We start from the raw sequence: 140,205 nt of genomic DNA, 5'->3' as shown, positions 1-140,205 counted from the left end.
TGTTTAGTATTATATTATAGTATATTATAGTATATGTATAGTATATGTATAGTATATTATATTTATTATAGTATATTATAGTATATCATAGTATATTATATCATAGTATGTCATAGTAAATATGATACAATACAATATGATATATCATAGTAAATATGATATAATACAATGCACTACAATATAATATAATATAATACAATATGGTATAATATAATATGGTAATAATATATTATACCATATTATATCATAATATTATTTTATTGTTGTATTATGTCTCACATTATATACATTTATATTATTATTTTATACATATATATAAAAATAATTATTATATTATTATACTGGTCTTCCAATGCTTGGAAAGACTCTGGAAGCCAAAAAGAGGGGGAAAGCGTTGTAATAATTCTGAAAGAGAAAATATTCTCATCTCTTTAATCAAGAATAATTGCTCCCCTTGCTGAGAGAGCAATAGGGAAGGAATAACGGAATATAAGGATGAATTTGTGATTAATTAACAGTATTTGTAACTGTGAATGAACTGCTGTGTGAAAAGCCTGTACTGACCATGCCTTACTGTCTCTTGCAGCCTTACCGCTGAATACGTCCTGGGCAACAAAATACTGTAGTTTTCCACCTTCATCCACTACTTACAGAGATTTTTACAGTTTTTGTTTCAGTAATGTATGGGGCTATGAAGAATATTGCCTCTTGTATGTGCATTTGAGGTATGAAGGAGCAGTTTACATCAATTTACCTTGCTCATGTGCTGGCATAATTATTTGGTTTAATCAAGTGAAATACAAAGAGAAGAAATCAACTAACACACCTGTGGTTCTTATGTTGGCAAATATTCCTTGGAAAAAGAGGAGTTGCCATGTAAGGATTATAAAGAATCAGGCCCATGGAATTTTCAAAAGTTAATTCTTAAATTAATGCTTTAAGTCTCGTTGCCGGACGCCTGCTGGTCATTGAACGGATGGATAGTCATATTTTGTCTATTTTCAGGTTATTCTAAAAAGTCAATAGAGAAAGTGTTTCAACATTTTAGTCAAGAAACCTAATTTTTGAACGTGCTACAGTAATTCAAACTAACAAGACAGAGCATGTGAACTCGAAGGTTTTCTCAGCATTTTGTACATACTCGAACCAATTGCTCAGTCTGGGACTACGGAGGAGAAGAGCCACGTTTGGAAGCCTTGGTGTGACTTGTCAGCACACTGGTGGTGTTCACAAACAGGCATTCCTGTGCAAATGAAATAACCTGGATGTGCAGTTAACTTTGAATCAGCAAAATGTGAGTTTTATGCATGCAAATGAGGACATCCCGTTGCCAGTTCTCATTCTGTGGTGGTTGGAAGTTTGGCTTGGTCTGTGTAAAGAGAAACTGATCCCCACGTAGGTACTTCCCTATTTCTGACCTGGGTTCTAGTCATTTCAAATTTGACTTGGCTGCTGGGTTGTGTAAACCTGGCAGACTTTTTCAGAGTCCCTGGAAACTGAACTTGAGCTTAAAACCCACCCTGAGCATTCCCTTCCCAGCAGTTTTTGGCACGGTCGTGTCGCAGCAGAGATCCCCGTTGGGCGCGAGGGGCTCTCGGTGGCTGTCCCTGGGAGCAGCCCCCGTTCCCAGCTGGGTGTGTGCATACCTCACGGAGTAGGAGGAATCTGGGAGAAATTGAATGTCAGGAAGCCTGTGCACTGCTGTGCAGCTGCCTCTCCCCGGGGGCACTGCCCTGAGCTTTCTTGTTCTTGCCGTACCTGTGCCAAGCGCACCCGAGGGCTTTGCCGAGGCCGCGGCTCTCGGTGGAACTTCATGGCCTGCACTCGGACCACGGACAGTCTGTTTCCTCCCCAGCTGGGGATCTCCTGACTTAGCCTCTGTGGGTAGAATTAGGAACAGATTTTGCTTCACATGGTAGCTCATTAGGGAGTCTTTGTATCATGGAGCTGTGAACACGAGTTAATTCTCTTCCAGTGCTTTCGTGGCTTCCTGCATGCGTGTGACGGACACAAAAAAATAAAAGCACATGGGGTGACCTGGTGGTGATGCTCCTTGGTAGTTGCAGCCTTTATGGCAAAGTCCTACAGTAATTTTGCAGGAGAAAGCAGCCAGCTGAGCTGTGGCTGCTTTAATCCAACATCATGAAAGCTGATAGCAAGGAATGTCTATTTTTTCTTTTAGGAAGACAATACTGGAGCTGAACAAAAATACTTTAACACTTCAACTTAAACCCCAGCAACTTAACCCTTGGAATAAAAACCAAAAGTGCAAGTCTTCACTAACCTTAAAAAAAAACCCCAGTTACCCCCCAAGCAGACTTGGCAAGACTAATTAAAAATTAACATAAGCAACATTGACTGCATTTGCTTAAGTGCTTTTTTGATACCTGCAGCCTTAGACTGTAAATCATTGTAATGAAAAAAACATTTATTCCAAATGAATGGATCATGCAGTAGCAGCCCTCCAGTTGGAATTGCACTGGACAAATGTCTCTGCAGGGAATGGGAAGAGGTAGGAAAGGATAAAGCAAAAGTAGCAAGTAATGATTTTTGGAAAGGGGTTTTGTAAAAGTAACTAGACTTCTAGGTTCTTCCTGAAATAGGCAGGATTTATTACTGGAACATTTAGGCTAAAATTCAATATATATGGGATGTTTTTCAATGTATATTCGTATTTCTTGAGGTCATGAAAACTGTTTCATAACCCCTTTGTTTTTGTGAGCAGAGTTCTTTGCATAGCAGTGAAAAGGGTATTCCTGTTAATCTATTGTGTAAAAACTCAAGGTGTCACTATATACCGTGTAGTAACTTTATCACATGTTATGTCAAGTGTGAGCAACTTCTGGCCTGAAGCTTTTGCAATGGAATTTGTACATTTCTATGCATCATTTTGAGTTCAATTGCTGAGGAGTTCGTTTTGACTTGTGCTTTGAGGTTGACATACTGCATTTGTTTACAATACGAAATATAAGCAATCACATCTTTAAAGTATAGATTATCACCTGCTGCTGTATTTTCTTTAGATGAAACAAATATTGCTGTATGATAGTGAGAAGCTATAAATACAGGATTTGATATTTTTTTGAAAATGCTGTCACTTTTGTATAAGATTAGACATTAAACGTATTTTCAAGACTGTTGTGTTCACTGTTTTTCAATTCCTGCTTTTGACATGCCTGTGTAGACTTTTGCCTTGAATGAATAGTAAAAATAGGACATCCTTGATTTGCAAAGCCTGAATATAAAATCAGAATTACTTGACTTCTGTGAGTGTTTTTCCTCTTCCTTTTGTGATATTTGCAGCCTGTACATGAGGGATATTAAATGTGGATGGGACCATGGCTCTGGTGTAGCATGTCAGCCCCAGGTACTGCCTGTTCACAAATTCCTTGGTAATTAGGAGAGAAAAGGTCTGATCTTGCTTGCTCCAGAGGAGGAATGGGACTGGTTTTTACCTGTGAAGAGTTGTGTGTGTGTTTTCCCTGCCCCTGAACAATTCCTGGGCCAGATTGACACATGTGGATGTGGTAAGTGACCCCCAATCCCCTGTTCTTACACACTTGCCAGGAGTTTGATGGGATAAAGTGAATAACAGAAACTCCAGGGCTTGGCATCAGTGTGAACTACTGAATTTGGGCATCACTTGTGGCTGCATTTCCATGTATTGGCTTGCAGAGCAGTCACACTGAGCTGGCCAGTGCTGCTGCCTTGGTTCACACCTTCACCCTTCAGGGCAGGTAAAAATGGCAGCAGTGAGCAGGAAATAATGGAAACAAAAAGCTCTTTTTAGGCCATGGTCCAGAAATAATCCTGACATGTGCTAATAGAGCAGTGCAGTGTGTGGGCAGTGCTTTGTCCTGACTGTTCAGCTGTGGGATTGTCCCTTCCTCTGGATTTCCCAAATGCATTTTGTCTGCAGCTCCTGTGCACCAGTAAGGACATGGCCATGCAGATCCATTTGTGTTAATTGCTGCCCTCCAGACCCAGAAAACTTCAGTTTAATATTTTTGAGGGACCAAGTCCTGTGAGAGGGGGCTGGGAAGGGGCTCAGCCTGGAGAAAAGGAGGCTCAGGGGGGACCTTGGGCTCTGCACAGCTCTGGGTGCAGTCTGGGCTCTGCTCCCAGGGAACAAGGGACAGGATGAGAGGGAATGAAACTGCACCAGGGGAGCTTTAGAGTGGATGTTAGAGGAAATTTCCTCCTGGAAGGAATGGTCCAGGCCTGGCACAGCTGCCCAGGGAGCCCCATCCTGGAGGGATTTAAAGGCTGTGTGGATGTGGCACTTGGGGACAGGGGTCAGTGGTGGCCTTGGCAGTGCTGGGGAATGGTTGGACTCGATCTTAGAGGGCTTCTCCAAACTAACAGATTCAATGTTCTAAGCAATATTTATCTATATAATTCTTAGGAGAGGAGTAAAAGCTGTTCAGGGCTGTTGCAGAGTGGTCAGTGCAGGGTTCATCCCGCTCTGGGTGTGTCACTTCTGCTCCACTCCTGTGAAGGAGGTGCCCAAACTGCTGTGGGTGAGCCCAGCTCCATTGCTGTGCCCAGCCACCAATGGATCCACTGCCCAGCCACTCCACACTGTCCCAGGAGAGAGAGGTGGTGGTCACAGGGTGGTTTGGGTTGGAAGTGGCCTCAAAAACCATCTCATTCCACCCCTGCCATGGGCAGGGACTCCTCCCACCTTGATAGGAAGGGTGTCCTGAGCCTCAGTGCAGTGAGAGCCCTTCAGCATGTGTGGAAGGATGAAATGTTCCATGTGTATTTTTATTAATATTGGCTGCCCTGTTTCTGAAGTTAAGCTCAGAAATAACAGCCATTTATGCACCAGGCACTGTCTGAGTGTCAGTTGGGCAATGAAAAACCACAAATTTCAGCTTTCACCCAAAGCTTCCAGCCAACTCCTCCACACAGCAGGAATGACTCCCAGTGTCCCACCAGGGTGTGCTCACCCCAGCCACAGGGGATGAGCAGGGGGATCCCAGGAGGACTTGGACCCCAATGTGTCCCTGGGTGGGTGTTGGAGGTGTGTGTGCCCTGCAGGGCAGTGAGCTCTGCACCCACAGCCCCCCATCGCTGGGCAGGGGTCTGGAGAGGGCTGGTGCCTCCACTGGTGTGATAAATCCTCTATTTCACTCACTGCTCCCCAGCTTCCCCATTTCCAAGGGTGATGCAGTGGGATGAGCTGCTGTAACTTTTCCTCTGCTCTCACAGGCCAGTGGAATGAGTTAACTAAAAATGCCGGCTGGTAACAGAGAGGGAACGTATTTTTGGTCACTCTTGCCTGCAGAACCTCTCAGGGTTGTTGGAAGTTGTGGCTGCCCCACCTCTGGAATTGTCCAAGGCCAGGTTGGATGGGGCTTGGAACAACCTGGAGTCCCAACTCATGGCAGTGTTGGAATTGGATCATCTCTAAGGTCTGATCCCACCAAAACCACCTGGAATTCTGTGATAGTTTTGCTTCAGAGATCCCCTGGCTGGTCAGGCTGTCCTGTTTGGTGACAATGGGACTTTGCATCCCCTGAGCTGCCGTGCAGTCCCAAGCTACACCCAGGTCAGTGCACAGCAGGAACAGTTATCACCTGTTATCACCTTCCAAAGAGCCCTCCCTGTTAAATGAGAGACTGGGAGATAAAATCTCAGTGCCTGTGTTCTGTGCTCTTCCCAGTTTTCTCATGACAGCACAGGGAAGGGCTGTGATGAGCAGCCCTTGGCACACCCCGGGTTTCATTTCAGATCCTCCTCCTGCTGGCTGTGCAAGATCTTGCCTGCTCCTGCACATTCATGTTCTTGTGATTAGGGGAGGGAATTCCTGCAGCAATTAACCCCTGAACTCCTGCATCAGCTCAGTTTCATTCCAAGTGGGAACCAGGAACCTCCCAGTGTCCCTTCCCACCAGAATCACACATCACTCTTAGAAAGTAGTGCTGGTTAAAAGCAAATACGGAATTTATCCATTCTTGAAATAAATTCAGGAGATGATAAAAGACACTGGATTTCATTTGGGAATTCCTGGGCTTGGCAAGAATGGGGAGTGGCAAGAAGCTGTGCCAGGGTGGGTTTAGGTTGGATATCAGGAAAGGTTCCTCCCCCAGAGGGTGCTGGCACTGCCCAGGGAATGGGCACAGCCCCAAGGCTGCCACAGCTCCAGGGGAGTTTGGACAGCAGTGCCAGGGATGCCCAGGGTGGGATTGTTGGGGGTCTGGGCAGGGCCAGGAGCAGGATCAATGATCCTTGTGGGTCCATCCCTCTCAGGACACTCTGTGACACCCCTGGCCCATGAATGCAGCGTTGTCCTGGGGTAGATCCATGCTGAGAACCCAGAAGTGTGCCCTGAAAAGGGTGCTCTGTCAGGATATTCCCCTTTTCTGAGCTGCTAAAGGATAATGAAAAGTAACCCTGTGCTGTGGTGCCTTTTGAAAGGAACCTGCCTCATTTGCACAAAGTGAAACCTTCACATCCCAGTGCTGTGTGACAGAAATGGTTCAGAGGGGTTGTTTCCAATTTGCCTGTGCTCCCTTCAGTTACAGGCAACACCCTCCAGCAAAGAGAAGGTGGCAGAATATCACAGTTTAAATTCACTCAAAGTGGGGAAAATTGCTGCTCTAATACCCTGCTGCTGCTCTCCCTGTGTGCCCAGCTCTGTCAAGCCAGGCTTTGCTGGCACTCCTCAAGGACACAGAGTTGTTGATCTTGAAGGTTTTTTAATTGAGGTACTTCAAAGTCCCATCAGCTTCCACACCAGGCTTTCATTTCTGCGTTTCTGCCTGGATTCTGATCTGAGAAAGCAACAAATATAATAATTTAGTAATAATAATATAAAAATATAAACCTGGAATACTGTGCTGATCATAGTCATGGCTCTGTGCTGCCACTGTCACCATCCTTGTTTGATGCTCCTCTCCTGTCCTGGCTGGCAGAGTAGGGAGCTGCTAAAAGGAGAGTGGGAGTGGAGTGACATCAAGCAAAAACTGCTCTGAGTGGGTCAAAAAAATACATATAAGGTGTTGGAAAACCGAGTTTTTGAGTGTTGTGTGAAAGCAAAGCACCATGAGGCTCCTCTGGAGTTTGCTCTCAGTGCTGGAGCTGCCCCTCCACCACCCTGCTCATCACCACAGGGCTCTGCTGCTGCTCCCCCTGCCCTGCCACGCCTCTGGGACAGGTGGCTATGTCTGCTATTGATTATTTTAATGCTGAATTTGATAAAAAATGGCAAACCCAACATTTTAGTGACATATGGAGCTGCTGGGAGAGGTTGTTAGGACCTGCAGTTTGCACAGACACTGCCTGAGCTCTGGCTGCTGCAGGAGGAGCACAAACTCAGGAGGTTTAAATCTGGGCCCTGCTCAGTGTAGGGGTTCACAGCAGGATGGATTCCTGTGCTCTGCAAAAATCTCGTGCAGGAAAGAAGGAAAAGGACGACTCCAAAGCTTTTCCCTCTCCCTCTCCTCTGGTTTCCTGAGATTTGGCAAAAGCCATCCATTGAGGCTGGATTTGTGTTTCCCAACCTCAAAGATTCTGTGCCTGCTGTGTAATAAAGTTGTTTTAAACCCTGCAGAGTGGTTGGCACTGAGGCTTTCTGCTGCCTGAGGCTGAGCTGTCCTGCCTTTCTTTGCCCTTCATGCTTTTCCCAGCCCCATGTGCTCAGGGTGGTGTCACACAGGGATTTTGCTCTCCTTATGGAGCATCTGTCCCTGAGACAAGGGGGGTTTTCCCTGCCCTCAGTGAACTGATGAAATCCCTTCCTGCAGCACAGCAATTTTCCTCTCAGCTCTTTAGGCTGGAGTGGTTTCTGGAGGGGTTGGCTGAGGGTGGGCAAGAAAAGCACCAAGGTCTTGGATTTTGATGGCAAAGAGCCCTGGGGGCTTTGGCCCATCCGCAGCAGCATTTGGGGTCACTGGAGGTATTTCTGCTGCACTTATTTAATCATATTTGCATGCAGGATGCTCCACAAGGGCCCCTGGGCACCAGGCTGCAGAGGAGGATGGAATTTCTATCAAGCTCAAAGCCAGGGGGAGTGTGAGGACTTCTGCAAAATCTCTGCTGACACAAATTGCTACGAGACTCATTTAACGCTCCAAAAGCAACTTCTGCTCAGCTCTGAGTGCCAGCCTCAAAGTGCTCCTCATTTCCCCATCTTCAATCACACAAAAGCTTCAAGGCTGGCAGGGTTTTGCTCATCCACAGCCCCAGCATGAGTGGATGGGTGGAGATTTTTGGGGTGCACTTGCAGCTCTCCAGGGCAGGAGGGGCTGGGTGAGTGCAGCTTGGTGTTTCCCAGGAGGAGGAGGGAGCTCCAGAGGCAGGATTTTGCTTTGGTGCTTTATAAACAGAATAAAAGGAGGATAAAGAGCAAGCCCAGACCTGCTGTACACTGAGGGTTCATGTGAGCAGCAGGGGTGGCGCTGCTTATCCCCTGGTTTTCCTTTCTTTGCCATCAAACTCGGGGTGCTGAAATTCTCAACCTTCCTCCGATGGAGCTTTTCCCCAGTGCTGGGGCAGAGTGATTTTGAGGAGGGGGAGATGGTGATGTAGCCCAAAAAGATCTGGAATTAACTAAATCCCCAAAAGGGCAGCAGGAGGAGGAGGAGGAGGAGAAGGAGGAGAAGGAGAAGGAGAAGGAGAAGGAGAAGGAGAAGGAGAAGGAGAAGGAGAAGGAGAAGGAGAAGGAGAAGGAGAAGGAGAAGGAGAAGGAGAAGGGACACTCTTCATCCCTGCTCTCAGAAGTCCTGGGAAAAAATTGCTCAAGTCTGGCAGGTCCCAGAGGAGATTCCCATTGCCTGATTTTGCTGTGATGCATTTTTTTATTGCCTAGGAGAGCCAGAGGTGACTCAGCCCCTGGAATTGAGGGCTGGAGCTGTGGTGACACCTCAGGGAAGGGCCACGAGGGCTCCACAAAGGCTCCTCAAAGCCTCATCCCCAGTGTGAGGCAGAAAGGAGGAGATGCTGTCCCAGCTCCCCAGGCTGGGAGGTGGCACAGGCAGAGACGGTGGCTGAATTTAGCACTTGGGGACGGTGCCAAGCACAGCCCCCGTGGCAGATCTGCAGCCCAAACATTGCACGCTGTGGGTGCTGCCAGTCCCACGCACATCAGGCCACAGGAATCACAAGGCAGGGAAATGTGGATGTGGGTTTCTCTGCTCTGGGAGGGGAAGTGCATCTCTCACGCCATGGAGATTCTTGCCCTCTGGACTGGTTTCCTCCAATCAATTCACCATCAAGGAGAGAGGAGCAGCTTTCTGTTTATTATTTTCCATTACTGCTTTAAAGTTATTCAGTAACCCAAATGACTGCTTTAAGGTATTTCACTGTTGGAGATGAGTTATCTGTTGCACTGGGGTGTTTTTCCACAGCTGCAGTGAGGAACATCAACCTCCCCCAAGCAGGCCCAGCCACTGTCAGGCATCATTTGCCTCTTGCCATTGGAGAAATGCTGGGAATTCCAAAATGGGGAAGGCAACTTGTGCTTGGAGTGTTTGGCTGCAGTGAAGGGCAAGCTGAGAGCACGTCCCCAGAAATGGGGTGGTGTTCTCATGGCTGATCCACCTCCCTGGCTCCTCCATCTCCCACCCCTGGGTTTGCAATCTGGGGCTTCAAACCATCCATGGTACCAAGGTGTCGCAGACATCTTTATGGAAAATCCTTTCCTTAGGATTTTTCCTCCTGAGAAGCTGAAAGGCCTCAGGAACAAATTGCAACCATTGATTATCTGCTGCTGTGGAATGCAACAGGTGCATCTGTGATTGGTCTCATGTGGTTGTTTCTAATCAATGGCCAATCACAGTCAGCTGGCTCAGACACAGAGCCCGAGCCATAAAGCTTTGTTATCATTCTTTGCTATTCTATTCTTAGCTGGCCTTCTGATGAAATCCTTTCTTCTATTATTTTAGTATAGTTTTAATGTAATATATATCATAAAATAATAAATCAGCCTTCTGAAACGTGGAGCCAGATCCTCGTCTCTTCCCTCATCCTGAGACCCCTGTGAACACTGTCACACCAAGGAGGGTTTTGTTTTACATTGAGGGTTCTCTAAAGCAACCAAGATACTTGGGAGTGCTTAAAAAAATTAAAACCCACAGAATATATTGATTTTTGAGGCCATGAGTAACTCTTTACCCACTTTGGAGGAGCCAGGGTTGCGTGGCCAGGCACCACAAGGCTGTGAGTGAGGAGATCTGCTGTGCCTTACATCTGCCTCAAAGCCAGGGTGTTCCAGCCCTGCTCTGCTGACTCCTGGCCATAAACCAACCTCCCCCTGCCTGGATCCCAGAGCAGAGCTGTGAGGCTCAGTGGCCACGCCTGGGTGTCCTGTGAGTCACCAAGGGATGACTCAGGTGAGGAGCATCACTGCTGTGTGTGCACAGGGCCCAGCACCCACCCCATGGGTGCTGAATCAGGGAATCGTGGAATGGTTTGGCTTGGAAGGACCTCAAAGGCCACCTTGTCCCATGGGCAGGGACACCTTCCTCCAGATCACGTTGCTCCAAGCCCCATCCAACCTCACTCCTCACCCTTGCTGCAGCTTGGGTTATTTAAGTTAAGGAATTCATCAGGTCTGGTTTTGATTTCTGTGTCCGCTGACTTTTGGTCACATTTTCTTTATCCTCATGTGCTGGGTTGGACTCGGTGATCTTTGAGTCATTCTGTGAGTTCTGTGTCTTGCACAACTGAAAGTCCAAACCTCAGGGCGCTGGGGCAGGGAAAATAAAACCGGGCAAAGATTTTTTGGTTGATGTTTGAAGCCTTTGAGTAAAACAATGAAAATAGCAATACATGTTTTCCATGAAAATCTTTCTTCCCAAAGACATCTTGAGGGAGTTTTAGGGAGGAAGGGGAAAACCTGCTCTGAGGAATTCACAGAGCCCTGTCTGAGTCACAGGCTCAGGAAGCTGCAGCTCCTCCTGCCATGGATCAGGGATCCTCCAGATTTATGCCTTGAATCCTCTCCAGGTCCCTTTGCCCTAAAACACCTCCAAAGATGTTGCAGAGTCTGTTTACTGTGGGCTGGGTGCTGTGAGAGGCAAGCACTCCCTAATTAAGTGCATTTCTTATGTACTAATATTCTTAATATCTATTACTTAATACACATGAAGTATAATATACATATTTCTCTGAAATACTCAATTTCCAGCCATTCCCATAGGCATCCCTGGCATTTTTACACCCTCAGGTTTGGTCTGAATCCCTGTGACAAGCATTGCATGAAGCTGCAGGATGTTCAAATCCAGGCTGGGGCCCCGATGGAGAGGAGGCTGCCCTGTTTTAAGCAAAATCTTTTAGATAAGCAGAGTTGAACCAGAGGAATTTATACTAAAATTAATCAGAGCTAAAGTGAACAGATTTTTGCCCTTTTTTTTATGGATGTCAGCTGCAGCTGAGCCCTTTAGCTGAGGGCTAAAAGCAGCAGTTTGCGCCTCTAATGGCACCAATTTGGGTGTGCATCCCTCAGCAGCCTTTGGTCAGCCCTGAGTTGCTCAGGGAGGTGGATCAGATGCTCATTGTGGGTGTCTTCCTGCCGAAATCCTCTCTTCTGTTCCATTCCATTCCGTTCCATTCCATTCCATCCCATCCCATCCCATCCCATCCCATCCCATCCCATCCCATCCCATTCCATTCCATTCCATTCCATTCCATTCCATCCCATTCCATTCCATCCCATCCCATCCCATCCCATCCCATCCCATCCCATTCCATTCCATTCCATTCCATTCCATCCCATTCCATTCCATCCCATCCCATCCCATCCCATCCCATCCCATCCCATTCCATTTCATTCCATCCCATTCCATTCCATCCCATCCCATCCCATCCCATCCCATCCCATCCCATCCCATCCCATTCCATTTCATTCCATCCCATTCCATCCCATTCCATTCCATCCCATCCCATCCCATCCCATCCCATCCCATCCCATTCCATTCCATTCCATTCCATCCCATCCCATTCCATTCCATTCCAATTCTTTTCCTCCCCTTTCCCTCCTCCCAGCAGCACAGTGCGGGATTTCAGCACAAATCCACTTTGTTCTTTTCCATTGCTGTAAGCTGTGGAGCCCATGGAGCAAACCAGGGATGATTCACCCTCAACCTCAAATAAAATCGGGTTTGTTGAAATTCCAGCTGCCTCCAGCAGCTTCCCAGAGCCCATCCTCTGTGGAAACAAAGCTTTTTCGGCTTTTATTTTCTTCGTGGGGAAGGAGAAAATGTTCAGAATTTAAAATCTGTGAAAAACTCCAATCACTTGTGTTTAAAACTTTAAAAGTTTAATAGCAATAAAATGGTTATAAAAATAGTAATACAATTAGAGTAATAATAATTTGGGCAATTTGGATTAGGGCAATATGAGACAATAGAAACAAAGAGTTATGGATATCCAGGTACCTTTTCTGGGCAGCACGCCCGAAAAAGGCCCCACGTTAACAGAGGATTAACCCTTAAAAACAACAGCCTGTTGCATATTCATACACCTCATACATGATGCATAAATTCCATTCAAACACAGGATTCTGTCTGGGCAGAGTCAGCTTCTTCCTCTGGATCCTAACAGTCTTCGAGGAGGGAAGAAGTTCATTTCTCCTGATAATGGAGCAATAAATTCTCTTTCTCTGAAAGACTCAGGTGTCCTGTGGCTGCTATCTCACTGTGAGTCCTTTCTTTTAAAAAAGTATCCCATATACACAGTTTCTATTTTAACATTTGTTATAACCTAAAACTATATATAACACACTACTTAGGAGAATTAATACAGCATCACTTTCTAACACAACACATCTAATATTCATTTTAATATTTGCCAAAAGCCAATCATAAAATACACACATTTTTCACAAAATCCAGTCGGTGTTTTCCCGAGCTGGGGGAAGGAATGGAGCAGCGAGGCGCGCGGGCGAACATCTGGCGAGGAGAGAACATCTGGGCAGGGCAGGGAAAGAAACGGGAACGGCCGTGCGGGGCACAAACGGCCAGAAAAACCAAATATTCCGTGTTAGCATCGCCCGTGGGTGATGTCAGGGCTGGAAAGGGGAAACACAGGGCTGGTGGGGGCTGTCACGGGTGTTTGGGCTGTCCCGGGTGTTTGGGTTGTCACGGGTGTTTGGGCTAACCCGGGTGTTTGGGCTGTCACGGGTGTTTGGGCTGTCCCGGGTGTTTGGGTTGTCACAGCTCTTGGGGGCTGTCACGGCTCCTGTGGGCTGTCCCGGGTGCTGGGGCTGTCCCGGGTGTTTGCTGTGGGTTATCCCGGGTGTTTGCTGTGGGTTATCCCGGGTGTTGGGGCTGTCACTGCTCCTGTGGGCTGTCCCGGGTGTTTGCTGTGGGTTATCCCGGGTGTTGGGGCTGTCTCGGCTCCTGTGGGCTGTCCCGGGTGTTGGGGCTGTCCCGGGTGTTTGCTGTGGGTTATCCCGGGTGTTGGGGCTGTCACGGCTCCTGTGGGCTGTCCCGGGTGTTGGGGCTGTCCCGGGTGTTTGCTGTGGGTTATCCCGGGTGTTGGGGCTGTCACGGCTCCTGTGGGCTGTCCCGGGTGTTCCCGCCCCGTTCCCGCCCCGTTCCCGTTCCCGTTGCCGTTGCCGCCCCCGGGCGGGTCCCGGTGCGGAGCCAGAGCGAGCGCGGAGCCGCCGCACGCAGGTGAGGGATGGGGGATCCCGGGGGGGAACAGCGGGGTGAGGCACAGAAATCCTTGGAAGTGAAGGGTTTGGGGTGCGTTCGTGCACCCTAAAAATGGGATGAGAGATGGGACGGGCGGGAGAACCGCGGGCGCTGCGGATTGGGGCGCACGGAGAGACCCGGGGGATTTTGGGGGTGATGGAGGGATGGGGAATGTGGGGGAGCCCCAAAGGTGTTTGTAATTCCTGGGGGGCTGGATAGCCCTGAAACCTTCACTGGATTTAGGGATAATGGAGGGATGGTGGCTGGGGGGCAGCCCAAGGGTGTTTGCAACTTCTAGGGGGTTGGACAGCCCTGCCCCAAAATCCCTGCAGGGTGAAGAATTGTAATTATAATTACATTATCAATATAATATAATATAATATAATATAATATAATATAATATAATATAATATAATATAATATAATATCTATTTATATATTATTATATATAATAATATATTATTATATATTATTTACATCTATTGTATTATTTATATTATTTATAAATATTACATTATAATATACTATAGTATAATATTATATATATTTTTATATATTATATTATATTATATTATATTATATTATATTATATTATATTAAGTTTATATTGGAAGACAGACTGGACTTGATAAGAAATGCTTCTTAATGTGAGCCATTTTTATTTTCCTATTCTGCCAGTTACGTTTAGGAGTGAGTAGGTTTTATTTGAATTCTGCAGGAATAGCAGAATTCAAATAAAACAGCAGAATTCAGAGGGAACAGAACTGGTGTTTCTTTCCCAAATAGAAGGTTTTTTCCACTCGCTGTGAGCGCAGGGAATGTTTGGGGTCAGCTCTGGGATGTTCCCTGCAGCTGATCCTTGCTGGGGCAGGGAGAGCTCCGGTGAGCTGGAGCTCAGCTGCCCAGATGCTGTGGGAAACCAGAGCTCAGGTGCTCAATGAGGAGCAGCTGAGGGAGCTGGGCAGGGGCTCAGCCTGGAGCAAAGGAGGCTCAGGGGGATCCTTGTGGCTCTGCACAGCTCCTGACAGGAGGGTGGGTCTGGGAGGGATTCGGGCTCTGCTCCCCCGGGAACAAGAGACAGGATGAGGGGAAATGGCCCCACGTTGCACTGGAGGAGGTGTAACTGGATATTGTGGAAAATTCCTTCATGGAAAGGTTGCCCAGCCCTGGCACAGCTGCCCAGGGCAGTGCTGGAGTCCCCATCCTGGCGGGATTTAAAAGCCCCGTGGATGTGGCACCTGGGGACGCAGTGCTGGGTGCGCTGGCTGTGCTTAGAGGGCTTTTCCAGCCCCACTGGAGCTGTGATTCCCTGCAGTCCATCCCTGGGGAGCTGCTGAAGAGGGTGGGGATAAACCCCTTCCGTGGCAGCTGGCAGATAACCCAGAGGGCATTTCCAGAGAGCTCCAGGAGCTCCAGCCCTGCAGGGACAGAGAGGAGGTGACACCGGGCTCCAAACCTGCTGCAGAGGATTGGGGGTGGCAGAGCTTTAGTGGGTTTGGGGATTTTGGTACAGCCCCAAACTGCCCAGATGTGTGTGGGGACACGAGGCTGTGCCAGCCTGTCCCTGAGGGAGCAGAGCTGCTGCTCCAGGGTGTGACAGGGGATCATGCAGGACCCCAGTGCAGCAGCACAGGGCACTGTGAGCACACCTGACCTGGCTGTGCGTGCAGCCCCGGCTTCTCCTGCCAAACCCAAGGGGTTTAGGAAGAGCCCAGAAGGCAAATAAAGCTTTGGGACTCTGGCTCACTGCATTTCTGCCTTAAAACCCCCCAGTGTTTTGCAGGGAGAGGGGAGATCTGCTGGCTGTGAAACTGGGGGTTTGTTATTCCCGGGGCAGGGCAGCCGCACCTGAGAGCTTTGTGCAGCTGAACGTTTCTTCCAAAGAGAATTTGCCTTCTCTCTGCTTTAAATTTGGAATTTTCCTTCTCTCCCCCTGTTCCTGCCTCTCCCTTTTCCCTTCTCTTATGAATGCTCCCTTTGATGGGAGGAGCCCAGCTGGGGCTATTCCTGGGCACAGGCAGGTGTGTGTTCTCTGTGTGCTTGTGGACTCACAGAACTTGCAAAGCAGCTTTTATCTGCTGGCCCTCGCACGGAACAGGACAGTTGTGGATGAGAGGGAGGAGAAATGGGACCTGTGTGGGTGCTGCCACCCTGCTCTGCCCATTCCAGGCCATCCCGTGTGTCACAGGGTGTCCCCAACGTGCAGGGCTGGGTTTGCAGCTGATGCTGCCCCTGCACCCCCGAGGGTCCCGTTTGGGGTTTTTTTATGGGAATGGGAATCCTGGATGGTGCCTCAGGGCTGGGGGAGTGAACGACACCGGGAGTGCTGTGAGCTGTGGTGGATCCATCCCGAGGGTTCTCCCCGGGGTGTTTGGGCTGCTCTCCCAGCAGTGCCTCCCCTTTATCCCCCAGGTGTTGGAGCAGGATTTGTTCTTTGGAGCTGTCAGCTCTGCTGGGCAGGTACGTGATGGCAACTCAGCAATTCCCATCAATTCCCATCAATTCCCACTAAACTGAACTCCCCTCAAAAATTCTGGTTTTTGGATGGGACAGGTTAAAAATGACTGACACTTTTTTTTTTTTTGGTTTTTTTTAGGAAAAATGTCAGACGGTTTCTCTGTAAGTATGGATTTCTCTAAAAACCCTTGGGGGCTGTGGTTGTGACCTTGCAGCAGAGACCTTTGGCTGGGATGGGAGGGAGCACGTCCTTGCTAAGCTGCTCAATCCCCAAACCCTCTGCATTCTCTCAGCAGTTTTATGGAAAAGCCCAAAAGCCCAGGGAGCAGCTGGGAGCTGAGCTCTTGCCCTTGGTCACTGCAGGCTCTGGAGAGCTCGGTGTGATGCCAGCAGGAACCTCCCCCAGCTGACCCTGTCCTCTCTGTGTCCCCAGCTATCTGATGCCTTGGCCAACAGCAACAACCCAGCCCCCTGTGCGCCCCCAGGCCAGGGCTGGCCCTCCTGGGGGAACCAGCCAGCAGCTCCTGGAGCCTTCCCAGGGTACCCTGGAGCGCCTGCAGCCTACCCTGGAGCACCTGGAACCTGTCCTGGAGGACCTGGAGCATACCCTGCATACCCTGGAGCACCTGGAGCTTATCCTGGAGCACCAGCAGGACCAGGAGCGTATCCAGGAGCACCTGGAGCATTCCCTGGAGCTCCACCAGCAACAGGGCCGTATCCCGCCCCAGGACAACCACCCAGTGGCCCTGGATTTGGGCCTTCTGCTCCTCAGGGAGGACCAACAGCTCCACAGGGAGGACCAACAGCTCCTCAGGGAGGACCAACGCCTCCCATGGTAATGGCTCCATCACGATGAGGGTTTGTGTCCTCAGGGGCTGATGTTGCTTGGCCCAGGGAAGGGCCTGGGGCTGGCTGTCCCCAGGGGTGGCACTGTGCTTTTGAGATGGTTTTTTGCTGACACCAAATGCCTGTTGTCTCCCAGAAAGTGCCCTTTGAGCTGCCCCTGCAGGCAGGACTCGTCCCTCGGCTGCTCATCACCATCACTGGGACTGTGAACCCCAACCCAAACAGGTACTGGGGGGTTCACCTCCCAGGGTGGGGGCACTGCTGGGGGAACAGGGGGCTGGAATCTGCTTTCCATTCCTGAATAACCCCTGCCTGGTGTAACATCAAATATTATTACAAATACTATTACAATATTATTACAAATGTATAAATGTCCCGTGGTTGCCCTATGGGGTCTTTCTCTCTGCTATTTTTGGGAAGCCCTGCAACAGAGTTCAGGGCTTTTGTGTGGCAAAAGCAGCAACTCCATTCTTGTTTTTGCAGGTTTTCACTGGATTTCAAGAGAGGGAATGACGTTGCCTTCCACTTCAACCCCCGCTTCAACGAAGACAACAGGAAAGTCATCGTCTGCAATTCCATGTTCCAGAATACCTGGGGGAAGGAGGAGAGGACAGCTCCCAGGTTTCCATTTGAAGCTGGAAAACCCTTCAAGGTACCAGAAAAACCCATCCCAGCTCAGTCTCATTGCACCAAAAGCACTGAGAGGGCTTGGGCAGCAAGGCCTGTGTAAGGACAATGATGCTTTTGCACAGGGATCAGCTCCCAGGGCTGTTTCTGGGGCAGCCACCCCATGTGCTGTCCCTACAGCACCTTCCAGCTCTTCTGACCCCCTCCTGCAGCTCCAGCTGCCCAGGGCATAACTTCTGCCCTGCTCTGGTATCCCATGGGTTATGAAACCCTCCTTATTTACACCGTTGTTCTGCACAGTGGTTGGACAGGTTTCTGTAAGGTGTTTTCCCTGCTGGCAGCTCCTCTCACGAGGTGTTTTTCCCTGCAAAGCAGGTTCACAATGTGGAGCCTTGCTTTGAGGGACTGGCACAGGGATGAGGAGGCAGAAACTGGGCTGGAACACGGAGGAGGGAGAGCACAGCAGAGTTTTGGGAAGGCAAAGGGCGCTGGTGCTGCAGCTCCTCCCCACGCCCCAGGCTGGCAGCACCTGCAGCCAGTGCCAGCCTGCTGGGGTGTGTGCCCTAAAACAGAGCAAATCCAAGGGGTTTTGGGGCTGATGTGGGGTTTTTCTTGCAGCTGCAGGTGCTGTGTGAGACGGATCACTTCAAGGTGGCCGTGAACGACGCGCACCTGCTGCAGTACAACTTCCGCGAGAGGCGGCTCAACGAGGTCACCAAGCTCTGCATCGGGGGGGACATCGCCCTCACCAGCGTGGTGCCCACCATGATCTAACAAGTGGGGGCACTCTGGGCAAACTCTGCTCCTGTAGGGTGGGACACAAGTGCCTTCTCACCAGCTCACTGTGAGGTAATAAAACATTTAACCTGTACAATTTGGTTTAATCGTATCTCGACGCGACACGGTCCAGGCGAGCTGAGCTCTGATGTGGAAGGAGCTGAGCTCCTGCTGCAGGGGCAGCAACAAGGAGTTTGGTTTCTGTGGAGAGGAACTTGGGAAAGCAGCCTGTGGCACTCTGCCCTGGTCCTGTGCACAGGGGCAGCAATGCTCTAGGGAGCACAGAGAAAACCTGACAGCCTCTGAGCCTGACCAGGATGAGGCATTTCAGGAGAGGGCTCAGAGCTGGAGGAAGCAAAACCTCTCTGCTACACCATGGCTGGAGAAGCCATCCCTGTCCTTCATTTCTGCCCATCTGGGGCCCCAAACCAGGGGCATTTCCCACCCCAGGGAGATCCCATCCCCACGAGTGCTGGGTACTCCATGAATGGGTCACGAGGCTTGTGCTGCTCCCCACTCATCACCCCTGTGTGAGTCAAGAGCAGTTTCAAGGGTGGGGAGCTTTATTGGCAAGTTCATCCTGTGAGTCAGGCTGGTAAAAAAAGAAAAGAGAAGTATGTTCCCTTTGCTGTGAGTCACTGCAGTCTTGTCTGGAAAACAACAGTGCAACAGCCACCACTGAAGTTTCCAAAGCTTTCTCTGACGTGGCTCATGCTGTTTTATAACAGTGACTCCTTTCATGCTTTGAGTGCCAAGTTACAAGCAGAGTCCTTAAAATTCCCAGCAGATGCAGCAGTCTAGAGCAGCCCACTGCTACCACCAGCATGGAGAAGCTGTGGCTGCCCCTGAATCCCTGGAAGTGTTCCAGACCAGGTTGGATGGGGCTTGGAGCAACCTGGTCTGTGGAATGTCCCTGCCCATGGCAGGGGCTGGAATTCACGGGCATTGGGTTCCCTCCCAACCCAAACCATTCCTCAGCAGGAAAGTCATTAAAAGGATCCCTATAACTGGAGTTAGAAATGAAGAAAATGGATTCCAGCACACATCAGCTTCCTCTTTATTCAGTGTAATCAGTACACAGCTTCCAGGTTAAAACTTAACCCCTGGCAGTGGCAGCAACACTTTCTGCTGAGGGACTGAAATCTCAGCTTGGTTTGGGATCAAGGCTGGTGGAAGGATGTGTGTGTTACACTCAGGTCACTGGGACAAGAAGCCCAGTGAGATATTTGTTAAAAATATAACAAGTGGTGGTGCTGTAATGCTTCTCCTCAAATCCACAGTCTACAGAACTGGCATGTTCCTTATGCACAAATATGTTACAGTCTGGATGGGGAATGCACAAGGAACAAGATGAGAGAAGAGACTGAGCATAAACATGTCAAAAACAAGTAAAAAACATGGGTCTATTAAGATACTGAATAGAAAACTGCACCCTTAAAGGAAATAATATCAATGCCTATTTCAATACATCACCAAGAAAAGGTATTATCTGACTTAGAAATCCTTGTTCTGAGTTAGTTTCTGGTATTACAGATCCACTGGTTCTTACACAGCAGGAAAACTTTCCCAGGAAAGAACTGCATGCATCCAACCCTGCCAGAGCTGAGGCAGGTGTGAACACAACAGACACTGCAGCCTGGGGGTGCACAGGTACCCCCAGAGCATGGCAGAGAGCTCTGGGGAGGGAACAGGCTGGCTGTCACCCCAAAGGTGCCATCCCAGCTGGTGGGGTGGGCACCTTGTAATAACAATAAGCAACGAGGTCAGATCGGGGTAGAGAAGCTCAAAGGTGAACAGTTTTACAACCTGGAGGAGACAGGAAATACATGAAATGATACCAACATAAAAATGCTTCAGGTTGCAGTGAGAATTTACAGCCAGAGGACACAGCAGGGATCACCAGAACACAGCCCACTACTGATGCACAGCAGAGCTTGGTGCACCACAGCTGCACCATCAAATGACACAAACCCTTTATCAGATCCACTACCATGGCCACTCTTCCTCTCTCAGCACATTCCAGGGTAGCAGGTTGTGTTCCAGACACCCTCTGTGGGCTTCCTCTTCACAGAATTTACATTTTTTGCAAAAAAGTCACTTTTCATTGATCCCCAGAGGGACCAATGGGAGAAAACACGATGAGGTCACTGAATACTTCAGCTGCTGCAAACTTCTGGGCTTTGGTCTTGACTGGAGTGAAGGGGAGCTGAGCATCCAGCACTGGCTGTGGGAGGAGCAGAGTGGAGTCAGGGCTGGAGGAACACTTAAACCACAGAGCACTAAAGGACTCTGAGTTCCCCAAAAGCAGTTTTACAAGCTTATTTCCCAGGCATAAAATAAAAAGTGATTACATGTGGTCTGTGCTGAAGAAAGACACTCCTTACTCAAGTCAGTAATCTGTATTTTAAAGAGGATTTTTCACAAGAAAACCTACACCCAAATTCTATTAATTGTATTAAATGTGAAAGCTTTTGCACATCTGCTTTTCCCTGCTAGAATGTTACTTCCTGCTCTAAATGCTGAGGTGATTAAAAAAGATTTGGGGTAGACTTAAAAAATTCCAGGAAGAAAAAAAAAGGTTGTTAGTGACTATCTACAAAGAAATTTGTAAGGGACACAACCTAAAGGCTCAATCTGACAAGAATCAGACAAGGTCCTGCTACAAATGTCTGATTCATCCTACACTCATCATTGCAGCAAGGAACACCAGTGTGAGCCCAGCAAGGAGACAGCTGGAATGTGGTTTGTATTTAAAGTTACAGCAATTGGCTTGATAACATCTTTAAGAGTTTAATTTTCTCTGTGCAGCAACTGAGTCTGCAGCAAAGGTGAACAGTCCTGCAACATGCAGCTTGCCTTACTCAAATAAACTTGAAGGTCAACTTACCATATCAAAAGGATTTCTGTCAATGAGTGTCAAATCACTGCAGGAAACATCTGAAAAATAAGTATATAATTAAAAAAAAAAAAGTTAGTCTGATGCTGCCAAAGCTGAAAAAACAGTATTGCTTTCTGTATTTATTAAAAGAAGAAATCCAAACTCTAAACTGTATTTATTTCTTTATATTGGCTTTCTCTTTCACATATCCCTCAGAAACTGTACAGAGAAATCCAAGGGCACTGTTTGCTCATGTGCAATGTGTGTTTAAATCACACCAGCTAAGGGAGGTTTTTCTAACAGCACCCACAAATCAATCTGATTTTAAAGAATAATATTCAGATTAATATAAATTTTTAGGATAACAGAAGGCCCCAGCAATGGCACCCCTGCAGCTCTGAGAGAAGCACCTGGCTGGTGGATCTGTGGCTCTCCAGACTGAGCAGGGTTTGTCTCCTTCTCTGGGCTGCACATGGTGATGTCCTGTCCCTGCTCTGCAGCAGACAGTTCCATCTCTTCCATGCCATCCACTGCTTTGGATTCACTGCTAGAATCTCCCAGGACCTGAAAAACAGGGATTTTCTCTGTTCCCAGCCATGTCCTTGTTATGCCAGACCAAGTCCACACATCTCACCCACCGATTTTATGGGCAGTTCAGGAAAGATTTAACTCCAGCACTGAGCAAGGCACAGGCAGGCCCAGGCTCAGGGTGAAGGCTGTGACTCAAATCCCAAAAACCCTTTAAAGCCTAAAAATCCCTCTGACAGCAAAAGGGAAGTTCTTCCACAGGAAAGAAGGTTTTGAACTTCAAGTGTTATCTGGTGACTTTTCCTCCAGAAAAACCCATGAGGAGCACTGAAAGGTTTCCCCAGAGAGGAAAATCACCAACACTCATTTTAATAGAGAAAGGATGTAGTAAAAGCCATAAGAAAAAATTAGTAATCAGGATTAAAAAAAAAAAAAAATTATATGTAGGGGGATGGGAGGGGAAATGACTGCTGCAGTCATGCACAGATCCAAGCAGTGACAAATAAAATTTAAAGACTCCATTTCCAATGAAAGTTACTAAAGGATGATTGACTCCAAAGCACCGACTTTCCCTGGCAGCACAGCATCACCTGAATTAGAGGCCACATTCCTGCTCTTTTAAGGCTACTCAAACACAAACAATGTCACCAAGGCTTCAGACATTTCAGGACATGGATTTCTGACACTTGGATTAGCTCTTTTAACTAATTAAGGAGATTAAGAGCCCAATGCTCTGCTGTGGAGGATGCTCTGAGTGCTGTTGCTTTTATTCAGGGTCCATAAATGCATTTAATGCATTATTATATTACATTATTATTGTACTACTTATATTACATAATGCATTATTACACTTTAAATGCATTTTAAAAATCCCCACCAGAAAGCAGGAGGTGGTGAACATTGCTGGTCCAAGTGACAAGTGTCCCCCTGGAGCAGCCAGGACCTCCAAAGCACAGCTCTGAAGAGCAAGACAAGGTCCCCAGACTGCAGCAGTCCCCACCTTTGTCCACCCAGAGGTAAAAAGCACTGCCCTGAGGAATACACAAGATTGCTAAGTGAGGATTTGATCAGAAATCCAAGGGGCTGGGGTAATCAAAAGAATTTTTCCTTTGCTAGTAAAACCAGAATATTTAAAGCACATCCATGAACAATGCATGACTTACCTTATTTCCCTCTGCTGTGCCAGCAGCCAGACACATTTCTTCTGCAGCCACAGAAATGCTGGAAGGGAAACCAAAACATTTTAATCCTTCTCAATCATCTTCATCAATCACCTTCTGACTTGTCCAACTTATGCTACAATTTGTTCTGCAGTTTTGCTGCCTTGGTTGGCACTGCTGAGCTACATCAAACTCAAATTTCCTGGGCAAACAAACTTCTACCCCAGCAGCAAAATTACATTTGGGCAAAGCTCTTTAATATTTGCTTAAGGGAAGGAAAAGTCACAAGCACTTTGCAAACTTTATCACTGCCAAATGGAAAGGTAACATTTAATGGGTTTTAACATCATGTCTTTCAGTTCCAACTCTAAAATGATTTGTACAAGGTTAATTAAAAGCTGCTTTAACATTCCTACCTCTGTTCAAGACTTTCAGGGAGTTTATCCAGGGGGGGAGTTTGTTCAGTGGGAAGTTGCTCCATTTTCAGACTCTGGGCTGGGTGGAGTTTGAGGCCTGATGGGGTTTGTTTTGCAGGTGCATCCTCAGGCTTACAGAGAGGAGAAGAAAGCAGAGATCTCATGGATGATCTTTGATTTGCCAGTTTTCCAGGAGTCCTTGGAAACAAACCTGGAAAATGTATAAATATTTCATACATGTTTCATTCCTACAGCAGTTTCCAAAAACTGAAATGAACTGATCACATTACAATTCTAACCAGAGACACAATTGTTTTCTGCTTGCTGAATCATCTTATACAAATATTAGATGGAAATCTTACATCCACTTGCAAAGAGAAATTGAAATTATTAACTTCCATCTTTCAAATTAGGCCATTTTAATAGATTTTTAAAGACACAGATTCAGAACTGATGCTTGGAATAGATTCTCTGCTGGAGCTGGCTTAAATCCAGTGTTGCTCAAAGCTTTTCAGAAGTTCCCCCCTACTTAGAAGAGGGCACATGAAAAAAATTGTTAGTTTTGTCATGAGAAGAGAGATCTGCACCCAAAAAAGGGAATTTAAAATCAAATTATGTACTAGAAATGTGAGAGAAACAGAAGTACTGGAAATACAGGCTGCATATAGGTGTCAATAAGATAAAATGCTGGAAATGAAGTTATATTTTGAGCACCTGTTAAAAAACCTGAACTATTAAACAGCTTTTATAGCAAACTGGATTATGTTACAACCTTGTTAACCATGAGCACAGATTATGAGTGGACTTTATTTGCAGCTTTGAAGACAGCACTATGAGAAGTTTAATTAAAAAATAAAAATCCCAATTCCTGTCCTACAATTAGAGGATGTGAGCTGGCGTTGACTTTGCTGAAGAGGCTCATCAGCTGAATCTGGGAAAGCTCAGATTAGAATTTCATCATTAAATTTATGCTGGGAAAACATGAACCAGCTATTTCCCCTCTGCCTAAGCAGGGATTTCATGCTGCCATAACCACTCAAATCAGCACATTCATGTACCCCAGTTCACTTTGGAGCCCTGGTGTAATCAGGCACTGGGTGAAACAGTGTGTCCAGCCCTGGAGCTGCAGCCAGAACAAACAGCACAATTCCTCTCTATTTCAGAGACCTGATGAGGTCTCCAGGGTGAGAGAAGGATGAGAATCTTGTTTCGTGATCAGAAGGCTGGGTTTATTGATATATGATCTACAATACATTATAACTATACTAAAAAGAATAAGGAGAGAAGTTGCAGAGGCTGCTAACCTAAGAATAGCATAGAAAAGAATCTAAAAACAAGAGAGTTCTCTGTCCCTGTGTTCCAGAGAGCTTGCCCTGTGATTGGCCCTTAATTGTACACATGGAACATGACCCAATCACAGGTGCATCCTATTGCATTCCACAGCAGCTGATAATCATTGTTTACATTCTCTTTCTGGGGCCTCAGCTTCCCAGAAGATGAACAAGTCCCAAAGAAAGGATTTCTATGAAAAAATGTCTGTGACACCTCTCCCCAGTGAAATGGATTCAACCCTCTGCTACTTTTAGATCACAAAAATCACAATTAACCTTCACCTACCTGAAAAGTTTTTCACAGGGCTTTCAATCCTGAAGAATCCTGCTTCAAAAACCACTTTTTCTGTCTCTGTCAGCTTCTCAGCATCTCCCCCCTGCTTCATCCTGTCCCTCATGGCTGCTTTGACAGAGGCCAGGCGGCCCCGGGCAGCAGCTCTGGCAGCAGCTTCCAGCTTGGCCTTGGGCACTGCACCTGGCACTGCCTTCTTCTGCAACGACAGAAACCTGGCTCACACCTGCAGCTCTGCACAGGAGCAACTGCACAGGAACCTCTGCACAGGGGCTGCTGCCACAGACACAGCCAGGAGCAAAAGGTGGCTCAGAGGGGACCTTGTGGCTCTGCACAGCTCCTGCCAGGAGGGGACAGCCAGGGGGGATTCAGGCTCTGCTCCCAGGAACAGGGACAGGAGCAGAGGAACTGGATGAATTTGTACCAGAGGAGGTTTGGATTAGATATCAGGAGAAATATTTTCACTGGAAGGGTTGTCCAGCCCTGGCACAGCTGCCCAGGGAAGGGTGGAGTCTCCATCCCTGGAGGGGTTTAAAATCCATGTCATGTGGCACTTAGGGACACTGGTGGTGGCATTGTCACTGCTGGGGGAATGGTTAAATTTGGTGACTTTTCCAACCTCAACAATTCTATAATTTGATGCATCAAGGCCTCTGCCCATGCCCAGCCCTTCTTGGGCTGCCATCCAGTTGTCATCACAGACTTACCTTAGCAGCATCAATAATTTTTTTTCAAATGAATCTGCAGTTCAAAAACCCTCAATAAAACTTTTTTCCTGATAAATTCAGTAAGATTTTGGAAGCACTGGGATGCAGGGACTCCTAGTGGCAGGGACACAGTGTAACCACAGGACAGACTCCAGGCAGTCAGTGAAGCCTCTCTTGGCATTCAGTTTTCCAAGGGAAGTTTTGTTTTGCACCACCTGAAGAGTTCTGGTATTTATGGGCAGCCCCCACAGACCACATCCCCTCTGTTTTCCCTTGCCTGGAATTTCTTATCCATCTTCACCTCAATTGTATAATTAGTTAAGCAGTCTCAAGGAACTTAAAAGTTTAGGTAATGCAAATACAACTTGATATTCAGAAGCAATTCTATATTTCAAACCAAAGAGTAGATAAAACAACTCACATTACAGCTAGTTTTGCAATAAGCACTGACTTATTTTGGAGAGTGTCAGATCCATTTGTGCTTAGAGAAGCAGCAGTTTAAAGCCACCCATGGTGTTGGCTTAATGAGACACCATTACAATGGAGCACTCCCTGCTCCAAACTGGCACTCACTCCCAAATTCCTGGGTGGTTTACTTCCCAGTTATGTCAGTGGCCCAGATAAATTGTTTTACATCTGAAGAGTAAGTTTATATCCTAAATTTAAGAGATTTGTCTTACTAGCACAGAATCCAATGACTCCAAAAATAATTGTGAATTCTTAGTTCTAATCTTAGCAGCCAAAAGAGGTAACTGGGACTAAACCCACCAAATAATACAAGAGAGGTGAGGGAGAAGGGTGCACCCTGAGAGGAATTTCACTTAATATTCAATGTATCTAAAGAAGCCATGCAAGATGTGCTTTAGGGGCACATTCATACCTTGACAACTGCTTTGCTTGGGACATCAAGTGGCTGCCACTCATTGCCTTGGAGCTTCACCAGATTATCAAATTTTTTATTCACATCTTCAATCTGTTGGTCACATTTAAGGAAAGCAAAAGAATACACTGTAAAATAACCTTTATTCAAACAAGCACAGTCTTCCATCCTGCAGGAAACAGCTCTCAAATACTTCTGAAGAAACAGGTCAAACTTTTATACTTTCTGCAGAGAAGTCAAAAGCTGTGACTAGGACCAAAACCTGTGACTAGGACCATAACAAGTCCATCTCTGCATTTAATTTAATTACTTACAAACTCCTTTGTTGAAAGCTCTTTTGGTAATTCAGATTATATTTCATTGTGAAACTAAAGAAAGCATCAACAGAGGAAAAGAGATGAAGGTTTTCTACCACCTAAGCTCAGCTCTAAATAGAGTTATTGTAATTTCTGCATTATTCTCATACTGAAGCATGGGACCCCTACTTTCCAGGTGAGCTTCAGGAATTCTCCAAAAACTTGGTAGACATTGTGACTGTATCCTCACTCCAAAACAGAATAAAATTTGGCCCAACATAATTATTCCAGAGACAGACAAGGCACACAGCCCAAAAACAACACAGAACTGGTAAATGAATTATAACTCATAGTATCCCAACTGCAACTATTCATTGTCACAAAGTGTTAAAACAAGAACCTGCATTTTTTACATTAAAGATAAAAAATAAAACCTGAATATTAAAAAAAAAAAAAAATCAATACTTGGTTCATAAATAACTCCATCAATTTTATCCTACTAAGTTAACATGCAAGTACATACCTGAAAATTGACCATATCCCAAAATCCATCCAGGTCTGTACATGTTGTTTCTTTTTCACCTCGTTTAAATTCACAATTATCAACCAGTCCTTCAAACTGTTTGAACCTTTCTCCTATGAGCAGCCTTGTCTGACCAACTGTGGAGCGAATCAGGTCTTTAGCTGGCAGCAAGAAGAAGAAAAACACAGGATATCTTGGATAAATAAGTGTTTGAGGAGCCTGGAATTTGTTGTCGCACCTATTGCAAACCTGCAATTCAATTCAGATGGAGCTTTCCTGCCCACTGAAATGCTCTGAAGTTGCTTCTCTCAAAAACAAATTTCTCTCTCAAGTGTTAAAGATAAGCATTACTGGAATCACCTGTATTTTTCCCAGATAAGGACACTTATTCCACGTTAAAAATTAATCTTATTTTTTAAAACCAGCTTGGTTAAAGTTCCTACATTTAAATACTGACTGGCAATAGAACAATTATTTTGATGAGCACTTTGTTCACTTTATCAATCACCATCACTGCAAGTGCTACACAAATTTTAGGAATAGGAGATTTTGTACCTTGAGGCAGATCCAACTCTAAACTTTCTCTAGTACAGCTTTGCAGATTATTTTTTGCTATTTTGCAAACATCACATACATGTCCTTCTCTCTGTCCCATTCAGCTCCCAGAACCCTTCTGGTGCCCACTGCAGCTCACTCTTACCATCCTCTGGGATGTCCAGCTCAAGGTTTCCTTCCCACTGCAGGCACTGGGACAGCAGCCTCTCTGTCTCAGCTCGAAGAATGTTTCTGAAAATACAAGAATAAAGAAAAAAATAAGGATTTGGAGAATTTCCTGACTTATGGTGCCTGTTAATAATATCCTTTTGCTCTCAGAGAACCCACAGCCTCTGAGCTGAAGATTAGATTGTTTTATTTTGTTGACTGGCTGAGGTGCAATTTTTTTTCTACCGCTTTGATCCTTATGATCCTTAGGAAAAGGTGTTGGTCTCCAGAATTTTACCTTCCTTGCACTTAGGAGCAAGGCAAACAGGTACAAAAGGTACCTTTTGTACCTTAAGGTATAAAAAGGAAAGCAGGAATATCTGCCTACTCAGGTAAGAGCTGGCAGACACCAATCAGCATTAAATTAAGCTGATCTTTACAAGAAGTCTCATTTTTCTTATTAAGAATCTTCAAATGGACATCAGGGAAGTGAAACAAGTGAAGCCAAACCTGAAATAGGGCACATCATGCTCCTGCTCTCTTGTATCATCTGACTTGACTGCAAGTGCTGTTGAGACAGGAGTTGTGCTGTTTGATCTCTGAGTGGAAGTGCTCTCATCTGATTCACCTGCTGAAAAGCATGAAAGGAATTTGTTCAGAATCTGGTGATAATTAAAAGCATCAGCATAAAATAAATGTGAACTTCCTACCTCCTCCTTTCAAACTTGTGCTCATTTGCTGTTCTTGAATGCCTTTAACAGAAGGTGAAGGCTGACTTTTTAAATTGGGCTTTTTAGTTTCACTGTATTTTTCAAATATTTTGCTGGAAACAAACAAAAGTACATTTAGTTAAGACACATTGAGAAAGTGACATCAAATATGGGCAAATTTCATAGAAATGCAGAGTTTAGAAGGCAAACCTCCACAGAATACTAAATAAATAAATAAATCAGTGCAGATGGATACAGGGCAGAGTCTTTCACAGTTGCTCCTCAAGCATGGACAGAATAATGGATTATATCCCTATCTGTTATATCATATGGATTATATCCCTATCTATCTGTTTTATCATATGGATTATATCCCTATCTGTTTTATTATATGGATTATATCCCTATGTGTTTTATTATATGGATTATATCCCTATCTGTTTTATTATATGGATTGTATCCCTATCTGTTATATTATATGGATTGTATCCCTATCTGTTATATTATATGGATTATATCCCTATCTGTTATATTATATGGATTGTATCCCTATCTGTTATATTATATGGATTATATCCCTATCTGTTATATTATATGGATTATATCCCTATCTGTTATATTATATGGATTATATCCCTATCTGTTATATTATATGGATTATATCCCTATCTGTTTTATCATATGGATTATATCCCTATCTGTTTTATCATATGGATTATATCCCTATCTGCTATATTATATGGATTATATCTCTATCTGTTATATCATATGGATTATATCCATATCTGTTATATTATATGGATTACATCCATATCTGTTATATTATATGGATTATATCTCTGTTATATTATATGGATTATACCCATATCTGTTATATTATATGGATTATATCTCTGTTATATTATATGGATTATACCCATATCTGTTATATTATATGGATTACATCCATATCTGTTATATTATATGGATTATATCTCTGTTATATTATATGGATTATACCCATATCTGTTATATTATATGGATTATATCTCTGTTATATTATATGGATTATACCCATATCTGTTATATTATATGGATTATATCTCTGTTATATTATATGGATTATACCCATATCTGTTATATTATATGGATTATATCTCTGTTATATTATATGGATTATACCCATATCTGTTATATTATATGGATTATATCTCTGTTATATTATATGGATTATACCCATATCTGTTATATTATATGGATTATATCTCTATCTGTTATATTATATGGATTATATCCATATCTGTTATTATATCCATATAAATTCACCCATTTCTGCTTTTGTGTTAAGTCCATATTTAAACAATGATAGAAACCATAAAGATCAGGTGTTACAACACCACAACACTTTGTTAAAGAGTGAATCTTTTTCTATAGAAAAATGATTTTTTGCATCCCCACAGACGTTCACTTGCATTTTATGCCCCAATAGAAGGAAGATTCTTACATTGGAGATTTTGAAAAATTCCAGACAGCACTGGGTGTCAAAAAAGCATTTGCCCTTGAAGGAGACATGGGTGTCACAGTGTAGGTTGCCAATCCACTCAGAGGCTGAAACACAAAGTTTTGAGGAGCAAAGGAGCGTGTTCTGGGTCTCCTTGGAGAAAAATTGGTGTTTTCCACTGAGGTTTGTTCTTGCTGAAGTTCTACTGGCATTGAGTGCTTGGAATCAGCAGCAGAACTTTTCAGCTCTGGTTCCACTCCAACATTTGTCTCCACTTCATGTTCAGAAGAAATTATCTGTAACAGCATAGATAGACAAATCAAATCATCAAATCATGTGTTTGCAATAGGCATGGGCTGAATTATAACAGGAGTGTCTGAAAGCCACCAGGAAGGGAACAGCTTAAGGTAAATCAGCTCCTAAACCAGCACATCTGGACAGAAGTGATGAGTTACCAACAAGTCCAACCATTTTGGACTGCAAATAATTCTAGAGACACAAGTAACACTTCACTACAAAGAGTGCAACAATCCACTCCAGGGACTAAAACAGAACCCCTTACCAACCAAAACAATAATTAAAATTGACAAATGCTTGCTCCCTCTGCTAGAAATAAAAGCTTTAAGGTGATAAAATCCTCAAAAGCAGAATTACTGGCTCCAAATCCAACTAGGACTGCTGAATAACCATAGTTCATGCACATACTCCAATCCAAAGACTGAAAAACAAACTGGAAAAGCTGATCGCTGAGGAATGCAACCCAAGTGCAGTTAGCACCACAGAATGTCATTAAAAGAGGAAAACCAAATTAAACAATAATTCACATTCTTATGAGATGAGTGACCAGACAGTCACACAGAACACATTTCTGAGCTACCCAATTGAGATTGTTAGCTCAAGCCAGCCAGAAAAACTTTGGGTGTTTCTCAAGAAAATATGCATCTTCAACCCACTGAAAGTCTTGTAATACTTCAGTCACCTCTGCTAGGAATGTAAACCTTGAATTTTGCTTTTAGCCAACCTTTCCAATGAGCTGCCTGTGGTTACCAACTGGCAGGGACTCTGCCTGTGAAGAGGTGCTTGTCCAAGGCAGAGAAAAGTGCTCTCACCTCCTGTTTGGGTGTGGTTGCACAATCTCAAACACTCTAGAGCACAGCTCAGTTACAGGAACAAGGTGGAGATGGGAGGGGTGAGAGAGGGAAGAGTGGAGCAAAAGAAGGAAAATATCATGGAGAGCTGTTGCACAGAAATGCATAAAAAATTCTGGAAGTGATGACACCAAGAACCACAATGATTGCCTTCAGCTGTAAATCATGCAGAGAACAGTGTTCTACTCTGCAGAGAACAGCATTTCCAGCTTTGTTTTTTGGTGGTTCAAAACCTAAAATTTAGGTTTTTATTAAAACCCTAAATTTTAAAATGTGTTTATTTCTTAGCTTCTAGAGTCTCATATTGTTACCTGAGCAGGAAAAGGATCCATTCAGAAAACACTTCAAAAATTTACAGCTGCTAGATTAAACCAGCAATTTTTTTTGACTAGTGAAAACATCAGATATGCCATGCAAGAACTTTTTGTCTATTTTAAATCATTGTCCAGATCCTGATTAGTAATCAGATAATTTATCATCCATGGTGGGGTTCTTGGGGTTGTCCTGTGAGGGGCCAGCAGTTGGACTGGGATGATCCTCGTGGGTCTCCTCCAAGCCACAGCATTCTGTGATTCTATATGAGCACTAAATTTGATCTTAATTTTTAAAATATGGCAGTATAAATACACGCAAGTCCTTCCCAAATTCGAGCTTATTACTGAAATTACTGCTTTTATGTTTGAGCACTTCAGCTACAATGACACAGTTATTGGCTCTTAAATGAGTTTTACTGCTTTTCCATTTCAACTATTACATGACCTACCTTTATGGGTTCAGGTTTTACGGCTTGCTTCTGCTTTCCTGCTGTGTTTGCTGCCTTTCTCTGTGACTGGTTACCTACAAAAAGAGACACTCCCAGAGGTCAAAAAGGCATCTGATTCATGCAATCTTTCACCAAAACACTGCCATAAAAATCCAGTTGTTAAAGATAGGGATAGACTGTTTTATTTCTTGGGTGGGAGGTGGCTACAGGGAAGAAATAGCATTGCAAAAGTTCATTCAAAAGAAAGCCTGGCCTAGGATTTAACAGACTAGTAACAAATGTATCACCAAGAAAACAAACTCATTAAGCCATCAATCTTTACATCTTGCCATACAGTACAAATAAAAGTCACCTTATTTCCTAAAAGGTTAGAGAGAGAGTGTCAAGCCAATTTGAGTTTAGATTTTTAATTTCTATATGGCTTAGGAATTCTGTTGGTGAACTGAATTCCAGTAAACAGGCAAACACAGACAGAGACAAACTCCTCACCTGAAGAACAAAGGCTCTCATCTCTTCCAGAGATGCTCCTGCTCACACATTTAATAATTATATGGTCATAAACAGCCAAAGTGCCAATCTCTAGCAGTGCTGGCTTTGTTCTTTGAGTTTGTAATTACCATGTGGGCATGGATGCTCCACACTGATGGGTTTTGTGGGAAGTGTTGGTTTCAACACGTTGATGTGGAGCTCCAGACAAGAGTCCGGGTGATGCAGCACTCAGGCCTTTTCTTAGCTGATAATTTGGCATGATCTAAATGCAGTCTAAGGTACAGCTGAGCTCCACAGCTCTGCCTCACTCACCAGCAGCAGCAGCAGTTGGTTTCAGCACCTGCCTGGCTGCAGCAGCAGCTGCTCTGGTGACTCTCACACTTGGGGCTGTCTGGGCTGCAGGCTGCGACACTGCAAGAGAGATTAACCCAGAGATTCCAAGTTTAATGAGGAGCTGCACTCAAGTAATAACAAAGTTTCCATTTTGCAGAAATCAGAGGAATGCAGCAGCAGTTATCAGTTGCAGGGGTTTGTCTGAATGAGCAGGGTTGAGTCAGATCAGGGCACAGCCTGGCCCTGGCATGCAGGCAATGCACTGGGGGATCCTGACTGGAGGTGCTTTTACTGCACAGCTCCATCTGTGTGCGTGTTTGATGCCATGCACAAACTCCTTTATCATAACATTAATAATTACTCCTTTATCATAACATTAATAAGGAATGCTCCCCACAGCTCCCTGCAAGCAGAGTCAAGGCCCTCCCTGTTTTACAGATGAAGTTTTTTTAGATTAATATCTTTGCCATGGTTATTTGCACAGCTGGAAGCTAAAGCAAACCATTGGTGTAACAAAGTGATGCCCTGGCCATTATATGAAAGATTTCCAAGGTTAGAATTTAATGCAATCTAACAAAGTACTCTTAAGACTAATTTGCTCTGAAATATTTTATAAAACATGACAAGTTCATGCACTGTATCACCCATCATCATCATCATTTTCATCTTTGTATTTTAGCACTGTTTCTAACAGGCTTTTAAAATGACAGCACTTTCCTGCACAGACAAATTTCATGGGAGCTCTTTATTCCATTCCCTGCCTGTCTGAAATCCCCACTTGGTTACTGTTCATGCTATTCCTGTCTTTATTGTCAAGCTGTGATTCTATACAAGCTAGAATGAAAAGATGGGAAAAAAAATCACTGGGTAAATAATTACAACATTGGATTTATCAAACATTCACTTCCCAAACATTTTTATATTGGTGTTTCAAAGAATCACAGAATGGTTTGGGTTGGAAGGGACCTTAAGGATCACTTCATTCCAACCTCTCTGCCATGGACAGGGAAGTTTAAGTACATATAATGCATATCCTTGATTCAGTACAAAAGAAATAATCAATTTCAGAAAGAAATAATCAATGGATGACCATTTTGCAAAAATTAAATATTTTAATTGTTATATCAAACACTAATAATACATCTTTTCAGTATTCACCAAGGGCACTACTGAAATTAAATAAAGGTCTGCAGCTTGCTGACTTGATTAGATTAATGATGTGAAAGTCATTTCACTCTGAATTACTGAATATCTTGCATTAACACCCACATTCCACATGACTTGGTTGTATCCACTTAAGGATCTCACTGAGCTATGAAGAAGAGTTTCTGATCCAAGGCAATCAAATCCCTTAAAGGTGGCACAGGTTGTTTATTTTTAATTGCTGTTTTCTTAAGAAATACCTGTAATTGTGGCACAGAGTGAGACACTACCTGTGACATCCTTCCTGAGGCAAACCTCAGTGAGCTCCAGGAGCTGAGGCATCTGCCAGTTGTGCAATTTGCCTACTGACCTGCTTCTTTTCCCTCTCCCAGGGGCAATAATCAGGAACCAGGACTGTCAGGACCCTGCATTCCATTTCCCCAGCCTATGGAGGCAACAAGCTCCTGTGAGCCCTGGAGCCACACACTTGGTAATCCACCAGCTGCTGCCCTTGGTAGGAATGGCCATCTTAAACCTCCTCCTTCCTTCCTACACCCAAAAATGTGCTGTGGATCTTTCCCCCCAAAATACCCAACTTTCAGGTTCAGCTGTATTTCCATACCTTTCTCTTTTTCAGCCACTTTGGCTGTACTCATCTGTTTATGTCCTGCCTGTGTAGAGTGTACACTCTGCCCATGGGCACTGACCTAGGAGAAAACAAGTTTTTTGTGAAGTATCAGATTTCCAGAAAATCAGCAGCCCAATTTCTTTCCTCATCCACCCATCCATCCTAGATTACAGTAAAGAAAAAGGTCAAATAATTGGGCACAGGGGACTTTAAAAAGTAGAGAGACATTAAGGATAACTTAAAATAGATTGGTTTAGGGATATGTTATTGTGCATTATCCAAATAGTTAATAAACTGTCAGAAAAAGATTTAAGAAACAGTTTAAATATCCTGGAAAACCTGTGCTCTTTTCTTCTTGTACTGATCTAATCAAACTTGTAAAGATACTACCCTGAGTCTGAAATTTCATCCCTTTCTCTAAATTTATTCACTGAAGTTACAGATACATAAAAAACAAACCGTAGAGGACTTAGGTGCAGTTGGTATCATGGTTTTTCCTTCTTGGAGCTTGGCTTTTGACCGAGTAATCCTTCCAGAGAAAGCAGGAGCTGCCTGGAAACATCCCCAAGGAAATGAGAGTTAATAAACTCCTTTTTCCCTTTGTCACTGAGACTGAGCAAGAAGCATAAATGTGAAAAACAAGATGTCTGTGCAAAATGGATCGAGTGTGAAAGCTTTCAAAGCTGAATTGACTAAATATGAACAAGTTACTGGTTCTAAAATCACACAGCTCTTTCATTTGTGGATGAATCATTCCAATTTTTGAACTGAACATAATCACAAATACAAAAACCCACATATCATTAGTACTATTTCCAGCTTTGTTTAGAATAGAGAACGAGCCAAATTACTCCCTGATCATAACATTAATAAAGCATTTGCAAAATAAGCAGTTGATTTGAAATAACACACACATCTTGTACAAAAACATCAATTTAAACGGCGTACACAGATGCAATTCATTGAGATATGAAATATTTTCTCATTGTTACCTTCTCTCTTGGCTTTGCCACTGCAGGTTCCTCAGCAGCAAGGAAGCCAGGTGCAGCTGGTCTGTAGAGGCCAACCTTGAACACCCCTTTCTTGGCTCTCTCCCTCTGCTCCTGCAGTTTGCGAAGCTCCTTCTCCTCCTTGTAGCGCTGCAGCATCTCCCTGCGCTCGTTCATCCCCCTGGTGCCTGCACTTGGGGCTGCCCCTGCAGCACACATGCAGCAAAGATGGGTTAGAAAATCATGAAGGTGATTTTGGAGCCAACAAGAAGTCAGAAATTTCCAATAAACTTTGCCAAGCTAGAAGAGGAACTGACTGGAATCTCTAAATTGTTTTAACCCTTCTCACTAAAAGGGAATTCAATGGTAAATTTCAGCTTACAAATAGAATTCCCCAAATATCCACCTGAGGATTACTAGAAACTCACTCCCATTTCACAGGCTTGCAAGGTCACTGGTGTGAAAATTAACACCTCATCTTCTTATTTGGTTTATTTGTATCAGTTTCTCTATTCAAACACTTGCAAGGTCATTGAAAATTCAGCTTTAGACACCAAAGTCTGACTCAGGCTGAGAATAAATGAGGCAGAAGTTATATGCAAGAATAAAACCTTAAGATGTTGGTTAACTTGAATTATGTCTACCTGAAAAATTAATATCCACTTAAAGTTGAAATTTAGGAAAGATAATCAAGACAAATTTATTAAATTTCCTATTTGATAATATTACATACAGACTGAACTCCTACTACTATCCTCCAATAATCTTCTGTTATCAAAATACTAAAGGTGAAAGTATTTCTAAAAACTTGTTCACATTTTTAAATATTAACTTAATTTCTTAGACCACAAGCATCCAGGAGAGCCAGAGGGCAGAATTCAGCATATATGCAGGCTCTGTTTTCTGAGAGGAAAATAAGTTGTCCAAAACCAGCTATTTTCAAAATGCAATCACATAATGCATTTATCCATTAATAATTTTATATATAATATAAAATTGCCCATTGCTAAGCATACTTTAATTACATGACAGGCATGTGTATTAGATGGTATTTTAGATTGGAGCTTTTCTCATCTTAAAGGACAAAGCAATCATAAATGCACTTCTATTGAATATTAATAACAAAATGCATTCTTCCTTCAGCTGCTGCAGACAAACCACAGCAAAGCTTCACTCACACCACAAAGGTACAGCTGTATTAAGATTTTATTGTCTTGATTTTAACACTTGGAAAGGCTGACAGGGTTTTAAATCTTCAACTTTTTTGTCAAATTGAAATGTTGACTGTTATTAGGTTTCTGTGATAACGCTACTAAACCTACTTATAATTTTTAACACTTAAAAAAAAAAATCTATAGCAATTCTTTACTTACTCTGTTTCCCATTGCTGCTCTCTTGAGAGCACAAGTCCCTGGTTTCCTTGAGCTCAGAAATTCCCCTGTCCTTGGAGAGCTGAACATTGACATCTGCCAGCCCCAGCTGGCGGCCCTTTTCGAAGAGCTTGTGCCTGTTCTCCTTCTGGAGGATGGATTTCCTGCGGGCAAGCTTGGTCCTGAGGGCTTCTGTACTCAAATCCTTCTTGTATCTACTGGCAAACTGGGAAGCAGCAGCCATCCTGATGACCTTGGACAGCAAGCAAAACACTGTCATGATTTGTTTTCCAATTTTGTTAATGTTATGAGCAAAGCCCTGAATTCTTTATTTCTGTACATGACCAGAGAAAACTCAAATGACAATTTCAGCAATGACTCTTTCAGCAATTTCTCATTATTTTTATTCATTCCAGGGACCAGTTTGGGTGTCGAGTGTCACCAAGTCTGGCACAGAATTAGGAGGGGACACTGCCCCCATGGCTGGGAAGCCTGAGCCCTTCACATGAAATACTAAGCACCAGGAATGCCCCTGCTTGCTTGGGGGACATCAGCCAGCCCCAGCCTGCCTAAGCTGCTCCAAGTAACAACTATGAAGAGAGCAAAACATTCAAGTTAATGGAAACAAGTCTTTATTAAGTAATTTTTAATATCAGAAAAATAAAACTCTTATAATTCTCTTTACAACAAATATATAATATCAGTGCTTTGGCCATCATAATTTAAAGGCCCTTTATCATAAAATATATAGTTTTTAAACTTTACCAAAATTGAATTTATAATCCCTATGACCTCCCTACATAGAAAGCTGGGCTGCTTTCTCCACAGCTGTTTTCCATATTAAGGAGATGAGCAAGTAAATGACAGGGCTGTAGGACAATACTTGGAAGCAACATTCCATTTAGATTAGACCTATCTGATAGCAAGGAATTTTGCCATCAGAACCAGGATGTTCCCAGGATGTAACTGCAATAAAGAGTTCTTATTTCAAGCAGAATTTTTCCCATCTTTTTTAACTTTAGGAAGCCTTAAGCCAATTGCCAGCTGGTTTGCCCTTGCTGTGCTCACAGTACCTAAAGGGGCTCCAGGAGAGGTGCAAAGGGTTTGGAATGACAGGACAAGGGAGAATGGATGTAAACAGACCAAGGGCAGGGTTAGATGGGATATTGGGAAGAAATTCTTCTCTGTGAAGGTGGTGAGGCCCTGGCACAGGGTGCCCAGAGATGCTGCTGTAGCTGCCCCATCCCTGGAAGTGTTCCAGGCCAGGTTGGATGGGCTTTGGAGTACCTGGGATAGTGGGAGGTGTCCCTGCCCATGGCAGGGGATGGGAACAAGATGGGCTTTAATGTCCCTTCCTACCCAAACCTCTCTGGGATTCTGTAATCCCCTGCACCCCACTGAAACCTGGCTTGTCAAGCGTTTTCCACCTCAGCCATGACACATCTCATCTCCCACCACTTACAGAAAACAGCTTCACAGCAAGCAGTAAAGTAAGGTTTTACAGTAAGGGTGACAGAGCTACACTATGTGCTGTGTTCACAGGGCTCTGAGGATGAGGGAAGAGATGAGGATCTGACTCCATGTTTCAGAAGGCTTGATTTCTTATTTTATGATATATATTATATTAAAACTGTACTAAAAGAATAGAAGAAAAGGTTTTCATCAGAAGGCTGGCTAAGAATAGAATCTGAAATAATCATAACAAAAGCTTCTGTCTCAGACAGTCTGAGCCAGCTGACTGTGATTGGCCATTAATTAGAAACATCCACATGAGACCTATCACAGATGCACCTGTTGCATTCCACAGCAGCAGATAATCATTGTTTACATTTTGTTCCTGAGGCCTCTCAGCTTCTCAGGAGAAAAAATCCTAAGGAAAGGATTTTCCATAAAGATGTCTGCAACAAAACTAAACACCCAACAGTTATTAACTCATTGGCAATTGAGTCATTTACTGAAGCTCTCCATTTCAGGACAGCATGCTCTGGTCAAACTGAAGGAACCTCAGTGAACTGAACAGCCTTGACAGTGGTTAAACAGGATTTCTTAAAGTCCATCTCCTCCCCATCTGTGCGCCACCAAAGGCCAAAAACTCAACCAGCAGCCTAGCTGGAAAACCCAAATGTTATAAGAAAAAAAGCAGCAAAATAGAAATAATGCAGAAATAAAGTGGATTTATTTATGGGAAAAGCAGTCAAGGAGAGAAGCTGAGCTGTTGGAAGAAGGAATTCAGCCCAAGCCTGTTCAGATGCCATCAGTGGCAGCTCCCTGTTCCCCACCCCATGGAAGTGTTCATGGAGGGAGAACTTGCACAGCACCAACAGCACCTGCACAACCCCCTGGAACTGCTTAGAACAGAAACCAAAAATTGCCTGGACAGAAACCAAAATCAGTGCATTGTGCTCCTTTTTTTCAGGAGAGAAAAACATTCAGTGGAAGTTTGAAAGCAAAGGGGAATAAAAAAATCAAAACCCAAATCAGGGGCTGGATCTCCTCCACACAATCCTGGAAGAGCTGCTCCACACCAGCACCACCTGAATTGTGAATATCTTGGGCTTCACCCTGCATCTTGCATTCCATCTTTCAGAAACTGATTAAAAATACCAATTAATGATGAGTGCAAAAAACTCCACTGCAGTTCATAGGTCATATTTGCCCTGCTTTACGTTTAAGTGATTAAGGGAGGTTAATTAATGAGCATCTCCAATAATCATATTTGAACTGATCCTGCTAGTAATTACAGAATTGTTAGTAATTCCATGGCATTACAGAAAGCCATAAAGAAAACAGTGGGAATACATCTCTACTATCTGTCTCCTAGAAGCAGCAGCCTTTTGAGCCCAGTGGATGATAAATATTCCTCAAAACTGCAATTTAGTCTCTACAGTCATCCTTTCTCAGGACAAAGTTCCTAAATTTACCCTTTAAGAACAGCAAAGTTACCAGTGATTTCTGTGGGCTCATTAAAAATGGATGTCATGCTCAATATCCCAAAGATGTGTTCAAAACAAAAATACCTGTCTGCTCTTCTTCTCAGGTTTCTGTTCCCGTGGAGTATCTTGCCCAAACAGGAGCCTAGAAGATGAATTGGTATTTAAATTGACATAAATTCAAGTAAAGACTCTTAGCAAGAAGGGACAGAGAGTTTACACAAAGAATGTGTGACTGGCTAACATATAGTACCAAAAATTCAAGCTGATCATTAATTTTGATAAATAGCAGCAGAGGAAAAGAGACAGCTTTGACCAATAAGAAGAACAAAAGAGCAATGTGAGCATGAAAACATTTAGGGGCTCTTTTAGGCTGACTAGTGAGAAAACAGAGCAGGACATGACCATGAGCAAGAAAGGAACAGAGGGCTTGTGACTCCTTGTGACAAAGGACTGTGAACAGAATCCTTGTGACAAAGGATTTGTGACTGGCTAACGTACACTACCAAAACTTAAAACCGATAATTTATTTCCATAAATAACAACAAAGGAAAAGAGACACTTTTGACCAACAACAAGAACCAAAGAACAACACGAACATGAAAACATTTTAGGCTGAACAGTGAGAAAACAGAGCAGGAAGAGCAAGTATCGCTATTTTTAAAGCAGCGTCCTGGGTTGACTATATGATGCTTTATCCCCAGTTGTCTCGTTCTGTTTTATGCTGAATAGTAAGTTTTGCACCTCTAAGACGTGTTCCAGAGAGTGAAGGGGGGGAGAGAAGAAGCAGCAGTTTGTTTTCATACACTGCGCTCCTCCTCTGCATTCCTGCTGCTGACTGTGTTGTCTGCGGATGGACAGACAGTGGGACAGAGCTCTCTTTTGCTTTTAGTTAGTTTAGCTAGCTGAAGCAAGAAAGTTCCCTAGACTGTAGTTTTTTCCCTTTTTCTTTAGATTTCTTGAAACCTGCTCTGGACTGAACACCCAGGGGAGCACCGGCACCCACCCAGGGCCGGGCCTGCGACATTGCCAGCACTGAACAAACTGAGCAGAGACCGAGGGAGCTCAGCTGCAACCTGGGCAGAGGGCTTTTCTCAGTTTGCCATCTCTTTTAGAGCAGCAAAGAGTTTTATTGTTTAATAAACTTTTTTTTCCCCACTTTTCTTCAAAAAAGTAGTTTCTCCCGGATCGGTGAAGGGGAGGGGCCGATTGAACCTGCTTTCCTACAAAAACCCCTTTAAAAATCCTCTCCCAAATTTGCTCTGAGTCAAAACAAATACAAGCGGGTACAGACTGAGTAAAACGTGAACTCAACGGTTCCGAGCCGGGCCCCGGGGCCCAGCCCAGACCCGGCCGTGCGGGGCCAGCCCAGGATTGTCCCCTCAGCCCCATCCCCGCCAGCGCCTCCGGCTGCTCCCACCGCAACTCAGCGAAGAGCACCGCTGCCAGCCCACCGCCAGCCGAGACCCCCAGGCCGGGACCCTTACGTAGCACATTGCCGGGGAGTCACGGCCCCTCCGACCCCTCAAAGCCCCTCCAGGCTCCCAAACCCCGCCGCGGGACCCCCGGGACCCCCGGTCCCCCCAGAGCCGCCATTACCTGCCCCGGCCCCGCGCGCTGCGCAGCCCCCTCCGCGCGCCGCCCCGCCTCGCTTTCAAATCTCACCCGCCAACGCTCATTGGCCAGCGCGGATGCCCGGCTCTCATAGGCTTCAGTGAGAGCAGTGATTGACAGCCCTGGAAACCCAGAGCGGGCTGCTTATTGGTGGCCCCATGGTCACTCTTCATTTCCATTGGCTGCTTTGGGATTTTCCCCGCCCATTTTTGCCGCTCATTGGCTGGCGGAGTGAGGGAGGTGAAGCCGCTGAGGACGCGGGGGCGCGGTTTGGCCTTGGCGTCCCGCGGGGGCGCTAAGATGGCGGCGGGGGTCGCCTGTGGCTGAGGGATGTCTGTGTTCGGGGCTCTGCAAAGCCCTCAGTGCCACCGGGACTCAGGGACAGTGATGAACTCTCCCACCACGCGCAGAACCCCAGAACGGAGAGAGCTTGAAGGGACACAGACCCCACATTTGGTCCCATCTCCCTGCTGCAGCAGGGACGTCCCAGAGCACAGGATTGTGCCCAGACAGCTCTGGAATATCCCAGTGAGGGAGGCTCCACACCCTCTCTGGTCTCTGCTCGGGGCTCAGTCACTGCACAGGGAAGTTCTTCCTCACGTTCAGGTGCAACTTGTGGGCATCAGCTCCTGCTCGTTGCTCTGGTGCCATTGCTGGGCCCCTGGAGCAGAGCCTGCTCTGTCTCTCAGCCCTCCCTGCAGGCAGGGACAGACAAGGATCGGGTCCCTCTGGAGGGGTCCAGCCCTGCTCCCTCAGCCTCTCCTGGGCAGGGAGATGCTCCAGTCCCGCTGTCGGCCTCCCCTGCACCCGCTGCAGGAGCTCCACGTCTCCCCTGAACCGAGGAACCCACAAGGTTTGTGTCCACACCTGAACACCCGCATGGTGCCACCTCCTGAGGAGCCCAACCACGTCTGAAAGGACCATAAACACATAATTAAAGTGATTTTTATTAACAACCCTTTATTCCCTGCCATGCCCGCACCGCACCCACCCCGCGGTTTGCTGGGGTGAGTTGCGTTTAACACAATTCTCAGCTACTGGAGAGTTCTGTGTTTGTTTTTAAGTTACAGCTTGGGAGATTCAAATGCTGGCGGGGGAACCATCCGCTTGGTGGCACTGCAAAAATGGGGACGACGCTTGGAGAAAGGAAAATAAAGTGTTTGGAAACGAGAAACTGCTGAATAGCAGGAGTGTGGTCAGTGGCAGCAGGCTGAAAATGCGGGATCCCCTCTGGCGTTACACAAATATATCAGTAATTTTGTATATTAAGGCGATTTTAAGACAGCAATAAATGGATTAAGCACCACAGCAAGAACACAGAGCTGTTCCCCACGGCAAGGATCAGTGTGAGTGGCTCTGGGCATCCCAGATTGGAGCAGTCAGGGAAAAGTCACCCCATTTCTGCACAGACTGACATAGGGCACAGCAAAGGTCACAAATATTGACCATCCAGCCTAATCCTACAGTCATTTATTTGCTAGAGGTAATAAAAGACCAGCATGGAGGTTATTGAGTGCTGCCAAAGTGATGGTTTGAAAAAGATCCAATTAAACAGAACCACAGGAGCTCAGATCTGTGGGGTGCACAGAGTCCAATCCAATGCAGTCCTCAGGGTTTGCTGATTTTTTTTTTTTTTACTCCACTTTTTCTCCTACGGCAGTGGAATTTGAGGACATCAGCAATTCTACCTTATATCAGGATATAGTCCAGTGATGTGAGCCATGCTGAAACACAAGTTTTAAGGAGAAAGTGAGTTTAGGAGTGTCATAACTTCAACCAAAAATTGGGGTTTTTTTCTTACTGCATACCTGAATATGCTGAAACAAGACTTGTTTGCTCCTTGCAGCACCTGAACTGGCACCTTTGCTCATTTCCACTCTTGTGGGTGTCCATACAGAATTTGGGAAGCTTTGCTACAGCCTGGGCTTAATCTCAGGAGCTCAGGTAACAACAGGAGTGATAACAGAGCCGTGGAGCCTTGAGGAACCTGAGCACCTGCCCTGGGTTTGCTGTGCACCTCTGCAGGTGTCACCTGAGCCAGGTAGGTTACAGCCAGAGTGGGTTTCCTTAAAGTGCTGCCCAGACACCTTCCACTGACAGTATTTAGGTCACCACAAGGGCCTCAGTGTGTTTGAGTAATGCCAAGATTTTAAAGCGTTGCAATATCACTCAAATTCGGTGTTTTCCAGCCAAATTCCTGATTGCTACTGATTTTTATTGTGCTAAGAGAAATAAACATATTACCATTTCATAGAAATAAACAAGGGATGTGAATTTCTAAACTCATTATCCTGTGCACATATTGGCCATGCCTGAAAGGTTAAACTCCTTGTTCTCATACAGACCTGATGATTTTATGATAATATCCCACTTTAGCCATAGAGCTTTGAGAACCAATTTGAATTTCTTTATTTCTTGGCAATAGAACTGTCATTATCCCATACATTTGGTACTGAGGAGATCGTGGTGTGGCAATCTGCTAACTTGCTCTTTCTGCTCTTCATTCCTTCACATGGAATATTGCTCTTTGTGAAGGTGATTCTCCCCACCCTTGCACAAATCAAGTGCAATATGGAGTGTGGACAGAAATTAATCTTCAAATTTAGGCCTGAAATAATTACATTTTCTGATCATGTTTAGGTGAAAGTACAGGTAAATGGAGTTATAAAGCTGTGCCCCACAGCCACTTGCCTGGAGTCAAAGAAAACCCTCTGTAGGCAAAATAAGACACTGCAGAGGGCACAGGTTGCCAAATTCAATTGATAACCTCTCAATCAGGGATTGAACAGCAAATTGATGATGATGCACTGGCTGCTCTTCTCACTTCTGCTCAGGCTTTTCACCTGAAGTGGTTGCTAGTTTAAAAACCAGAACAAATTCTAGGAGCTGAAAACAGAAGTGAAATTCCTGTCCTTTGAGCACAGGGAACACAGTTAAGGCTCTTGCTCTGTTCTGTGTGGTTTATTTTGCTCTGCAGCCCATTTTCACCAGGAATGTGGGGAAGCCACCCCCGGTGCCTCAGCCTGTCACCTCCTGGGAGGAGGGCATGGTCCAAGGTAGAGAGAGATGGTTGGACTCTCACCTGGATGAGCTTGGAGAGTGTCTTCCCTTTTCTGGCTGTTTCTCCACCACCCAGATCAGCAGAGACAACAAATAACATCAAACACAACCTTGACACCCACAGTGTTAAACAGAAATTATTATTGCTCCAATTCTTCAAAGAGCTCTGACAGATTCCCAAACCCCAACGTGGGCCTGGGATCCTGAGCTGATGGAAACACCTGCAGGGCTCTGCAAAGTTGTTGAGTTTGCTGGGGTTTCCAGGGTGAGGTGAGAGATGAGAATTTGACTCTATGCTCTTAGAAGACTGATTTATTATTATGTTATATTATATTATATTATATTATATTATATTATATTATATTATATTGTATTGTATTATATTGTATTGTAGTATATTATATTATATTATATTATATTATATTATATTACATTACATTACATTATATTGCATTGCATTGCATTATATTATTACTATACTAAATAATAGAGAAGGACATAGACAGAAGGCTTAACAAGAATGAATAATAAAAATTCCTGACTGACTCTTCAAAATCCAACACACAGCTGTTGGATGGTGATTGGTCATGAAGTTAAAACAATTCACATGTTTGGATAAACAATCTCCAGGCTACATTTTAGAGTAGCAAACACAGGAGAAGCTGAGGCTTCTCAGCTTCCCAGGAGAAAATCCTGGGTAAAGAGGATTTTTCAGAAAATATCACAATGGCACAAAGTGATCTAATGCACCCCTCATTTGATGTTTCCTGCTCTCTGCTCCCAGGTGGGAGTTTCCACTCGCCCTTGGGAAGTGTCCCTCTCTGGACTATAAATAGAAGGACAAGGTACCTGACTCTGGGGATTCTGTTGCACTCTGGCAGCTGATACGCAAAAGCTGGACGTTGTAGCACATTTGTAAGCTCCCAGCTTTCACAAAAATGCAGATCAGCAATGTCAGCATGCAAAGTGCACTCGGGAACACAGCCTGAGTGGTTTTATCTCAGCGTATCTGCACATCCTCTGTTATTTACGGGCATTTCACACCAAATGTTCCCTCACAAACCTGCTCCAGCACTGCAGGTGAAAGCATCCTCAGCTGCCTTCTTTCTTCAAAGCCCAAGGCTGTGTTCTTAAGGATATCACACTTCTTTCCAAACAGACTCAACCCTTGGGTTTCTTCCAGAGGCAAAGAGGGGAGTGGGAATTAACCCCAGAAGAAATGCTGGATTCAAGCATAAACCAGCCATAAGCTGAGACCAAATTTTTTTTTGTTTCTAGAGACTTTCAGTGGGTTGCTTTGGGAAAATTGCGTTTTTTATCCCCTTGAGCAAAAGCAGATGAAGAAACCACTTAGTGGGGTGGGATTAGATGAAGTCTCAGCAGCAGGAAGGAGGTTAGGAGGTTGCTGAGTTAGGCCAAGACCTTTACATTTTCCTCTGAAAAGAGCATCCTTTTCCCTACTTGCACAATAATTCCTTTTTTTTTTTTTTTTTTTTTTATTTTGGCAGAAAAGCTGTATCTTTTTTTTTGGCCATTGTGTCTCCATTGCCCAGGGGCAGAACACCTCCAGTGGAAGCTGGATGGAGCTGCTGGAGTTGTGTTTCATGGTTAAAATGAATACAGCCAGTAAGGGACAGTTCCTTCTCTTGGTTTAGGGAGTACAACACAAGCTGTGAGGAATATGACTGCTAATCAAGATGGAAACAATACAAGAGCTGTAAGGACTTGGTTAATCCTCTTTGCTCTGACAGAGTTAAACTTCTCCAGGTCTCTGATAAGATAGGACCGGGTTTCTTTATCTATTGTTTTTTTTTTTTTTAATGTTCAAGGCTACTGAAATGCAGAAGGACCAGATGGCCATTTAAGCTAAACAATGTGCAAAATTTTTCTTATATTATCACTAAGTGCCCCGAGGGGGTGGGAGGAGAAAGGTTGTTTAATCATTAGAAGTCACTTAGCAGCAAAGGGCAGTTCACTGTCTTTATCAATTTACAACAAAAGATTGGGGCCATATCTCTGTGGGGCCTTTCCTAATATGACAGGGCACATATTTCATTCCCCTTTAAGTCACCTGGGGATATCTTGCATCTCACTGCATGTCACCCAACTGTGGGGCTATGCTAGTAAAAAGGGTTTTTTTTCCATATGCATTTGGTCCTATACCAAAAGACAGAATTTTCCCCTGGAACACAGGAAACTACTGTGTCAGCAGCAGCTAAATCCCCTTGTTGTTCTGTGGTTTGTTACAGTTCAGAGGAGAAAGGACTGGAGGGGTGAGAACAGTAGGGTCTGTTTTCTGTCCTGTCCTCATCTAATATTTGACCTTCAGCAACTCATCTTACCTCTGTCTTCCCTCCCACCCTCCATTTGTATTTCACAGTCAACAGGGGCTGCAGAGACTTCATCTCAGCCATCTGAGGCACCATGTAAATGTGATCCTGGCTGATTAGCTCTGTCCCTGGTCAGGGCTGTCATGGCACAATGCTGTGCTGACACACTTAGGCTGCTTTTTAGCTTGAGAGCAGTCTCAGGATCTCCTCTCAGTAGTGGAACCAGAGAGTAAATAGTGCTGCCCTCCAGCAGGTCAGGGAATCATAGAGTCAGGGAATTTTCTGAGTGGAAAATCACCTACAAGGTTCATCCAGTCCAGCTCCTGGCCTTGCACAGACACCCCAACAATCCCACCCTGGGCCTGAGAGCTCCAAACCCTCCTGGAACTCTGGCAGCCTCGGGGCTGTGACCATTCCCCGGGGAGCCTGCCCAGTGCCCCACCACCCTCTGGGGGAAGAACCTTTCCTGATATCCAAACAAAATGTCCTCTGAACAGCTTCCTGCTGTTCCCTGGGGTGGAAAGGAACCAGGCCTTTTCAGTTTGCTGCCTGCTTCCATCATCTAACTGGAAACGATTTGCCTAAATCTTTTAAGGTGAGGGGAAGCTCCTTCTTGTAGAAACCCTTTTAGGTTCACACTACCATCTGATGCCACCACTTAATTCCCCTTTTCCCAATGCCTTCTCTTTGTGTTTCTCACTTGTTGTCAATACCTTTGGTTTCAGAGGATTTCCCCAGTGCCCTTCTCTTTCTCTCTACAGGCTGAGACATCTAGAGCGCTGCACAGAGAAGATGGCTGGGGTGACATTGCATGACAAACCACTGCTGTGGATACATCTACAGCAGGAACAGCAGCTCTTGTTTGCCTCTGCCAAGGACAGATGACAGCAAAGGGCATTTAGTGATTGTGCTGAGGAGGAAACCTTGGCAAAGCAAGCTGGCAAGGCTGGCACCACGCTGGTGGGGTTCCAGAACGGAGGGACACTCCCAGTGGCCTCCCTGCAGCTCTCCTGGGATGGACAGCCCAGGGAGATGGTGGAGTCACCATCCCTGGAGGTGTTTAAGGAAAAACTAGACGTGGCACTCAGTGCCATGATCTGCTTGACAGGGTGGTGTTCTGTCACGGGTTGGACTCGATGATCTCAGAGCTCATTTCCAACCTAATTGATTCTGTGATAATTCTGACCCTGCAGTCGGGACTTCAGTAGCTTTCAAAGCCAGGAGCTTTTTCGAACGACTTTTTGGCGTCCTAATTTTCAGCCCAGACTAAATTCACTGCTAAGTTACCGGTGGGCTGGGAACTGGCACCCCCGTGGCTTCCAGTGCCACGTTGGTCGCTAAACCAACGGTGAGCTGCGAGCCCGGCACACCGGGGAGAGCGGGGAACCAGGGGGTCAGCAGCCCCGGCAGCTGCCTTTGAACCCGCTGGCCTCGAACAGGCACCGGCGAGGAGCCGGGAAGCGCCCCGAGCCGAGCCCCCGGTGCCTGGCGCGGCGGGGCGGCCGGTGCCTGGCGCGGCGCGGGGGCGGCTCCGCGTCCCGCCCCGGCGGCTCCGCGTCCCGCCCCGCTCCGCCCCGGATTGGCGCGGCCGCCCGGCTCCTCCCGCCGCCGCCGGGCGCAGGGGGGATCCGGCCGAGCCGAGCCGAGCCGAGCCTGGCGGCTCCGCCACGGCCCGTCCTCCGGCCCCGCTCCCGGTAGGCTCCCGCGGGCGCGGCACGGGTGGCTGGGTGGGCGCTGGGTTCGGCGCGGTGCGGGCAGGTGGGCGGTGAACGGCGAGCGGGGCCCGCCCGCAGCGCCCGCGCTCCGCCGGCCATGGCGGCTGCGGGGCCGCCGAGGGGCCGCTGCCGCCCGCAGCACGGGGCCGCGCCGAGGGCACCGCGCTCTACCCGTCTTTATTTTATCCGCTCGCTTTATTCTGTCCGCGCCCCGCTCCCGGCCTCCGCGGGGGTTTTGTGGTGCTCCTTCCCCGGCTCTCCGGCCCGGCGGCTGGGGCAGCGCTGCCCGGCTCGGTGCCGTGTCCCCCGCATTGCCCGCTCGCCGTGCGGGGCTCGGAGCATCCCCGCTCCCCGCGGTTGCGTAACGCGCCCGTCCCACGCGTGGCCGGGTGCACCGAGCCCCCCCCTGTTTTCTGCGGGTCAGTCTTTTCGCGGATCTTCTTTTAAAGCAAACCCCCTCCCCAAACCGCGTGTTTTCCCCCCAGATTTTGATCTCCTGAGTTGCGGTCACTTCCTGGTGGTGTTTTTTCTGCACGGCTTCCCCCCTGGTTCATCCATCGATCAGAAGGGAGGGGTTGTGAACTCGCTAAACATAAACAGTGATCCGAAAAAAGCTGTAGTGGTTGTTAGATATTGCGATAATTCTTGAAGGACGCCTTCACGTGGGGATGGCGTAAGAACCTAAGGAAAGGTTAAAAGTCCAATTACAGTGGAAGTGATTTCTTCTCGGAATTACTTCCTCCAAGGCCTTACTCGAAAACAATAAGCGTAGCTTTTAATTTCTTCAGTAAACCGAGATTATTGACTTGTGCCATGCGGCTCCCGGTTGGAAAAATCTGCTTGGATCAGCCGGACCAGTGGGTCTGAGGCTCGTCCTGCGAGGTGCTTTGCACAACGCCCAGCAGCCGCGTGTGTCTCCGCTCCGGTTTTAAATAACCGGCTTGGATGGGGCTGCAAAGCTCATCCCGGCAGCCCGGAGCGTGTTGCGGGCTGTAAGAGCCGCCTGCGAGGCCGTGTAAGCGCTCCAGGGCTGGCCCTGCCCTGCTGGCGCTGTCCTGGCCGTGCCACAGCGCTCGCATCCAGCTTTGGTGGCTGGAGATATCCAGGGGAGCTGTGGAACAGGAGAACGTGCGGCGCAGGCTCCAGCCGAGAGTCTTAATGAGTGTTTGCGTAGCGCTTCGTGTTTTCTCGGATGAAAGGTTTTACATAATTGGCCATTATAATTGTCTGTCACCCCTAGAGAAGAGCAAAAAAAAAAAAAATCCCCTAAAAGACTAGCAGGGAGGTAGGTAGTTGTCTTAAAAGTCCAAAGTCTAAATACCTGTAGGTTGTGAATGCTGTTACTTCTGGGTGTGGAGACAGCAAAATGACTGAGTAAAAAAAAAAAAGAATGAATCTAATTCTGTCCTCCTTTTGAGCCATTTGATCAGCATCATTGGGACAAATGACATCCTGTTTGCTTTTGAGCTGCTTGTTCTTCAGTGCCCAGAAGAATTCCTAATGTCACTCTGGTTCTACCGGTGTTAATGTTTTTGTTTTTGTGTTTTTTTTTTTTTCTCTTGAAATCTTAACTGGAAGCCTTTTACAGTGTTTTGATTCCTTTTTAATAAATGGGTAATCCCTTGCTGCAGGGGATGGGAGTGTTTTGAACGCGGCATTTTTGGGTCCTGAGGGGAGGGGGAAGGGAGCGCCTTGTGTTGATTTCCAGCAGGCACCCGCCTTCCCCCAGCCTGAGTGAGTGAAAGGGCCTTATTGACTGATTTTGAAGGTAACCTGCCCAATTCTCCTCTTACATGCTGAAACCCATAAATTTGCTGTAGCACAGAGCCTTTGAGGGGAAGAAATGGAATGTCAAGGAGCCTGGGCTTCATCACGAGCAGCCTGGTAACAAAGGCACTGTCTGTTAATTGCATCGTGCTTATCAAAATCTCCCCTCCCAATGACAGAGTAACAATTTAATAGGTGTGAAAAGTTGTGGGATTTGATTTAATACCACTGTCTTAAAATCATCCTGCATGCTCAGTAGCACTAAGTTGTCGCTTTCATATTTAATTGGAAAGCGACCAGAGGCTGAGGAGAAAGCTGGGGATGTTTCACTTGCACTAAATGCTCTTTAAAAATCTTCTCCCCATTTGGAGAAGAATTGTGAGTGGCTTGTTAAGTGCTGAGCTGCAGCTGAGTGACTTAGAGCTTATAAAACATCTTTCTGTGTCTCTTAAATTTGGAAGCTCATCTTGAAGCTCGTGCTGTGGGTGTTTATCACGGGCTGGTCTGCAGCTCCAGGAAGGACTGTGGTTTTGGGGTGTGGAGGGGCCAGGTTGGGTTTGGGTGGTGTGAAGGTGAGAGCTGTGCAGTGGATGCACGACCCTGCCTGGGTAATGACACTCCCTGAGGTTCCAGGTGTCAACACCTCCGTCACCATGTGTTATTTTCATTTTTCAGTATAATCCTCAGCAGCATTTTGGTATAATCCTCACACACACAGAGGTTGCTGTATTCCCAGCAGCTGGGGCATATTTCAATATTCCTGTTGCAGGTTTGATACCAGGTTTCAGAGAAGAGAGCAGCTTTTCTTGCATCTGATGGTTGAGCCTATAAGGAAAACACAGGACTGATCCCAAACCTATAATGAAGGATAACATAGCCTGGGAAGCATCTCTTTTGCCCTTGTCTGCTGGGATTTTTTTGTCTCATGTGGATTATTTGGTTACTGGATTTATCACTGGGTGTTCCAATCCATAGATTTGAGCTTTTGAAGGAAATTCTGGTTTAGTGAAAGTTGTGGGTTAGAGATCCTCTTCTGTAAGCTCTGCAGGAAGGAGGGCACAGGAATGCTGCTTTGGTATGTGTGGCTGCTCCATTTTTATTTGTACCATATTTTGCTGGCTTGTTTTCTAAGCTGTTTTGATTCTATTAACTTATTAAACTTAGAGTCTATTAAAGTCAGTGTGACAGTCTTTCTTTAATGTAGGAGTGTTGTCCTTTTTTTTTTTTCAAATATCCTTTTTTCACCCCTAAAATATGAAACCAGCTAATTGTCCATAGTTCAGATTTTGCCTGTAATTGTGGGATTTGTGTGTGGAATTCACATTGTAGCTGTGGATTTAGTGCTTATTCCCCAAATAACTTTTTTTTTTGGTGTTTGTTGTGGAAGGGAATATCTGTGGAATATCTGCTGTATCACTTGCTAATCCTGCTGTTGCAGTTTTATGCCTAGAGCATAAGTGGAGCTGTATTTACCACTGTAGCCATGGTGGTTGGTTTATTTAACTATTTTAGGTATCAAACACAGAGAAATCCCAGCAGGGCTGTCTGGTGGAGGTACAGGATGAGCATCAGTGGTACCATGACCTGGCTGTCCAAATTTGGGTGTCAGGGAGAGATGGATTAATTATAGCTCAGGTGTGTCCCAACATGTTGCAGCTGCTCCTGCTGTTGCAGTACAGGGCTAATAGGAATGTTTACATAGATCACCTTCCTACACATCCCAGCTTCAGCCACCTCTTTAGCACCAACTTGCTGCTGGGCAGCCCCATGACTGCTTCAAGCTGTTTGGAGAGTAGAAATAAACTACAGAGGGACACATAAATGGCTGTTAATAAAGTGTCAGCTTAAAAAAAAATAAATAAATAGAAATGGCTGACTGGTATCTTGGGGAGCAGAAAATAGTGCTGGTTCTTTTTTATTCAGTGTGATTAAAAAATAATCGTGCTTTAGAAGCTGCTCTGTCTGCAGCTCCCAGCAAAGTGATGGCATTTGGGTGGCAGGGAGGCAGAATTGCTGCCAGTGAAAATCTTGTTGTCCTAATGTGCCATTCCATGCAGTGCTTGGAATATACAGTGTTCTTCTGCCTTGCAGCAAAACAACTAGTGATTAAAAATTCAGCAGATGCTGTGGTTCACTTAACTACTTGTTCTTGCATCATTCAGGTCATATCACACAATTAATGTTGCTAATGTTCGATCTAGCTTTTTTTTTTTTTTTTTTGCTCTAAGAATGGAAATTATCTGAACTACCATGGGATTTACAGAACTGTTTTGGCAGGAATTGGGCTATGCAAAGTAAGTTATTCAGGACTGTTTTTGCCCTTCCCCTAACTTGGAGAATCTTCTTTTGATTTCAGAAATATTAATTGTTCGTGCCAGACAGGGCTGTAATTTCTGCAGCTTTTCTGACTTTAAAAATCAAAGTGTTTTCTTTAGATTGCTTTGAGATAAATGAGACTCCCTAGATGAGAAGGAAGAGGGGGAGAGCATGATAGGTGTAAGTGCTTGCTTTCTTACTTAAACTCAGTGTTTCATTTGGCCACAGAAGTATTTTTGTAAGAGAATTCTCATTTTGTTGCGGGCAGGCTTTCTGCTGCTTTCAGTACATCCACTTTTAATTTGCACAATTTTGGTTAATAGCATTCAATCCTGGGTGTCACTTACTTGACTTTGAAATTAGCATTAAATTTTACCTTCCCCTCCCTATGTTCCTTTAATTACGTAAGATTTGGGTTCTTTTTGTAGCACACACAGATTCTAGAAATCTTTTCTGGGCTGCCTGAAAGTAATATTCATGTAGGAAGAGACTTGTAGTTTGTTTTTACTTAATATTCATGTAGGAAGAGACTTGTAGTTTGTTTTTACTTAATATTCATGTAGGAAGAGACTTGTAGTTTGTTTTTACTTAATACTTATGTAGGAAGAGACTTGTAGTTTGTTTTTACTTTTTTTACCAGTTTTCTGCTTGGAAGCTGCTGTTTAGGAAGAAACTTATCCACTTTCTTTGTGGTCAGTGCAGTAACTTAGTGCAGGGAGAGCAACCAAAACATTCTCAAGGCTCTCCTGCTGCTGCTGGGTGGTGCCCCCCTAAACTGGATGGATGTGTTGATAGGAGCCTTCATGGCCTGTGCTGTTCTAAGAAAGATAAAATGCAGCCCAAAATTAAAATTGCTGGGTCTTGCAGTGTCTTTGAGAGGAACTTGCTGTGGTGGGACAGCCCTGGAGAAATTAAATTGAGAATATGGAACACAGGTGGAGTGTTTTGGTTAAGGGCACACACGAGGTTCAGCCCAGGGCTGAGGGAAGTGTGAAACAAGGGGCAAATCCATCCTGGGAATGGGAAAGGTGAATTTGTATCACTCAGTGTGTGATGGTATGTTTGTGAACTAGGATTTGGAGAAGGAATGGGCAAACCCAAGAGTCTTTGCTGGCACATGTTGTTTGGGCTTGCAGTTTGGGTGACTTTTTGTGATCTGTCAATTAGCACATCAAGAGGATGTATTTTCAGCCAAGGAAGACATTTTTCTTTGGAAAAACCTGTTTGGACTATTACCTCTAAATGTGCTTTGAGAGAACTTGTCTCAACCAAGTTGTCAGCAATCAGTTTGAAAAATGAAATCTTAAATATGTAAACCTTGAGTGTCCTGCTCAGAATGATGGAAAAGGAGGATTCAGGCTGACTTTTGCATATTCCATGAATGCACATATCCAATGTGCTGTACTTCCAGAATTGATATTCAGGATAATATGTTTAATCTTCAATTGCAAAAAAAAAAAATAGCTTCACACATAGCTAATTCCATCTGCTGGAGGAATAAGAGAGAGGCTAACTTCATCACTTATTTGGGACCTGCTTTTTGCTGTGCTAATTACTATGTATGAACTTTGCAAATTTGCATAATTTTTTGGCAAACCGAAGCGGCAGCCATTTAATTTAGAATTTTTATTAACTTTAAACATCCCTAGCAACTCCTAAGCTACTTCTGGTTCATTTTGTGGTTTTGGTGTTTTCACAGGGTTTGATTTTGAAAGCTTCAGGAGCTTCTTTTGTCTTTTCCTTGCAGTGACTTTATATAAGCAACAGCAGCTTGCTGCCATTTCCAGTAACTTTCAACCTGCAACGTGACACAAAATTCCTTCTGTCATTGAGATTAAAAAAAGTGTTGAAGTGAAGTTCTTGTTAAAAAAATAATTCCAAAAAAGTCAAATTAGAAGGTGGGTTTTGGTTGCTCTTCTGCAGTGTGAGAAGAGCACTTGGAATATTTTAAGAGTATATGCATTTCCAAAAGTAACCTTGGGGAAACTGGGGCATGTCAAGTCTGGTCCTAATTCTGGTAAAAGCTGGTCTTATGATGTGAATTTTTAAGCTCCAAAGAGTTTGGATGTAAATTCACCATTGCAGATAGCTACTAAATGTTCTTTCTTTCTCAAAGGCTTTATTCTGACACATTTGCAGCTTCCCAATTGTCTAGCCATGCCTTTTCCACTTGGTTTGCTTTTGTTTTTGTGACCTCCACCTTTCACTGATTTTGCTGGTTGGCAGTCAGTGGAGGTGGATAATCTGTAAAATATTGAAGCAGTTGGAATTTTATAGCAGAAAATACTGTCTGCTTTATTGGAATGCTGTCATTTGGAGTCAGCTGTTACATGCTGATTTTCTTTTGGAGGCAATAGACTGGATTAATTTTAAAATTTGAATTATTTGTGCCCACATTCTGTCTCAGTACCATCAGAAACTTCCTATGTTGCTCTGTGCTGTTGCACTCCTGAGTCTTTGTCCCTCTTTTCTCATCCCTCCTGCTCTGCTGACCACTTAAAAATGCATTTTCTTCCTTGGGATGAACGGGGTTATATTGCCAGACTCTTTAATTCCTCTCTAATTGGCAGAAAGCCAAGCATAAAATCTTCTTCATAAGTCACCCTGGAGGTTTCTTTGTATGTGCTGTTATTTTCTTTGCGTGCTAACATCACTGAAAATACTTTTTCTTTTTTTTTTCCCCTCTCCCCAAGTCTAGACCAGGCATAATTATGTTTGTGTGTATGTGTAGGCTTGAGTGTTGCCACACTGCAACACCCAATTTGAAGTCCTTGGGCAGTTTGAGACCAAAATTTCTTGCAGCATCAAAGGCAGCACTATCCCCTCTGCATCTAGGGAGGTGAAGTAATTTTCTGGTGTATCTGAACTTCAAAGGCAGGCTCATGGTTTGTGCCTGTGGTCTGCCTTTCTGAGATGTGTCATACTGCAGGCTATGTTTTAAAATAAAGAGTTTGGACCCTAGGTTCAAGCAGGATTTGTGTATAAATGATAGTGGCTAGTGTTGGATTGTGATTAATTATGTTCATGTGCTTCCAGAGCACCCCAGTTCTCTTTTCATTTATGGAACTCTTCATTGAGGTCTTTGTTCTGAGCTTCACCTTTATTGCAAAGTCTGAAAATCCTTCCCAGGGTGAAGCCTTTGCTCTTGTGTTGGGTCTCTTGATGCTTTTGTGTCTTCAGAGCTTCTGTGCTTCCTCCCACCCTGACTGCTGAGGCTGAGACAAGCTCCCTGTAAATGTACATGCAGAGCTGCCCCTTTTCCTCCTGCTTTGCCACGATGTCTACTGTGACTTTTTTCTATTCATTTTTTCATTCATTTTCTATTCTATTCATTTTTCTGTTCATTCTATTAATTTCTATTCCCTCCCTGGCCTCCTGCACATGTCCTGGTGCTGTGGAGAGGAGGATCCACCCCTGAGCAGTGAGAACATGCAAGACCTGGCACCTTGAGACAAGTGTCAGGCCCTTGGGAAGGGGATTCTAGAAGAAACCTCACCCTTAAGGAAATCTTGTTGCTTGAAAATTGGTTTATACACCTCAATTTAACCATCAGCCAGCAGGTGTGGGACAGACAGACTTTTAGTTCCTTGCATTTTTTCACTTTATTTCCTCTCTAAAGAAGGATAACACTCCACCATGTTATTTTTTTTTCATGAGGTAACTTTATCTTAATAAACAGATGAATGAGGTGATGCAGAGAGTGCTTGTTTTTGTGGGTGAAATCTCTGTGAATCTGCAGCTCCTTCTGAAACTGGGGCTGTGGGAGGATTACTGATAGCAATGAATCCATCTTCCATGTGTTAAGGAAAAAAAAAAACTCCCTGTATTTCTCTTAAAGTGCTTATGGATTTTTTTTTTTTAGATGCAGTAGGACTGCAGATGTAGTCATATTAAAATATAAAACATCTCACTTGGAGTTGGTGTCTCAGCAGAAGGAGCTGGAGACGTGACTTTGGTGGAAGTTGCTGGGAATTCTGTTTCCAGTGCAGCTCTGCAGCCCGGAGCAGTCTGAGTCATGCTTCCTCCATGGAGAGGACATCCAGGGGATGCCACCAGCAGTGGACTCAACCAGTTTTCCTAATGATTGCTTTGTTCAGCTTTAGCTGCTTATGGGGTTGTTGAGATGGTGTCAGCTGATGTGTCAGCCGAGGCCATGGGGTAAATTGTAGGATAAAGAGCAGGAGTTTACATACCTTTGTAGCAAAGGTCTCTGCTGCCATTCTGCACGCTCTTCTTGCCTGAAAAGGGTTTTTTTTTAGCCCTTTTTCCTGTTTGGATCGGTAGATGTATGGAGCAAGGAAAGGGTTGTGTGTGGATTTTGTGAGGTTAACACATCTTCATCCCTGACCTGAATCCTACCAAGTGAAGGCACCAGTGCATCCTGCAGGGGTGGCCCATTGTCCTTGGGAAAATGTTTTCAAGAAATTGGGCAAAACTTAATTTTCACTTATTTCTCAACGTTTTCTTGAGAGAAATTCACTCAATTGAGTGAATTCACTGAGTGAAAATTGCTGCATCTCTAGTGGACCTATACAGAGCAAGTTAGTTGATGTTGCTTTAATGGTGTTAAGGTTATTTTAATAGTTTTATTTTATTTTAAGGATTTGGGGAATGCCCCCTATCCCCTAGCTCTCCCCTTGGGTCACAAATAGAGATTTTACTGGGTTAAATGTAAGGCAGAGGCTGCTGAGAGAAGCCTTGTCTTTAATTAGACCAGTGGGTATCACTGGGGTGGAGGGGAAGAGATGAGTGAGCTTTTGAGCCTGAGTAAATGTCAGATTGTATTTTAGCAGAACTGCAGTTTGGAATCAGGGATTCACTGAGTTCCCATTTGGCTCTGGGCTGTCTGGGGCCTTTTTGCATCTTCCATCTCTTAGCTGCACTTATGGAAAGTTGCATTTACCACTTCACAGACACAAAGCAGAGCTCTTTAGGGGAAGGAAGGGTAAATGACCCAGGTAAAACGAGCCAGGCTGGAGTCAGTAAAACTACCCACAGTGCCAGCAAGTGATACCTGTGTCCTGAGTTTAATCTATTCCCTTCCCAGTGCTCATGCCCAGGAGGATTAGTGAGAGATGCTTTAACCTACAGCTACTTGGAACAGCAGTGCTTTTTTTATTCTCCAAATAAAAAGTGGTTTGCTCTTACTAAAATAGCTAGATGCAAGCATGTTAAGCTTAATATATATGTGTGTGTGGGTACCTGAGAAAGCATCCCATGAGGTAACCCTGGAACTTTCTCCTGGGGAGATGCTGAGAATATCACCTTTGCTGCCAGTCTGTGCCACTGAATTTTGAAGAGGAAATGTGAAAAGGGAAAGGCAGATGCAGAAAGCAGAAGTTGTCACAGTTCATAAACGTGCAGAAGTTGTCCTTTATTGAAATTTCAAAGCTATTTTGAGGCCTTTCTTTTTTTTCTTAAGAATGAATTACAGTGGAATTCGTGCCATGCTTAGGATTTCTGAAACTTTAATTGTGTCAGTTGCTAGGTGTATTGACTACAAAGCTCTGAAAATATTAAACTATTTTTTACTTCAATAATTCTTGAGTTATTAGTGGGGGGACAAAATCTTTAAAAATAGAGCTAATAAAAGATTAAATATCATCCACAGAGAAACAGGCATGGTCCCTCAGCACCCCAAACCAAGTGTCAGCTTGCACCCAGTTTTTCTGGAAATCAGAGGCTGGAGGATCCCAGCACTGTCAGCCCTTTCAAAGGGACAGCATTACCTAAGACACAGTTCTTCAATTCCAAGCTTTGAAGCAAAGATCAGCACATCATTAACCCAACCTGTAACAAAGCTATGGAGTTAAAAATGTAGCTAAATGCAGGCATGTTAAGCTTAATATACATGTGTGTGTGGGTACCTGAGAAAGCATCCCATGAGGTAACCCTGGAACTTTCTCCTGGGGAGATGCTGAGAATATCACCTTTGCTGCCAGTGCGGGCCAAGCCAGGCTTGTTAGCAGCTTGTAAGTGACAGCCCTACTTTGCTTTGTGGGTATTTTAAGTGATGAGGGTAGCAGAGCTCCAGGGAGAGGTGATAACGTCTGTGCTGGTTTTCTTCTCGGTAGGGAGGTGGCAGAGGAGGAGGAGATAGGACTAATTGCATACCTTCCAATTCCAGTTACTTCATTACAGAATAATCACTGGAGCAGCCCTGCAATCTGCTCTGATAGCAGATAAGTGGCGTGGCTCGCAGCGCTTCAATCTAAACAAAACTTAAGTGCTTTTTCCTTTTTCCCTGGAGTGAAACTGTAATTTCGTTATGTGAATGTTAGCCAGGACAAAGTTGTTTTTGCAGCTGTCATGATGATTCTCTGGGCTTTGTGTTAGAGGTATGTCCCCAGTGGATGTAGCAAAAAGATCCTAAAATACTGCATTCCCATACCTGGAAGCTTCAGTTGAAGGCTCTCCAAATGTTTGCCAGGTGAAGATCTGTTCAGCTTTGACGTTGGATGTCTCAGAGGGTTTAGATATAAACCAGTGAAGGTTTGGATTATATTCCTTTCCAGAGCAATACATGTTAATTAACTTCTCTGTGTGCATTAGGCCCTGAAACAGTCAAGTGAAAGGGCCTGAGCACATCTCTGCTGCTTCAGAACACGAGTCCCTGTGGTGAGGGTGGTCACGTTGAAGCTTTGCCTCATTTTGGTTCTCTGGTGTGGAAATGGTGTTCAATGCAGCCCATGTGATGCAAAAGAGAAGTATCAGGCAGAGAGATTTTGCCTTTCTTTGAAATGGGGCAAAAGTGAATTTGTACTGCAAGCTGAACCCTGGGAAATCATAAAATCCCAGAATGTTTGGGTTGGGAGAGACCTTCAAGTCCATCTCGTTCCAACCCCCTCCCATGGTCAGGGACACCTTCCACTATCCCAGGCTGTTCCAACCCCATCCAGCCTGGCTTTGGACACTTCCAAGGATCCAGGGGCAGCCCCAGCTTCTCTGGGCACCCTGTGCCAGGGCCTCATAAAACACCTGGAGCTGCTGTTGATGACGATGATGACTTTAAGGTACTTTTTTAAGGCCACAGGATTACCCCAGACAAGTGCCTGGACTTTTCACAGTGCAGAACCGGCCAAACCCTAAACTCTCTTCAGGCTCATTTTTTCTGGACTGCCACAGAACCATTAAATCTGATCCTTTCCTAAAAAGACAGCTGAGTGTGCGATGTGAGCCACATAAAATTCTTTGTCTCTGCTTTGGACTTGAATGGAAAAGTAGTTTGTTTTCCCATTAAATTGACCTCAAGTGTTGCTGCCCCAAAGGGGGTCTGTTCTTGGCCAGGGGCAGAGCGTGCTTGGCTCTCCCTGTGCTTTGCTGCAAGCCTGCTAACTCACTCCAGGACAATGGTAATGCACTAAGGCAGGTATTTGTTAGCAGGTTAAATGTTTTGGGAAAGAAAATGTAATATGTACTTTGTGAAAGTTAATGGTTTTGTAAGGTGAGGTTTGGTTGTGTTGGTGGTAACTTGGTTGATAGGGTTGGTGGTGTAGATCAACTGCAGCACTAAGATCTGGGAAATAAATAAGGTGAAGTGGTGGTGAATTTCAAAGGAACAGAGTACAAGGCCTCTTTAATTGAATCTTACATTTTTAGGGTGGCTTTCAGAGGGAAAAGCCCAAATATGCTTTGCAAACCAACCTGTGCATTGTATACTGTAGTGGATCCATGTAGGGATCCATGTAGGGATCCATGTAGGGACAGTGTGACTTATTTAATGAGATGAACTGCATCATGTTCTTTTTCAAAATGGGTATTTCTTTATTTGTCTGGGGGAAAATACATTTTTCCTGAGAGTCTGTATCTGATCAGACTCCTGCATCCCTTTCTAGCCACTGATGTTGCAGGGACAGGAAGCTGGCAGGTTGGATTGGGTATTGCCTAAATAAAAATGAGGTTCAGGCCTGGAGTGTTACCGGGCAGGGCTGCCTGACCCCCACCTGCTGGGGATGTTGACTCACAGTGCTCTTTGCTCGTGGTTTGTTTAGGAGAAGGTTTTAGGATGTGGGTTTCACATGGGAGCACAGGTGCCATGCTGCCTTTTTAAGAGGTTGGGTGCCTTGACTTTGTAGGGAAAAGAAGCAAAAAAATGGGCTGTGATATCTTTCAAGCTGCTCCAAGGGTAATCCAGTGGGAAGGGACTCACCTCTGGACAGGTGGGTAGTCAGGAAGCATCAGCAAAGCCCAGCTCCTTCCTAAGAGTGAGCGGAATTCCTCCACCTGTGAACACCATTACATTCACCCAGCCTTGGCTCTTCTCTGGCTTCTGTTTGCCTTTTAATGGCCATGGGGTGCCTCAGTGCCTCCTTCCTCTCTTCCTGGTGTTTGGCTCAGGGGTTTGGTGGCCCCTGTGATGTTGGAATCAGCACATGGGAGCAGGTGGGCACTTGGGGAGTGTCCATGGGATTACACTGGTGTGGTTATGGCCTGGCTGCACTGGAACTCCTCATGTGCTTCCATATCCAGTACTTAGTCACCATCCATCCTCACTGCAGAAAATGAATAGAAGGCAAATTGTTACTGGAGACTTTTCTAGGGAAAAAGTTTTTAATGAGTACCTGAAGGGCCACAATCCCATGGATTGTGTGTGGTGTCATGTAGCTGTGAGCAGGTTTTCCTTATTGCAGAAGCTGGATTGATTCCTCAGGCTGGATAGCATCTGATTTTTATATGAGGGAGGGGGAAAAGTTGTGTGACTTTAATCTGAATTTACTAGGTACTTAATAAGAAAGACCTCTGCCCTGAGTGACTTGCTCAGCCTGTGTTGTGTTGCAGCAGCTCCATGGAGATGAAGCCTGCTGGCTTTATTTTACTCTGAAATCCATTTGGCTCAAAATTGCTTCCAGAATCTCATCCTCCCTGGTACTTCAGACTTGTGGCTGGGTAACCTGCTGAGTGTTGAGGCTTGTGGCAAAGCCTGGGTGCTGTGGTGGCCGAGAGGTGACACCTGCACAGGGAGCTTGTCCTTCAGGTGACAGGCAGAGGCGCATTTCCGAGAGCTGTCTGCTTCTGCCTGTCTCATCCCTTTATAATCTGCAATTTGTATTTAAAAGCAGAGGGATTTAAGTTGTTTTCTGTGCAGTTGTGGCCCCTGGGAGCAGTTGGCTGTCGTGGTGTTTGGCCCTGGAGCTGCCTTGGTGGCCGATTGCGCAAGCGAGCGAAGGTATTTGCAGCAGGCGCTTGGAAACGGGGATAATTCAAGTCTCCATCGAGCTCAGGCTCAAACAGGTTGTGGAATTTATTTATACAACACCACTGGGGTGTGTGACACTGCAGAGCCAAACAAACAGAGGTTCCCAGCCCCGAGGCTTGTGCTGGGTGTTAGATAAGGAGGGATGGGGTAATTACAGCCAGGGACATGGGCGGAGGGGTTCCGAGTGGGTGAGGGCTGCATCCGTGTGCAGAACATGAAATGTGCCTCATTAATGGCAGTGTGAAGAAACTGTGGGTGCACCTGGGGTTATGGCAGGGCTGGAGGTCAGCTCTGCAGGAGGAAGTGTTGTCTGAGCTGTTGGGGAGGTGTGGATTAATAAGGGAAAGCGGAAGGAGGCGAAATGAAACCAGCCAGGCGTGCGGGGAGCGGCCGCGTTACGTAGAAGCTGACGCGCAACAGCCCTGGCACTCCAGGGGCTCGGGGAATCTGGGTGTCACACCCCGACCCCAAAACATGTGTGCTTGATGGGAACAGAGGAGCAGGTAAAGAAAGGGTCCAATGTGGTTTCTGGGGCTTGGCTGTCCCTCCTCTCTGCTGTCTGTGCTCTCCTGGTGCCAAATTGGCTTCTGCCCAGCCACTGGGCTGGTTTTGGGGTGTACTCGATCAGTCAGCACTGAAGATCTTGAATTGGTGGTTCCCCACATCAGCAATGCATGGATTGTTGTTCCCATGTGCCCTTTGACTGGGCAAACCGGATCTTTTGGGCTTTAGGAGCTGGGTAGTGGATGTTAATACCTTTGGGTTTCAGGAGCTGGGTAGTGGATGTTAATACCTTTACTGTGTCACTAATTTCCTTTTTCCTTCCCTTTTGCTCTTCAGAAATGCCATTCTCCTGAGTGTGTAAGGAACCCACAGAAGTGTAATGTCTAACCCTACATGGAATAACAGCTCTTGGAAGGTACCACCCTTTTTTAACTCCATAGCTTTGTTACAGGTTGGGTTAATGGTGTGCTGATCTTTGCTTCAAAGCTTGGAATTGAAGAACTGTGTCTTAGGTAATGCTGTCCCTTTGAAAGGGCTGACAGTGCTGGGATCCTCCAGCCTCTGATTTCCAGAAAAACTGGGTGCAAGCTGACACTTGGTTTGGGGTGCTGAGGGACCATGCCTGTTTCTCTGTGGATGATGATGTCTTTAGGCAGCTCTGGTGTTGCCTTAGGAACAGATGGTGCTTTCTATTCAGAGAGCTGAGCTGAGCTTTCTTCATACTTGGTGGCCATCCTTGGAAACATATTGCCCTTCTTTTTAGTGATGCATGATGGTTTGCCTGTTTCTCCAATTCAGTGACCTTCTGGATTGTCTTTCTTGAGGCTTCCAGGCATATTTATGAAGAATATTGTGCTGAAGTGCAGTTCCACTTTAGCATTTCGATTGAAATGTCTTGGCTGTTCGTGCTGCATTAACCAGCTCTCAGGCGTTGGCTTGTTCTGCTGTCTGATCCTGCAGTGATGCCATAATACTGAATTTTGGACTGCCCTGTGCATTGCCATGGCAACAGACTGATGTCACACTCTCAAGGACATGACTTCAGTGCACGATCATGCAGAGGCACAGTCAGATTTGTGGAGGAGAAAGCTGACTAATGCACATCTCAAAAGCAAACAAGGGGAATGCAGGTTACAGCTGACCAACCAAGGTGCCTCAGTGTGCAATTCCCCACTCAGAGGAGGGGCTGATTTTGTCCCTGAGACAGGAACAATTGTCTTGATGAGCTTCTCTTCACCATGGAGAAGCAGAGGACTTGCAGGTTTCTTATATCTTTAAAACAGGTGGTGGAAGAGATCATTGTTTCTGGGGTGGGGAAATGCTCTCTGGTTTCAGAGCTTTGAAAGGGCATTCTTTTAATTTTAAAGAAGCTCTCAGTGGTCTTGTAAGCACCCTGAGAATACTTTGACTTGCTTAATGTTGTTCAAACAGTTTAATTGGTTTTCCAAAGCTTTTATTTTATCCATAACATTGGAAGGTGAAAGGGGAACTCCGCATCTGCATTATGGTCACATTTTCCTATATCCTATTAGCAGATTCCAAGATTGTTTAATGTGATCTCCACCCATTTCATTTGGCTGCAACCTTTGCTCCCATGAAAACAAGGCTGATTGTTCTGAATTGCTGTGTGTATGTGCTTTGGCAAGGCATGAAGGTACCTACAATAACACAACCATTGTCTGGAAAAAAAGGCAGTTTGCAGTAATAACTAGAAATAACAGGGTGCAGTCCAGGGGCAGGACAGATAATGGTCCTTGTCCCACCCACTGCACAGGGCAGATTCTTAAACATGGTCACCCCTCAGCATGACAGGGCTGTGGGCTTTAGCCTGGGATGTGAATACTGGGAATAAGGGACTGAAATATTTGCAAGTTGTTCCAAGTTTCTCTTTCCTGGCCTCGGTTCCGTTGCTCATATCTACGGATGGGGAGACTGAATGACTTTTGCACAATGCAGTGTTTTATTTGCATGCTGTGAGCAGTTTAACAAGTGTGTGTGTGCTAAATGAAGCATTCCCACTTTGTGTGAGCAGCTGATGCACCCTTAAAATAAAAAAAAAAAGATTAAAAAAGCCAGTGCCTTTAGGTTGAACAGTGGGGTTTTGAGGGGTGACATTGTGCTGGTGGGTTATGCCAAGGCTGAATGTTAACTAGAAATGCTGTGAGATGCAGCAAATAACCAACTCATACTCCTTGGTGCTAAAGTAATTTCTGCTCATCTCTGCACTTTGTGGGTAAAAGCTGTTACAGTACAAAATTTGGAAGGAACATAATTGTTTTAAATGCTCAGTGTCACAGGAATTGAGGGCATTTAACAGAAACTGGCATTTCTTGTAGCAGTTTGGTTGCCTCCCAGGACAGGAAACTGTGAAGTGGTAAAAAAAGAGTCGGGGAAGGAGTTTAACAACCCTCTCTGTAAATCATGATGCTTGAATTCAGATCCTGGCCTTGAGCTGAAAGGACTGGGAGCTCTGCAGGACCCAGTGATTCAAGCTGCTCTGCACAGAACAAGAAGATAATGGTGATGGACTACCAGGAAAGCAGCCTTGCTGAAAAGAGAGGCTTTGTGATACAGTCAAGGGGAAGGAAGTCTGGAGAACTCAGAAAAGGAACAGATGTTTTTGGTGGTGGGGAAAAACTTAACTATCCCTGTAGTTTGCTCTTGCAGCAGAGCCAGCAGGAGGAACTTGATACCAAACAAAAATAGGCACACCCAGGATTTAGGAGAGGGATCCTGGAAAGCTGAAAATCAGTGCTTTGGTGCTTTTCTGCTTGACAAATACCTTATGCAGTGGCATCTGGCAGATATAATAATGTATGTGTGTGCAAAGGTGTGTGTAAAACAGCTTGAAGGTGTTAGATGTTTCTCTTTAACAGCAATAAAAGAAGTATTGATGTATGAAGTGATACCCAAAGTGGGGAGCCAAGAGAGATGCTGTTCTCTGAGAAGGAAATAATGACAGAAGATGCATTAAAAAAGAGGGTGAGGTTTTTTTTTCTAGGGTGTGTTTGTGGATGGTGATGACTGGAAGTGTGATAAAACAATTTGCTGATCCTATGTATCAAAGTACCAGTGGCAATGATTTTTCAAGCTGTTGAAACTTGCATCCACCAAGAAATATATATCTATTTCATTCTTCCTAATAGGTTAATCCACTGTAATTGGCTGTGAAATCAACCTGGGGGAATTTTCCCATCTGTAAATGATGCACAGCCTCTTTGCTGTCTGCTTGGCAACTGTACCTTCGCATAATTAAAAGCTGTTTTTTAAATCCACTTTTCTTTCAACTCTTGTTTTTCTGCATCTTGCTGTTTCTCTGAGAGCTGTCAGTCACTCTTCTGGCCAGGGTGTAAAAACCAAGATAATGTCCTTTTAGGAAAGGAAAACTGCAGATGATCTTTTTAATTTTTTTAAAAAAGCATAAAACCTCCAAAACTAGGTGAATGTGAGGAGCTTTTTAGCATGCATGTCACTGCTGCATTTCTAAAAGTAACTAAATTTTCCCAGTCCAATATGGAAAATTTTGACTTTCAGAGCTCTGGTGCCACTTGCCCTGCTAAAATCAATATCCAGGCCTCCATGGTTCACTGAGGAAGCAGTTCCAGTTCCCAGAAATGGCAGGAGCTGCTCAGCACAGGGATCCTCTGGTTTCAGCACATACTTTCATTGCTCTGTGGTGCTTTGAGAGGCTGAAGGGTGGGATGCAGCTCCAGTGAATTTCCAGATTCCTAACAGTGTGAGGGACTGTTTTTAATAGTGATGATAAAAACAGCTATTCCCAGTTGGAGGTTTAGTCAGTGGTATAATTATCAGAGCTATGAAATAGTGCAGGGATGGCTTGGGATGGAAAAAACTAAAGCTTGTAACTTATTTTCTTGAGGGAGCTGTTTGAAATGATTTCCTGCAAGCTCGTAGAGAATTGGTGAGAGATGTCAAAGGGTGAGGGCTCAAGATTGGTGATTGCTTTGGTAATTCAGGGTTTGGGCTGGCAAACTGCAGCTGGCTTTTGGGAGAGAATTGGTTGTTGAAGGCCAGGGGGATGAGTGGGAGCTCTGGAGTGGCACATTTGGTTTGTAGAGTGCTGAGGGTTTCCACAGCAGGGTCACAATCCCCAGAGCTCCAAATCTGCCTCACTCAAACCATCCCTTCTAAACCACAGCTGTGGGCTCCTCATTTTCTGCTTCACTTCTTAGAGATTTGGTGGGGTTTATTCATATTTTCTCCATTTTGTCCAAGAGGGGAAAATACTGTTTGTGCTGGAGGGAGCAATGGGAATATTGAGTTAGGGAGCAATGTAGGTATTTTTTCCTTTTTCTGTCTTTATTATAAGTTGTTTTTTGGACCTGTTAGAGCAGAGACCACAAAGATGCTCTGAGGACTGGAGCACCTCTGCTCTGGAGCTGGGCTGGGAGTGTTCACCTGGAGAAGAGAAAGTTCTGGGGAGACATTGGAGCCCCTTCCAGGGCTTAAGGGGACTTGGGAAAAAGAGAGAATGACTTTTTATGTGGGTAGATAGGGATGGGACAAAGGGGAGCAGTTTTAAAATAAGAGGATAGATTTAAATTAGATATTGGGAGGAAATTCTTCTCTGTGAGGATGGTGAGGCCCTGGCACAGGTGCCCAGAGCAGCTGTGGCTGCCCCTGGATCCCTGCAGTGCCCAAGGCCAGGTTGGACAGGGCTTGGAGCAGACTGGGACAGTGGAAGGTGTCCCTGCCATGGCAGGGTATTAGAACAAGGTGATCTTTAAGGTCCCTTCCAACCCAAATCATTCTAGGATTTTATGTTTCCTGTGTTTTTTCATGAAAAAAATTCCAAGTCTTGTAAAACAAACCTGAATCTGATGTTTCCAGTGGACTTTAGAAAAGTTCATGCTTCCAAAGTGGTTATTAACATGGAAAGGATTGCACCACAATTATTTCTGGTGTCCTCTTCTAGGTCTGTGCCACTGAATTTTGAAGAGGAAATGTGAAAAGGGAAAGGCAGAAGCAGAAGTTGTCACAGTTCATAATGTGCAGAAGTTGTCCTTTACTGAAATTTCAAAGCTATTTTGGGGCCTTTCTTTTTTTCCATAAGAATGAATTACAGTGGAATTCGTGCCATGCTTAGGATTTCTGAAACTTTAATTGTGTCAGTTGCTAGGTGTATTGACTACAAAGCCCTGAAAATATCAAACTATTTTTTATTTCAATAATTCTTGAGTTATTAGTGGGGGAAAAAAAATCTTTAAAAATAGAGCTAATAAAAGATTAAAGATCTGTGGAATTGGTAGGTTTCCAGATTAGCTTAGATTTTGAACAGTCCTTTGAAATAATCATAATGAAATAAGATATTGAATTTAATGTTGGTTTCTACTGCAGTTTACCAGTTAAAATCTCTGAGTTTTGTGAAGCAGAGTTGCTTCAGCAGATGTTTTGTGTACAATGTTGAGAATTTCTGTAAGCCCAGGTGATGCTTTGTGTGGGAAGGATTTGTAGTGGCTGCCTCCTGATTTCATCTTGTGACACGTCATGGCCAAAGGGCTCATGTCTGTGCTTTGGCTGCTCAGAGTCCTTTCTGGTCCCTTTAAAGGGGTTCGGTGCTCTTTTACAAGCTGCACAGCAGTTTAGGGTGGGAAATACCCTGATGCTGCTTTGGGATCGTTCACCTGTGTTTGTGTGAGCCCAGCTCTGCTCAGCCATGCCCTGTTCTGCTCCTGTGTTGGATGAGCTCTGCAGGTGCCTGGTTTGGCTGTTGGATGTCCAGGGTCCCCTTGGGTTGTGATGTTGTGCCAGGTGCTGTTGTGGGTCCTCTCTGCCTTGCTGTGCTGTTCTCCTGTCCCTGGTGAGGGTTCCAGCTTTGTGTTGCTGCCTGTCACACCCTGGTGTCCCGTTTCTTTCCTTTTCCTTGCATGACCTCACTGCGGGCCTGGAGCTGTAGGAGGGGTGCTGGTGCTCCTTCCTGGCAGCCCCAGCAAGGTCAGAGGGTCCCTCCCAAAGAGGCCTGGTGGCAGTGGAGCTCTGGAGACCTCTGGCTGTAAAGGGTGGCTGCTCCTTGTGCAGGAAACTGGGGCTGAGAGTCACCTCTGCAGAAGGTGTGTCCTCATTCGTTGGGGAGCTGTGTCACCATGTCCAGGAATTGTATGAGAACATAAGAAGGTTGTGTGACCTTCATGGGAATGAGGAACCTCATCAAGTTCAACAAGTCCAGGTGCTGCTCCTGGGTCAGGGCAGTGCCAGGTGTGAGTACAGACTGGGAGAAGTCCTCACAAGTCTGCAGAAGGTGTGTCCTCATTCACTGAGGAGCTGTGTCACCATGTCCAGGAATTGTATGAGAATGTGAGAAGGTTGTGTGACCCTCATGGAAATGAGGAACCTCATCAAGTTCAGGTGCAAGGTGCTGCTGAGGAACCTCATCAAGTTCAGCAAGTCCAAGTGCTGCTCCTGGGTCAGGAGAGTCCTAGGTGTGAGTACAAACTGGGAGAAGTCCTCACGCCTCTGCAGAAGGTGTGTCCTCATTCACTGAGGAGCTGTGTCACCATGTCCAGGAATTGTATGAGAACATAAGAAGGTTGTGTGGCCCTCATGGGAATGAGGAAGAGAAACCTCATCAAGTTCAGGTGCAAGGTGCTGCTGAGGAACCTCATCAAGTTCAGCAAGTCCAGGTGCTGCTCCTGGGTCAGGGCAGTGCCAGGTGTGAGTGCAGACTGGGAGAAGTCACTGAGGACAGCCCTGCAGAGGAGGACATTGGGGTTGTGGTGGATGAAGGGAGGGCTGGGAGCTGTGTGTGCTCGCAGTCCAGAGGGACAGCTGAGTCAGGGCTGCCTCAAACAGGAGTGGGCAGCAGCCAAGGGATGTGATTGTCCCCACAGGATGCCCAGAGCAGCTGTGGCTGCCCCATCCCTGGGAATGTCCAAGGCCAGGTTGGATGGGCTTGGAGCAGCCTGGGATGGTGGAATGCACATCTGTCCCTGCCCTGGACCAGAGGTTGAAACTAGATGGATCTGAGGTCCCTCCCAACCTGGACCTCTCAAGGGTTCTGTGAAGTAGGATGTGTTCAGAGAGCTCAGAGACTCAGAAGTCTGCATTCCAGGGATCCCAGTGGGGTCCGCAGCACCTCTCCCAAGAAGGCAGAAGTGAATAAAAGAGGGACACACTGGGAATGGCCACTCTCCATGCAAGGAGGAGCATTCCTGTCCCTCCTGAGACTGACAGTAACAATAAGCTGTGAGTGATTGCAGTGGGTGACTCCGTGCAGGGACAGACACCCTGACAGGGTGGCCACAGGAGTTGTTGCCACCCAGGGGCTGGAGCTGGAGAGGTCACAGAAGCACTGCCAAGAGAACTTAAAGGTCAAACTAAAGTTCATGAGATTTCTGATTGTTGTTGTGGACAAAACAGAAAAAAAATAACATTTATTGATGGCTAGAATAGTGAAATAATAGTGAGAAACAAGCATAAACCAAGCATCTTCTCTCTCCAGTTTCACTGTGGGGCATTGACCTGCTTTGCCATGGAGCTCCCCTTTATCCTTCCCTGGCCTTGGTGGGGTTTTTCCTCATTTTCACCCTTTCTTAAATGTTTCCTCAGTGGCACCAGTTGGTTGAGTGGTGGGCTGAGCCACATCTGTGATGGGACATGAGGAGCAGGTTGGAAAGGGCCTGGGGTAGCCCTGACTTTCTCCAGTAGAAGCTCTGTTAGAACCTGACATTAATTAGTGATTTTTATGATTTTTTAAAATTTTATTTCATTTTTTAATTTTATTTTCTTTTTTTTTGGTCTTAGATTGTAACCTGTTCTTCAGGACCTTTTCTGCTTTGTTTTCAAGGCACAGCTGGAAAGCCCAGTGAATCCCAAACTTATTCAGAGGCTGTGTCCTGTTTGTGGGTGGGTGGGTAGGTTGTTTTTAGATGTTCCTGAGGAATCTGTTCTGGTGCAAGTTTGCAGATGTAATGAGGCACTTTGTTCTAAAATGTGAAAAATAGTTTGAACTTGTTTCTGCATGAAATCTGTCCTGAAGTTGGGGACACTTGGAGAGCTCTTTCCCTGAGTGCAGAGCAGACTTTTCTGTAAACTGCTGACCTGTAAATTGGGGATTTCTGAGTTCAGCATTTTTGCACTGTCCTTGCAAGGTGGAAGATGGTTCTCTGTGAAAATGTGACATTGGGGCACCAGCAGTGCCCTACTTCAGACAAAAATTTGAAAAGATTTAAGGTTTTGTGACAACTCATGAGACCTTGATACCAAAAATACTGAAAAATGCTTTTATGTGAGAACAGAGAGGACTCAGGAATATGATAGCAAAAATTTGGGCATTTTGAATGACAGAAATAATGAAATCATAGAATGTTTAAGGGTTGGAAGGGACCTTAAAGATCATCTCATGCCAACCTCATGCCATGTGCAGGAACTCCCACTAGACCGGGTTGCTTAAGGCCTTATCCAACCTATCCAAATATTTGCAAGTAATGGCACAGTTACTTCTTAAAGCTCTTTTTTTGGTTCTATTATATTTAATCCAGTGTTTGTGCTGCTGAGTAAGGTTTGCTGAATTTGGATTTGGAGACCCTTAGGAAAAATCTGGACACTTTAGAGATGCCTGATGGATTTTGGAACCTCTCAGCCCTGCAGTGGACTGGAATGAATCCATGTGGAGGAAACTGCATGTTCTGCTTTGAGTCATTTGCGTGGGTTTGGTTTGCTTGGGGTTTTTTGGGGAGTGTTTTTTGGGGGTCTTTTGTGCCTCTGTCTCTGCTGGAAAAGTGTCCACAGTGGCATAGGACAGAGAAATGCACATAATAACCTTTTGGTTAAAGGGTAAAATTCTACATAAGTAAATAAAAGTAAATTACCCCTTGTTCTGCTACACTGTGTAGATCTGGACCTGTATCAGGGAATATGGGGGGGTCTCAGAAAGGAGAATTGGCAACCCAAGGGCTGGTTCCAACCAAGTGAGAGCCACAGAAACCTGGGAAAGCCATATTTCGTTCAGTGAATTGAGTTTTAAAGCTGATGAAATGAGTGCTTAGCATTGAGTCACCTGTGTGGGGTTTTCCTTGTTGGCAGAGTTCTAAAGAAGGAACTGTATTTATTTATTTGATGGATATTTAGAAATCAGGTTTTTTCCTGCTGTTTTAGAAGCCATTTCATACTCCATGGAGAGATGTGCAGGATCAATTATTCCTGTGCGTTTTGTGCCATGGTTTAGGGGGCCTTCTTCCCTGTGTGGGGTCCTGTATGAGATTTTTGCTGTCCTGGTGACATTTTACTTTGTTACTATTTACCAATCACAAGTCCAGTCCTATGCTGGAGTACACAGATGCAGAGATACACAAAGATACACTTTTGCAACTGAGTTTATTTCTGTTGTATTACAAGATCTGCCCTGAAACAGGAGAAGGAAACTTCAGGAATTAAAATGGGTCACTAACAAACTGTTCCTGGTGAGCTGGTGAGGAATTTCTGTGGGGCAGGGCATGTGATGGTCACTTTATGAGCTGTCACAACAAAAACAAATCCACCCTCTGCATGCCAGAGTGAGTCAAGTGCACCTCTCCAGCCTGGATCCCTGCTACCACAGGCAAAACAGGCTGATCAAATGATTGTTGGGGTTATAATAATAATAATAATAGTAATAATCAGGATTTTTTAAAGCAAGCTTATGTTGTGTTCTTGAAAAAATGGGATTCTTGCTGGTTTTGAGTGGCTTTCCCTAAAGTGGGACAGGTTGTCTCTCTCCTGGGGTTCAGGCTGATCTTTCACAGAGCCAGTCTGGGTTTCTGCCTCTGGTGTTTGTCCTGAAACTCCCTTTTCACGTCAGTTCTGCATCTTGCAGCCCTTTCCACCCATCTTTGCATGTGCAGGAGCAATCCAGTGAGACCTCAGCCCCCCAAAACCAGGGCACCACGTCTCCAGAGCTCTGGGAGTGCTGCTCTACTATATTTGGAACCAGCTCTATTGCTTCTATAATAGGAAAGCTTCTGGAAGCTTTCTCCTTCCTCTCCCCCCCCCCCCCCCCAAGAAAGTGGCCTTTGAGCTGAGCTTTCATGAATTCACAATCTGCATGGCAAAGCAGATGGACTTTGAGAGGCTGAATAATTCAGATGTGGCTCGTGGGTCATGTGGGGGTGTTCAGGAAGGGTTTTTGCCCTGCCCCATGAGCTGAGGGTGCAGCAGCCCCAGCCACGCTCACAGGGGCCCTGCCACCCCCAGTTTGTCATTCAGGGCACGTGACAGTGCCAAGGGGTGCCAAGGCAGCTTTCTAGAAAGCAGAATGGTGCGTGAGCCCCGTGTGTTTGTCAGCAGAGCTGCAGCAGCACTGCCCAGGGAGGGATTGACTGGTTTTGTTTTCCTCTTGGATCAAGCAGAACAAATCTAATGAGCCAGTTCTTAACTTCTTCCCAGCTGAGCAGCGAGTGATGTCCTTACCCAGATTGTGCAAGGCAGCTGAAACCTTTTCAGGAATAGCTGAACAAGGGAAACACTTGTAATATTATTTTTCCCAATACTCATGCAGGGCTAAGAGGGTGCAGCAGAGCTTGTCTTTATTTTCTTTTTCCCTTCTGAGATTTTCCTTTTGAGGGGACGACTTAGTGCTTCCAACTCTTACCCCACCTAGTGAGGAAGCATGTGAGCCACAAATGTGGAGCCTTTCATTCTTTCCTGACGTGATCTTGGAAGGAAAACAGGTTCTCCCTGTAGTGCTTCATTGGAACAAGCATTTCACATGCTTATCAGTACAGCAAGGAGAGCTGCTTGACAGCAGTGAGGAGTCAAGTGTTGCCTTGGAGCCCTACATGCTCATTTCCCTGCTTCTGAAACACTCTGCACTTTGCCCACTGTGCATTCAGAAGTGTTCCTGTCCACTAAAAGGACATAAAAAACACACATTTTCCAGCGTGATTCCAGGTGTGGATTGAGTTTCTGAGGGCCTTGTCCTGCTGGGCTTTGTGGGTTCCTGCCAGGTCAGGGGTAGGTGGGTTCAGGGAGCAATTTGGGTTCATTCTGTCCTGGTCCAGCTCCTTGGGAGGCTTCAGGTGAGAAATCAGACAGGGAAAGGTGGGAAAGAATAAACAGGCTCAGCTCCTGGAGTCTTTCCTCACAAGAGGGGTGCTCCAGACCCCTCATTGTCTTTGTGACCTCTGCTGATTCTGCTCACATGGCAATCATCAGTTTTCATTTGAATTGCTGCTCTGTCTGGTGGGATCCAAGGGTGGGAGCTTGGAGGAGCTTTGGGAAGGAAGGGCTGGAGTGAATTTGGTGAGGAAATGAGCCCAGGGCAATGGTAACCAGGTCCTGCTGCTTTGGCAGCTCTGGTTCCTGGTGCTTGGCAGAAGTGCCATCAGCTGGTGTTGGTGTGGGAGAAGGCACAGGAAACTCCCCCACACGAATTCCAGCTGGAGCCCCCGTGGCACTTTCATTGCCCTTAGATCAGATAATGCCAGATCTGATGGACCAGCAAACAGAGGGGAGAAGCTGAGCACACAAGGTTTCACAAGGCTTATGATGCCTGTGATGGCTCCTTTGGGGTTAAAAGGCAGTTCTTCAGGTGCTTTAAATATGCAGATATTGCTTGAAGAATAGTTAAAAGCAATGGTTAGGGGTTTGAGAGGGTGAGGACCTGTGTGTCCATCCCCTCATGTCACACCTGGCCTGGGAGCTGCTGTGGGAATGTTGGGATGGGGTAAGACCCTGTGGCAAAGCCTCTTGCTTAGGAGAGTCTGGTGCTGTCAGAGGGGTCCTGAGGGATGACTTGCCTGGGGGATGGCAGAATTGCATGTCTGGTGAATTACTCTTTTGGAGACAAGGATCATGAAATAACAACGTAGGATTGAGCTCCATGGTGGGAGAATGGACATGGAACTGGTTCTTGCAAGAAAACAAATACCCTTATCTTATTATAAAGCCTCAGCACTGACTTTTCCCACCCTAATGACTGTTTTTGTTACTAACTCCTCTGAGTTCTGCTCTGAATCACTTGCTGCTGCTTCCTTGTGCATCCTGAGTGTGCTGATGCTCTTTGCCAGCTGATCCAGAGTGACATCCCCATGGAACATCCCACAGCTTGCCCTGCATGGAGGTGGGGTGGTCAGATGTGTTTTTACACGTGTTTTTACCCACAGGGTGATTGTTGCTCAGCTCCAGCCCCGAGGCCAGGGCCTCCTTTCAAGAAAGTAAATTTTCTGAGAGGATGTGCCCACCCTTTGAACCGCTTTGTTGATCAGTTACTGTTGCTACAGCTAAAACACACTTGCACTAATCAAAATATCAGAAGCTGCGGTGAATTGCTACACAGATGGGGAGACCTTGAGTGCAGCCTGGTCGAGTTGATACATTTGTTTTTCTAGGCTGCAGCAGTGCTCAGACCTGGTGATAAGAGGGAATTTTGCGGGCCCGTTCCCTGGGCTCGGTCTGTGGCTGAGAGGATGTGTTGCTTTCTGCTGCCAAAAGCAGAGTCCTTCCCACATCTTGTGCAGAAAGGCATATGTTTGGGGGTGGTTTCAGAGAGGGAGAAGAACACCATTAGGGTTTTAACTTCCTCTTCTGTTTTGTTTCTCTGTGCATCTGTATTGCAGTTTTTTGGGCTGTACCTGACTCTGTGCAAAACTTAAATCAGCTGCAGCTCCTTCTGCTAAGGATCAGCCTTGGTACAGAAACAGTGGTAGTTAAAAGACAGTAAGTATATCTGCTAGCTTAAATGCTGGGGTTTTTTTTTTTCTCTTTTCCTTTTTTTTTTTTAATTCACAAGCACAGCTTTTTACTCTTCACACAGTAGGAATTTGTCAGGAGCTTGCTGGCATTTATAGTCTATTTCAGCTCTTTTCTATAGCCCAGCAGCTACAGAGGGGGGGAAAAAGCGTGCTTTGTATGGAGCTGTGGTTGGGGCTGTGCTGCAGTGCCCATCTGAACTTGGCTGTGTCTATTTTGTCAGCTTTTGCTTCCCTCTAGTAGTTGCTGGTCCCTTCCTAAACTCACGAAATCCCACCATACAATGCCTGTGCTTGGATCAGGGTTCTGCCTGCTCCTGACCTGAACCGATTCTCTTGATGGTTTTGCTTCTCGAGCTCTGCAAACAAGATATCTTTGAGTTTCAATTCTTTGTCTGGCTTTTTATCTTTTACTTCTCCATTGATCTCCAGAGGAGTAGGACTAGGACAAAACATGTGGTATTCTTGACCAGGGATCCATGGAGAGGGTGTAAGCTGTTGGAAGAGTGAGTGGCATTCTTGCAATGGTGTGGTTGCATTTATTTGGGTGTGGATATAATCATGCTTCTGTGATACAGTTCCTGCTGAGTTTGAAATGCTAGTGTTAGTAAAGCCAGACAAAAGCTTGGAGAAAAGTCAGAATTTCAGTGCCTTTTAGTGATGGTTCATGGGAAAGTAACGATTTTGTGTTTGATTTTCCTAAAGCACCGGGCATATGCTTTTTACTTCTCTGTGAATTACTGTTTGTGAATGTGTATCTTTACAGCATGAGAACATCAGAAACACCTGGTTTTGTGCCTAGGTTTCACTCGTAGAGGTAGGTCCTTGTTAGAGACTCTGGGTAGTCTGATGAAAATGGTGTTTAGCTACAAAGCTTCAATTTCTGCTGTTGCTGATCGTGGCAGCTTCATTGCTGGTCTCCCTGAATCCCTGGGCAGAGGACATGCTCTCCTCCTCCTGCTCTGCCTCCATCTCCTCCACCCCACACGTTTCTTAGCCTTGTGTAGAGCTCAGCAGAGATTTCTTCATGAAGACTGGAATGTGTTTATATAATATTTTATATATTATTTTAGGCTCCTGCTACTCAAATGTAGGCAAACTCTTAACCTCTTATTCGCCATCATTAAACGAACCGTGGAATTGCTGTAGCAGACATCAAGTCAGGTGGATCTAAACCAGCTTCTGTTTTTCCTGCCTGGAAGGTTCATCCTTCATCATTTTCCTGGCAAGTGTGGCTACCTAGAGCAGGTTTTCCAGGCCAGGAGTGTTTAGTGGGAGCATTGATTGTGAACCACACTGGTGAAGCAGTGCTGGGCTGGGCGTAGTGGGGGCTCTTCTGTGTGGGAGGCATTGGGAAGGGGGTGATGTGAGAGGCTCAATCTCTGCAAAAGCAGGGCTAGGACAGCAGTAGGAACGCTGGGCAGAGCTGCTGAAAAGGAGAGAACAACCTGCTGCACTAAATCACATCTCCCTGGGGACACAGCTCCATAGTTAGCATCCTCAAATGGCATTCCTTTATTACGGCATCATTGTGCACAGGCCTCTAGAGAGGAAGCAAACGGTCTCTCAAACAATCTGCTGGCAGCCCAGGCTGGAGTATTTGAGGTTTTCCAGGGCTCTTTTGCTGTGTCACTCTTCCCTTTAATGTTCCAGCTCGAAGGTTGTTGCTGTTTCTCCATCAAAGTGCGTTAACGCGCGGGTAAGGGTGTCTGCTCCAAGGACAAGGTGGAGAAGGCAGCAGCCCAGGAGAACAAGAGATACTGCAGAACAGCTTTGTTCTGGTGTAATCTGCCTTATCTGCATGTGATGCAAAGACAGGGCAGTTTTCACAAGACTTGGAGGCTGCGTGGTGACATGTTTTCTGTCCTTTTATAAAATCCACCACGTTATTTTGATTAGAGCGCTAACGTAACTCCTGGCAGCCTCAAATCTCACTGCTAGCAGCCACTTCCCTCCAAAGCCTGATGTGGTGCTAACAAGCAGAGAGATCTTGTGCGTCCTGTTTACATGGAGCTGGGAAGACAGCGTGTTCCGTGGGAGGTGCCAAGGTAGAGCTGCAGTTGGATAAAAGGTGAAAAAACTCCGTGTGTGCAGACAGGCTGTGGTGGGGCGTGTTCATTTGTGTTTGGTGGTGTTCAGGAACTCCAGCTGCAACACTTGGCATGATGATGTTGAGTTGTTTTAAATCTGAATATGTATCTTTTATATCTATGCATGCATAGCATGTTTGTGTTTGTATATATTTATATTTATATCTATTCTCTCTCGTGGGAAAATCCATGTCCTGATCATCTGCTCCTGTCACCTCCTCACGCAGCTCTCTGTTGTTCAGTTTCTAGGTGGCAGAGACACGGTGAAGCTGAGTGTGGGGCAGGCAGAGCTGATGGGGGAGCCTGGGGTGTAGCCCAGGATGGACTGGCTGTGACGAGGACGTGCCTTAGCCTGGAGAGGGCGTTACCATGAAGAGTTCCTGCAGAGCTGGCCTCCACAGGGAACCGCTGAATTCCACATCCTCCACCTTCCATCAGGTCAAACGGTACGAACACACTGCCTGCAGCTCAGCCTCAGCACTGGTTTTAGCCTTCTCCTTGTCCTCTCCCATTGTCTTCTGCTGTCACTCAAATATTTGCACGAAATTCTGACTTTCAGGCGGTGTTTAGGTTGTAATGGTTTAAGGGCAGAAATGTTCTTTGACGTTTTTATTTGATCATGACAGCTACAGATTCACTGCAGCTGGTAGGGTACTTGCAGAAATCCTTGGGTTTTCTAGCAACAGCTGTAAATTAGTTTGGGAAACATGACTTTGAAGTAAAACTTAATTGGTGAAAGGCTCATCAGAGTAGGCTTTAAAACATGCAGGCAGCTTGAAGCAAGTGGAAATGCTGGCAGTCATTGTTGTGGTTTGTCTTACTATGGACTAAGTAATTAGATTAGTTTGAGCCCACATTTTGCATTGCTCACTCTCCTGTGTCTCTTATTAAGGAGAAATGCACGATTGGTTTCAAACACTTGCGCTTATGTGACAATTAAGTGAATGCCTCTCACTTATAGGAACACCATGCAGAACAACTTGTCCTCATGCAAATGCAAGGACATGCCAGTTTGTTGGAGTTCAAACTACTTCCAAATAAATGTGTATTTTTTTTTTAAATTCTTTTTCTGAAACCAAGGCTCTTAAACTTCCTCAGTCTGGAGGAAGAGCGCCAGCTTTTTGGTTTCCAAAGGCTGTGTGGGTTTAAAGCAAACTTTTAACCTTTGTTCTTTGTGGTTGTGTAGACAGCATATACTTGCTATGTTAGTCTCATGGTAATTTAGTGCTGGAAAAGACTTCCTGGGTCACCCAGCTCCTTGCTTTGCCAAGCAGCATCTCATAATCCCTTTTGTGAACTTAGTCCAGCCTAAAAACATTTACATCTTTTCTTGCATCTTTTCTTCTCTCCTCCTGTAGATCAAGCCATTACTGAAGATGACAGATCTTGCTGTGCAATTAGGAACCTTCTTTTCATTCCCAGGCTGAACATTCATGACAGTTTATAGACTCATTTGAGTTTCTGTTCCTTTATTTCCCTTCTGCCTAAGGACTGCTGCTCATTTTCAGTGGTTTGCCTCTTCTTCTGCATTCTGTAAGAGGGGGTTGTAACCCTCACCTGTGGTTTTGCTGAGTGACCCAAGTGTTCTTTAGCAGCTTCCTGAGTAGCAATTGCTGCTGTTCTCAGTGAGATGCCCCTCACAGAATATTCTCAGTCCAGGCTAAAAGTGTGTGCTGTGCTCTGGACTGCTCTGCCTGGAGGGCTTCCTCATCACCTCCACTTCTTATTTCATGGATGTCTCTGTGGTGGCCAGTTCACCTCAGTTACTTCCAAAATTTGTTGGTGTCCCTCTTGCTGATGCATCACTGCCTGCATTTCCAAACCTCCTCAGTTCCTGTTACTCTGAGCTTTGTGTCTCTGCTGTTTTGGAGCTGCCTCTGTTTCTGTGGGTGCAGAATTAGTGCTGAGGTCGTTTTTAACAAAGTCAGATGTTCCCAGGGCTGATTCTTGAGGCATGTCTTTGGTTTCCAGGCTGGTATTTTCTTATTCAGCATCACCTGGGGCTGTCTCCTGCTAAGCCAGTTCCTTTGTCTGTTTTCCCATTCCTCTGCCAATCTGTCTTAGCCAGTAAATCTCTTTGTGCTCTCTGAAGTCCATGTGAGGAAGATATAGTAGATTGCTCTAAAAAGATGGCTTTTTTTGAGAACCTTGAGGTTAGTCTGGCATATTGAACTATTCCCTCTTCCCCCTTTTTCTGTGTGTCACATTAATCCTCTTTGCTTGCAAAGCACCTTTATGTTGGAGTCAGAATAGGAGCCCTGGAGAGGCTGTGATCATTCTCCTTCCCTTTCTCCCCTGCAGTGCCCCCTCCAATGTGCCACATGTTTATTATCTCCTATTGTTGCCTTTCAAGAGGTTTATAAATCCTGTTTCTTGGCCTGCAGTGCATGAGCCTATCTGGTTTGGATTCTGAAACTGGGATGAGCCAATCCTCACAATTTTTATGAAGCTCTCTAATCCCCCTCCTGCCAATGCTCTTGTTCAGATTAACGCCTGGGCTTTTGCCCTCATCATCACCCTTACCTCCCCTCTTTAAAAATGGTGCAAAGTCAAATTTGGTATTTTGTGTTGTACTCTTGATCTCTGCCCTGCCCTTGCTTGCAACCCTGTTTCTCTTTTCTCTCACAAACTGGAAAAAAAACCTTTCAGTTTTTCTTTGTTGTTAAATATCTCTGCAGTGACTTAACGCTGCACCAGTTCTCATGTTTATTCCTGGACTTTTTGGTCTCTAAGATAGAAGTTTCCAAGTGATGTGACCTGAAACCTGTGTCTGTTTCTGGTATCCTTCACAAAAAAGGATCAAATCCAGTTGGAGTTGCTTTGAGTCTTTTGTTTGGGATGTGTTCTTAATAATGAAAACACCTTCAGACTCCTGGAGAATGCAGTGTGCAGTGAAATCCTGAATTCATCAACCAGTTTCTTTCAGTCTTGAGTTTCAGAAGGGCAACCTGCTTTCAACTCTACTTCTGCTTGTTTTTATTTTGAATGCTGAGTCTGTTACAGATGGTGTGGTCCAAGGTTAATTTCTGCAACCTTTGATGTGTTCTCATTGCATATGCACAACAATGAAGGCTATAAATAGCATCACTCTGTGGAGCTTCCTTAGCACAAGGAATTTGTTGCACTGTGATATGAAGAAAGGTTCTCTTGCACTTCATAAATCAGGAAACAAATTAATCAATGTAAAACACTTCCAGAAGGACACTTGGCACTTACCTTTCAGCAGAAGCCCTATAAAAGCAGCAGTTTTTGTCTTGCTGTCCCTCTGTGATTTCCCCTCATCGTGTCCCACCACAGCCACGTGTGCCATCCCATCATCTCTGGATGCAGCTGATAACCTTGAATTCCAAATCTTTCAGTTTATTTTATTCCCTTTTGCTTTGTCATGTCTGGTGTGCTTGGGCAGCAGGGCTTTGAGCTTCCTGAGGCTCAGCACAGAACTGCTGCTGCATCTCTCCCTTCATGGTGAGTGCTCTTATACAAAAGCCTGGCAAAGCTGTGGCACTTCTTCCTGTGCAAAATGTAGGAAGTAGCCAAGGCAACTGTGCTTTACTGAAGGGTGGGTGTGTGTTTAGTGTAAAACATGTTCAAGACATTGATGGGTGGGAGCCCTCAGAGTGGAGGGGTCTGTGCTGGGCTTGGGGGTGCATTCTGTCACCCAGCACCTCTGTGGGATGCTGGGCTTTGTGGGATGGATTTCCTGGCTGTGCTGGGTGCAGCTGTGTTTGGGGTTGTCTCCCCCAAAATCAGGTTATCTGAGCACCTGATGCAGGTGAACAAGCTGGGGAGGGACCCAGCCTTAGGAGTTTGGTTCTTACAGAGCATTTATCTCCTCAGCTCTGCTGGGCCAGCTCTGCCCCACGGTTTTGGCTTTCTCCCCCTTGCCCCAGGCTGGCCACTGGAGCAGAGAGCTCTCCTTCAGCAGCCACGTGCCTTCTGTTTGCCTTCCAATCCCTCTCTAATCCTTGCTGGCTCTCCCTTTGCTGCAAGAGGCGTTTTGGAGGTGTTGGGAGCTGGGTCAGGAGCAGTTGCTGCTCCAAGGGGAGTGGGCTTTCAGGAAATCAGATGCTTCCACAGCTGCCAGAGTCAAACCCAGCCCTGCTCTGGAGCTTCCCAGCCCTCCTTTCTGTGAGCTTGGAGCCTTGCCATGCTCCAGAACAAACTCCATGAGTGCAGGGAGCCTTCCATGGCGGGACTTTCCCCAGCAGAATCCCTGGAATGCCTTTGAAGCAGCTCTCTGTCTGCTTTGCCTTGCCCTGGCAGTGCAGAGGGGATGGAAATGGTGCTGGAGATGGAGCCCAAAGGACCCACCAAGCCCTTCCAGAAATAACAAGTGGTTGAGTGTGGTTAACTCCCACTCAGTGCTCAGTCCTTGCTAATTGTCAGTGTCCTTTCTGGAGGAGGAAAACTCCATGGACAGAGAGCTGGGATGCCAGGGAAGGGGAATGCTTTGCCAGAGGTGTGGGGTTTTTATTGTTGTTGATTTTTTTCCCTTTTTTTTTTTTTTTTTTTTGGGCTTCTGCCTTGTGTTAGTATGTCCTGAGGGGTTTTTCAGAGTTGTAGTTGGCACTGGGTGTGCAGTCAGCAACGTGAGGAGCTTTTTTTCAACTGCAGTTGGTGTTTACAGGGAGAAATCCATAGGAAACTTGGGGGTTTGGATGGAAATTTTCCCCCTAATAAAACCTTCCAGTGCTTTGCCCAGAAAACTTGCAGTGTGAATATGGTGTTTGTGAAGATCAGGCTTTTTTGTCCTTGTTGTTCTTGCTGGCCAGAGGAAATCTTTTGGCTTCACAGGGCATCATCAGAGCCCCTGAGCTGGGAGCTCCAGGGGGAATTAAGGCTCTCTGTGGACCTTAGAAAGGAGTTGTGAAAACTGATTCTTTTCTACCAGTTTTGCCTCCAACTCTGGAGTTTCCACTAAAGCAAATATATTATTGTTTTAGGCTGCTGTGATTTAGAACATACATAAACACAGAAGGATGCTGGAAGAGTCTGGCCAGCTTGGCAAGTAGAATCATGGAATGATTTGGGTTGGAAAAGACCTTCAATCCCATCTCATTCCACCCCATTACCATGGGCAGGGACATTTCCCACTAGACCAGGTTGCTCCAAGCCCAATCCAGCCTGGATTTGGACACTTCCAGGGATGGGGAATCCACCAGTGGGTTATGGGTGGGGAGAGAGGGGTGTGTGAGTATCTGAGCTCATAGAAGGGAATAGATTTCTGTATCAGCAATGTGTAGTAACCAGCTTGATAAAAGTGCAGTGGAAACAAGCTGTAGTTAGGATTTACAAAAACAGCAGTCTCATTCCAGCAGTGCAAGTATCCTGTTTTTCAGACATGGCTGATTAGAAATAGAAAAACTGGCCCCTTTATTTCATCAGCTTAAGGATGGAATAACACTATAAAGGCAGCACTGCTCGTTGTTTCAGTGCTGATCACTCCTGGCAGAATTCTCTCTTATCAGCAATTTAAAACCACACATTTGGGATTGAAAACCTTTTATGTTTGCTCCCGTGGACTTCTGAAGAGTCGTCTCTAAAGATAAAATTAGAGAGCTTGATAACTTAAAGGGTGGAGGAAAGCAAACAGAATTATTCTGGAATGGAGTGTCATAGGGAATATGTGACTTCACCTTTTAACAACTATTTTTGGGTGGTTTTAAATATTTAAAAGCTTACCTGCAGCTGCCACAGCTCTGTGCTTGCCAGCACTGAGAAACGGGGGAGTCTGTGGGTGGGGACTGGGCTCTGGTTCATCTTCAAAGCAATTTCTGCTGGGAAGCCTTGATCTAATTGTGGGAGCTAGAGATGAAATGTGCTGCTGGTGTGCAGGGAAGGAGCTGTGATTGCCTGAAAGTTCATTCTCAATGTCCACAGCAAAGGGCGTGTGAGCTGGGGGCTCGTTTTTTCCAAGTGACACTTTCAGGTAAGGCTCCTTGCTAAAGTGGCTTTTGAAATGAAAGTTCTCTTCCCTGCTGCTGGAAAACTCTGAGGCAGGTGGCAGCTGGTCTTGTGGAGTTTGCAGAGCTCTTTATAGCTGTCTGAAGTTATTAGATGAAGGTTTTCTTTAAATCCAGATCCATTAAAACATGTGCAGTGAACTGAATGCTGAATTCAAATGAGGCAATTATTCTGGCAGTAAAACTTCTGACTAAGGCATAATTTTGTTATGTAAATTATAACTTTTCAACCTTAAATGGTATTGTTGGCTTAGCCAGGGACTAACTGAAACATAGGAAATATAACCTTAAACAAGGAATCTGTAATAGGTGAGGCAGAACTTTACCCTTTGTCTTTCTCCACGGACCAGAAATAGCTGGGAGCAGCTGAACCAACTCTGCTGGCTGAACATGTCCCCTGAGCCTCTTGGGGCAACCAGTTTGGCTCTGGTTTTATTCACATAATCCCTGCTCTCACCTCCATTTGCAGCTTCTCTTAATGAAGGGTGTTGAGCTGATTGTCCTGCTGGATTCCTCAAAACTGCTTGAAGAAAGCCTTTTAAAAAACAAGCTCAGCTCATCTTTCAAACACCTTGGCACAAAACTGATGAATGAAATTTGATCTCCTGCTCCTGGCTCAGGAGATCTCAGCATGCAAAGCCGTGTTTTAATTGTGTTCACCTCTTCTCCCCAGGGTATGGTGGCGAGCAGCCACTGGAGCTTTTCCCTCCCTAGTCTGGGAAATGTCCTTCTGGAAGGGAAGGGAGGGCAGGGAAAGGCTGCAGGCACTGTTCTCTGCAGCACTTTGCTGCAGTGCTTCACCTGCTGCTCCTCTGGGCTGGGCTTTGGCCAGGTCACCTCAGCAGCCTGACCCTGCTTCACTGTGAAGCACAACCAGAGGGAGGCAGCCCCTGTGAAAAATGAGGCCAAAGCCAACTCCAGCAGCCTCATTTTCCCATTTTTCTCTCTGTGCCTCTATTCCAACGCCCTGAAGTTCTATTTTTATGAGATTATTTTAGCTTTCAGCATCTGACTGAGGAGGCAAACAAAGTAGCTCAGTTGCATTTTGCAGAGGAGACTAAACTGGGAGGTGACCCAGTTCCAAGGAGCTGGAATTGGCACACAGGCAGAGAATTAACCCAGGGCTGGGTGGGTGTGTGTGTCTGCAGCACTGGGATCTCTTACCCACTGTCTCTAGGTGAGATGCAGGTGGTTGTGGCATTGTCTGGTTGCAAGAGCCAGGTGATGATCTCCCTAAAAAATCCAGAGGGAAGGAACATGACATCTGCCTTTCCAGCAGCTGTTTCCTGGCCTTCAAAGCCCTGCTTGGACCACAGAGGTGCAGAAAGGTGAGCTGAGCCCTTCCTCTTGATGTAGCTGCCCAAAATCTCTGTCTGTCCCCCTTGTTGTCACTAGAGCCAGAAGGAGGAACCAGAGAAAGCTGCTTCTAGTCCTGGAGCTTCCTCTTCCTGGGCAGCATCACTTATAAATTTCTTGGACTTTATAGACCAACAGATTGTAGGTTTCTAGCCTAAAACCAGCTTTTAACTAAAAACCTCAAAGTTGCCACACTTAACTCTGTTGGTGTTGGCTCTCAAGGGGAACACGTTCAGTGCCTCAGTGTGTCTGTGCCAGCTCATGATGAGCATGGCTCTGAACCTGCTGCTCTTCACTCCTGAGCACACATCATCCCCGAGGAGGAGGCCTTTGAGTGCAACAACTCAAAGATTACCATGGAAACATAACCTGTAGTTAGTTCTGTATGTGCTGGTGAGAGCCTGGGGTCTCCTGGTGGTTGCATCCTATGTTCTGAATTCCTGAGCTTTGAAGGGAAGGTGACTGTGGAGGTATGACAGGACAGAGGAGTCTGGGGCTGCTGCTGCACTGTCAGCAGCATCCAAGGGGTCTTTCACAGCTCTGAAATTCCTGAGTGTGCAATCCCATCCTTGAGAGTGGGTGTCCTCAGCAGGATGTCACACTGCTGTCACTTTGGGGGGACATTGATGAGTACATAAGCACCCTTATGGGAAAGTCACCAAATTTGCCATTATCAATGTGCTGAAGGAAAGGCTTCATTGCCCAGAGAAGCTGTGGCTGCTTCATCCCTGGAAGTGTCCAAGGATGGGTTGGATGGGACTTGGAGCAACCTGAGATAGTGGAAGGTGTCCTGCCCGTGGAAGGAAGTGGAAAAAAATGAGCTTCAAAGTCCCTTCCAACCCAAACTGCTGTGTGATTTTGGGTGATAGGAGGAGATTAGATATCCCCTGGGATCTCTGATTAATATAATTACTCTTGCTAATTTCTCTTTTGAGCTTTAACCACATTTTATCTACTGAAAAGAGTGTGTGTGGTAGCTGAGTCCAGATAAAGCCTGTGACCCGTGTGTGCCTTGCCTTGGATCAAGGAATGAGCAGGCAGAAGGATGGCTCTAGCTCAAGAATGAACCACTAGCTATGTTTTCACAACTGATACAACTTAAACTGGAGCATTTCTCCTTGCAACTGCTTGGAAACAGATTTCTCTAATGGGAAGTTCTCTCCTGCTGCAGGAAGTTCTTCAGGGGTGGATATTGCAGCCTTGGTGGCTCTTTTCCTTTCTCATGTGGTTCCTCTTGAGGTGTGGGCTGGTGCCTGCTCTGGGCCACCTTCTCTAATTCCAGACAGGCATATTTTGCAACTATAACTTCTTCCCTCTCTGTTTTTCCAGGGTTTCTGGTATGCACTTAAAGCCATATCTCAAGTTACAGAAGAAAGAGCGATCCCCAGAAATAAGCCAGGATTCCCTTCGAGGCCACCAGGGACCAGCACAAGGAGAAAAATTCACCAACTGCACCAAACTGAGCGTTTTCCAAAAACCCTCCCTGGTGGCTCCATCTCAAAAGCTTCTGGGGATTATTTATCCAAATACTATGTGCAATATGAACGGGAAGGGCCCGGCGGACGCTCCGAGCGCGAGGGAGAAGAAGAACGCCCTGTCTGCCACGATCCACCAGGGAGAAGAAGGAGAGGGACCTCTGGATGTGTGGGCTGTGGTGAAACCCGGCAACACCAAGGAGAAAATCGCCTTCTTTGCAGCCCAGCAGTGCAGCAGCGGCGGCACCCGCACGGGCTCCATGAAAATCAAGAGCACGTGGGACATCGACGGGAGGACGGCCAAACGCAGGAAAAAATCGGTGGATCTTAAAAAAGCCAAAATCCAACTGGAAAGAATGAGGGAGGCCAACTCCAGGTGCTCCCAGCCGGAGCCGTTCGCCTGCGGCATCGAGCACTGCTCGGTGCACTCGGGCGGCGACGGCGCCGACGGCGCCTTCCCGGGCCGCTCGCTGTCCGTCATCGAGATGGTGGCGTTCCTGGAGCAGCGGGCCAGCGCCCTGCTGGCGGACTGTGCCAAGAGCTGCGCGGGCACCAGGCTGAGCCCCCAGCCCAGGGCCGCCGTGCCCGGCCCCGAGCCCCCGTGCCCGGGCGGGCCGTGCGAGGCGGAGCCGCAGGGCGAGCCCGTGCGCGTGCTGGACATGGTGGCCAGGCTGGAGTCCGAGTGCCTGAGGCGGCAGAGCGAGGCCGGGAGCCTCTCCCGCAACAACAGCTTCCGCAGGAACGTGGGCAGGGTGCTCCTGGCCAGCGGCACCCAGCCCGAGGGGGACCTGGGCAAGGGGGGCCCGCCCCAGGGACGGGCAGGGGTGGCAGGGGATGGGTTTGGGGGTCGCTGCGGTGACACCGAGCTCTGGGATGGCGGCGCCTCTGCCCCGCGGCCGTTTCCTTCGGGGCTGGATACCCGGGTGGGGAATGTGAGTTCGGGACTTGCCCAGGCGGTGCTGGCCATGACAGCTGGCAGGAGTGACGCTGACACACGGATGGAGCCCCCCAGGGCCCTGCTGGCCCCGTGTCCCGCTGCTGCCAGGCTAGCGCCGGATACCCTGCAGAGCGAGAGCGCGACTGTTGATTGTACGTCGAAGGAGCCTGGAATTTTCCCAAAGCATCCCGCTAGGAAGGAGCCCTTGTGCATCAGTATATCGGTCAGCAAGACAGAGGAAGGGTGCAGGAAGGAGAAGCTCTCTGGTTCTGGTGAGGATTCACTCCCAGGGAGGCTGTTTTTCCTCCAGGGTGAGCAGCCTGCTGCTCACGAGCAGCAGCCACGGCGGGAGGGTCCCCAGGAGAAGCCAGGGGAAGTAGCCCAAAACGAGGATGAGGATGCTCTGGCATCTGGTAGATCGTGTGTCAGCAGCAGTGTCCCTACAGAGCCATCAGCCCCTTCTGTCCCTGCCACAGAAGGAGCTTTGCAAGTACTTGATGCCTCCTGCCTAAAGCGGCAGGTTTCTCATGACTTTCTGGAGACCAGGTTTAAAATCCAGCAGCTTTTGGAGCCTCAGCAGTACATGGCCTTCTTGCCTCACCACATCATCGTGAAGATCTTTGGGTTGCTTCCCACCAGGAGCCTGGTTGCCCTGAAATGCACTTGCTACTACTTCAAGTTCATCATCGAGTACTACAACATCAGGCCGGCCGACTCGCGCTGGGTGCGCGACCCTCGCTACCGGGAGGATCCCTGCAAGCAGTGCAAGAAGAAATACGTCAAGGGAGACGTGTCCCTGTGCAGGTGGCACCCCAAGCCCTACTGCCAGGCTCTGCCCTACGGGCCTGGCTACTGGATGTGCTGCCACCGCTCCCAGAAGGGCATCCCTGGCTGCAAGCTGGGCCTCCATGACAATCACTGGGTCCCCGCCTGCCACAGCTTTAACCGCACCATCCACAAGAAAACCCGAGGAGCTGGAGCAGAGGTGGAAGAGGAATATTAGTGCACAAACACTTTCCTGCAAGATTGAGATTGTTTGGGAGAGGAGGAGGAGGAGATTCTCATGCCTTGTGCTGTTTACAGTGTATATAATTGTCGTGATTTGTTTTTTTTTTCCCCCCCACAGGGCTATGAAACTGCACATACTCAAACACAAGAGCCTTTACCTTTTAGATTAAAAGAGAGCTTTTAGTCCATCTCTGTAAATAACACTATAAAAACTAATTGTACATACAGAGTCTACAGCTGGCTGAACAAGGTAACCCCTACAATGCAGCTATCCCAGTGTTGCGGCTATAGGTGTGTGTGTTTTTAAGTGTCTTGTTTCAAAATCTGTATATCCTGTATAATATATGAATGTTTCTGAGAAGAAACTCTAAATAGGTAAAGGTCAACTTGTTTAAAGAAGCTGCAGACAACTTAACTGGACAACCTGAAACTTAGACTATAGAACAGATCCATTATAGTAGCGTGGCAGTGGATTAAAAAAAGAAAAGAGAGGAATATTATTGTATAGTCAGAATATAAAAAAAAGTTCTTGTCTACTCATGTTGTCTGGTTGGGTTTTTTTTTTTTTACACATAAATAAAATGTGCATTCTAGATCTGCCTTACCAGACTTCCTCTTGTAAGACTTTTGCCCCAAAATAAAAAAATGCTGTAAAACACGTGGCAGAAACTTGGTGCTGTGCTGTAGTTCAGACGTGCAATGTGCTTTCTCTAGGAAACCTCTCCTCCTACTAACAAAGGAACAAAACCCCCCCAGATCTCTAGTACTTGGAGAACTCCCTGCTGTAACAATCAGAGATTCCAGCTTTTCCTTCTGCCTGCAGCAGGGGCTCCTTTCATTGGGAATTCTGGTGCTGGGTGCACTTTCTGGTCCTCCTGCCCTGATACCTGGATGCTCCAGGATGTAGTGTGGGTCCAGCAGGATGAGTGTGGAGTTGCCTTGGCTCTGTGATGTGCCGGAAGCTTTCCTCTCAGCTCTGTGTGGAATTTTTCCCTTGCAGAAGACTCCTTGCAGTGCTTTGCCTGCCCTGCTGCAGCCCTGGCCTCTCCAGGGCCGTGGGTTGGTGCTTTCCAGGGCAGTTCAGAGCTTTGTGTCGGATGAACGGCGATTCCTCACGCTCGGAACGGGAGCACGGAGTGTGGCAGAGTTTCCCTGGATCCCTTCCTGTCCTGCAGTGCTGTGAGCCAGCCCTCAGCCTCCTGCTGCAGCCCTGGCAGGGTGGATGGTGTGGAAGGCTGGGGATGGAGCCTGGCCAGGGCAGCGGCTGCTCCAGGAGCCCAGCAGAGCGTGGCAGCCCTGCCTTTGCCCTGCCACCTCCCTCCTGTCCCTCTTGGTGCTGTTCCTCTGCCCTTCTCAGGGCACACATGGACTCTTGGCTCTCACCATTCCAAATCTGACCTGGTGCCACCTTCCCATGGGCTCACCTCTGCTCAGACCCCAAGGAGCTGCTGGAAAGGGCAGGGATGGGGTAGCCCTGCCCCTGGCTCATCCTGTCCTCTGTCCTTTGCTGCTGGATCGAGGTGTGGAACGCTGCTGGCTGTGGGGCCGGGCCGAGCCAGCCACCCCCACCTGCCCTGGGCTCGCAGGGAGTGACTCACCTGGTTCAGAGGATGAGGAGGACAAAAGGGTTTGAAGGCTTTTGTTCTTGCCTTTAACAGTGGGAGAAGGAAAATCAAGCCCTGACAGCCTGAAATGTGGGTTTGGTGAGCTCAGACTTTGCAGGGAGCTTTAAAGGATGTGCTGGGTTTATATTTTGCCTTCACCTGCTCCTGCCACCCAGCGGGTGTCATCCACCCCTCCCGGAGCTGCTCAGCCTCCTTGCACTGCAGACACGATGACAAGCAGGAGGAATGAAATTAGGAATCTCACGGAAGGGTGTGGCCACCTTGTAACCGGCTGGGAAGAGGGAGAGGAAGAGCAGATCCCTCCTCAACCCCTGACTTCATCCCCTAACGGGGCTCAGGTTCACCCAAACCCCTCTGCTCCCCCAGCTGCACCCGGACCAGCAGCACAGCCACCCCCTGGCTGCTGTTTTGCCAGAGCCATCGGCATCAAAAGCCTTCAGCTTCATTCTGATGAGGGGAAAAGGGAAAGAAGCTGCTTTCCTGCTCCTCCACCCAAGACTCTGGAAAACTTGAGGCTGACAGCAGCAAGGAAAGTCCCTGCAAGGCTGGAATGGAGTGGCAGAGGAAAATATTTTGTAATTAGATAAGGGGCCAGTGAGGTCATTTTACTTGGAACAGGGTGTGAGATTTTGGTCATCTTTGTTGAACAAGGGGAAAAATGAGGATACAATAATATCATGAGGCTGTTTAGTTCTTGGAGCAGGTAAAGCCAGAGGATAATTTGCTGTCCCTACCCCATCCCTGCCCTGCCCCCAGGCTGCCTGGGGAGCGTGGGCTGGTTTATACATCATGTATTACATTGTCTGCTGGAACTGTCCCTCCTGCACAGCATTGCTGTTAAAAATTGTTTCACAGAGCAGGGTTTTACATCCAGAAATGAGTTGCTTCTGAGTGTTGCCATGCTGAGCTGCCTGGAGGCTTTTTTTTTTTTCCTGTACCATTGTAAAATGCAGATTTCTGTTTCCTTAAGGGACGGTTCAGGGAGAAGCCAAGGTCTGATGAATGTCAGGGTTTTGGGTTTTTTTCCTAAGAAGCAATTAAAAAAAAAAATAAAATCCAGTGTTGGATTTACAAAGTTCAGTGTTTAGAACTGAGGATGAAGGGAGATTCCATCATGTTCTTGACTTCCCTGCCTGGGAGCATTTGGAGTGTCTGGACTGAATTTCCAGATAGGCCTATAGAGAAGTTGTAACAACATTTCTATTGTCCATAAGCTTCCAGTTTTCATCAAGCTCTGGGGCTCTCCTGGCATGGACAGCCCTGTGAAAGCTGCCTGTGCTTGGGCTCTTGCTCCATCCTGGCTGTTCTGCAGCAGCTTTTCCCTTTGCTGGGCCCTGGTCCCTGTGGAGAAACCCTGGGAAGCTGCAGCAGAGCTCAGCTCCTTGTGCTGGACCCAGGGCCTGCAGAGGCTGCCCCGTGCAGCCCCTGGAGCTGTTGGGAAGGCCAAGGAAAAGCTCCAGGGCAGGAGCCAGGCTGGGAGAGCTGGGGGAGCTCCCCTGGAGAGGAGAAGGCTCCAGGGAGAGCTCAGAGCCCCTGGCAGGGCCTGAAGGGGCTCCAGGAGAGCTGGAGAGGGACTGGGGACAAGGGATGGAGGGACAGGAGCCAGGGAATGGCTCCCAGTGCCAGAGGACAGGGATGGGTGAGAGATTGGGAAAAAAATTCTTCCTTGTGAAGGTGCTGAAGCCCTGACACAGGGTGCCAGAGCAGCTGTGGCTGCCCCTGGATCCCTGGAGTGCCCAAGGCCAGGCCGGACACTGTGCATCAGTGGGAGATGTCCCTGCCATGGCAGGGGTGGAACAAGTTGATCTTTAAGGTCCCTTCCAACCCAAACCATTCTGAGATTTCCCAGCTGCACAAAACTGCCCTGACAGATCCAACCTGAGGCTCAACTGCCCCTTCTTGCACGGTGGGAATGGTGCTGAAGCCTCACCTGGGGCTGTTTCCCCTGCCCCCTGCCTTTGGCTGCTCCAGGCAGTGCTGGGGTAGGGACAGGTGGGGACATTTTCAGCTGCTCCCCTGCCACAATCCAGGGTGGGCAGAGGACAAAAGCTGCTGGTCCTGCCTAAGCAGACTTGGGAGCTGAGCTCAGGCCCAGACCTGGCTTTGCCCTGGCCATGACCTGGCTGTGCTGTGACCAAGGCCATGAAGTGCCAGCTCTGTGTGAGCAGCCCCAGCTGGCTGCTGCTCCCAGCCCTGCGTGTCCAGCACCAGGAATCACAGAGCCATCGGTGCTCCCCATCCCACAATCACAAAAAATGGAGTGGGAGGGGTGGTTTGTCCTCCATTGTGTGCTCACAGCAGCCTGTGAACCACCAGGGCCTGTGGGCATCCCTGGGCCCTTTCCCTGTCACTGACACTGCTTCACCTGAGTAACTCCATCCTTCCTGCACCCTGAAATGAGCCTGGAACGAGGAGCTTTGCATGCAGAAGGAATCCCCCACCTGCAGAAACATCCCCAGCACACCCAAGAGGTTTTCATGTACACAGAGGGATGTGTGTGTGTCTGTGTGCTGTGCAGGACTCCACCCCTGCTCCCATGGAGATGCAGTTATTTTATGTAAGAGTATTTTTTTATAATGGATATTGCTTATTCCACCTCTGTAAGATTGCACTGTAACAGGTCTGGTCCCTGTGATGCTTCCAAGGCTGGAAGTTCTTGTGTACTTTGCCCAGCACGGTGAAAAACAAACCACACAGAAGTAACAGTCATAAATATACAACTTTAAAAAAAATTATTGTTAAAGATTTATTGCAATAATACAATAAAATTTAGAAGAAAAAAAAAAACCAACAAAAAAACCCAAAAAAACCAAACCATTTGTGTTTAGTTACATCTTAAGTCTGGAAGTTGTGAGAGGGGGGCCGTGAGTTTCCCCAGGTGACAAAGCCACCCTGGGTGTCCCACCCTGACCCTGCACAGGCACCTGATTTTCAGCACAGGGCTGGGCCCTGCAATCAGGCTCCTCCTTGGCAGCCCAAATTGGCCACCCCAGGTCACTGATCACCACCAGAAATCCTGGCCAGAACTGAAATTCCCGTGTTCATGCTACACAAAAAGTTTTGTAAACTCTCAGCTGGCTGCCTTCAAATATTTATAATTATGGATATTCCTGCCCTCCCTCCCTCCCTCCCTCACCCCCCCGAAATAACCTGGGAAACGAATCCTGGTGATTGCACTCAAGGTTTGGACACACACAATTCTTCCTCAGCTACACATGTGCAAAACACTTTTGAAAAAACCACCACAACCTTGTGTTCTGTTACAAAAAAAGGTTCCATGAAAAGCCCCATCCCAACACATCTGAACACCCCCAGGGTGCCCTTGTGCACTCTCAGAGTATGACACGGTTGCAAATAAATTATTTTGGAAAACATGGATAGGAAGAATATGGCTTAGAAAAGTTCTTGTGTTGGATTTTCTTTCCCTAAGTTCAGTGACAGTGCACGAAGCCGAGTCGTGGCCTGACCTCGTGGGGCTCAAAGCACAAAGGCAGCAATGAAAAAGGGACTGAAATGCCTGTTAAAAAACAACAACAAAAAGGTATTTAGATGGTGGGGTCCAGTGCAAAAGCCACGGGGAAGCAAAGGGGCTGGGCTGTGGGCCCAGTCTGCAATACTGGCGTGCGCTGGCTGCTCAGAGCTGTGAGTGCTCAAGTGCTGAGAGCCAGGGGAGCCCAGCCTGGCAGAGGGGCTGGGGCAGGGCTGGGCCATGGCTCCCATCAGCTGCAGCAGCCCAGGGGCCTGGGCTGTCCTAAAACAAACCCAACTCTGGGAGCAGAGCAGCGGCAGGACAGGCTGGCGTTGTCTGACGACGTGTGGAGTTAAGGGTCTTTGGTTTAAAAAAAAAAAAAGAGAAAAAGAAAAATGAGAGGAAACTACTGGCAAAGGATGCCCAGCTCAGGGCTAAAGAGAAGCAGCTGCCGTGGAGGGGTGAGTGGCACATGGGTGTCACTGTCACCCCTCCTGCGTGGGGACAGGGGCAGCACTGGCCAGCCTGGAGAGGGAGGGAGAAATCCAGCACAAACACCCTGTGAGGTGCTGGGAAAGCCAGCCCTGGAGCTGGGAGCAGGCAGATGTGGCCTCTGTCACCATGTCCTCGTCAGGAGCTGAGGGGCAGTGCCAGAAACCCTCAGGAGGCTCCTCCTTGGCTGGCCCTGTGGGGGAACTGTCCCAGCCCCAAATGTAAACGTTGGAAGCTCTGCTGAGCAAACCACCCGAGGGTGTCCCATCCTGCAGGGCAGAGGAGGAGGAGGAGCCCTTGCTCACCAAGTCAGCACCCACCTCCCGGCGTTCCAGGAGCCAGGGGAACCAAACCAACTCCTTGGCAGTCAGTAAACAACAAACCCCACCACGAACATACAATAAAATAGGGTTACAAACACATGTAGTGTGGAGAGCACGTGACTTCACCAAACTGGCTGGAAATGGGGTTTGTCTAATGCTAAAAAGTGGCAGCATGGTGTGGTAACCGATGGATATTATTGCAACAATGCAATTCTGGATCAGCATCCAATGTGGGTCTAGCAAGAGAATGTCCAGTGTTTCTTTGGTGTATGGTATTAAGAGTACAGAGCCTGTGTGCCTCAGCACAACACAAAACTTCTACACCTACCAGTGGAAACAGCATGAAACAAGCCAGTTTTCTATGGCAAAACTGGGTAAAGATTCACAACCAAATCTAAACCAAGAGCAATTTGCTGTGTGAATTCCCTGTCCATGCCGGCCATTTGTATTAAAAATATGGCAACAGAGATTAGAAAACATGTTAAAAATGCATAATTTTCATGTCCTGAATGAAAAAAATTTAGAAATACACATTTTTGCATTATGCAAGACAGATTTAAAACACACACACACACAAAGGAAAACCCTGTAAGGAGTTAAGAAAGTGGGAACTGCATTTGCACCGCTGTCCAGACCGCACCCTGAGCAGCCTTCCTGATCCAAACACTCCAAAATCTGATTCTTCTTCAGAAAGTAGAGCTGGAGGTCGCTGGGTCCTTTGCCAATCCTCGATGCAGACAGAACCAAGCCACCAAGTGCCCTGGCAGGATCCGTGGGCAGCACGGAGCTCATTTACAAAACGGGGCCCTCACGGTCATCTTGGGGAAATAAAAAGGTTTTCTCCGTTTACAAAACAGAAGTCTGACCTTTCCTTTGTTCCAGGCACTACTTAACTGAATAGGTAAAGGTTGGTTAGAGCCCAGTCAGGGAGGGGTTGCTGGCACAGCCCCGCTAGCGGTGCCCGGTGTAGGCCTTGAGCCACGAGGTGACCGAGGCGGCGGCCGACGAGATCATGCCGCCCGCGCTGCTGCTGGCGATGGGCTGCGACGCCTGCGTGCTCTGGCTCTGCAGCATCTCCACCTGCTGGGAGGGGATGTCGCAGAACCTGGGGCTGGGCAGGTTCTCCCAGTCCGTGCCCAGGTCCGTCTCCTCGTCGCTCACGCGCTCGTCGCCGCTCTCGTCCGTCTCGCCCGCCGCGCTCGGCTCCACAAACTCCATGGAGTCCTCCAGGTCGGCGCTGATTTCAAAGGGGCCGGACCTGTGGGGAGGCCACCATCAGTGCCTCTGCCCTGCCACCCACAGCAGCCTGGGCACAGCAGAGATGAAGTGCCCTGTCTCCATCAGCTGGCAGAGGGAGCTTGGTGTCACCCCTTGGATGTGACACAAACACTTGGCCCAGTAAAGGACAGGGTTCCAGACCATGGAGCAGGAACTTGGTGTCACCCATTGGATGTGACACAAACACTTGGCCCAGTAAAGGACAGGGTTCCAGACCATGGAGCAGGAACAGGAACTTGGTGTCACCCCTTGGATGTGACACAAACACTTGGCCCAGTAAAGGACAGGGGTCCAGACCATGGAGCAGGAACTTGGTGTCACCCCTTGGATGTGACACAAACACTTGGCCCAGTAAAGGACAGGGTTCCAGACCATGGAGCAGGAACTTGGTGTCACCCCTTGGATGTGACACAAACACTTGGCCCAGGAAGGGACAGGGTTCCAGACCATGGAGCAGGAACGGTGGGAAGGAGAGCAGCTCTGCTCTGGCAGGGACAGAGAAACACACAGCAGAGAAAGCTACTGGTGATAACTCAGGGCTTCACTGAGGGGAATCCTGCCTTGATGTGGAGCAGCTTTAATTTCCAACACCGAGAGAGCTCAGCTCTGCCTGGCTGTACTCTGCACCTCCCAGGTTTGGCACAACTCAGCAGTGGAGAGTTCTCACTCTGCCCCGAGCAACACCTCAAGCTCTTTCTCACTCTGAGGTTGGCCAGACACTGAACAGGCTGCCCAGAGAGGCTGAGGGGTCTCCTGTGGGGACACTCCAAACACAGAATGAGTGAGTGGCTCAGGTTGGAATTCACCACAGTGGCTCATCTGGTCCCATCTGCCTGCTGCAGCAGGGTCATCCCAGAGCACAGGGCACAGGATTGGGTCCAGATGGATATCCCCAGTGAGGGAGGCTCCACACCCTCTCTGGTCTCTGCTCAGGGCTCGGTCACGGCACAGGGAAGTTCTTCCTCACATTCAGGTGAAATTTGTGGGCATCAGCTCCTGCTCGTTGCTGTGGTGCCATTGCTGGGCCCCTGGAGCAGAGCCTGCTCTGTCTCTCAGCCCTCCCTGCAGGCAGGGACAGACAGGGCTGAGGGCCCCTCTCAGCTGGACAGCCCCAGCTCCCTCGGCCTCTCCTGGGCAGGGCCACGGCTGCATCCCCAGGGTCCTGCAGGGTCCCAGCTGTGCTGTCACTCAGAGTTCCCTGCTGCCACTGCCTGGTAGGAGAGGCGATTGCATCCTGCCCATCCCATCCCACTGCTTTGGGCTTCCTGTATTCCAGGGAAAAAGGTGAATTCCCCACAGCAAGCAGAGTCCCTGACAGAGCTCACTCCAAGCCACAAAACTGCCCCGTGAACATGAGCAGGAATTTGATGGAATCATGGAATCATTTAGGTTGGAAAAGACCCCCCAGATCACTGAGTCCCACCATTAAACACAGGCCAGAGTTTATACTGCCTCAGTGGGAGAAGGAGCCTTAAGCAGTGATTTGTCATGGGAAATATTAATCCAGATAATTAAAGCTTGGTAAAATTATAAGCATATGAAACCAGCAGCATATAAAGGAGATTGTCAGGCAACCACAGCTTAGGTATCTAAAGGAAAACAAAGAGAGCTGGTTGCTGCAAACTTTGCAGCCAGCTGAGAAATGAAAGGCAAACACTCCTCTTTCATCATCTGGAAAGCAATGGGAGCTCTGCCTCCTGGCAAAGCCTCCCGCTTCACAAGGCAACACAAGGAGGAGTCATCGGGGTTGAGGCCAGAAGGGACCATTAGATCATCTCCAGTGACCTCCTGAGTCCCACCCTCCTCCCTGTCCCGAGCCCAGCAACTCCTGCCTGATGATGCATGCATCCCAGGAACCCATCCAGCCTTGAGAGGACGACAGAAGGAAGCAGAATCCCCACCTTCATTCCTGTGGGTAATTACTGTCTCTGCTAAGTGCATGTGCCTCATTTCAAGCAGCTCAGGCTCTCTGCTCCCAGTGGTGTCTGCAAAGCCTCTCAGCAGCCTGCTGGGTATCTTATCCAGCTCTCCTGTAACCCTTGTACTCTCTGCACCCAGCTGATGCATGGGGAGCCCTGGGACACCTGCACAGTGCCCACTGCAGCCCTGCACCCTTCAGAGCAGCTGCTTTCCTTTGAGGACACAGCTCTCCATCCTCTGGCTATTTCCAGCACTCTATTTCAGGCAGCAAGCACAGATTTTTGTCCAAATCTTTTACAAAGATGGGGCTCCCCATGTCTGTGGGCTGGCTCAGTAGGGACAGATCCAGAGAACACAAGGAAGTGGGAACAGGCAGCTCCTCTTAGTGGCACTGCAGGTTTTTGAATAAAACCAGATCCATACAAGAGAACAAAGCAGAAAAGCAGATTTCAGAACATCACTCACTGTGTTTAAGGGGGGAATAAAATATCAGGCACATCAAACAAATATTTGCAGACTGTCTTGGGCACAAGTGACTTGTGTCTGGGTTATCCCAACGGGGAAATCAGTGTTGTTTGCTTTCTTAGATTTAACTTGTAAAAAAAGGAAATAAATTATTAAACCTGGTGTGTGCATGCCAGAACTGATGTTCTTTTCATCACATTCTAAGCTAAGAGAACAGTTGTCTTTAATCTTAATTTACATATAAATGAGTATTATTTAAAGGGTCAGCTCTGGTCTAGGCAGTTCACTGACTGGAAATATTCTGGGAAAGGTTTGCCTGGGATTCTTTTCAGGGTTTGTATTTCTGGATGCTCTCAGGTATTTGCATGTTGGCAAGGCACAGGCAGGGTCACACTGGGAGCATGGCAGAGCTGCCTGGAAAGGAGTTCCTGCTCCTGGCTGTAGGGGAAATGAGTCCATCATCACTGCAAAGCCTCCAGCTGAGCTGCCATAGGCAGGAGCACAGCAAACACACATCTGTAAATTTAATTTCCCTACTCAGGAGCCCCTTTTTCTGTGCAGTCTTTCCTCCTCCTGGACCTACCCTGATTTCTGTGCTGAGGACTGATCCACAGGCACACCAGGAGAGAATTTCCCTCACAAGTAACAAGGCAAAGGCATCAATTCCGAAGTTGATATTTTGCTTTTCTTACCTGCCCAAGTTCTCGGTGTCTGGGCTGACCAGGTACATGAGGTTCCTGAGGGTATGCAGGGGGTGCAACAGATCTAAATTTACATGCTGACATGGGGAAGGGAAAAAAAACAAACCATGATCAGGTCCTGAAGGAAACCAGCAGGCAGAGCTGATATTTAAAAAGCTATTTAAAGATATGAAATGTGCATCCCCCTACCTGAGAGAAGCAGAGGTGAAGGATGTTAGCATTCAGCTTCTTCACTGCCCGTGTGAACCTGTGTCTGCTGAGATTCTCCCCACAGAATTCACTGTTAAAACACCACACACACAAAATCACAGACAAAACAAAATGCTGTGAAAATACAGCATTTACTGGAGGCATCAGCATTCCATGCCCTGGCTTCCTAACAAATCCTGGAGTAAAAATCCTCGCAGCGAGCACTTGTCTGCAGCCAGTTCTAGAGTGCTGAAGAGATTAATTTTAAACCTAGCAGGACTGTGAGCATTTTATCAGCAAGCTCTGCTTGCCCTGGCCTCACCAGTTTGCACAGGACAGGTGGTGGGAACTGTAGGGAACTCAGATCCACCTGAGCCAAACTGTTTCAGATCTCCTTTAAAGTCTTGCATCATTTCCTGTTCCCAACCTTCTCCTTCTGTGAGGGCTGAACACCCAAACAGAGAAACACCCAAAATCAGAGAATCACAGAAGGGTTTGGGTTGGAAGGGACTTAGAGATCATCTGGTTCCAACCCCTCAGCCACAGCAAAAAGCTGAAACCCTACACAACTTTTGTGCCCTCAGTTTGACAGCCATTATTTTATAACACTTTAAAGAATCTCAGCAGCACATCTGGAACCCGTGGTGCAGATCCCAGCTGCTCCACACAGACACCAAAACTCTAACAGTGCTCTTCATCCCAATATGGGGTTCACTCCTAGGATTTTTATGCCATTGGAATGACACTGCTGCCATGCCATGTTACAGCACTTGTCCCACAGCACAGGAGGCAGCAGAGCTGTTCAGGAGCTGCTGGATTGGGCTGGGATTTTGTGGAGCACAGTGGGGTCCAGGGAAATGAAAAGTGCCATTTGTGCACTGCCATATTTCATCTCTCATGTGAGGATGCTGAATATGTCAATTAGAGAGGTGTTATTTTTAACTCTGATGGCTGGTCTCCCTCTCAGGAAATAAAAAAGGAGGGAAGGACTGTTAACTGTGGTCTAAAATCCTGCTAGCCCTCCTCTCAAACACCACAAAAATCCACAAGCCACCTATGTTATCAAAAGCTGCTCCAGTTAATGACTTTTTTGCTCAAACTAAGGTCACTGATTCCCTTGCTGTGTTTTTACTTGCCTGTTGCAGAGCTTCTTGGGAAGATTTACATCAAGTATGAGAGACAAAGTGTTAACAAGCTGAGTTGCATAGCACAATGCAGCACTGATGGTATGAGCAGGGTTATTATGTTCCATATCTGAAAGAAATAAAAACAACATGAAATCTTTGTTTTAAATGAAGTCTTGGTGGGTGTGTTAATATGTTCCTGGAGTCTACTCTGGAATATGTCATTTCTAAGCAAGGAGAACAGCCTGAATCTAGCAGTCATTTCCAGTGAAATCTGTCAGAAGTTGGAAGAAAATAGTAATTCTTGGAATTCCTGTTAAGATGATGACAGTGAACTGTGTCAAAACTGTGAATAATTAACTTTCTCTATTTCACTGTGCTGTGTATCCCAGTGAGAATTCCATGCAGAAGAAGATTTCAGCAGACTAGTCATAAAACCACAGAATGCTTTGGGTTGGAAGGGACCTTAAAAACCACCTAGTTTCAACTGGGCAGGGAATCTTCTCCTAAAACCCCATTCTGGCATTTATTTCTGGCTCAGGCTGAGAACAAATAGACCAGTTTATTGCTCCTCATTGCCTTTTGTTGGCACCCAGAGCGTCCCAGCTGCCTAAAACCATGCCTTGCCCCTTACCAGGTCCCTGTGTAGTCTTCTTCTCCTCCACCCAGCTGTAGTAAGCAGAGTAGTCCCCATTGTTGGGGAGGATGATCCAGGGCCCCGTGATGCTGATGCTGGTGTCCCCGTTGTGGTCGTCGCACACCCACCGCCCCGACAGGTACGTGGTCCTGCGCGCCTCTGCCAGCTTGCTCACAGTGCTGGAGGTCATGGCATTGTCACTCTCTGAGGACACGTCTGCTGGGTCCCTGCAGGGCCCACAGGGGGTGCAAACAAGTGGTTGGCAACGGAATCAAACACACACTTGGCAGGCACTGAGCTGGGCTTCACCCAGGGCAAAGCGCTGGTAGGAACGAACGCTCCTGTGAAAGTCCTCAGTCCCAAAACTGCTGTCATTTGTTCATTGTGGGGTTTTTATTTGGCTGTTTTTGTAGAATCCAGGAATGGTTTGGGTTGGAAAGGACTTTATAGACCACTTCTGCAAAACTCCTCATTCCCAAAACTACTTTCATTTGCTCTGGGATTTTTAATTACCTGTTTTTGTAGAATCCTAGAAAGGTTTGGGTTGGAAGGGACACCTCATCTCCTTCCACCCCTGCCATGGGCAGGGACACCTTCCACTATCCCAGGCTGCTCCAAGCCCTGTCCAGGCTGGCTCTGAACACTTCCAAGGATGGGGAATCCATATTTTAAGGAAGTTTAACACTGGACATGCAGCTCATATCTCTCAGTGGGGAGAAGCAAGCACCTCCAGATTCAGATGTTCTGGGGTTTTTAATTGGCTGGTTTTGTAGAATCCAGGAATGGTTTGGTTTGGGTTGGAAAGGACCTTATAAACCACTTCTGCAAAAGTCCTCATTCCCAAAACTACTTTCATTTGCTCTGGAATTTTAATACCTGTTTTTGTAGAATCCTAGAAAGATTTGGATTGGAAGAGACACCTTCCACTAGACCAGGCTGCTCCAAGCCCTGTCCAACCTGGCCCTGAACACTTCCAAGGATGGGGAATCCATATTTTAAGGAAGTTTAACACTGGAAATGCAGCTCATATCTCTCAGTGGGGAGCTGCAAGCACCTCCAGATTCAGATTCTTCCATCCTGGACCTCCACCTGTGGATGAGACCACAACTCCTCCTCCTCACAGACCCTAAGGGAGCCAGACCACCTACCTCAGACTGACACAACTCCCTTGTGGGTGCCTAAAACCAAGCAAAAGGATCCCAAAAGGACAAGCCTGCCATACCTCATGCTTGTCTTCACCTCCTCCATGGGGAAGATGACCGAGGTCAGCTCCAGGATGTGCGCGCGCCGCAGGTTGGCCAGGTGCTCGTACTGCGTTTTCAGCTCGTAGCATTTCTTCTCCACCAGGTCTCCCAGCTTCCTGTTGTGCTTCTGGATCTTCTCCTTCTTCTCCTGGTGCCTCTGAGCCCTGCGATAATGCTTCTGGTTCTCCTCTTTAATCCTCAGCAGCCCCTCTGTGTCTGTGAGAGCAGCAGCAGATGTTATCCCTTGGAAAAGGAGCTGGGAAGGGCTTGTAGGAAAAGCTTGAGAAAAGCTTTATTAATATTTATGGAAAACAAGATCTGTGGCAGCTTAAAACAGAAAACCCTGCTAAACTATGAACTTCTTCCAGCTGCTCAGTGGTACAACTTTTTAATCTCCTCTGGAGATCTCCAAAGAGACTGCAACTGGGATTATTCTTTCCCTATCTTTTACCCAGCTATTTCTGGATTTGGAGCACAAAAGCCAAGATTTCCCAGTTTAATTAAACTCCTGAGCTAATCATCCTGACAGAAATAGCCTGACTGTACACGTCTGCATCGTGCTGGCCAAGAAAGCCCTGCCCTGCTTGCAGCCAAAATCAAGTGCAGATAGCACCTTCACTCACCAGTCCTGGCACCTGTGCTGCTGCTGGTGTGGGTTATTTGGGATTCTCTCATGGATCCCAACAGTGCAGCTCCTTGTTCCCACAGGGAACACTGGCTATCTCCCTTTCCACTCACAAATGGGAGTTGTGCTCATGGGCTGAAGGGCTGCAACTGCCTGGATTCACTCCACGTGTGAGGCTTGGAAAAACACCCTGCAAGAGAATCTTGAAGCATCCAAGGCTGGGCCTGATGATCTTAGAGGTCTTTTGCAACCTTGATGATCCCAAAATCTGCTAATTCAGATATAAAATAAGTGGCTGCAGTAATGAAAGTCAGCCACCTCAGTTTCTTAAAAGCACAGGGAAAGATTTCTTGTGCTCTCCCCAAATTCACATTTAAAACTCTCCCTGTGCCCTAGTTTGAGGTGTGCCTGCCCCTGCAGACACAGAAGCTGCTCTCTCTGAACATCAGGAATTATTTCCAGTCATCTGATCTGCTGCAATCCATGGTGTGTCTGGTAGGAAGGAAGATCTGGTGTGTGGGAGATGCAAAGTCCCAAATTAAAGGAGGTGAGAAAAGCTCCTCCATGAAGATAAGAACTAATAATCCTCAGGTTTATATAATATAAATAAGTGACCCCTGATAGAGGAGCAGTAGAAAAATCCACTTTTCTCTGAGCAATGCCAGGATCCCTATGTGTCAGCTATAATTCCCTTTCCTTTAAGCAGTCCTGTAACATCAACAAAAAATCAATTAACACTTGCAGTCATATTCCCAAACTCTCCCTTTGCAAAAAGAACAGGAGACAGGACAAGGAGGAAAAGGTCCAGCTGTTCCATTTTCACATTCATGTTTGACTTGAAAGGCTACTTTTTCAGAGTGAACTCCCTTCCCTGCAGGTCCAACAGCAATTATTTGGGAATAGGGGAGACACTGCACTGAAATTTCCTCTTCAGCAGTTCCAATGCACACACAACTGTCCTGCCCTCTGCACAGCACCTCTGCTTCATGAGGGGATTAAAAATCTGTCCCCAGGAGAATTTCAGCACACCACTGTGTCCCACACACCTGCGCTGCCTGATAAATGCAAGCCCAGGCACACTGATCTCTGCCCAGAGAGCTCTGCCAGGGATTTGCAAGCCTGCTCTGCACAGAAAAAAGGCAAACACACAGATTTTAAAACGTTATTTTAAGCACCACCAATTATTGAGGTCTCCAAAAGCAGGAACCCAGTGTTCTAGAAATGGTTTTTATTTCAGAAAATTAAACTGTGCCACACCCAAGAGCAGAGAAACAACCTTTTCACACTTTTTAAAGTGACCAAGTTGGATCCTGATCTGTTGGCTACTCACAGCTGGAATTCATTCCTGGTCTCTCTCCAAAAGCAACTGAGCTAACAATAGGTTAGTTGGGCAATAGTCAGCTCAGTTTTTAGGTTACATCTGATCAAATTCACTGTGAGTCAAGAGAAGTTGCAAAAGTTGCAGATAATAAATTCCACAGAAGAGTGGGAATATGGAGAACTCCACTCCCTGGTTGGTCCTAACTCTGCCACCTCCAGAGCAGAGCATTTTGAGAAGAGGTGACTAATTCCTTAAAGGCACATTGATTTCCTCTTCTTCCTTCTTCACAGGCAAAAGACAAAAAGTCATAATCTAATCTCCATAACAATAATCTTCTACCCACTGACAAGCTTGTTTTTCTTCAACTTCCTCTTCTCTAAACCAAACATGAATTTTCTGAGCTGTTCTATTTCATTTCCAATGCTCAGACTTTCCTCAGATGATTTGTATCTTTCTTAAATTGTTTAAATTGGACACCAGGCTTCCACTGAAGCAACAACAACACCTGGCACAGCAGGATTACTGCTTCCATCTTAAATACAGCACTTAGATTAGTTAACCCAGAAAGAGGCCTGAACCTTTCTGGAGCAGCACAAGATTGATAATTTTTATTTAATTTGCAATTCCCCAGATCCCTTCCTGCCAAATCTCACCACCATCCCCCATTCTGGGTTTATGTTTCTCTTAACAACAATGTGTACCCTGATTTCGTCCTTTCCAGATGATGCTGTCTATTCATCTGCATGTTTTGATTTTGGTCCTGGTCTCCACAGAAGTCATTTCAGCATCCAGCCTGGCTTGCTCCATTCCACCCTCTATTCTGCTGAGCTATTATGGGAAATACTGCCAGGAACTGGGCCAGGAACTGCTGAGCTCCACCTGCCTCAACTCCTCAGCTTGACCAGTGCCACCACTCTTTGAATGAAGCTTTTCTAACCTTCTGTGATAATGACCTTGCAGGGGTTACACCCACAGCAAATTTTGTTTGCTCACAAATACAGGCAGTGCCCAAATCCAAGCTACGTGCAGCTACTGCTTCATCCTCCACTGCAGCACCTGATCCCCACTGAGGGGTTGATTTGACATGGATATCATGACATAAATAACAAAACATGGATTTGACATGAATACCATAACCAAGTGATGGCTGTTTTTACCTGTCAGTTACCAGCAGAGCCCCCTGGGTGTGTGACAGGATTCCTGTGCCATCACTCTGAGGTTCTGCCTTGCTGCACCCTTTGGAAGCAGGAACTGTTCTCAGCTTCCTCACACACCCTCACAGGCTCCCAAGTGCTCCACAGACCACCTCAGCTCGTTCCTTGGCTTCCATAAAGCAAACCAACGTGTAGCTATCTTTTTCCTTTCCTTAGCCTGCAACTGAGTCCTCTCATGATGTCAAATTTAACCAGGCTAAGCAGCTGATTCCATTTTCTTTGCAGGAAGATGAAGCAAAGGCAGCAGTGAATGAATGCCTCAGACTTCTCTGCACTGTTATTTGCTCTCTTTCCTGTTAACTAACACACTTTTCTGCTCCCTCACCTTTTCATCACCCATTTATTATTGTTACTATCCATCTCCTTTTTAATTGAAAAGAATTTTGCATCTCACCCTTTCTGATTTTTCACCCCAAGCCTGTGCTAATCCTTTATGACTCTTCTCAGGTTCTGCCTCTGCTTCCATTCTCTGTATGGCTCCTCTTGAATTTCAAGCCATAAAAATATCCCAGATTCAATCAATATGCTTCTGAATATGCTTCCTCTACTTCCAGTTGTAAGGAGAGCTGCACATTCTCTTCTGAAAATGACCCTGCAAATTTAGTGTAAAACAATCTGATGGGTTTCAAAGACTGAAGTTTCTGAATGGAGCCTACACCTCAATTTCAGTGACTCTTGCTCAAGTAGGATTTTAGGATTTTCAGACAGGTGTGGGTTAAAATTCAGCAGTTTCAGGAAATCTGTGACAGCTGCAGAGCTGGTTGCTCCTCCTTATCAAGAGGAAGTGATCAGAAACACTACACTGAATAAAGCCATCTCTAGGGACACAGCCAGAGTTACAGGCTGCTAAGCATTTGCTCTTAAAGCTGCTGCAAAACCATCTCCATCCAGCTGAATAATGTCTGCTGTTTGCTAATTAAAACCCAAGCATAAAAAGCCAAAATCCACTCACTTATTTGCCTTCAAGTTGATTTAGGAAGCAACTCTTTGGAAATTCACCATTTTTTAAAAAAAACTAACACTCAAATTCACCTCAATTGATTTTTCACTCTTAGGCACAGGGAGATTTTCCACATCACAAAAGCACAGGCATTACTCACGTCTTGTCATTTCATCATTTTCCTTGCAAATGGTCTGCTTCAGCTGCTCAATCCTCATCTTGCAAGACATTATTTTCCATCTCTGAAAAAGAACATTCAGCAACTCTAGGGCACAAATGACTTCAAACATGCTGAACTAATGATTAACAGCAAAGCCAGCAAGCCTTAGTGCAAAAAGTAGCAGGATGCTCTTGAATGGATCAAACAACTAAATATTTCATACAGTGCTTTGTGCACAGAAGAATGCCACAAACAAAATGGTGCTTAGTATAAAGTGAATCAGTAAAATAAGTTATTGAACAAATATCTAGTGAGAGATGAAAAATTCAGACAGCTTGGAGCACTCTGCTGGCAGAGCCCATTTCAGTTTTGCTTACAACAGGCTCTTTGGGAAAGCACCACAATGCCCTCAAGGTAAACTGTAACTTTAAACTATGAGATCTAGGAATTCAGAGAGTTTAAAAACCATGGCACACTTGGAGCAACTCACCAGCTGATCAGTTATTTCTTTCCCTTCCATGGCCTTCAAAACACTAGAGGAAAAAAACATGAAAGTTTTATGACTATCTGGACTTCATCTGTCTGCAGCAACAGTGTGTTAAAAGAGACTGTTTCCTTTTATGAGATCTCTTAGCTTTTATATCAATTTAATAAATACAACTTACTGTTTTTGGAATTCTCTCTGTTTGGTTTTAAGATGCATCAGCCTTTCTTTCTTGTCTGAAAACCTGGAAGAGATTAAATTCTTTTATTGATATTTTGCACAATTACAGCACTGTAAGTTGTCTGAAAAAGAGAATAAAATTGAAGCTTGGGGATTCTCCAAACCTCAGCTATCTGTCTTGATCTGGGGAAGTTAATGGCTAAATGTGTAAAACTCCTGCAGAATTCTAGAGCATGAGTCTCACTGGAATTGCAACAGAGCCTCTAAGCTGGAGAAACATCAGAGTTTTGAGCTATCAAACAAATAGCAAATTATTGCTATTTCTAGATTTATAGCTTAGCAAGAGCAGTATTTTGTGTGTTACAAAAAACATGGAGTACTTTAAAAGGCCTTCAGTCACTGGAGAAATTAACAGCACTATCTCACATAGCCCATGACCCACATGCCTGCTTCAGCTCTGCTGCACTGGACTCCAGGATATGGGAACTGATCAGAAAGGAATTTTTTCAGATTCATCACCCTGTGTTTTCACCCTTTCAGTATACAGAAGCCACGTTATGCCCCCCTTATTGTTCCACAATTCATTCTATTTTTCTCTGCAACACACAGAATTGATGATTTCATCCTACCAGAGCTGTGACATTTGCAGACTCTCCATCCCTGCAAGTGTTCAAGGCCAGGCAGGATGAGGCATGAAGGTGCCCATGACAGAGTTTGGAACTAGATGGTCCTTAAGGTCCCTTCCAACCCAAACCATATGATTTTATGATTTTACCTTAATTTCATGGAAATTTAAGCTTTATTTAGGAAGAATAGTACACTAAGCCTTGACAAGATGACATCTTGGATTTCCCTCTCTATTACTCTATGGATTTGATTTGAGGTAAAACTTCAAAATGCTTCAAGTCTTTTCCTTCAAGTGCTGAAAGCTTGGTGACTACCTTTGGATTCATAGTGTGTGTAATAACCACCCTCCCGGATGACATTAGCATTACAACAACAAAACCACAGGCTGCTGCTTTTGTAGTCAAGCAAAAGAATCTGTTTTCCTTCCAAAACAAACCCAAACCAAATGCAGGTGCTTGGCACCACAGCCAGAGGCCACACGTGAGCTGGAGGAATGTGGTGCAACTGGAGGCCAGCTGCTCAGCCCAGCTCATCCCCTCTTCCTGTGTGTCCTCAGCCCAGGAGTCACCCTGGAAATGACAAAAGGCCCTGCATGAGCCTCCTGTTTACCAGAGAGCGGAGCACACCTCCTGCACCCCGACCTTTGGCTGCCACCAGAAATCCCCTGGCCCAGAAACACAGAGCTCACCCAGGCAGAGCACTGGGGGCACCTGGCAGTTCTTGGTTTCTGAGCTGGATTCGTGGGCACAAACCCTGACTGAACAGAATCACCCAATCCTGCCCATCACAGCAGCAAAAAGCTGAATGATCTGTCAAAGAACAGAGGGATAAATGAAGCTCTGGCTGTGGAGGGAAGACAGAAGTGTTTGTGGAAGAAATTGCAGCTCACCACGCGCTCCGGCAGCGATGTCAAACAGCTCCTACCAACCCTCCAGCAGCCTCCTCCCAAGCAAACATTTCCACTGCTTTATATAGCTCTGATTTCAACTGCACTGCATCCTGCAACTCCTCCTTCTTTATACATCTTTAGCCTTTCAATTTGGCAAAGAAACAAAACTTGGGATGAATTATTATAGGAACTCCCATCAAATGTAAACTGAGAGGAGAGCACATCTTGAATTGCCCATGGAATGTTTCTCTTTCCTCAAGTCTTATCACATTAAGGTGAGATTTTCTGTGGTTGCCTGGCTTATTTCCACATGTTCATGATCAGAGAGAAGCAACCAGAGAGAGGGGTTTCCTACATTAATCTAGATATTAATCTACAGGAGTTGATTAATGCTGAAGGAGCTGAGGGCACAATATTCACTATAACTGCTGAAAAAATCACTGTTCCTCACCAGAACCCTTAGCTTGGAGAAATTAGCCAGGCTCAGACATCACAATTACATTGAGTTTGGCTTTTGCCACCTGCAGATGCACAAAGCAAAGCAATTCAGCAGTCTGGGGAACACACTGTGAGAATTAATGCACACACCAGGCTGGAGGACACTCCCAGGAAGAAGGAGAAGCTCTGAGCTGAGACCAACACCGAGATGCCAGCTTGGCTTCTGAACACACAACACATCAGTCATGAAAGGAAGGATGGCAGTGACTGTTCTACTGCAGGACTTCTGGACTACTCATCCTTAATTGTAGCTCTCCTAAAGTCATTAATCTTAACAGCTCCTCAGTCTCTCCCCCTCACAGATATGGAGTGTGATTTTTGCCAGACAGATGAAAAACTTCCAGTTTTACTGTAGTTCTTCTAAAAGTTAGCTCACAAAATAATCCCGTGAAATCTGAAATAATTAGAACATGAAATTGTTTGTCTTCATATAAGGAAAATTCACAAGAAAATTCTAAAAATAAATCACTGTTGGATACAAGGAGTAATGCTTGGTTTCTTTCTATTTAACCAGGAAGGTAATGATCCTTTTCCTCCATCTGCAACACTTCAAAAAGACAAATGGGAGGCCCAAGTGCCCCCAAACACTTCCACATTCTGAATTTCTCACACTGAGCCACTCAGCAAAGCCCTTGCCATGACACTCCTCCAGCAGTGGCTGATCTAAAATTAACCCAGGCACTACTAGAAGGCATAAAATAAATAAACAAACAAACAAGGGTGGCTGTAAACAGCAGCTGAAAGGCCCCCAGTGAACGGCACCTGTCCCTGCATGGCTCTGCCCTGGGCACCATTTCAAACATCTCCCCCTCTCCCAGGGCTCACACCACAAGAAATTCAGACACCCACAAAGAGCAAACAAAGAAAACCGACCCCTTCCCCACTCTTAAATCACTCATTCCAAATATTAATTAGAGAATGCAAACAAAACGTTTCAGGCATGGTTTAAACATAATCCCATTATCCTCAAAACCCAAGCTTTTGTCCCTACACAGAGCTCCTGCAGCCACTGAGGATATTTAGGTTGTTAACATTGTGTTATTCACGCAGGAGTGCTGTTCCTTTAATTCATTAAAATAAATTTGCCATTTTTAATGAATTGCACTACTGCAATTAATTGATGGAGAAGTTCTGAGCAGCAGGAGAAACAAAGCCTGGGGAAATGGAGTGTGTAGGGAGGCCCCAGGTTAACACAACAGCAGTAACCCCCAGAGATGGAACAGTGATCTCCAGGAGAGAAGGGGGAAAAAAGACCAAAAAAAAGAAAAAAAAAAAAGAGATTTAATCCTTGCAGTTAAAAAACACAAGGTAAATATATAGGAGCCTTTCCAGCCACAGACAAGTGGGGCAGTGAAAGCTTCTCAGGAGGATGCAGTGACAACTGTCAGACAGAAAAGCTGATCCTGTCTCATGTGAGAAGATAAAGAGGGTTTTCTCTTACACTGCTGCTTCTGGTACTTTGGCTAAAGCTGCTCCTTTATGACTTCATTTTCCTGATGGGCAGAGACTTCTTAAGCCTTGGGTAATACAAAACAACAGGGCTTCAACTCTAACAAAGGCTACAATTGAATTTCTATAATTAAACCTGATGTTTAGCCAAAAACTTAAGGCTGCAAAAGAGACAGGAAAAAACCCAAACCTGGTTTATATTCCAAGCTCCATTTCCAACCTTTTAATAGAATCTGCAGAAAACCCCAAGCAGTCTCACACAACTCCACGTTTTCCACCTATTTTAGCCAGGCTAAATCCAGTTTGTGGTTCTCCAACACAGCTTTTTTTCCATTAAAAAAGGGAACAGACAGACAGACTTTAGTGACAGACTAAAGTCTGAGATCTTCAAGCTGACTCACACTGGCTGACAGCATTTCCCCACTGCCGTGGGTGCTGGTGGGTGAAAGGCACCACTGTCCCCGCGTTCCTGGGGACACAAGGAGCCTTTGGAGCGAGGACACGGCCACCCCAGACCCTTCCCAAAATAGCCCCAGGAATCGCTCCCAACGAGGCACCAGGAACACGGTGCCAGCCAAGGATCAGAGCCCTTCCAGACACGGCCCTGGGGACTTTTGAAGAATCTGAGCTGGACAGCAGCGCTGGAGGAGCCACCTGAGTCATTCCAGGAGGGAATTTGTTTATGGGCACAGCGCTCACCCAGGCAGAGCCAGCGCTCCACTTGCCACACCATGAACTCAAGTGGATACTTTTTTTGTCCACATTTATGGGTATACCCACAAGAAAATGTTTATTTTCTTTCTTATACACCTTCCTAATTTTGCTTAACGGTTTAGAAAACTACTATTTTAAGGAGTGTTGACGAAAAGAGGTAAATCGTATGAAATAACACCGAACGGGTCTCTGTGCCCTGAACTGCCTGGAGCTTCTGTGGCTACATCGCCACCGACACATCTGCACCTGACCGAGTGTTACTCGGGGTCACCCCTTAATTATTATTATTATTAAAAATATTATGATTCCAAGGCTCGTACCGAGGGTCCTGTATCCGCCCCCAGTCTCAGGGTGGGCCCGGCGGCCCCCGCAGCGTTCCCCACTCACACCCTGAGCCCCCCGAGCCCCGGGACAGCGGGCAACGGGCACAGCCCTGTCCCCCTGCCCGGCCCCGAGGCACAGCGACCGCAGCCGGGCAGGGAGAGCCCGCCCCGCTCCCCTCAGCGCCGCCGGTACCTCTCGGAGTCGCGCCCGTCGAAGAAGACGAAGTCGCCGCTCTGCACGCACTTGGCGCAGGTGAGGCGGCGGCGCGTGGTGTTGCAGAGCGGGCACCGCTCCACCGCCACGTAGAGACCCTCGGCGTCCTCCTCGGCGCCGCGCAGAGCCCCGGGCCCGGCGGCGCTGCCCCCGCCCGGCCCCGCGGGCTGCGGCCGGCGGCCGCTGGGAGCCGCCATGTTGGGGCCGCGGGTCACGTGGGACGCTGTTGCCGGGCAGGGCATTGTGGGAAGGGGCGCTGAGGCGGCGGGAGGGAGCGGGGGAGGGCGCGGGAAAAATCTTAATTTTTAATAAAAACTGCGCCCTTTGCCTTCTGCGGGAGGAAAGGGAGCACCGCTGGGATCGGCACAGAGCGATGGGGGTGTTGTATTCTGGTTCGCGGGGCTTCACAGCGGGTAGCCGTAGCATAAGCAGGCGGTAACGCTGCTGTGGGGACTGCGGCTCCCAGCGAAAGCGCGGCCGTGTATTTACAGTAATATCCAAATCGCCTTGTCCAAGCGGCAAATAGCGATGCACATCCTGAAAACCGACAGAGGGAGGTTGCCACAACCCAGCCTCCTTGGTGGGGCGACGATGAGGAGTTAAAGACAGAGGATGAAGGAGGGTTGAGGAGAAGGGACCTTAAAAATCATCCAGTTCCAAGCTGCTGCCCTCAAAAGGAGCCCCTTCCACCATCCCAGGGTGTCCAAGCCCTGTCCAGCCCGGTCTTGGGCACTTCAGGGATCCAGGGGCAGCCACAGCTCCTCTGGGCACACTGTGCCAGGGCCTCACCACCCCTTTCTGAGTAAATAATTTTTTCCTGCTAGCTAGTATTTCCTAATAGGAACCTACTCTCATTTTGAAGTAATTTCCTCTTCTGTCTGTAGGCAATTAGAGGAGACAGAGGCCACAGAATTCAGAGTAACTTAAGCAATATCCCCATATGCCCCTTCCCAAAAGAAACACAACTGCAACAACACATTACCTTTTTTTTTCTTTTAAGAGCAATTCCCAGCCTCTATTTCCCCCCTTCCCAGTGTTATCAAACACTCAGCAGGAACAGCACTGTGGAGGTAGAACCAAGATACCAAGATTGTTGTTTTTAAGACAAGAGTTACCATAGCAAACATTAACCTAATCAGTAGCTCAGTGAAAAGGCACAGAGCCCATTTCTTATCTCTGCAGCTTTACCTGTGCTTCTAAAGAACACTAATTTTACCACTGAAATCATGTGGCAAGCTCTTAAGCAAAAACGTGATTTCTTGAAGAGGGCTCATCTTAGATAAACTTTTTTTCCCCCCAACATCTCAATAAAACCAGGGTGTTTTCACTTACAAAACATTATTCTAACTGAAGCTCATCAGCTGCTTCTACAGCTACAGTGCAAATAAAAGTCCAGCCCATGGTCGTGGAAAGTCTCCAAAGTTAGAAAGCAAACAGAAAAGTAAGCCTGTGTTTAAAATAGATTTGAGTGTGGAAATCCAGAGTTTGACAGAGACACTGATAACAGCTAAGACCAGCTTATCGTGAGGAAGTGCACAAAGTTTTCCAAAGTTTGCAGGGAGACAGCTATAAAACCACTTGTGAGAGACACATAACAGATACGGAAGATGAAGCCACACCCTCACCGAATCAGAAATAAACTTTTGTGGCAGCAAAACTCAGCCCAGCAAGACCCTGTTGAGCGTTGAGCCGAGTATTTCCAGCAAGGACCGAGGAGGATTTTGGGCTGGGTTACACTTAAATCATCTAAGAGCAGCCTCTAGTGGTGTTTGCAGACAGGTACCAACACCTTCAGCAGGGAAGGGCACAGCAGAACTGCTCTGGATTGCTTCCAGGGGCTTTCCAGGGCAGCCATGGGACAGGCTTTGCCCTGTTCCTGCTGGGCAGGACACCTTCTGAAAAGAAAGGCTTGACTTCAAACCAAGTACAGGAAACCTCGTTGGTTTTGCTCCAAAATTATCAAATTACTGCCATTGGCTGAACTATGGTTAAATAACACAGATAATTAAAATTGCCATGAGCATCCAAGACTTTTTGTATTTTCCTTAAATCCATTTCTAACAAAGTTCTAAACCAACATGTTTTTGTCTGCACCAAACTCCCATCATCTCCCATCAAGTGGGGACCATTTGGTTAAAATCTAACTTGTCCCATGTCAAAGTAGATAATTTAATTAGTTACAGCCCTCCACCCACAGACTTTTCGTGTGTGTTCCAGCAGTCAGGACCTGGAATGTCTTCTCTGTGAGAGAAAATCCTCTACCCTCACACACAAGAGTTTACCCAGCCAGTGGGATCAGAGTGATTCCAGCACTTGTGTTCTAAACACCAAAATCAGCTCATACAGGATTTTGTAAGCCATGTTATAGACAGTTATATATGTTGAGCTTAAACATGAAACTGCAACACTGCAGGAGCAAATCAAGACACTTAGAGCTGAGGATTCTGATTAATCCAATTGGAAGTGCAGTGTGGATTCATCTGTTTAACAGGGAAAGAGACACATGGCTTTGATTACAAAATATTTTTAAGTGCCACCCTAACATACATTCTATTAAAAGTGCATTCATTTATCAAGTGCTTTAACTTGACAGAAATTGTCAGAACTCAGATAATCTGAAAGAAAAGAACATTTCACAAGCTATAGAACGGCATCAGCGTATGTGGCATTCAGGAATGAATAATTTGCTTAATAATCCACAGATGTGTCCAGGAATGCCCTTGGTTCTGCTCCAAGCACAGCAACACAAACCCAGGGGTTATTCTGGATTGCTCTGGGAGCTGTGTCACGATGGTTTCTTGAAGCCTCTTAAAATGGGGTAGATGTTCTCAAATGCCTCATAGATTTCAGAACGGTCTTTGGCTCCTAAATGGACATTTAAGATAAAAAAGACCATGAATTAAGAGTGCTGAACTTAAACTAAATGCAGTTTAAACCCCATAAGATTACAAACCATGAAGTAACCCAGGAGACTGAAAGCACCTCACTGTTAAAGGCAGAATTTCTATCTGTCACCTCAAAGAGCATTTTCCAGCTTGCTTAGCTTTAAGACTAGTTTTGTTTAACCTGTGGAACCAAAACAGCAATTTTCTGCTCTTGACAGGTGCAAAATATTGGCTTTGAAGATGGGAAAAAAGCAATTGAGCACCACCATCGTGTTATCTGCTTAAGAATAACAGCTCTGTCTGTTCATGAGGTGAGTGGAAAGGTAGGAACAAGAGGTGAAAGGCCTTTATTTCATACTGGGAGTTGTTCCACAGTTTGAGAACTCTCCTTCTCCAGCTCTGAGAAGCAATTTTAATTTTAAGCCGTGTGTTAGGACACCTTTGATTTCAAATCCTTTTCTGTGGTACTGGTAGCAAATCTTTAATACCAAGTTTTGCACACAAACTGCATTGCAGTAGGCAGGAATATCCCCTGCCAGCAACACTACTCATGCTGGCCCAACAAACATCAGCCAGAAGAAAACTGCACTTAAATGAACTAAAAGTGGAATTAAGCCCTGCTTAGGTTGAATGTGTAAACCTTTTCTCATGTCCTTACTTGGACACAAATAATTCATCTGCCTTGCAACTTTTACTTTCAAAAGTCAAGTCACTGTCTTGATTAGGGAGAAAACCCTCCTCACATCTCAGCAAATTTAGTTTTGTCATTACAGCTGGCCCAGGACTCACAGCAAAGGGCTGAGTGTGCAGCAAGGCCATTACAATCAGTGTACCCCAAAAATGAAAGTGGAATGGAACTGACCAGTATGATTTTACTGACCAGTACAATTTTACTAGACCTAAGAAAATTGTGGACATTGGAGGGGGAAGCATTTAAGCTTTGTCCTGAGTGCCCCCTCCTTCAGCTGGCTGAGCTCATTCCTGATTTATGGTTGTGAGAATCTCTGGCTAAGGCAGGCACTTCTCCTGCCTTCCCCACTCCCAAAGCTGTGTTGTGAACATGAATATCACATTCAGAGGTTCTGGGATCAAGCACCATTCACCTTTCAGTACATCTGAATAGAAGCATTTTCATGAGCTTCACAACAAGGATGTGCCAGGAGCTCAGGAATTCACCTTTTTTGAAAAAGTCACACCTGGGATCTGAGGTACAGGTATCTGCTGAGCACACTGACTCAGCAAGGCTTTTGCCTCATGATTTTTTTGCCAAGCAGTCTGGAACAAGCTCTAAGATCTCCACCCTTTCCCTTATAATCCCTACTAAATGTTGTCAGTGAAGTGTTTTAAGAAGTTTGTTTCCCGTCCAAGCAATTTTAAATTGCTTATTGTGAGGTTCCTATTTAAGTGCCTGAGCAGTTGCTGGCATGGCAGCATCCTGTTGGCATCCTCTGCATTGGCACGTGGCATCAGGCTTTGAATAAAAAAATACTTAACATCTCAACAAAATCTGAGACTCTGTATATGAAATAATACAAGATTCTAGTGCAACTATACTGATGTTATCTGCAGAAAACACAGATAAAACTGCATTAAAAAGATCCCCGAGTGGCTTTACTGTGGCAAGATACTGAATTTTAGTTAATGTTTAATTTAAATGCTCTCAGAAAGTGAAGCAGTGGGTAGAGACACAGAGAGGCAGCACTTACCAGTCAGTACAACTTTCCCAGACACAAAGATCAGCAGCACTATCCTTGGTTGGACCATCCTATAAACCAGGCCAGGGAATAGTTCAGGTTCATAGCTGTTCAAAGCAAGCAGGGGAGATCAGTAAAATGCAAAAGCTGTTTCAGTGGTGTATGAATAAAGTGCTCCTTAATTATAGTAGCAGTAAGGTAATTAACCACACTGATTTTATCTAGCTGCCCTGAGAAAGGTTCAGGTCAGGTTTTGGATATCTTGAAGAGAAACTTGTTAAACCCAGCTGGAGCTGGTGGGGGATCTTCATGCTGACAAAGACTTGTGAGCCACTTCTGATTTGTCATAACCTTGGAACCTTTATTGTAATCTTCATACAGTCCTCAAATCATGGAATGGCCTGGCTTAAAAATCACCTCATTCCACCCCCTATCATGGGCAGGGACACCTTCCACTGTCCCAGGCTGCTCCAAGCCCCATCCAGCCTGGCCTTGGGCACTGCCAGGGGCAGCCCCAGCTGCTCTGGGCACCCTCACAGTAAATCCTTCCTAGTCTGCAAAGAGCCCTTATCAGGAAGCATCCTGTGCAACTAAGACAAGATAACAGCCAATGTAAATATTTAATATATATCTAGTTCCTAAATGAAATGCAAGCTATTAGATGCACTGCTAATAAAAGACAACTGAATTTTGGCTTTGTCAGTGCTGAAATCATCCTTACCTGATGGCAATTTCTAGTGTTGAACAAGCTGATCTCACAGGTACAACATGCCCTCACTCAGCTACAGCTTTTCTTTCAATTCTTGGCTAAAGAACATCCAAACAGAACCAAAACAATATCCCAGAAAACACAGTATACCTGCAATTCTGTATTTTGCAACTGCAGTTTGGCTTCATGCCTGAAGGTTGGAAACCTTATCCCTGCAGACAGGAACTTGCTTTGCTGGGAGTTAAGAGGCCACATTGGTATCAAAACCCACAGTGGAGCTGATGCCTCAGGTTTGAGCTTTTCTATTTTTCAGGTTCTGTGCTGCTTTAGTGTCAGGGTCTGGGCTTCATATCAGGGGATGGTGAGCTCTGTGCACAGAGCAGGGAGACAAAACAATTCCTGCTCCAGCTGGGGACCAAGGACAAATGATCCAAATCTCAGCCCCAGAGCACAAACACCGTGGGCTGGAGAGAGAAAAACAAGCAGGGTGGGACTGCCTGGGCTAAAGCTGGAAAGGGACAATGAACTGCAAGGTGCAAATGGAGCAGAAGTTAGAAAAGTGTGAGACTCCATGACCAGACATCCATTTTGTGACCATCTTGGGTGCAGCCCTGTCTGGGGTCTTGTGCTGCCCAAGGTGCATCCATTGAGGCCTCCTAATAAATCCCAACTTTATTCTTTAACTCAATCCAGTGTCTGTTCTAGGGCAGCCTTCCCAAGGCATCAGAGCAAAGGCACAGACCACACTGAAGTGGCCTCAGGCCCTGCTGCCAGGTGCACAGGGCTGTACCTGATCTCCTCCTACCTGCTGAACTGCTGGTGGGTGAGAACCAGGCTCTCCAGGCGGACGGGGAACCTCACATCACAGCTCCCCACCATATTCTGGATCTTGAAGTCCAAGAACTTGGCAGGGAAGCCGAGCTTCTGCACCACCCGTGCGTATTTCCTGGCTGCCAGCCTTGACTGCTCTTCACTGAGGGGAGAAATCTTTGTTGTAATCTCCAAATCACAGAATCCCACAATGGCTGGGGCTGGAAGAGACCCTAAAGCCCATCTTGTTCCACCCCCTGCCATGGGCAGGGACACCTTCACTATTCCAGAGTGCTCCAAGCCTCATCCAGCCTGGCCTGCAGCACTTCCAGGGATGGGCTTTTCACTGAAGGAAGAGCAAAGGGGAAAAAACAACTTTTATTTGTGCTTTCCTCTGCTCTTGAGGTGGAATTCAGTTTATAGCCACCACTCCATAAAAAGAGATCCTGCCACTCAAAATAGCAAGGCTCCATCCCCAGAACTGCTGTAGGGAGCTAAAAGGAGTAAGGCACTGGTTCATTCACCTTCCTGTGGTCTGGCTGAACCCACTGGAGATGTTTCATCACTCAGCAGTTCCCCTTTTGAGAGGTTTCTCAGTTCCTCAAAACAGCTCAGTGCTGATCCAGGGGTTAGACTGCAGGCATCACTACAATTCACCTGCCTGGGGTGGTGGTAGGGGCTGGAGAAGAGGTCTCCTGAGCATGAGTTAATTAATTCTAATTGACTGGTTTGAGATATAAAAACTAAGGCAGACTCTGCTGAACTTCAGGGGGAAAGAGCTTCAGAGTACAGAAAGAAACTTTTGCTTTCCCCAATTCCCATTTCCTCTAGAGGCAGATGTGTTGACTGGTGAACACGGACACTGAAGAGAGACTTGAGAGACACAAGTTATGTCCTAAACACTTTAAAAATCAGTGAGAAATGCAAATAATCCCTTAATTTCTGGGAATTTCAGCAGCTTTTCTACTGATGTCTGCTCAGCTCACTCTAAATTCAGGGACAGAAGTACACAGTTCAGAAATTGCTAAGGTGCCATCATGAAGAAAGGAAGATTTTCAATATCAGTGCTTCACTTTTCTTGCAGTTAGTCCTTTGCTAGATGTTTTAAGCAAGACTTTTTAAGTAAGACATTCTTCATCAAAATACATGCATAGCTGCAAGACCCAGACCTTTAGAGGGAAGGGAAAAACCAGAAAAATACCTTTTTGCTCCTGTGCAGACCATTTTTCCTGAACTGAAGATGAGGGCTGTTGTTCGTGGTTCCCTGATTCTCATGATCACAGCAGCAAACCTCTACAAATTCAAAGGACAACCTGTCAGGAATTAAGCTGTATTTCTGTTCAGTCTTACAAAAATTAACAATTTCAAAGCTTATCACAACACATATTTGTTTTTTAAGTGTTTCTTTCCCACCTGAAGTTATTTCCCACCCACCCAGGAGCAGGAGAGTTAAGAGCACAGTCACAGGATCATTGTGAAAGGGAAGGGAGGGTAAAGCTTTGAGTCCAAGATTTACCTTTGGGTTATACTCTGCATTTCTGGCATGCAGAGCTATGTTCTTCAGATCCAGTTTACAAGCCAAGTTTACAGTTGACACAATATTCCTGTGGAATGAGGGAGGAATTTTCTCATTGCAAAATCCAGCCACTGCAGAGCCACCCCCCAAGCAGTACAGTCACATTCCAATTAATAATTGCCATCATCTGATTTCCTGCCTGTCTCTTCCCCACTCAAGCATAAAGCTACTTCTGGCAAAACTTAAGTAATTCAATCCAAAACTGCACTTTGAGATAGAACAAAGTGTGAAGTTATTAGTCTCTGAATTAAAAGTTTGTGTGTCTTCCAAAAACTGCATCACTGAAGCCTTTCACAGCTTGGGATTGAACCATTACTGACTATTGAGGCTTACTACAGCACCTAACGTAGTCAGGGGTGAGTTATTTTCTACAGGTATAAACTGTTCCAGAGCTGCTCTATCCTAGACAGGACAGCATCTTTTAATGAGGCCAGAGGTTCTGTTTCTCCTTTTGAAAAGGCAGAGTAACATTTTTAAACCCCTGGAGTCATCCTTCACATTCTCCTTCCTGGAGGAAATCCTCCTTCTTAAGGATTTTCATATTTTTATCCAATACTGTAATTTAATTTTCTCCGCCTCCCCTTCAAGAGGGGGGAAAAAACTACTACAAAAACTACTCCTGTAGTTTTTGACTTATTTAAGACAAGGCCATGCTTGCTACATTCTCCAAGTGAAAAGTCAGAGCAACACCTTGCAGTTTCAGCCAAACTCTGACTATGGTGTGTGTGCTACATGAACAGCACATAACTTACTGCAGCTGGGGGACTATTCCAGAACTTTCTGAGGCAGATGTCGCCGGGGTGATCGGAGTCATTGGAGTCAGGGGAGGACACGTGCCAGGGGCTTCAGGAGATGGCTCAGCTGCACCTGGATGTGGCAAGCTGCTCTCATCCATGAAAACACCACTGTCCTCCTTACTTGGGAGTGACCCATCAAGCTCTTTTTGGGTTTCCTGACCATCCTCAGGGAGGTTTTGTTCTTTGTTATCTTGGGTGACATCGGGGAGAAAGCTGAGGTCCACGGAGGAGAAGTCTGTGTGGAGCTCCTTGGACTCACTTAACTGGGAAGATGCTGGAATTGGAAGTTCTAAATCATAAGGGCTCATAGGAGTGAACAGATGAGGGCTAGTGGAGAAGTCATCCTTGAATTAAGAAAAAGTGCCATTAAGGGTCTTGTATTAAAACAAGGAGAGTAAATTAGGATTAATCTTCAATGAGGAAGCTTCAATAATTTCCCCCCAATATGTATTTTATCAAAGACTAGTTTTAAGGTTGAAAGTGTGTCCTTTGCTTGTCTGTGAGTGTATAAAAATCCAGGTACCTTGTATAATGCATTTTCACCACAATCCATGGGCTCTCTAGAGAGCTCCTGGGACTGCACAAATTGAGAAATGCAGCTACAACAGTGGCACTTCACCTTTCACAGCCACTGTCACACCACAGCCACACTATCACACTCCTGAGTTTTTCCAAGGAAGACAGACAACATTTTCTGGCTGTCTTGATCTCCCATTCTGTAAATTATTCCATTTCCTCTCCCTGCTAGCAGGGGACAGTGTCAGCTTTGCTTTGTGCAACAGAGGGCAGCAGCTCACAGAACCAGCAGCAATTAATTCCTCAGCTCCTGGAGGCCACCAGCCTGAGTGAAGCTAGAGATGAGACGATGGGACTAAAAAAAGCCTCACCACAGTCAGCAGAACCAAGCACACAACACACCTGCAAGTAAGCTCTGTCATGCTGATGTCCTTCTTTATCAACTATTTATTATTAAAAGCTGTTAAAAAGCATCATCATGTCAGTGAGGCAAGAGTTTCAGGACAGGATTTATTCCCTCTCCATTGGTGCATAAGCCTCTTTCTCAAGGTGGTTTCTGCCAACATCCACAGCAGGTGACAGCTTGGACTAAAGAATGCACACAAGAGGTTTTGTGTTTAATCAGGCATTTTTAGGTTCAAGAGCCAGAAGGACTTGAAAAGTCCAAGCACAAATCAGAGCAGGGAGTGGTGCATGAGACTGAGCCCTGGAGTTGGCAGCAAGTGCCTGCCCTCCAGCAGGAGCAGGATTTCCAGATCAGTGCTTCCCAGCCCTGAGCTAGTGCTGCTCTCTTCTAGGCAGCTCACTTGGCAACCCAGCCATGCACACGGGGACAGCTCTGCTCCTACTTTGCAGTATATCTGCCTGCAGACACTTGGAGAACTCTGACAAAGTGACAAATCATCCAGAAAACCCTCACTAGCCTGAATACAGATGCAATCAGAAAGTACCCACAATTAAAACTGCTTCTAAAACTGACTTCTAAATCAGCAGAGCCCCACAGAAGATCTGTTGGGATGGATGCTCTCAAATAAATCTATGTACTCCTTTACCCTTTAGAAAAAATGGTAAAATATGTAATTAATAGTTACAAATAAAATATTATGTCTATTTTAAATAGATCTTTTTCAAGTCAGCAGCAAAAGAAAAGTCAAAATCTCAGCAAGAATTCCAGTGGATTAAGGATTAGCTGTGCAGGAGCTCATTAGGAAGGTTTTGTAGGAACCACAATGTAGAGAAAATGATACAAAAAGCTCCCTGTGAGACTACTCACATCATACTAATGGGCATCAAGGAATGAACATAACAGCAAAAAAACCACCCACAAACAAACAACCAAAGCCAGTTTGTGACATATCTTAAAGAAGCTGATGGAGAAATGAGTGGTACGTGAGGCTGGAAGTATCACACAGCTGTGAAATTTTCAAAAAGTAGAGTAAATTGTATAGAGCAAGTAGAAACAGAAAGCAAATTTTCCTTTCTGATCAGGTTTGCACCTAAGAGGTCTGAGGAAAGCCCTGACAGGGTTAAGTGCTGGGGAATATTTCCTTCTTGTCAGACAGATGCTCAGAGGCTGCAAAAGGGGCACAAGACCATGTTTGCATTGGGCTGGCTGCCAAGGGTTATTGCTATAGACTCTGGATTAATTAACTTCACCAAGGCCCCACCAACTGCATAGCTTTGGCCATCTCCCAGCAGCTCCAGGGAGGGGATTTCACTCACAGATCCTGTCTGAGATCCCTCAGTTTGGGGCAGTTTGAGGGGAAACAGCCTTTTTCACTTCCACTGCAGAAATCCCTGCAAGTCAGGTAGACACAAATCAAACCCAGCTGCCTTAAGCACCAGACTTGGATTAATTTTTTTCCTCCTATCACACATCTGCTATTATCAAGGGTACCAGCAAATGTAAAACATAAAAAGCTCAATAGCACTTGTAAAAGCTGTATTATACATTACCACATTATATACTTTGTGAGGGCACATTCAGAGGGCTTTACCCACTGCCACAGGATGGTCTCTGGATTTAAACAGCTTGTGCTAAGCCCGTTTTCTGAGCTGAAAATGAGTTTTCAACAGGATGCAAAGAAGTTTTGTTCCATAAGTAAGGAGGATGCTCAGCTGTGGAGTCCAGCCCTCTCCCAGTTGTTCCTACAACCACCTGAGATCAGGACGAGTCTAACTAAACCAACACACTTGGCTTTTGCTTTGAATTACACTGTTGTACAACAGCGTTTCCTGTTGAAAATTAAGCATTTATGCATTTGCACAAGGATCATTAAACAAAACAACATTTTTATTCAAGTGTTTCTTTGGAAACCTTCCTCAGCCCTCTGAAGAGCATATCTTACTGGCTTGGCTGGCAGAGCAGAAAAGGTGAGACTTACACGTTGTTTGCAGTGGGTAGAGGACAACCATTCCAAACCCCGAAATAATGAATTTTTGCAGACATTTACTAACAGAGCGAGGAGATGCGAGCCTGCTGCCCTCTCAGTGCCCACCCACGCCAGCACCCGGGCTGACCCTCGCAGGCAGCACCATCCCTCTTAGCAGGGAGTAAAGGCGACCTCCCGCTCAAGAGAGCTCCTCCGTGCTCCCGGCAGCTCCGGGACAGCATGGATCCCCTGGGATAAGGAGGAAACCCCCCGGGACAAGGAGGAACCCCCCAGAACAGCGGAATTTGGGGCTGACCCGGCAGGAATGCGGTAATGACGCACTTGAGGCGCGGCTGCGAGCCTGCTTTCAGCGCGGCGTTGGTGGTATAGTGGTGAGCATAGCTGCCTTCCAAGCAGTTGACCCGGGTTCGATTCCCGGCCAACGCAGTTACCTTTTGTTTAGCTTTATTTTATTTCCCCCCCCCCCCCCTCCTCGGTTGATATTTTCCTTCCTGCCTTACCTGCCCGCTGCAGCTCTCCAGGTACCGCTCCAGCGGCGATACGCCCTCCATGGGCACAGCCACCGACACAAAGCCCTCAGCGCTGCTCCTATCCTGCTTTTAACCCCCAGGGAACAGCACCTGTGGCTTGTCAGGGAGCAGAGCCCATCACAGCTGGGAGCTTTACCCTCATCAAGCAGCCTTGGAGCCTCTGCTCTGCCCGCATGGCTGTCTGAGAGGGTTTGCCCCATCCTGCAGGAGTAGAGAAATCAGGGTGCTCTTCTCGTGTGCTTTACTGGAGCCTAAAAACACAACCTGTGCCTCTGAGCCTGCCTTGCTCTGCAGGGTTGAAGAGAAATGAATTGGACCTTGTAGTTAGTAGTAGTCAATGTAGTTTAGACCTTCCCAGGCGATGCTTTTTAGCAAGTGTCATGTGCCCCTTAATTTCTCCCACCTGTCTCATCAAGTGCAATGAGGCACATCTGGTCCTTCGAGAGGAGCCCCCCTTCAAACTGAAGGCATTATGATGAAATGGTTTATTCTCTTGTTTATTCTCAGTTGGGTTAACACTGCTTAGGGGGAGCAGGGAGAAGCCTTTACTCTTTACAGTCACTGTCCTCCCCATGCAGGCATTTCCCCTCTGCAGTGTACCTCTGCCCTCTGTGAGGGATGATTTGGGGCCATTCCCTTTTCCCATGTCCTGGTGTGAGGCAGCACGTTCCCAGGAAGGAGCTCATGGCTGCTGGATGCTGTGGGAGGCTCACACTGCTGACAGTTTGGCTTGGGTGCCACTTGAGTCAATGCAGCAGCTGCTGCCTGACTTGTTCCTTCTCTGCTGTCCTGCTGCTGTGTGGTGATGGATGGATGGATGGATGGATGGATGGATGGACGGATGGATGGATTTCTGTGAAGGCACAGCTGGGAACAGGTCCCTGTGCCTGCTAGAGCTGGTGGATGTCGTGATCACTGCACTGTTGCTCTGCCAGACAGGATTTTGCTGTGAGATTTGCTTACAAACAGCAAGCTGAGCTGAAGAACCCCTTTGGAAGAAGATGTCAAAGCTCAGACATGCAGCAGGTCCTTGGGAGGTGCTGCCAGGCTCTTCTCACTGCCCCAGAGGTGCAAAGGCTTAGATTAATGCCCTTTATCCAAGGAACAGAGCATACATGAGCATCCTTCCCTCCTCAGGCAGCCTGCTGGGCTTGTTTGTGGTATTTCTGGGAGTCACTTTACAAGTGAGTAATAAAAGGTGCCAAATCCTCCCAGCTCCAGAAAAATCCAGCCTCAAGCAGGTTGGTTTACATCACACAGCCTGTCCTGGAGGCAAATCAGGCAGCAAAGCAAGGAGAGCACTCAGGGAGGTTGTGCTTTGAATTTGGGAGACTGGCAGAGCTAGCTCAGGTGAGCTCAGGATGGTTAAATCTGAAATGTCCCATTTAGGGCTGGCAGGTGATTGGGGTGCTTGCAGAGAGCTCCATGGTCTCAGCTGCCTTTGGGGGCACAACAGGATGGGGCACTGAGTGCTGGGGGGCTCTGCAGTGCCAGCCCTGCTCCCCGAGAGCCCTGTGGGCCTGCCCTGCCCTCAGAAATCACTGAACTGAGCACAGGGATTGTGAAGAGTGTTGTCCTTGCAGTGACATCTCAGGGGGCCAGGAGGCTGGGGCTCCCCCAGTGTGTGACACTATTATTGTGTCTAGTTGGGAAGCTGGAGGTGCTCCTGGGGCTCCCCTGGTGTGGCCCTGCCTGTAGCACTGCAGCTGCAGTGATGTGAATTTCCTCAGCTAATTAATCCTTCTTGCAGAACCCCCTGGAGAGGAGACGTGTTCATCCTGGAGCCCCTGGGAATTGATTTGTCTGCATTTTGTGAACCTCAGATACAGAAGGTCAAATTATGGCGTTCAAGCGAGTGAGGCTACATCAGAGAGGATCACAAAATACAAATCTCTTGATACTGGTGTCATTTCTTGCCTTGAATAAGGACAAATGGCAGGGGCACAAGGAAGTGCTGAGATTTTTGGGTGAGTCATGGAGTTTGGTGTCTCAGGTTAAATGGGTGAAAGATTATTTACCCATTCGAAGAAGGGAAAGTGGTTAGAAAGCTGAGAGAGCCTCTGAGGATCCAAGAGCCATGCAGTGTGTGCCATTCAAGTTTTCAAGGTTGCTTTGCTGTAGGGGAAAGGGTTCTGTGCTTGCAGCCTCCTCTTCCAAGCTGGAAATCTGCAGTGGGAGGGGCTCCGTGAGGGGTTGTGCAGTGCTGGGAGCCCCAGGGAGTGAAGGTTCAGGTGGTGGGAGGTCCAGAGAGCAACATTCCCGTGAGCTGAATCCCTGGGCTGCTCCCAACTTTTGTGTCTCTCCTTCTTGGTCAGCAGAGGCATCATTCCCTCTCTGCTCCTTCCTTCTTCAGCAGCAGACTGACCCCTGCCATGGGTTGGACAGATGTTAATGCAAAATGTTAACACTTAGAACTCATGAGACCCACCTGCTTAATTTCACATCATCCAATCAAATAATGTTAGAAAGGCAACTATTTTTCCCATGTCAATTTTAAAAAATATGATTTCTCTCTCAAACTGCCTTGGGTTCCACTTACCCCCTTTTTTCCCCTTTCCCTCTCTTATTTTCCTCCCATTCTCTTTCCCCCCAGCTTTTAAACTCCTTTGGGAAGCAGCACCCATCCTGAGGGCAGGAGGAGCCCCTCCCCAGTTCTGTGACCGCCTGATGAATCACTGCACCGCAGACTTACTGTCGTGAGGAATTGCCATGAGCCTTAATTAGCAAATTGGTTAATTTGACTTAGAAAGTTGACGATTAGCTCAACAGTAAGTGCTTTGTGTGTCCCTTGTGAGAGTCATTCGATATCACTCTTCCTTGGATAACTGATTGGGGGAGGCTGTTCCACAGAGCTCCTGCTTGCTCACCTCATCAACATTTCTGTAGCAGGCAATGCTGCATCACCTGGATGCTGGAATCTCGTTAGGGGATGCGACTAATCACAGGAAACTTCCAAAAACCTGCAAGGGACAAGGAGCAAGTCATTAAGGAACCTCAACCTGTTTAATTCACCAGTGCTCTGCACAGCTGCATTCTATTCTAGCATGCCCTAAATGCCTTGCTGCTTGCTTTGAAGTTGGTTAATCTGGTTTGGCTTTATCTTATCTTTTTTAGGAGCCAGTTTCAGAATGAAAAGCTTGTGACTGACAGTGTTCTGCTTTCTGCTCTCCTGAGCTTTATGCTAAACCTTTATGGCTGTAATTGTCTCAGAAGAGTGGAGCTTGCCTCAGGTGTAGCTCCCATCTCCTGGTGCCCTCTCTGCCTGCAGCATTAAAACTCTGCCTTTGGAGCACGTAGAAGAGCAACTGAGAGCTGGAACCATGTTCCAAGGGGAAAAAAAAAAATCAATATATTATGCACAAGGTGTCTCCAAATTCAGCATTTTGTAATTAGTCCAGGAGCCAGCACTCCTCTGTCAACAGCAGGATCCAAATCTTGTTGTGGAAGTTGTTCCTTCTGTGTGGTTTAGCCTTGTTTTGGTCCCTGTGCCTTGATTCCCATCCTGGCAGGGATGTAAATAGAGCGAGGTGCAGAGGGGGAACTTGGAGAGGGTCAGGGAGGGGAGCAGGTGAGCTGCAGTCAAGTCAGTGGGAGCAAAAGATCTGCATGGAGCTGGAAAAGCTCCTGAGAAATGCCTGCAGCCATCAGAGAGGGATGCTGGAGTGTCTTTGGTCTGACAAGTGTGACCATCACCCTCATATTATCTGTCCCATAATTCTCATTCCAGACCTGACCAATCCCTGGCAGTATCATCACTGGATATATTGCTGGGAAATCACTGGATATATTGCTGGGGAAGGAAAGAAGTTGCCATGACTACTCACCGAGTAATAGTGAGTAATTTGGCTTTTAATTGTGAATTATTTATCATCATCATCACATTGTGCTGGGGTATACACGAACAGAATCAGGTCCATTAGAGTTGATATCTGGGTCCAACTTCACCTGTGTAAGTCAGGAGTAACCCTCTGCAGAAGTGAGGTTACAATGGCTGGGAGCCAGGATCCAGGGTCATTTCCCAGGTAATTTCCCAGAATTATTTGTCATCATCATCACATTGTGCTGGTGTAAACATGAACAGAATGAGGTCCATTAGAGTTGATACCTGGGTCCAACTTTACCTGTGTAAATCAGGAGTAACCCTCTGCAGAAGTGAGGTTACAATGGCTGGGAGCCAGAATCCAGGGTCATTTCCCAGAATTATTTATCATAGTTATCATCAGGTTGTGGTGGTGTAGACATGAACAGAATCAGGCCCATTAGAGTTGATACCTGGGTCTAACTTCACCTGTGTAAGTCAGGAGTAACCCTGTGGCAGAATTGAGGTTACAATGGCTGGGAGTTGAGCCACAATCCAGATTTGCTGGGTGGTGGGAAGGGCTGTAAGTTCCCATTTAACCCCTAGTGCTCTGTGTCCCTCCCTGGATCAGTGATGCAGCCCCAATCACACAAAGGTAGGGCTGCCTCTTTGCCCTGCTCACACTGGGGCTCTCTTGCTCCCTGAGAAGGGCAGAAATGGGGGAATTTGATACTTTTTGCAAACTTCAGGGGACTCTGAGCATTTGTGTGCTGTGCCTGCCATGCTCACTGGAGGAGACCAGGGTGTGTTGGCTTTTGGATCAGGGAAGAAAATCACTTCTGTCAGATGGGAAAGGGGGAAACTGGCCAGAAAAGAGCCATTTTTTTCCTGGCTTCTACAGCTCTATTATGTGCAATGGAGACACTAACTGCCCCCATGTCAGAGAATTGCTGAGAACCAGACCCAGAGAGGATTGCCAAATTTTCCACTGAATGCCAGAGGAAGAAGCACTGTAAGTAGAAGTCATCTGTCTCAACTGAAAAGCTGAATGGTAACTTGAAAACTGCACAGTTAACTTCATTTAATTTTCCTATCTGTGTCAGGCAACAAACTGATTAAAGGAAAACATTCTGTGTGTTGTTTGCATAGAAATCCACTCATCCTGGCCCAGCCTCATGTGGAGCAGGGCACAGCAGTCTATTTTTATTTTTCATTCTGTGTTGTATTTAAAATGTGGCCAGAAAAGGGGGAGAATGGGATGAGGAAGGTTTTAAACATTGGCTGCCACCTTAATTGCAGCCTAGCAATGAATGGCTGCAGGCTTTCTTGGACAGCTCCTCTGTGAATGTCACACACAAATCCAGCTGACACCTGGGGTCAGAAGTATTCTTCTGTGCTTTTTGTTTAGTCATCTTTCCCGCTTTTGTGCCAAAGGGTCTGGCTAAATTGAATTGCATTTAAATGAGGTGAGTGTGCGATGGATCATCTGAGTGCTGCTGTTTCCCTCCAAGTTTTGTGACAAATCTCTCTAATGCAAACACTGTGTCTCATACCTTGAACTCACTGCTGCAATCAAATACTGATCCTTTAAGCCTTATCTGGAAAAACAATGTAGTGACAGCAGCCCTGTGTGTTTGCAGGGAAAAAGAGAGGTGTGCACGCAGCAGGTGCTGGCAGAGCTCTGCTAATTCACTTTGCAGGGGTCACAGTCACATTGGAGACACCAGCAGTGACATTAGCATGTCCAGACCTTCAGTGCAAGCTCTCCAGGAATTACAGCATGTGCTGTGATGCCTCCACTGCTGTGTCAGCCGAGCTGTGACACCACCACAGCTCTCACCAGCTTATTGTACAACCAAATGCAAATACAGTGAGTCAAAGAAGGGTGCTGACCAACCACTGAATTCCCCCTAAAACTGAGTTTTGCCTGAGTGATCAGCAAGATAGGGTGACTGACACTGGAATGAGTCTGCAGGGCACACGGCTCGGTGATTAGTCAGTTCTCATTACCTCTTCCTCCAATTAACGTCAGCAAATCGGTGCTCCTGAATCAATGGGGACCTCAGGAGAAACACAGCTTCCCCAAAACGCTGCCAGATGCCAGCAGAAGCTCCAATCCCCTCTCCTTGATGGTTCTGTGCTTTTAGCACACATAATTAACTGTTAACACCGTCCTCTTTGTGTCACTGCAGCCCCTCACCCGTGCTCTGCTGATGAATGCTGTGAGTTCAGCTGTGCTGGAGGAGTCTGTGCCCAGCTCTGCTGCCTCACGATGAGCTCCTGCACTTGATCTCCTTTCCATGCTCATCCCAGCCAAGCAGGAGCCCGGCCCGAGATCCCTTTTGTTACAGCTTCATCACTCCATTTGGCTCTTCTGTGGGATCTCAGCACAGCATTCCTGATGTGCAGAGTCACCGAGACAACCCTTGGGGGGCTCAGAGGTCCTGGAACGTTGCCAGAAGTGTCTGGTGGCTGGACTTTGATCCTGCACGGGAAACAACACCTGTGTGAGGATGGGAGGATCACATGGGGATAAATGGTGAAGAGATAGATTAATTATAGTGTGAAACACAGGTTTTAGAATCTCGGTACAGGGGGGTTCTAGGGAGACAAGATGGAGGAATTAGGGCGTGTCCTGTCCTTCTTCTTCTTCTTCTTGGCCTCCATCTTCGGTGGTGATGGTGGCACTTTGAGATTGGTTCTTACTGAATGTGCACTTGTCAATAAGGGTGAAAGGTATTGGGGAGAAAAGGTAAATATCTTATACGTAGTTTTGGGTATAAAGATAAGTGACCGCCCCGAGGGCTCTCAGTGTGCTCATGGCTGGCTTGCTGTGCAGACCTCTGTCGGGCCGGGAGAAAATCTTGTAGATAAGAATTAATAAACAACACTGAAGAACCGAAAAACCTGAAGACTCCTTTTGTCCTTTGGAGTGCGGGCTGCTCCAAGGCCACCCAGAGCCTTTCCAGGCCATTAGAACAGCCGAGGAACGGGACACTCTTCCTCCTTCCTTGCTGTCTTTGCAGCTTCCCTCCAACAGCATTTGGATTTATGGTCAGCCTCTGGAAGTGGAATAGGCGTTAATTTTCCCCATACTATGCAAGATACTATAGGGAATATTTTTTATATATTTTTGGTATCTGCAGGCTGTGGAGGAAGCTCACTTGTCACAGTGCCCTTCATTACATAGGTGTTATTTTTTTCCTCTTTTTTTTTTTCCCTGTGACTTGTCAGGAATAATTAAATGCTGTGATTGCTTTGGCCTCCATTCAATGAGCATTTACCCAACTCATAAATATAAGAGTAGCTCCCCTGAAATCTGTTTCCACTCAAGTAGAGTTGTGAAGGTTTGCTCAGTGGTGCTCTGAGGAAAACGAGGAACCCAGATGGGCTTGAGTTTGGGACTTGGTTGTTGTCTAAAACCCAAAAATAGTGTTGCTCAGATCAATTAAGATTTGCTTATTAGCATTAAAAATAAATTCATCCACAGGTATTTTCACAGTTCCCTTTGCTCCCAAATTGGCATGGGCAGTGCTGCTGTCCAAAATAAATGAAGTGTGTGAAGACAGACAGTTTAAAGGCTTTGAGGAATTTCAGACCTTTTACATCTCACTCAGCTTTCACCTAATTTGTTAATGGGTATGTTTTTCCCTGTGGGAAAATAAAGCTTTTTTCTCTGACATTTTATAAAGGACCTACTAAACCTTCTTTTGTCCCTTTGGGTAAAATCAGTTGAATTGGCTTTTCTGGTGCCTTTCTGTTTTCCCTAGAGAATCTGAGTTGGTTCTTAACTCTTTCTGCCCCCCAGGCCTTATGAACAGGATGACAGAAACTTTTAAATACCTTACAAGTCTAGGCACAATTTGGGCAGCTGTAGGTTCACTAGGGATAGGCTTATTACTCTGTAAAAATATTAGATATATAGGTGAAGAAAAGAATATTTGCTCATTTTAGGTGTGAGCTCAAATAGAAGCTTGCAGAGGGATGCACGGTGAGTTTGCAACGTTGGGAATTTCTGGATCTCCTGGGGCACCAGAGAACAGGATGTGATTGTGAACAGGAAGGGTTTGTGAACATTTCCAAGTCTCCAGCCACCCCTGGGACACAGGTGTGTGTCACCACCAGGGGTGGCAAACTGGGGACCTTGGTGTGACACTCATTGCTCCAGGCAGGCGGACGCATCCCCTGTGAAACCTCAGACAAAATACCTCCATGTTAACCCGCTCTGTGGTGGCAGGAGCAGCTGGGATGGCTCCTGTGCTCTCTGATTTCTCCAGGGTGTGTGCTGCAGCTTCCTCAGAGGTTTGTCACGCCTGACACGCGCTGTCCCGCGATGCCTCGCACAGCTCAACCCGTGTCCTTCCCCGGCTGCAGAGCGGAACGTGCTGAGCCAGCCCTGCAGGCTGCTCCAGCCCTGGCACACCGGATCCCCAGGCTGAAGGAGCCCTCAGAGCATCAGGGCTGTCTGACTCTGCATTGCTTTTTTTTTCTCCCCTGTCACTGTCATATTTTCTGAAAAAGTCCCTTCGCCAGGATTTCTTCTCCTGGGAAGCTGAGAAGAGAAAAAAAGGAAAACCAATATTATCTCATTTTTCTCTCCTGTGTTTCGCTTCTTTGGAATGTGGTTGGAGATTGTTTATCCAACATGTGAATTGTTTTAATTTAATGACCAGTCACGGTCCAGCTGTGTTGGGACTTTGGACAGGGTCACGAGTTTTTAATAAGTATCTTGTTAAGCCTTCTGTAAGTGTCCTTTCTCTATTCTTTAGTATAGTTTAGTATAGCATTCTTTAATACAATATAAGTACATAAAATAATAAATTAGCCTTCTAAGAACATGGAGTCAGACTCTCAATTCCTCCTTCATCCTGAGGACCCCGAAAATACCACACTCCCCATCTCTCACTTCATATTCTGTTTGCTACGTTTCAGGTGCTGAGGAGGGACATGTTGTGTTGGTGTTGCAAAGGTTTTTCTTTGCAAAGAAAAACTTCTTAATTCCTTAGGTATTGATGAAGAAGAGTAGTAATTTAAAACCTGCCCTAGATTAATGTATAACATAAATAAATAGCATAATAAATAAATATATAGCATAAATAGTGAGCAGGTGCTGTGAATGATGAATGGGAGAAAAGGATTTGGGCTGTCACTGCTCCACCACACAGGGAGAGTTTTACAGGAGGTATTTTCTGTGTCATTTCTGCATTTGCTTTATTTAATAACCATTAACTGTCCCCTCTTAAAAAATCATCTTCTGCTAGGATGCCACCAAGAAAGAAGAAGACAATTTGGAACTTGCTTTGAAATGGCATTCCCATGGGAATTCAAAGCATGGTTATTATTGTGCTGCTTGGAAAGCTGCTTTTCTGTCCAGCTTCCCTGTGATCCCTTTAGCTCTATCTGATACCAAAGGCTTGAGATCTCCAGATTAGAAATTAAATTCCACCTCTGTGGCCCAGACCTGATGACCTGCTGCAGTCACAGCAAATAGGTTTTCCATTACAGTGAGTGCTTCCAGTTAAAGCTGTTGCTTTTTTTGGTCAAAATCAAACTTTTTTTTTGGGGAGGGGGGGAAATAAAGATCATTACAGCCATGTGATGCAGGTGTAGGAATAATAATTGACTTGAAAGGGAGTAGGGATTATTCAGAGGGATGGCAGGCCCTGATCTTGCAGGGATTTAGGTGCTTGTTGTGTTCTGCTGGCGTGTGTGAGTGCACAGGATGGTTGGGAGGGCTCTGTCCTGGGGGATTTAGGGGAGGCTGTGGCACAGCTGGGTGGGATGCAGCACTCAGAGCATCAGGCAGCAATTCCTGCTGCTGAGCTGGGGGTGAACCACAGCTGGGTGTAAAGCACAGCATTCCAGGGGGGACAGGTCTGGTTTGGGTGTCTGGTGCAGGAACAGCAGCCTGGGGAGGGCAGGAGAGGGATTTTCCCATTGAGATTTCTGCTTTACTTTGCAAATGTAAAACTTGGGAGTGACGGGTGTCAGGCCTGAGGTGGGGACTGAAAAGCCTCAAGGGAGACTGGCAGAAATCGTGATTTCAGTGGGATCACTCTGAAGATGTCAGTCACTGAAATGGGCACTCAGCTGTCTGTGTCCCTCTAAATTGTGCTGCTCATATTTTCAACGTGATGAAATTGAACAGTACAGTTTTAAACCAAATTTTGTGCTTTTCAGTGCTCTGTTACAGTGATGAAATCCAGAAATGGAAGGTGACTGTAGTTTATAAATAAGTATTTTTTTCCAGTGAACTCTGAACAGTTTTGAACAATTCACTTAATTAACTGGATTTCCAGCAGTACAAAATGTGACCATCTCAATTTAATTAACAGCATATCTACATTGTGGTAGTGTGGGGATTATGTGGAGATTGCTAGTAGCCTGATGGATTTTCATCCTGCTCACATACAATGTCATGGTTTAGATTGTTGTTTTTTCATTATGAGCTTTTACTCTTCTTGCAAGAATTTCCACTGTCATTTCTGCTGACAGCTGCTGCTTAGGACAGATTTATTTTTATTCCCTTACAGATGAATTGGATCAAACATCTTTTTCCATATAGCTCAAGTTTCCACAATGGAGTTACTCCTAGTTGACTACTCTGAGAAGAAAATTGTAGTAATTTTTGGGACCTTCTTTAGCAGCAATTCAAATGTTTTTTGGCACGTGTGCATATTATCTATTAATTTCCACTTCCTGTCAATTGCAGGGATTCATGCTTATAAATAGTATAAAAATTTTAATGCAAATAAAGAGAGAGAGAGAAAATCCAGCATTTGGTCTTTTTTTTCCCCCCCTAGCTGGATTCAGTGAGGTGTTGAAACATGCAGGGCGTTTGTTTCAGGCTTTGATAAGGATCTCTCATTCTTATATAAAATGCTAAATTAACAATAATCAGGCCCCATGACTTAGAGCCCTGCTCAGTGCATAGCTTGCCTTTCTCTTGGGCTTCCTCTGAACCCACAGATCTGAGAGATTTTTCCCTGTGATCTGAGAAAGCAAAATTCCTGACAAAACTAATGACTTGGGGCTCCTGCGGAATTTTAAAACCTTTTCTTTTTGCCCATGAGTGGCTGCCTAATGTGAGTGGGATTTCAGTGGCTTTTTTAAAATTTGCATTATTTCCTCCCTGCAGTCAGGACATTCAGCACCATTTGCCTGCCTGGCTGCTTGGCTCTCTGGTGAGGTTTTCCACCTGGTTTCCCAATCCACACAACTGAGATAGTTTATGTTTTGGGTAATGGTACCTGACATGGGATTTTAAAGCATTTTCAGGTCCTTTATGCTGTGCTGTTGTGGCAAATCTGTAAGATGTGAAGGACCAGAGACTTCTGAGCTGGTAGGAAGTGGAATGTTCTCATCTGAAATCCTTCAGAGCAAGCAGTGACCACCCAGCGAGGAAATCAACCCTGAATCCTGGAAGGAGGAAGAGGAGAAAGTTCTGAATTATAGAATTATAGAGAATATCCTGGGTTGGAAGGGCCACACAAGGATCATGAGTGTGACTGCTGGGTGCTCAGACACCCCAACAATCCCACCCTGTGCCTGTTCCAAGCACTCCTGGAGCTCTGGGAGCCCTGCCCATTCCCTGGGGAGCCTGGGCAGTGCCAGCACCCTCTGGGGGAATAACCTTTCCTGAAATCCAACCTAAATCCCCAAACACAGCTCCAGCCATTCCCTCAGGTCCTGTCACTGTCACAGAGCGCAGAGATCGCTGCCTGTCCCTTGTGTAGCTGTAGCAGCTGGATTTGCACTCTCTGCTCTTCCATTCCAGCTCTCTCCCTCCAATGCCCTTCCCAGGCTCGTGGCTCCAATCTTTATCTGTTGGCAGGACCCTCACCCACCGTGAGGCAGCAAATCCCATTCCTGGGAGGCCGTGGTTTGCTCCTGATGCCAGCTGGAAAACTCTGCTGTGGACAAAAGCAATTAAACATCTGCAGAATCTGCTGCTGCCGAGCCCTGCCACCGCTTCTGGAATGGTTAATATTAGGAAAATTTGGCCTTAAGTGTTCACCTTGGAGGCTCAGGGTGGGGATGCTGCTGCCTTTGGCTGGATCATGTGCTGCTCTCAGCAGCCCAGTGACCGGCTGGGATGTGCTGAGCCAGGGAAGCTCCGGGATGAAGCAGCAAAACGCAGCCTGGCCAGCTGATGGCCGGTCACACATTCCAAGTGTCCGGGCCGCCTCCACACCCCCGTGGCCACCCCTCCGGGCCTGCTCCACCTCCCGGGCAAAGGCACGGCTTCCCCCAGTCAGCATCCACCTCCTGCCGCTGTCTGTGTGTGCTCCGGAGGGTTTGGGAATGCAGCGGGATTGCAGCTGAGGGCCAGGCACGGCTGCCCGGGAGGGGAACGCTGAGCTCTCCCCGTGCCAATCCTGCTTTGGTAGCGGGTGATTTCTCAAAGGTGCTGTGGGACAAATAAACAAATGGCCTGGGAGTCAAAGCAGGCATTGCCAGAGGTCACAAGAAATGATGGGAGGGTGCAAATCCCTGGGGTGATGCCAGCATCTCTTCTGCCGGCTGCACCCCGAGCCTGGGGATACCTGAGCAGCACCAGAACTTCCCCGCAGCCACCGCTGGCTCAGCCGTGCTGCTGAGCCAAAAATTCTGCATTTTCTTGTGTTTTCCCCAACGTGTTTGGGATTCCGGGGAGCTGAGGGTTAATGTTAGCCCCCAGCGATGGAGCTGGACGGGTGCCCTCGGTGGCTTCTTGGGCTGTTTCGCTGCAGTTTCCATCCCCGTGGGTACCCACAGAGCCGTGGTCAGCCGCTGAGCTCCGGCAGCAGAGAGCAATCTGCCCTTGGAGCACTTTGGGAAGGATCCACGTCAAAAAGAAGTTAATCTCCCTCCCTGCAGACTCCACAGTTTGCTGGGATGTCACTGAATAAGCCCCTGGTATGTCTGTGCTGCAGGCAGGGCTGCCGGGCATTTTAAAGACATTTAAGGGAAATTGAAGGACAAGCCCTGTTCCTGGTCATGAGGAGGTGTCTGGTCTCTTTCATGTCCTCCAGGAGGAGGCTTTGGGGTGTGCTCTGTCTGCTTGCCTTGGGCCTCTGGGATCCCGCACCTGTGCCAACCCCCGGAAAGGGGTAGAGAGGGAATGGGGGGAACTGGCTGGAACTGGGGGGCTGGATGGGCGATCCCTGTGCCCGGTGAGCCCGGGCAGTGGGGTCCCTGTGTCCGGTGAGCCCGGATAGTGGGTCCCTGCATCGGGCAGCTCTGTGGAGAATGGCTGCGCACACCGGTGGGGAGATCGCTGGGGAGACCGGAGTGCGGGAGGTGATTCCCACCTCGGGTGCGGTTTGCGTGGATGTGTTCCCTGCGTGTGGGAAACCTGCATGGCAGGATCCCTAACTCCGGGAGGGCTGTCCGTGGGTGGGGTATGGTGGGGAGATCCCTGGGCATTCCAGTCTGGGGGAACTCGGGGTGGGTGATCCCTGGGGATCCCTGCCTGGTGGAAGTCTGGGTAGGTGATCCTCAGGAACAGGCGAGGGATTGCAGCATGGGGGAAGTTGGGGATGATGGGATCCCTGCATGGGTGGGTGATCCCGGGGATCTCCGCGTGAGGGGAGGCTGGGTGGGGTGATCCCTGGGGATCCCTGCATGGGGATAACGTGGGTGGGTGATCCCTGGGATCCCCGTGTGAAGGAGTCTGGGTGAGTGATCCCTGGGGATCCCCGCGTGGGGTGAGTCTCGGTGGGTGATCCCGGGGATCCCCGCCCGGAGTGAGGCTGGGTGGGCGAACCCCAGGCCGAGCTGAGGGATCCCCACGTGTGGAGTTCGGGGGCGATCCCCCAGCGCACGGCGGGCTGCGGTGATGCACCCACACACGTGGCGGAGCCGGGCGGGCGCTCCCCGATGCCGGGGCTTCCCCGCGGCCGGGCTGCGGCCGCGGTCGGTGCCGGGCAGGGCCGGGCGGTGCCGGGGGCTCCCGGCCGGGGCGGTGCCGGTGCCTTTAACGCGCGGGGGGGCGGCCGCAGGCGCGGCGGACGTGCGGGGCCGCCTCCTCCCCTTCCTGCCGCCCGCGCCGCGCAGCACCGGCCGCTCCCGCTCCGTCCCCGCAGCCCCGGCCCGGCACGGCCCTGCCCTGCCCGCCGCCGTCTCGGTGAGTCCCGCCCGGGGAGCGCCGCGGGCCGCAGTGGGGCCGGGCCCTCCCGGCGAGGGGCGGCGGGCCCAGGCCGCGGCGGGCCCGGGGCTGCGGCCCGGCCGGGGGGGGGGGGGTGGTCCGGGCGCGGCCCCAGGGCGGGGAGAGGCCGCTGCCGTGGGGCCGGCGGGGTTCGGGGGGCTCCGCTGGGGCTCCGGTGCTCCCCGAGCGCATCCCCCCGGAGCCGGGTGAAGCGGGGCAGGCGCGCCGTGCCCGCGGTGCTCCCGGAGCCCGCTGCGTTAAACCGCCCGCCGAGGGGCGGCCGGGCGGCAATTGCCGCCCCAAATGGGGATTCGAGCGTTCCCCGGGGCTGACGGAGCCTCGAGTGAGGTTTGGCGACAGGCGGCTGCTGCTGCAGCGCCCGGGTGGCCGTGGGAGCTTTAATGAGCATTGCGCTCCATTACCGCGATCCGGGCCGCCCCGGGTGCCGTGCGGGTGTCAGATGCTCGCAAACGCCGCTCCCCACCCTCGCAGGTGATGGTGTCGGTGGTGTTTCGTTCCTGAGGTTGCCTTTGGTCCGGGTTGTGTGCAGCTCTGTTAACCCTGGAGGTGTTGGTGCCCCATCACCTCTCTTACTCACGGCTGGCTCCCTTCTCTCAGCCTGCGAGTTGTGGAGAAGGAAAGAGGAGTTAAGGTGGCAAAGCTGCACCTTTTGTACCCGGCTGCCTTCAGCTGATGAAGTATTTTAATTGAGTAGGTGGTTATTAAGAATAACGTAGCTTAGTGTCTTTTCTGCATTAGACAGTGACAAGTTCTGCTCTCCAGTGATGTGCATCCACCCGTGTGCTTTAGGTTCGTCATTTTATGACCTTTTTTCCCCCCACACCCCCGCTAAGGCTGTGCTGTGTATTTTGAGGTCGCTATTAGAAAACCTCAAAAATAATTTCTCACTTTGTGGAAGAGGAGCTGAGCTGATACCCCGCTGTCGTTCTTTCCTGTTTAAAATTCTCCCTTTTTTTCTCCCGTCTTCCTTTAGTGTTTCCATTGCTGCCTCTGTCCACCAACACAAATGGCATTTAGTTGATATAACTATTCCATTTAGCATCCCTTTACCTATGACAAGGCAAAAATCTCTCGTCGGGCAGTCCAAACTGGTTGCTGCAAAAGTTGAGAAGGGATTCAGTTCCTGTGTTCTACCTCCTTTCAGATGTTTTTTTCTTTGCCTTTCCTCTCTGTGGATCACTATCATCCTCCTGTTTGGCTTGGGCTGGAAGCATTTCTCTGCCTCGTGGACCTCTTGCCTGTAACTGTGCTGTAATTTCTGCCCTCCAACAGGCCATGCAACTCGCTTTACCACATATTTTTTCTCTTGCCTCATATGCTGATGCTGCTTTCTGCATACTGTGATTAAAATAACTTTTGTGTGTAACTGCAGCAGTGAAAGGTTGGGGATTGGAAAGAAACACTAATTCTCTGGTAGAGTTATTACCAAATACCTTTTTTGGTAGTTTTTTTCCTACCACCTCCCTTTTCTAGCTGCTCTCAAGAAGATGCTTTCTGCTCTCAGAAATAGCAGTAGTGGAATCTGAAGGACACAGATTTTGATTTTGATTTTATCCCCGTCACAGACCTGATGACTACTTTGTTTCTGAAACCCCTTGGAGGAAAGGGAAGGACTTACTCAAGCCTGTGTAAAGCTGTGGTGTTGCTTGGTTAGCTCTGGAACAGCTTTCATTTGCGTCATCTGCTCTTGCTCTTGGAGATTTGGTGGTTATGGCTTCAAAAATGTCTAATCATTCTTGACCCTGGGTGCTGCCTAAAGAAATCCCTTAGGGGCTGGAATTCCCTGTGAGTTTCAGAGGTGCTGGCCAAGTCTGTGTTTAAGCTACACACTCAAGACCCTGAAGTGTGAGGACACAGGGGACAGGAACATGTGTTTTATTTTAAGCATCAAACTTGGTTGCTCCTAATCCCTTCCCGTGCTGCTGCCAAGGCACCCACCTCTCACCATTGACTTTGTGAGGCTTCAGCTCCCAAGTTTAGCTCCCTGCTCATGGCCCAGGGATGTGCCTGAGGAAATAGTGTGAATGCCCCCTGTGCTGTCCCGCAGGGATGGGGAGGAAGCAGAAGGCAGAGTGTCAGGAGCAGGTAATTCTTCATCCCGCTCTTCACTCCAAAAGCTGTGGCAGCAGCCCAAATCCAGTTTAGTTTCCCTGTTTTTAGCACCCATCCGTGCTGTGGATGCCTTTCATAGCACAGCTGCTTCCAAGGTGAAACTTGATCAGTTTATTCTTTCTCCATCTCTGCAGGAGAGCTGTTGGGGAACCTCCTTGTTGAATTTCCATCCTCACGGTGCTCGTGGCCTGTCTGTGTAATTTGTTTTTGGTTCTGATGTTTCCATTTGGTTTAAATGATTGTTTTCCCTCCCTGATGTAATTAGAGCAATTGGATCCCCTCTTGACCCCTTGTTTTCATAGGTTAAACAAGTCGAAGTCTTTAAGTCTCCTTGAGTTGTTGTCTTACCGATATTCTCAGGATTTCCTTGTCAGTGACAACCTTTTGCCTGTACCCATCAGAACCTTTTTAATATAAAGGGAATTTTTTGCATCTCTGTTTAGCACGTCCTGCTCTGCATTGGCAAAGCAGCAGGATTGGGCTATTTTTAAAAGTAGGAATATTTTGGAGGGGGCTGATTGCTGCACTAAGCTCACAAACTTTTTGACATTCCTCGGGTGATTGTTTCAGGCTAATGAGACAGGGAGTTGCTGGGCTAAATCTGTCCCAGACAAATCACTTCTTGTTAATGACTGTGCATAAACTATGGAGATGATAAATTGGAGAATTACCAGCCCATGGCTCCTAGGAATCTGCTTGTCCTCTCATGTTATACAAGATGTCCAAGCAAATAAAACACATGTAGACCTTTTTTTTTTTTAAAAAAAAGAAGTATTTATTTATGTTTTTAGAAATGTAAAAGCTTCTTCCTGTTTGCATGCCTGAAGTACAGCTGGTGGCAGGAGAGAGGGTACTTGGGAGCTTTGAAAACTTCCTATTTCTTGCCAGAATGGAGCCTTTAAAGTATTTTCTTACAATGTGGGCTCTTTGGCATTTTTTCCAGGCTGATGCCTGTGGTCTGCAGTTTGGGAATGCATCTGTGCCTGCTGGCGTGGGCACTGCCTTAAAGGTTGATTCCTGCTTTTTTTTTGGCCCCCATTTCCAGTGATTTCAGAGCAGGAGCAGCGTG

The 140,205-nt window shown here is 46.6% G+C and overlaps 6 protein-coding genes and 1 non-coding gene across 20 annotated transcripts in view; 4 read left to right on the top strand and 3 right to left on the bottom strand.

Moving 5' to 3' along the window:
• Window positions 1-3,261, top strand: part of MAPK1IP1L (mitogen-activated protein kinase 1 interacting protein 1 like) — a 14,210-nt gene extending 10,949 nt beyond the window's left edge. Inside the window, exon 4 of the mRNA XM_054286720.1 lies at window positions 587-3,261. Within this exon, the coding sequence (XP_054142695.1) occupies window positions 587-598 (12 nt within the window). The 3' untranslated portion in view covers window positions 599-3,261. The remainder of the gene's footprint in view (window positions 1-586) is intronic.
• A 10,347-nt stretch (window positions 3,262-13,608) lies between these two features.
• Window positions 13,609-18,347, top strand: LGALS3 (galectin 3). The gene is made up of 7 exons (XM_054286832.1): window positions 13,609-13,622; window positions 16,056-16,103; window positions 16,240-16,262; window positions 16,534-16,935; window positions 17,083-17,171; window positions 17,430-17,598; window positions 18,192-18,347. The coding sequence occupies exons 3-7, from the start codon at window positions 16,245-16,247 to the stop codon at window positions 18,345-18,347; spliced, it is 834 nt and encodes a 277-aa protein (XP_054142807.1). The 5' UTR covers window positions 13,609-13,622; window positions 16,056-16,103; window positions 16,240-16,244.
• Window positions 18,348-20,451: 2,104 nt separating this feature from the next.
• On the bottom strand, window positions 20,452-40,187 carry DLGAP5 (DLG associated protein 5). The gene is made up of 19 exons (XM_054286851.1): window positions 40,134-40,187; window positions 37,120-37,369; window positions 35,743-35,952; window positions 35,217-35,311; window positions 34,752-34,836; window positions 32,966-33,064; window positions 32,165-32,238; window positions 30,257-30,549; window positions 28,774-28,886; window positions 28,574-28,694; window positions 28,062-28,147; window positions 27,362-27,522; window positions 26,543-26,635; window positions 24,950-25,154; window positions 23,333-23,543; window positions 22,920-22,977; window positions 21,639-21,792; window positions 21,238-21,287; window positions 20,452-20,574 (listed from the first exon to the last, which is right to left on the bottom strand). The coding sequence occupies exons 2-19, from the start codon at window positions 37,358-37,360 to the stop codon at window positions 20,452-20,454; spliced, it is 2,472 nt and encodes an 823-aa protein (XP_054142826.1). The 5' UTR covers window positions 37,361-37,369; window positions 40,134-40,187.
• An 8,462-nt stretch (window positions 40,188-48,649) lies between these two features.
• On the top strand, window positions 48,650-88,718 carry FBXO34 (F-box protein 34). 14 transcript variants are annotated; one of them, XM_054286954.1, is made up of 7 exons: window positions 48,650-48,744; window positions 62,885-62,963; window positions 75,100-75,199; window positions 75,998-76,048; window positions 77,131-77,302; window positions 77,564-77,767; window positions 85,970-88,718. In XM_054286954.1, exons 6-7 carry the CDS (start codon window positions 77,691-77,693, stop codon window positions 88,053-88,055), a joined length of 2,163 nt encoding a protein of 720 aa, XP_054142929.1. In that variant the 5' UTR covers window positions 48,650-48,744; window positions 62,885-62,963; window positions 75,100-75,199; window positions 75,998-76,048; window positions 77,131-77,302; window positions 77,564-77,690; the 3' UTR covers window positions 88,056-88,718. The 14 variants fall into 14 exon arrangements, with proteins under 14 accessions (XP_054142929.1, XP_054142927.1, XP_054142923.1 ...); XM_054286952.1 differs by having other exon boundaries at window positions 76,885-77,302; XM_054286948.1 differs by having other exon boundaries at window positions 76,305-77,302.
• Window positions 88,719-93,989: 5,271 nt separating this feature from the next.
• ATG14 (autophagy related 14) lies at window positions 93,990-111,362 on the bottom strand. Its single transcript, XM_054286751.1, has 10 exons — window positions 111,145-111,362; window positions 106,453-106,515; window positions 106,278-106,320; window positions 105,788-105,869; window positions 101,506-101,743; window positions 100,281-100,510; window positions 99,659-99,776; window positions 98,523-98,613; window positions 98,325-98,410; window positions 93,990-95,227 (listed from the first exon to the last, which is right to left on the bottom strand). Exons 1-10 carry the CDS (start codon window positions 111,360-111,362, stop codon window positions 94,921-94,923), a joined length of 1,476 nt encoding a protein of 491 aa, XP_054142726.1. The 3' UTR covers window positions 93,990-94,920.
• A 2,588-nt stretch (window positions 111,363-113,950) lies between these two features.
• TBPL2 (TATA-box binding protein like 2) lies at window positions 113,951-123,096 on the bottom strand. Its single transcript, XM_054286827.1, has 7 exons — window positions 123,046-123,096; window positions 119,592-119,980; window positions 118,780-118,867; window positions 118,465-118,556; window positions 117,259-117,426; window positions 115,757-115,851; window positions 113,951-114,030 (listed from the first exon to the last, which is right to left on the bottom strand). Exons 1-7 carry the CDS (start codon window positions 123,094-123,096, stop codon window positions 113,951-113,953), a joined length of 963 nt encoding a protein of 320 aa, XP_054142802.1.
• On the top strand, window positions 122,900-122,971 carry TRNAG-UCC (transfer RNA glycine (anticodon UCC)). Its single transcript has one exon. It is a non-coding gene; the product is annotated as a tRNA-Gly (tRNA).
• Window positions 123,097-140,205: the final 17,109 nt, after the last annotated feature.

The sequence above is a fragment of the Melozone crissalis genome, unplaced genomic scaffold, assembly GCF_028551555.1.
Source record: "Melozone crissalis strain CALT ecotype California unplaced genomic scaffold, PUWL_Pcris_2 ptg000056l_1, whole genome shotgun sequence".
NCBI lineage: Eukaryota > Metazoa > Chordata > Aves > Passeriformes > Passerellidae > Melozone > Melozone crissalis.
The sequence above is the reverse complement of the archived record's forward strand: the minus strand, read 5'-3'. Positions and strand labels throughout refer to the sequence as shown.

Bases quoted from the DNA above. Each gene is read 5' to 3' on its own strand.
- FBXO34 (XM_054286944.1), top strand. From the start codon at position 80,707: ATGTCTGGTGTGCTTGGGCAGCAGGGCTTTGAGCTTCCTGAGGCTCAG. The intron at 80,787-85,969 runs GTGAGTGCTCTT...CTGTTTTTCCAG, and splicing joins GCTGCATCTCTCCCTTCATG to GGTTTCTGGTATGCACTTAA.
- LGALS3 (XM_054286832.1), top strand. The intron at 16,936-17,082 runs GTAATGGCTCCA...GTTGTCTCCCAG, and splicing joins GAGGACCAACGCCTCCCATG to AAAGTGCCCTTTGAGCTGCC. The intron at 17,599-18,191 runs GTACCAGAAAAA...TTTTTCTTGCAG, and splicing joins AAGCTGGAAAACCCTTCAAG to CTGCAGGTGCTGTGTGAGAC.
- TBPL2 (XM_054286827.1), bottom strand. From the start codon at position 123,096: ATGGAGGGCGTATCGCCGCTGGAGCGGTACCTGGAGAGCTGCAGCGGG. The intron at 117,427-118,464 runs GTATTTTTCTGG...TTCTCCCCTCAG, and splicing joins GTCTGCACAGGAGCAAAAAG to TGAAGAGCAGTCAAGGCTGG. The intron at 115,852-117,258 runs GTAGGAGGAGAT...TGCTTTGAACAG, and splicing joins ACCCACCAGCAGTTCAGCAG to CTATGAACCTGAACTATTCC.
- DLGAP5 (XM_054286851.1), bottom strand. From the start codon at position 37,360: ATGGCTGCTGCTTCCCAGTTTGCCAGTAGATACAAGAAGGATTTGAGT. The intron at 34,837-35,216 runs GTTTGTTTTTTA...GTTTTCTCCTAG, and splicing joins CTGCACCTAAGTCCTCTACG to GTCAGTGCCCATGGGCAGAG. The intron at 28,887-30,256 runs GTAAGAATCTTC...GTTTGTTTCCAG, and splicing joins AATTTTTCAAAATCTCCAAT to CAAAATATTTGAAAAATACA.
- ATG14 (XM_054286751.1), bottom strand. From the start codon at position 111,362: ATGGCGGCTCCCAGCGGCCGCCGGCCGCAGCCCGCGGGGCCGGGCGGG. The intron at 101,744-105,787 runs GTGAGTAATGCC...CTGCTCTCACAG, and splicing joins AAATGATGAAATGACAAGAC to ACACAGAGGGGCTGCTGAGG. The intron at 98,411-98,522 runs GTAGGGGGATGC...TCCCCATGTCAG, and splicing joins TTCACCTCTGCTTCTCTCAG to CATGTAAATTTAGATCTGTT.